At 50.2% G+C, this 121896-nt stretch overlaps 2 protein-coding genes and 1 non-coding gene across 3 annotated transcripts; 2 read left to right on the forward strand and 1 right to left on the reverse strand.

The window, feature by feature from the left end:
* Positions 1-6490: 6490 nt before the first annotated feature.
* On the reverse strand, positions 6491-6596 carry LOC130031152 (U6 spliceosomal RNA). The gene has a single exon (XR_008793615.1). It is a non-coding gene; the product is annotated as a U6 spliceosomal RNA (small nuclear RNA).
* An 18247-nt stretch (positions 6597-24843) lies between these two features.
* Positions 24844-45673, forward strand: YIPF1 (Yip1 domain family member 1). Its single transcript, XM_056122161.1, has 10 exons — positions 24844-24861; positions 25401-25480; positions 27503-27678; positions 30950-31030; positions 31251-31338; positions 35679-35795; positions 39679-39845; positions 40364-40546; positions 43815-43933; positions 45556-45673. The coding sequence occupies exons 2-9, from the start codon at positions 25450-25452 to the stop codon at positions 43902-43904; spliced, it is 933 nt and encodes a 310-aa protein (XP_055978136.1). The 5' UTR covers positions 24844-24861; positions 25401-25449; the 3' UTR covers positions 43905-43933; positions 45556-45673.
* Positions 45674-48737: 3064 nt separating this feature from the next.
* NDC1 (NDC1 transmembrane nucleoporin) lies at positions 48738-109998 on the forward strand. The gene is made up of 19 exons (XM_056122215.1): positions 48738-48771; positions 52468-53015; positions 57481-57601; positions 61790-61891; positions 64122-64296; positions 66492-66621; positions 69465-69573; positions 73329-73380; positions 74237-74372; positions 75125-75217; positions 77208-77289; positions 80543-80701; positions 84386-84631; positions 84726-84841; positions 87466-87516; positions 89632-89695; positions 94589-94689; positions 104175-104335; positions 109232-109998. The coding sequence occupies exons 1-19, from the start codon at positions 48738-48740 to the stop codon at positions 109293-109295; spliced, it is 2544 nt and encodes an 847-aa protein (XP_055978190.1). The 3' UTR covers positions 109296-109998.
* The last annotated feature ends 11898 nt before the right edge of the window (positions 109999-121896 follow it).

Raw genomic sequence — 121896 nt, forward strand, 5'->3', positions numbered from 1 at the left:
AATGCCCTGCCACAGAGGCAGGGGGGGATAGGGGGTGGGAGGGATACTGGGATCAGTGGTGGTGGAGAATGGGCACCATCCCTCGATGGGTACTCGATCATTGCATAACTGAAACCCAAGCACAAAGTGTTTTAAGTCTACAACTGTACCCCATGGTGTTTCACTAATAAAAATTTTAAAAACAAATAAATAAATATAATTTTTTAAAAAGAGAGAGTAAAAAGGGCTTTTTAAGAACAGGGTTGGGATGCTCAAAAGTGTGAAGGGAAGCACTTTATTTATTTATTTATTTTTTGCGTCATATTCAGTGATGCACAGGGGTTACTCCTGGCTCTGCACTCAGGAATTACTCCTGGCGGTGCTCAGGGGACCATATGGGATGCTGGGAATCGAATCCGGGTCAGCCGCGTGCAAGGCAAACGCTCTCCCCGCTGTGCTATCACTCCAGCCCCGGGAAGCACTTTCAAAACACATGTGAAAAAAAAACCCACATATGTGGAGGGGCTAGAGAGAGAGCCCCAGGCAACACAGGCAACCCCAGTTCCATCCCTAGCACCACATACGGTCCCCCCCAGCCCTGCCAAGAGTGATCCCTGAGCACAGAGGCAGGAGCACAACCACTCCCAGAAAGAAAATTTTGCACCCGCGTGGGAACAATGCATACTTAATTCTCACCAGAGCAAAGACCAAGGAATACAGCAAGATTACAAATGCCTTCATTGCTTTCAGATATTTTCCCATTCCACTGAAGTCACTGAACCTTTTGAGAAAGAAGGTGACTCAGAGTAACCGTGTTTATGTTCAATAAGATAAAATGCTGAGGACTGACTTTTTTTGCCAAGTTCCTAAACTGCAATGTCGGATGATTCTTTGGGCAAGGAGCACCCACGGCTTCCAGGCTGTCTCACTGATCTTTCTGAGGAAGGGCGGGCAGGAGAGAGGGGGAGGAAAGAAAGAAGGAAGGGGGGCCGGAGCGATAACACAGCGGGTAGGTTGCACGCGTCCGACCCAGCTTTGATTCCCAGCATCCCATATGGTCCCTGAGCACCGCCAGGGATAATTCCTGAGTGCAGAATCAGGAGTGACCCCTGTGCACCGCCAGGTGTGACCCCCCCCCAAAAAAAAAAGAAAGAAGGAAGGGAGGGATGGAGGAAGGAAGGAAGGTAGATGGGAGGGAGGAAGCACAAAAGAAAGAAAGTGAGAGGGAGAAAGGAATAAGGCTTCCATTAATTCATTTAAAGGGATCGATAAAAAAGTAAAAGTCTTTTGACCTTGTATTCATGCAAGGCAGAGATATTATGCAACTAAAAGTTAATGTGTCCCTCACTACAGTGAGACCTGGCTCAAGAATATTCCTTTGTGAATATTCCTTTGTGACATCATTCTTTGGGGACTTCCCCTGCTAGCTGTCCCAACAGTCACTCTGTAGCCTGCTCCTGGCAGCAAGCCTTCTGAGAAGAGTACATGGCTGTGCAGTGTGCACCAGTCTTTGTTTTTTTACTTTTTGGGTCACACCCGGCGATGCACAGGGGTTACTCCTGGCTCTGCACTCAGGAATTCCTCCTGACGGTGCTCAGGGGACCATATAGGATGCTGGGAATCGAACCTGGGTCGGCCACGTGCAGGGCAAACGCCCTACCTGCTGTGCTATTGCTCCAGTCCCGTGCAGCAGAGTGTTAACCATGCATTCAGCCTTTGGCTCAGACATCACCCGACAAGGAAGATCTCCTAGCAAAATGACCAGAGAAGTGACAAATGATGAAGATTTATCCCTCGCTGTTTGTAAGGGAGGAAATGGAAAGCAACCATGAATCCATACATTAGGAGGGAAGACAGACATAGAATAGCAGCGTGAATCATACTTCACATGGGACATAAACATAGAACGATACATTTGGGTAAAGATAGTAGGGAAAGGGATTTTCCTTACCTTGTTTCTCAAAACATACATAACAAAAATAAGGATTTAAAAGAAAAAGAGAACAAGGGCTGGAGCAATAGCACAGCAGGTAGGGCATTGCACACCACCGACCAGATTTCATCCTCGGCACCCATATGGTCCCCTGAGCACTGCCAGGAGTGATTCCTGAGTGCAGAGCAAGGAGTAACCCTTGAGCATTGCTGGGTGTGATCTAAAACCAAAAACACACCACCACCAACAAAAACACCAGAAAAACAACAAAAAAAAAAAAAGAAGAAAATTTGACCTTCAAGGAGAAAGTCCCCAGTTCTCACGGGAGAGCTCCCTCATTGAGTGCACTGAAGTAGGGGCAGAGTAGGGATGGGGGTACACAGCTCAGAGCTGGTGAGAACCATAGTTCCGGGCTTCCGTAGGCAGGTCTCAGTATGAGAGACTGTCCAGCAATCTCTCGACGGGACCTGAGAGACCTTGGGTCACAGCAGGGGGTGAAAGGAGGCTCTTAGGGGAGCAATAGCAGAGACTGGGCGGCTCACACAGCAGACCCTTCTTCTCCCAGGGTCCTGGAGGTAGCGTGACTGTTTCTGGTGAGATCTGAGTCCGGCTGGAGGGGCTACCCTCTCGCCTCTGTGCAGGCGCAGAGAGTGATCTGCGCTCCCCTCACAGTGCCCTCGCCTTGTGCTTTCGTTTAACTGTCTTTACTCCTGCGAGACCTCAGCTCCAAGTGACACTGGCCGTTAGAGCTTCGACATCTGAATGCGGTCAGGGGCAGACGGTGAGAAGCCAGCCAAGGAGTTGCTAGGACCCCCTCTGGCCAAGCAAACATCCCGCTTAATCAGAGGCTCCTCAAGATGACACATCTTGGGCCGGAGCGATAGTACAGCGGGTAGGGTGTTTGCCTTGCATGCGGCTGACTCGGGTTCGATTCCCAGCAACCCATATGGTCCCCCAAGCACCACCAGGAGTAATTCCTGAGTGCAAAGCCAGGAATAACCCCTGTGCATTGCCGGATGTGACCCTCCTCCAAAACCAAAAAAATATGACGCATCTTAGGATGCGGCAAGAAAGGGACCCTCCTTCACTGCTGGTAGGAAAGCCGACTGGTTCAGCCATTTTGGAAAACAGTATGGACTATTCTCAAAAAATTAGAAATTGAGCTCCCATTTGACCCAGCAATACCACTCCTGGGAATATATCCCGAAGAGCAAAAAAGTACAGTTGAAATAACATCTGCAGTTTTATGTTCATTGCTGCACTGTTCACAATAGCCAAAATTTGGAAAAAACCCGAGTGCCTGAGAACAGATGACTGGTTAAAGAAACTTTTGTACATCTGTCCACTGTCTACTGTGCTCCCGTTGTTCATCAATTTGTTCGAGCGGGCCCAGTAACATCTCCATTGTGAAACTTGTTGTTACTGGTTTGGCATATTGAATATGTCACGGGTAGCTTACCAGGCTTTGCCGTTCGGGCAAGATACTCTCGGTAGCTTGCCGGGCTCTCCGAGAGGGACGGAAGAATTGAACCCAGCCCAGCCAGTCCAGCTCCGCTCAAGGCAAATGCCCTACCACTGTGCTATCGCTCCAGCCCTTGGTACATCTACACAGTGGAATACTACACAGCTGTTAGAAAAGATGAAGTCATGAAATTTATATACAAGTGGTTGAACCAGAAAGAGAGGGACAGACATAGAAAGACTGCACTTATCTGTGGAAGATAAAGTAGCAGAATGGGAATCGAACACCCAAGAATAATTGAGATAAGCACCAGCAGGTCTGCTCCATGGCTTGGAAGCCAGCCTCACATGCTGGGGGGAAAAAAGGCAGCTCAGATAGAGAAGGTAACACCAAGTAAAGGATGTTTGGAGGACTCGCTCAGGATGCAAGATGATGCTGAAAGTAGACTGTAGACAGAACATGATGGCCACTCAAAACCTCTATTGCAAACTACAACACCCTAAAGGAAAGAGTGAGCAAAAGGGAATGCCCTGGGCTGGAGCAATAGCACAGCGGGTAGGACGTTTGCCTTGCATGCGGGCGACCCAAGTTCAATTCCCAGCATCTCATATGGTCCCTCGAGTACCGCCAGAAGTTATTCCTGAGTGCAAAGCCAGGAGTAACCCCTGAGCATTGCCAGGTGTGACCCCAAAAAAAAGAAAAAAAAAGAAAAAGAAAAGGGAATGCCCTGCCACAGAGGCGGGGTGGAGTGGGGGGATGGGGTGTGGGTTTGGGAGGGCTACTAGGATCATTGGTGGTGGAGAATGGGCACTAGTGGAGGGATGGGTACTTGATCATTGTATAACTGAAACCCAAGCATGAAAGTTTGTAAGTCTACAACTGTACCACATGGTGTTTCACTAATAAATAAATAAATAATAAAAATAAAATTTAAAAAAAATGATGCATCTTAATGGAAGTTGCCACGTGTGGCACAACCGTAACCTCAATGGAAGAAGAATCAAGCTCAGGTCAGAGAAAGCTCAATCTTCCAGCATAGGCTCTGTGTGCCGAGGCTCTGGGTTCAATCCCTGGCACCACATGATCCCCCAAGAAACACTGGGCATGAACTCTGAATGCTTAGATGGGAGAAGAGCCCAGAGCAGAGGAGAGGTTAGGTTCCACCAGGCTGTGGAACAGAAAAGAACAGATGCACCAGAAATAACTGAGAAAATGGAGTCTGGTCAACTCAACTTGTGTTGAGCCTGACAGCAGAAATCTCTTGGGAGCTTCAGTGCTGTTGTCTGGAAGACGCAAACCCAACAAGAACCTGAGCCATGTTTAATTAGTGGGTGTCGACCTCCTGCAAACCAGTGTTCTCTAACCAGCGCAGTGTGGATTGGAGGAAAGCTTGGCCAGCAGGGATGGGTCCTGCTTCAGTCCTGGGCCTCCCTGCTGTGTAGCAGTTCCATTTTCTCTGTCTGTATGTGGGGGTGGTGAGGGGTGCAGGGTGTCTGGGGATTTGTCTGAGCATGCCCCAACAGCACCTGGTCTACCTAGGACCAACCGTCAACAGTCTCCCAGCTACTGAGTTATCACCCAGACCAGAGAAGGCTCCATGCTTGTATTTGGGGGTGGGGCGCCCCTAGCAGGGATCCCAGGAACAGAACCCACAACTTACACATGCAAAGCATGATTTTAAGACCTGGGAGCCATCTCCCCAGCCCTTGTATTTCTGTTTTATACCATTTGCCAGAATTATGGAATCATTATGGAAGAAAGGGAGTACAACATACTTATAATATAGCTCCTGGATGAAAGAATAGGACAAAATGTAATGGGAAATATATTCAGCACAGTAGAAAAAGTTCCTAAAATTAAATATTTTTTCAGAGCAGGGGCAGGTGGGCAGTGGGGGCCTAGGGGTGTAGATTAGTGGTAGAGCTTGCATTCGTGACACCCGGTGCCTCCTGCATTGCCAAGAGCAATTCCTGGTGCTGTCAGTGTGATCCTGGTGCCCGGATGCTGATGACCCCTGGCTCATTGCAACCCATCAAGGGGCTCCCAACATCACCACAGGGACTGCAGCAGCAACTACAGAGAGCAGAAAGGGGAAGGGCAGAAGCCATACTTAATTGGCCTTAGTCTACTCCAGCTTCTAGACCAAGCTAGCTACACCCTAGACAACAGAACTTCACTTTCGACTGAAGACAGAATAGGCGTACACACACAGACACACACAAGTAAACACAGGCAGATGTACACGCTCATGAAAACATGCACAAACAAAAGACAAGTAGACGCCTGCACACACTTGCAAACCCACATGCACAGATGCAAACACACATCTTCAGAAGCATGCACACACAGATGCAACTCAAGCACACAAACATGAAGACACACATGCAGAAGCGCACACGCAGACACAAACATAGGCAGAGTCACCCATGTGCAGGTGCACGCACACATGTGTAGACACACACACAAGTACACACACATGCAGTACATACACATGCACAGAAACACACACAGGCACACTCACACAAATGCTTTTATCATTTTATCGTTCTGGGGTCTAGAAGTCCAAAGTCAGGTGTCAGCAAGGTTGGGGGCCCTTGGTTGATCGCTTGCTTCCTCCCACCATGGAACCTCACTTTTTAAATTACTTTTTCACATCTTTATATTAGCATTTATTTACACATAAAAGGATTTTGACATTTTTATTCATTTTGCAAAGCTTTTCATTGGAAAGAAATGGAAACCAAAAAAAAAAAAACAAGTTAGTGGATATTTGGTCAAAGAAACTGAATAAAGGTAAGAGGGAGGGTAAAAAGAGAGAAAGCAAAAGTGGGGTGGGGTGTGAGACAAGAGGAAAAGAAAGAACACTACTTGGGTGGAGGATGTGCATACATTATTGATAAAAATATTTCAACTAATCCTATCATCTTAGAGTAGTCTTATTTTTGCAGATTCTCATGGGTAGTTTATTTTATTTTATTTTTATTGAATCATCGTGAGATAGAGCATTACAAAATTGATCATGATTGTGTTTCAGTCGTATGGTGTTCCAACACCCACCCCTCCAACAGTGTTATTTCCCAGGACCGTGTCCCCAGGTTCCCTCTCACCCCTTAGAGAAAAATATGGAACACTTCACGAATTTGCATGTCATCCTTGCTCAGGGCCATGCTAATCTTCTCAGTATTGTTCCAATTTTAGTATATGTGCTGCCGAAACAAGCACTCATCTTAGAATACTCAACCCTCTGATGAGATGACTTTTGCTGCCTGCCAAGGATTTCTGATGTTACTTCAGTGACTCAGGAATTCTCAATAATCTTAATGTCTTGATTTTCAGACATTACCAGCAGCTATTTCACCTAATATTTTTTGTGTTTAGTAAGATGAAAACCAAGTTCATATTTCCTTCTGCAAGTTCTGAAAAGAATATAAAAAGTGTTGCCTTTCCCATGTCACAATGTCTGGATCCTTGACCCTCCCTAATCTTTATAACCTTAACTTTGGGCCATGGTGGTACCTCAGATGGTTTCCTTTCTAGACTCTGGGGGTTGAAGCAAGGAGATTACAAACAAAATGATTATTGCTTGTAATGATTATTTATTCCATAGCTTAGAGCTACAGTTATGCTCCATGTCAATCCAATCAGACTTATGAAGAATCAATTATCTATGATGCTGAAAGAAGTTTTGATATTCCAGGATATTTTGATGACATGCACTATAGACCAAAATAATTGTATTTCGCCTGATCTCGGCATGATTTCCCCTATCTAAATGGATTTAAGCAGAAAACCCAGTGAGGGGGAAAAAAAAAACCTGGGCACTTTACAAGATTCAGGTTTTTTTTTTCCCACCATTAATTTAATGACCTTTCCACTCTCACAGTTGAAGTCAGCCAGCATTTGTGCCACTTGGCTAATGTTTGCTGTTATTAAAACGATGTCATCAGCAAAGCGGAGGTGGTGTAGTTGCCGACCATCTATCTTCACTCCCATTCCTTCCCATTTCAGTCGTTGCATGACAGTCTCGAGGGTGCACTGAAGAGTTCGGTGAAATGGTATCACCCTGCCGAACCCCTCTCTTGACATGGATGATCACTTCCTTGTAGAATGGTGAGATCCTGGTAGTGAATCTGTAATACATCTCATGGAGTATCCTGATGTATTGAGTTTGAATGCCCTGTTTGGCTAGGGCTTCGATGACGGCTTCCATCTCAACTCAACAGAATCAAAGGCCTTCTTTAAATCAGTGAACATTAGACAGAGCAGCATCTTGAACTCCTGAGAAACCTCAACAAGCTTGGTTATCATGTGGATATGGTTTTTGGTGCTGAATCCTTTTCGGAACCCAGCTTGCTCGCATGGTTGTCCTTCATCTAGTGTTCTGCCAATCCTATTCACAATGACTGGAATGAACAGCTTGTAGAGGACAAACAACAGGCAGATCGGATACAATAGTTGCCAATGTCGTGGATGTCTCCCTCCTTGTACAGTAGTACAGTCCTGCTGGTTTTCCATTGGGATGGAACCTTGCATTCAGAGAGGTAGCGTGTGAAGAGCCAAGCCAGTGTATTGATGAGTACTGACGGCAGGTTCTTCAGGTGTTCAGGTCTGACCTTGTCTGGGCCGGGTGCTGTCCTCTTCTTTACCGATAAAATGGCATGTCAGATTTTGGAAGGAAAAACGTTTTGGAAGGGAACGACATATCCATTCTGCGGAATTTGGTATGTAGACGAGTGGATGTGGCTAGCGAAGAGATCCGAGTAGAAGTCATGGGTGATCCAAGAACAGATGACTGGTTAAAGAAACTTTGGTACAGTTACACAATGGAGTACTATTAGCTGTTAGAAAAGATGAAGTCATGAAATTTACATACAAGTGGTACTACATGGAAAGTATCATGTTAAGCAAAATGACTCAGAAAGAAAGGGATAGACATAGAAAGATTGCATTCATCTGGGGAACATAAAGTAACAAAATAGGAGACTAACACCCAAGAATGGCCGAGATTAGTACCAGGAATTTTACTCCATGGCTTGGAGGCCAACCACACATGCTAGGGGAAAAGGGAGCTCAGATAGAGAAGGGAGCACCAAATAAAGGGTGTTGGGAGGATCCTCCCAGGATGGGAGAAGCATGCTGAAAGTAGACTATAGACCAAACATGATTGTCACCCATTGCCTCTTTTGCAAACCACAACACCCAATAAGAGAGAGAGAACAAAAGGAATGCCCTGCCACAGAGGCAGGGTGGGATGGGGGGATGGGGGGTGGGAGGAATACTGGGATCCGTGGTGGTGGGAAATGGGCGCTGGTGGAGGGGTGGGTATTTGATCATTGTATAATTGAAACTGAAAAATAAAATAAATAAATAAATAAATAAAATACATTTAAAACATAAAACCAAAAATAAAACCAACCAAAAAAAAAAGTCATGGCTGATCTTCTCCATTGCCCTTCTGAAAGATGTGATAGATCCATCAGGATGTCGGAGGGCAGTCACCTTGGTCTTGTAGTTAGCGAAGGACAGGCACGCATTGCAAATGCTTTTCATGGCTTCTGCTGCATCTGCCAGCACTGCTGCTCTTCTCTCTTTGAGGTCTTCCTTTATTGATTCTCTGCACTGCTTTGCGAGCTCGGACGTTCGCTTGCGGTTGCCTGTGGCTTGTGCCAAGCCACGTTGGTGAATGAGCTCAAGACTTTTCAAAGACAGGCATCTTTTTGTGGATATCTCTCTCTTGGCATTCTTCCACGATCATGGAGGTGCTGAACCAGTCAATCGTATTCCTCATCAATGTTGTCAATGACATGACAGCATCTTTCCATGTTGCCGCAATAGTGCCAAAGAGCTCCCAGTTGGTGGTCGTTCTGAGAGTTCTCTTCTTAAATTTTGCAGCCCTTTCTCCCTGCCCCGTGAAGTAGAATTTTGCACGAAGGAGACGGTGGTCCGATCCCGTTTGGAATTTTGGGACAACAGTGACATCGGTCAGGCAAAACCATCAATTGAATATGATGTGGTCAATTTTGTTGTGGAACAATCCACCGGGAGACTCCCATGTCCAACACTTAGATTCGGCCTTCTGGAATTGTGAATTACCATGGATGGTCTTGGTCGATATGATGAACTCAGACAGTCTCTCACCTGTTCATTACATTCTAGGCCATGGGTCCCAATGCGGAGTTCTTCGACTGATCTTCTCGGTCCTATCTTGGCATTAAAATCACTGATAATGATCTTGTAGAAGGTGTGGTCTTCTTTATAGAACTTCTCCAGTTCCATGTAGACTTCCCAATTTCTCCATCATAACTGGATGTTGGTGCATAGACAACGAAGATAGAAACTGCCGGAAGTGAGCCACATCTATTCAAGTATAATCATCTGATTCGGGTTGTTAGACATTCGAATGAATCAATGCTTATGGCCAAGTTTGTGTTGACAAGGACACCGACACCGCTGTGAGTGTGGAAAGGTCGACTACAGCTGAATCTCACAAAGATACTGTTTATGAGAAACAGTCTCGTTCCTAATGTTCCATTTGCTCTCAACGGAATGAACATCTCCAAATGCAACAGTTATGTATACCTAGGTCGAGAAGTCAACATGACGAATGACCTGGCACCTGAGTTGTGCAGGAGGAAGAGAGTGGCTTGGAATGCCTTCAAGAGCATCGAAGAAATAGCTAAGAGGATGAAGAACCTCTGGCTCCGGGCACATCTCTTCAATTCCACTGTTCTTCCTGCATTAATATATGCCTCAGAGATCTGGGCCCTACAAAAACAGGATAAGAATGCTATTCGGGTCTCCCAAAGAGGAATCGAAAGAGCTGTGCTTGGAGTATCATGCTTCACTCAAACGAGAGAAAGAATCCGGAGTTCCAACCTACATCGACGGTCAAGAATCAGGGACACTGTCTCATTTGCCAAGGCATCAAAAATCAGATGGGCTGGACACGTAATGCGATTTGGAGATGACCGCTGGACTAGAGCCATTACCGACTGGATTCCATGGGACGTCAATAGATGGCGTGGCCGCCCACCTACGAGATGGTCAGACTTCTTCGTCAAGACCCTGAATGATCGGTTTGAGGCTCTTTTTGTTCTTAGAACGAGCAGACGCCATTGGGCTACACTAGCACGCGACAGGGACGAATGGAGACATTATTGGTGCCCACTCAAGGAAATCGACGGATAATGGGATGTCAAGTGATCAAGGGAATTTAATGAACCCTGTGCAATCCTATCATGGGTCAGTTGGGACTGAAGTATATTGAAATGAGAAAGTGTTATCCATCCCAGCTATAATAAAGCATTCAGTTTTTTATTTTTTAAATTTTATTTTATTTATTTGTTTTTTTATAATTTATTTATTTATTTATTTTGAATACCCATCCCTCCACCAGTGACCATTTCCCACCACCGTGGATCCCAGCATCCCTCCCATCCCCCACCCCCCCAAGCCACCCTGTCTCTGTGGCAGGGCATTCCCTTTTGTTCTCTCTCTCCTATTGGGTGTTGTGGTTTGTATAAGAGTTAAGCCTGATTTTCAGGGAGAAACGTTGGATGATTTACTTTCCATTGATCACTTTGTATATATGGAGACATTCTGGCAGAGACACTGGAAAAGGTTTGGAGGAAAAGTCCTAGTTCCCGCATACTCGAGCTATGCTTGTAGAGGCTTCTGGTCACCGGGGTTCCATCTGGAGGAGGAGGGATGCGGCACCCACCCCATCTGGGACTTCCCGGTGATCTTGGCTCTTTTTGGGACCTGGTGCCTTCTCCGGGAGCTGTAGAGCCCCCTCCCCCTGCGGCTTTTCTTCTCTGCGGCTGTGTGCTCAAGTTTTTTAGGTCATTCTTTTAGCAATAATGGTGGGAAATTAGCTTTGCTATTTTATTCAAAGTTATTTACTTTTTACTAGACAAAAGTTTCTTGACATTAATTATAAATCTAATGGGGTGATACAGCTGGAGTTCAACTTTTAACTGGGTGGTGGCTTCCGGGCTTGAGTGTGACTGCTGGAGCTTCCGGAAGTACAGGGAGACAGAGGGAGGTAGCCCACCCCCAACTCCGTGAAAGCCTGGAAATTTTAGTTACAAAACCCCCAGACCTAAGTTTTTCAACAGATTATTCTGGATGAGGCTCATCCCGAGCAGTGGAGTCTGACGTGAACATGGCGGCGAGTGTGAAATGTGGAGGTTCTCAGCTGCTGCAGCTCTGTTTGGGCAGGTGCTGGGCTCACCCGCCCCTGCCCCTCCGAGTGCCCCGGGTGACTCAGCCTGGCACAGAGTCCGGAAGCGTCTCTGCAACTTGCTGATCTCTCTCGAGATTTATTTCTGAGTCTTGGATCACAGTCGGTGAAAGAGCTCACTTGGCATCAGAGGCGGTTCATGGGCGTGACTGCTGGGGGCTGGGGGAGCAGGGCCTTCTGGAAATACAGAGAGATGGGCGGGGGAGGTTCTAAAGGACGGAACCTCCTTTAGAAGGGCCCCTCCTCTAGGTCTCACTCCTGAAGTTCTAGCAGCAGCAGAAGTTCGCTGCGAGTGTCGAGGGACATGAGCCTTTCAGCCAGGGCAGGACGCCTAGACATTCTGGCAGAGCCACTGGAAGATGATTCAGTGATGCGCCTGAATGTCAAGTGTAAGGGACTCCGCAGGCACATTTCCAGGCGGCACGAAAGCCGTTCAGGAGCCAGGAGGTGGGGAAAGAAGGAGCCTGAGACTTTCCTCTCCTGCCGGCTGGAACAGAGTGAGGAAACAGCCATCAATCTCTGCGGCAGAGACTGAAGCCCAGGGATTTGAAGCCCAGGCAGAGTGCCTCAGGCCGAAAGCCAACAAGCTTTGGCAAGAAGAACTCAAGATCCGGGGGAGAGAGGGTGCAGGAGCTGTTGTCCATAAAGAACCCTGTCTTCAGTAGCTGGGGTGCCTGCAGCCCTGCCTCACTCAGACACGGATCTAGGTGAGACAAAACATTGTGATTCACCTTTCAGATCAGATCAGTGGCTGCGTTGACCGGAAATAAGAGTCTGTGGCCAGAAATGAACGGAGACTCCAGGGAACGAAAGAAATGTTGAAGTCAGTGGGCAGCCCCGGGAGCCTCTGCCAAACCCTGCTCAAACCCTGGTCTTGGTTTCCTGGGCCTCCTGCCAGGCACATAAGCCAACGCCTAGTGTCTGCTGGGATGGGGGTACACTCAGAGTCCCCCCATAAATCCAAGTCCCACAAAAGGCATCACCCACAGAGAACAAGAAAGTGAGGGAGAAAACCCTTCCCGGGGAAGCAGGGAGACAGGCTGTGATGGAGTGTTTCCTTCAAACGCTCCGATGGCCTGAATGCCAGCTGGACTCAGAATCAGGCCGGACACTCTGCCCCCTTTGTCACTTCCAGCGCCTGACAGCGACCGGCATACCGAACGGGCTCCTTCTTGGTACTCAGCGGCACGGGGGTCATCTGCAAGGAGAAAAGCTCTTTCTCCATCATGGGTTAAACTGATTCGGGGCTCGGGGATGTAGCTCTGCCGGTGAGCACCTGCGTGTCAGAGGCCCTGAACGGACCCTGAAGCCCAGGTCCAGCCCTTCTGCTGGCCACTGCAGTGTCTCGGCCTTTTGTTTCCTTTGCTCATATCTCTCTGGGGAATGCCCAGCGGGGCTGAGGCCTTCCTCCTGGCAGTGTTCAGGGGACCGTGTGCAGTGCCCGGCACTGAATCAGGGTGGGCTGTATGCAAGGCCAAGGTCTTTCCCCCACCCGCACCCCCGTATTATCTCCGGCCCTGTCTTTCTCTTTTTGTAAAGGGCGTTGCATCGAATTCCCCTCTCCCTTTGTTGTCATTGTGTTGGCTGGGTCTTGCACACCCTTCTTTGTGGGGTTCAGCCGTGTGCTCATGGCACTCTCACTGTGGTGATTGCAGGAGTGCCTCCCGACAGGCTTACCTATCCCTTGACTCGGGTGCTTTCTGGTTGGGGCGCTGTGATGCGCACCGTGCTTGCAAGGGGCTCCTGGCTAAGGTGCTCACACTTCCTTTTTGCTGCTGTGCTCACTGGGGTTCACAGACTTTAGTTGCCGGGTTCACACATGCCTGTCTCAGTTGTGGTGCTGGGGGTCTAGAGAAGAGACACTGGGACCATGCTCAGCCCATATGGGTAGCTCTGGGAGTCGAACTCATGACCTCATGTTGGCTAGGAAGGTTCTCTTTGTCACTGAGCCAACCCTAGCCGGACCCACACGCTTTCTTTTCCCCACTTTTGCCCATGTCATCTCCTCGACTTTAATGCCCTTCTCCCTCCCCTATCTCCCTGTTCATCCCGAATGATGAAAGTACATGCATCCTTGAAGGCCAATCAATCCCAAAGGCCACCACCTCCATGAAGCTTTCCCAGATCTACCTAGCTCAAAGTAATTGTGCTCTCCTCAATGTTCCTGAGCAACTAACTCTAAGCCATCCCCTTCTATCTTGAATCGTGGCCACTGGGGCATAAGTCTGCCCCCTATGCGGTTCATCTTTTGGAGGGCAGGTGCTGGACTGGGCCTAGCACCCACAAGAGAATCCATGCTCTGTTGCTGTCTACTTCTTGAAGCTGAAGAGAGTCGCCCTGGGACTCGAGGTCTGTGGCCTCAAGGACACTGCTGAGTTCCAGCTGTTCAGATTTGCCAGGAACTGGGGGGTCTTCTGTGCCTTTATAAATACGAGCTGCGGGAGGCTCTGAGAAGTGACCCAGGCTGGTGCCCCCTGCCTGCTGCCCCTCCTGTTGGGGCTCGGGGGGACAGGGCTCCAGCTGTGCCTCGATCTCCCTGTCACAGCTCCCCCTACTTGGCGTAACCTCACGACGGCTTTGGCAGCATCAAGGCTCTCTCTGCTCAATGTGCCAACTGTTCCTGCCTCCCACTCCCTGCTGGCCACCAAGGGGACCCTTGGGCTCTGGGGGGTGTGCGCTGTGTGTGTGTGTGATCCCGGGTCCCACCCCCCAGCGCCACTCAAAACAGAAAAGGACAAACAGCCCAAGCTGGCCGGGTGACCACAGTTGGCATCTCTCTACTCCTTAGCCACAGATACTGGCGTGTGGGCACTGTCGGGTGGGGGAGATGACTGGGCCACTCCTCCCGGTCCTGGCTCTTCCTGCCTCTGTGTCCAGGAGTGACCCCTAGCGGTGCTCAGGGTTCCGTGGTCAGGACTCCAGGCTTCGAGGGATTTGTTTTGTGTGTTTTTTTTGGGGGGGACCATACCTGGCTGTGCCCAGGGCTTCCTCCTGGCTCTGCGTTCAGGGATCACTCCTGGCCGTGCTCAGGGACCATTTGGGCTGCTGGGGATGAACCCAGGTCACTGTGTGCGAGGCCAGCGCCCGACCCACTGTCCTGTTGCTCCTGCCTCTCCAGGCTTGAAGTTAGAGATGGGGTTTGAGTTTTGCTTTCTGACTAGTTCTGGAACTTTGCACAAGTTTGCTAACTCCGAGGCTCAGTGAAAAAGGTGCTCATCTCTTTTTTGATGTGTGTATGTGATTAAATGAGAATAGAGAGGGAACTGCCTGTGTTTGATTGATGATTAATAATTGTGATTTCAGAGAGTAAAATAGCATCATCCATATTATTCACTCTGTAGCAGCTAAGGCAGAACCCAGGAGCATGGTGGGCTTTCTTTCCTTTTTTTTTGTTTCCTTACCATTCCCTCTACCCCCACCTCTATGACTCTATTTCTCTCTCTCTCTTCTCTTTCTCTCTATCCTCTTTTCACTCTCACTCTTGTTCTCTCCTTCTCTCTCTTTCTCCTTCTCTCTCTCTCTCTCACTCTCTCTCTCCTTTAGGGCACTATGGTTTTCAATACAGATACCGAATGGTGTTTTTGCTGGAAAAGCATCTCCCAAGTCTGTTCTTTCTTGTAACATGATGGGGGGGGGGGTGTAGGTTGATTCCAATGTGGAAAATTCTCTGGTGGGAAGTCACGAGACAAAGACCACATTTTACATGAGTGTTCTTCCCAGCCAAGCAGGCTCTGCCAACACAGGGCAGTTTTGCTGATCAGATTACATGGGTTTGTACCAGCTGACCCAAGCTGGGAACGTCAAGATCACACTGAAACCATTCTCCATAGCCTGCATTATTGGAAGGTTTCTGCATTCACTTGCTGCCTCTTAAAACATTTTCTCTGAAACCGAGTCACAGCTGTGTGTACTTTAGGCTGTGGCCGTCATAAGCAAGTATGAAAAGAAGCAGAGTCAAAACAGATGTGGGCCCGAGGCTCTCTACAAACTTCCCATCCAGGGGACTTGCACAGAAATGACACGAACAGAACCTCACCAGCGACTGTCTGTATTCCCGCAGCCCAGCTCCACCTGCCGTCAGCTCTGGAACCCTCCAACTTGCTTCAAGGTTATAATGTCCGGGGGAAGTCGGTGCTCCCCCGACTCAGGGGACGGTCAGTAAGCCAATATGGGCGAAGAGTCCAGGGCGCAGAAAGCCAGATTTCAGTATAAATCATTCCAACATGGCTAACAGCTACCCTCCTCCACTATGGTGGGCGATGGAGGTGTGTTACCATGGAGACGAACCCCCGCAGACACCCCCTAGCCCCCCATGCCCGCTAATACCTTTTGGCTCAGAAAAAAACACCAGCCTAACCCATTCCCACTCCTACTCCCCCGGCTTCTGTTCCTTCAGCCCTGTATAAAATGGGACGCCCCCCTTCGTTGGGTCTCAAAACCACTGTGGCCCACCAGTGCCACAAGTGACAAATGGGGGGAAAGGAGGTTGGTGCAGGAGTCGTGTCCAGCTGCCCTGGCCTCCGCCGGAGAGCCGGGTCGGTGAGCACAGTAAGCGTGAAAGGGCAGGGGCTGGAGCGATAGCACAGTAGAGAGGGCATTTGCCTTGCACACGGCAGACCTGGGTTCGATTCCCAGCATCCCATATGGTCCTCCGAGCACCGCCAGGAGCAATTCCTGAGCATGAGCCAGGAGTAACTCCTGTGCATTGCAGCTTTGTCTCGCCCCAACACTTGCTCCCGCCCCAGTGCTCTGATCACCACTCTCTACCTGAGCTGTTGGCTCGGATCAAAAGAGTCCAGGTAAGAACACAGGTGGTTTGGGCTTAGAGCCAAGCCTTGAGGAGCCTCTTGCAGTTGCCTCCTGTTTGCATCGACCAGGGGACTGTCCAGGTGGACAGCAGAGCTTCTCCCCTGAGTGACCACTCCCAGCACGGTCAGCACCAACGCCCTGCGGATGGGAATTCAGGGGCCAAGCTCCCCCTGCAAGAGAAAGAACCAGGCGTGTTGGGTCCTGACCAGATGGACTCTGGCTGTTGGAGAGTGAGGTCAGTGCCCGGGAGTCGGGGTAGGCAGGGTCACCCAGGGGCAGGGATGGAGGAGGGAAACCAGCCAGGACGTGACCATGGTTTCTCGGGAGAGCATCTGTTTACTGAGAAGCTTCTTTCCTCCTGGATCCCTGTCTTAACTTTTATTTATTTATTTATTTATTTATTTATTAGTCTGGGGGCCACACCCAGAAATGTTCAGGGCTTACTTACTCCTGGCACTGTGCTTAAGGATCACTCCTAGTGGGGCTTAGGGGACCAAATGGGATGCCAAAGTTGACCACATGTATGAGGCTGAAGTGGAGCCATGACAGGCTTCACTTTAAGACCAAAACTCAGCAGGGCTAAGTCTTGGTTTCCCCCATCAGCAAGTCCCGACTTCTCAGAAAACAATATCCCCCCCCCCCCGGGCAGATAAACTGACCCGTGACAACAGCCTACAGAATTGGGGGCATGAGCAGTGGCGTCCAGCCAAGCAGAGAGGACCCAGCGAGTAGAGTCACAGGGCAGGATTGGGACCAAGAATTGGAAACATAGTGTTGGTCCCTGGAGTCACAGGACCGGACAGGGATCAGAATTGGAAACATGTTGCCAGTTCCTAGAAAAAATGCTGTTATGTGACCAAAAGGGCTGGAGCGATAGCACAGCGGGTAGGGCGTTCGCCTTACAAGCGGCCAACATGGCCGACCCGAGTTCGATTCTTCCGCCCCTCTCGGAGAGCCCGGCAAGCTACCGAGAGTATTCGATATGCCAAACACAGTAACAACAAAGTCTCCAATGGAGACGTTACTGGGCCCGCTCGAGCAAATCGACGATCAACGGGAGGGCCTTTACCTTTTTACCTTTACCTTTATGTGACCAAAACCTATAGAAGCTGCTCAGAATTCAGAGTCCTGGTCCTGGTCAAGACTCCACTGCGTGGAGCTAGGGTCCGAGTCTCATCTAAAGGGGCCTTGCATTTGCATCCTCGCATCTGGTCTGGTCAATGTGTGAGCGAAACTCCCTTCCCAGGACATAACACATGCAAGGCAAGAACTCTCCCCCGGCAATCTCTCTCTCCAGCCCACGACCTTGACCTTTAAGAGATTCTTGGTTTGAGAGACTCCCAATGATTAATTCTCCTTCTGATCAATATTTGAAAACAGATACTTAAAAAGGTTCTGGAGTGCTTTAGAGAGGCTCTGGAACAAGCTCAGGGAATAATCTCTAATAAGCAATAGCACAGCGGGTAGGGCGTTTGCCTTGCACGTGGATGACCTGGGTTTGACTCCTCCACCCCTCTTGGAGAGCCCGGCCAGTTACTGAGAGTATCTTGCCCACACGGCAGAGCCTGGCAAGCTAGCCATGACGTATTCTATATGCCAAACACAGTAACAAGTCTCACAATGGAGACGTTACTGGACCTGCTCGAGCAAATCCATGAACAACGGGAGGACGGTGCTACAGTGCGACAGTTATTTCCTGAGAAGTCAATCGTTCTTTAATTAATGCAGATGGGGTGCCCCACGCGCAGCTTCCAGTCTCCTAAGTGTCTCTGGAGCAAGGCCCTTCCAGAGACTTGGGGTCCCGAGGCTCTCCAGGCAGAGAGCAACTGGGTCGTGCCCAAGGAAATGCGGTGCCCACACTTCCTCTTAGCACTGGGGCCAGGGTGATAAAAAACTCCGCTCTTGGCAGGCTCAGAATCTAGGACAGGAAGGGACAAATAGACAGAAAATGATCACTTTGTGCCTATGTCCTTAAAGACAGAAACAGAACACGGAACTGTGGAACATGGGGAGGGGGCAGCTAATTTTGTTGTTTTATTTTGGGGGTCATCCCTGGGGTGCTCAGGTAATGCTGGGATGGAACCCAGGGCTCCTCATGGGTAGCCCCTTGGGCCATCTCCCTGGGCCATTAATTCTGTTTGTAATAGTCAAGAGGACTTCCTGGAGGAAGTGGAGTCCATGCAGAATCCAGAAAGATGCAATGCGAACAGTGAGCAGCCAGGAAGGGGCAGTTCTGTTGGATGGGGACAGTCCTTCTGGCCTGGGGTCCCACAGAACAGGGCTCCTTGGAGAAATGGGGAGAAAGAACCATAAAACTTTGAGCTGGAAAGCGCTTTTGAAAACAGCTGCCCCAACTCTTTTAATCCTTGCCTCCCCTTTAAAAAGTTTTTGTTTTGTTTTTGGGCCATCCCCGCTGTGCTCAGGGCTTGCTCCTGGCTCTGCACTCAGGGATCACGTCTAGTGGGGTTCAGGGGACCATGTGGGGTGCCATAGATTGAGCCTAGGTCAGCTGAGTGCAAGGCTAGTGCCCTCCCTGCCTGCAATTGCTCCAGCCCCTCGCATAGTAGATTTTTGTTGGCAGGTGGAGGGAGGTTCTGGGTGAGTCAGGGTTATGGAAAGGTTCCCAAGCTCTGTCATCAGTGCTCAGGGCTCCAGTGAGCACATGCCCCCAGACTATGAACTTTACAAGTGCTTTCCAGCCCCACCTCGGGCCTTAGATGAGGCAGGACGGCTAGAGGGGGCTGGAGTTGGAATTTTCTTTCCCCTAAGGTTACTTAGACTCTGAAAAAACACTTCACTGTGTTAAAATCTGGTGGTGCAGTTTCTCTGGATGGTGGGCCTCATTACAAAGAACAGTCTGTTCTTGGAGCTGGAGACATAATACAGAGGAAAAGCATTTTACTTTATAAAAGCACGCGATTGACCCAGGTTTATTCTCCGCATGATTTCCGGCACCTGTTATGGGTCCCTGACCCTGCCAGGAGGGATCCCCCAGCACAGAGCCAGGGATGAACCCCGAGTCCCACCAGGTATGGCCCGGATACTCACCTCTAAAATAAAGAATACTTCAAAATGGTTTGTTTCTTTTCCCCGTGTTGGAAGCATAGGGAATTTGCCTGGGATCTTCCTGAAACCTGATGGGACTCTCCAAGTCACGCTGACACAAGTGTGGCTGTGCTCCCCAGTGGCATACAGACACACTCCCTGAATGTCCACGCTCAAGTGCATCCTGACCAGCTGCCGGGAGAGTGTCCCTGCCCGCCGAACTTTCCACATGGGCTTCCCTCCTGGGCTCTGCTCCCCGACTTGGGAGCTTCTGGGTTGGCTTGTTTCTCTCCAGTTTGAGAGATTCTGTGTCAGAGACCTCAACTCAGTTCTGAATCTGTGACCTCAGTTCTTGGACAGATCTAAAAAGAGGTGGTTTGGGGGCACTTGCTTGTTTATTTTAAAAAGGATAGAGGATGACTTCCAAGTATCTTTCACCTGGACAGAAATGGGAAGATCACCTGATTTCCATGACCGCCTTTTTTTTTTTTTTTTTGGCTTTTTGGGGTCACACCTGGTAATGCACAGGAGTTACTCCTGGCTCTGCATTTAGGAATTACCCCTGGTGGTGCTATCTCTCCAGCCCCTTGACTGGACTTTTAAAGGGACTTCCTGGGGCTGGAAAGATAGTATAGTGGGTTGGGTGCTTGCCTTGCATGCCCTCCACTTGGAAATGATCCCTGAGTGCAAAGCCATGAATAAGTCCTGAGCACCACAGGTGTGGCCCCAAACAAACAAACAAACAAAACAAAGGTAAAAGGGATTGTCTCTGTAACCAAATAGCTGTACTGTTTGGAAGCTACTGAGAAAAAGTCGAAAAGCCCAGAGTACAGGTTACATAATACATATTTATTGCAACGTTATTTGTATTAATTAAACCCAGTAACCAACAATAAAATAAAGTTGGATAAACAGTGAAATTTATTTAACATCTATATGATCTATTTAAAATAGCAAAGTCCAATCAAGGGGCTGGAGGGATAGCTCAGTGGGTAGGGCATTTGTCTTGCACATGGCTGACCCAGGTTCGATTCCCAGCATCCCATATGGTCCCCCGAGCATCACTAGGAGTAAGTCCTGAGTGCAGAGCCAGGAGTAACCCCTGTGCATAGCCAAGTGTGACCCCCCCAAAAAAGTCCTATTAATCCTATTATTACAGCACAAAATTTTAAAAAAAGACACCTAACATTTCACATTAGGTATTGTGAGCCCCATTTTAGAAGAAAACTGGGGCTTAGAAGGGTGGAATGACTTATGGGACAAGAGGCAGTGAAACAATGAGTAGATACCTGCCACAGTACCCCCATTCCTTCTCTCCTCTGCAGAAGAACCCGATTTCTTTGCTTTTCTTTTTTCTTTTGTTGGCTTTTGGGCCATAGCCGGCAGTGCTCAGAGCTTACTCCAGGTTCAATACTCAGCGATTATGCTTGGCAAGGTTCAGGGTACCATACTGGTGCTGGTGATTGAACCCGGGTCAGCTATGTGCAAGGTAACTATCTCCCTGACCCTCTTTGTTTTTCCATTTTTTTTTAGTGTGGTTCCAGCTGAACCCAGGTCTTGTGCGTACAAGATGTACATTTGATCACTGAGTAGAACTTGAAATCCTGATTCTTCCGGGCTTGTATGTCACTCAGAAGAAAAGTTGCATTGTTGAAGTCCTTTGCAGGGGAATGAAGCTTTTCTGATGATAGCCAGTGGTCCCTAGGGTGAGGACCAACAGCCGGCAGACCCTCTGTCACTGGTCACAGGAGAAAAGGAACTTGCCCAGAATGGAAATGGATAAATTTCAGGGTGGTTGTATGTGTGTGTGTGTGTGTGTATGTGCGCACATGCATATGTGTGAGTGTTTTGTTTTTGGTTCATACCCAGTGATACTCAGGGCTTACTCCTGCCCTGCACTCCAGAATCACTTCTGTAGGCTCAGGGAACCATATGGGATGCCAGGGATCGAACCTAGGTCAGCTGCATGCAAGGCCAGCACTTACCATCTGTACTATCACTCCTACAACTCAGCTAATTTTTTTCTCTGACACTTCCTCAGTAAAGGAAGTAACATGTGGTTTTATATTAGTGATAAGAATTTAACCATTATGATATTTTAAAGTAGCATGCACATCTAATTTCTATTTTGTGACTATCATGATATCCTTATAGCTTCCCTAAGGCTGGGGAGTAAGAAATTTGAGCCCCCAGTGTTCTCTCTCACAGCCTTAATTTGGCAAAGAATTGGAACCACATGATTATTAAAACAAACCCCATTCAAAAGCTGCAAAAAAAGGTGTCAAGGCCAAAATTAATCTTTATTATTGCCTCCCTCCACACTTGTTTTAGATGTTCCCCACCCTTGACCAGCAACTTAAACTGAACTAGATTTGACCCCTCAAATGCTCTTGTGTCCAATTGCCGATTTATTATTATCAATAATAATACAAACAAACACTGTCCTCCCGTTGTTCATCCATTTGCTCGAGCGGGACCAGTCACGTCTCCATTTTGAGACTTGTTGTTACTGTGTTTGGCATATCGAATACGTCACCGGTAGCTTGCCAGGCTTTGCCGTGCAGGCGAGATACTCTCGGTTGCTTACCAGGCTCTCCGAGAGGGGCAGAGGAATCGAACTACGGCTCGGCCAGACTGGCTGCGCGCAAGGTAAACGCCCTACCGCTGTGCTATCGCTCCAGCCTCATCAATAAGAATAAATTGTGCAAATCCTGAGGTACCCAGTGACTCCCTTAAATTTTAGGCAAATTCTTCCACAGCCTCTTAGAGTTCCTGGGCTTGAGTAGCCGCATGCTGGAACACACCTTCCCTTCCCTACGGGTGGACTAGACACCCAAAGCATCCCTCTCTGCTGGGCATGACACAGAGTGTGCACTCTGTCCATTGAGATATCTCTCAGGTTCCAGGCAGGGAATTAGACCTTTAACTCACACATAGGTATTACGTAATTTATAATTATTTTATATTTTTAGATCATTTGGTCGCTTGATCCTGCATGCCATTTTGAACTGGATGCGAAACGCCTGCAGACATCTATCCAAGGGAGAAAGAGAAGGATGTGTTCCTCAGTGTTGCCACGTGGGTCACAGATTTGCCTACCCCAGCACTTCTGGGATGCACTTCCAGGTCCCATTGCCCAAGGGTGTGAGACCCTTTCTGATGCAGTAGGAGGAATCCGGGCTTGAGAGGAAACTCAGTCTAGAGCAGCTAAGGCAGGAGGTAGGCTGAAGGGGACTCGGGTGAGGCTAAGAGGAGCGGAGTAGGGCCTGAGAGGTATCTCTGGGCGTTGCTCGAACTTGCAGATCTGATTTGGGAACTGAGTCTCAATGCTGGCACGGGGTCAAGGAACAGTGCCAGGAATGACTCTAAGCTTCAGATCTCTCTGTAAAACGGGGTTCATCACCTCAAGTTTCAAGGAGTGTTCTGGAAATCAAAGGGGTTTGTTCTGTTTGTTTGGAGGCCATGCAATGCTGGGCTTAAGGGCTCTAAGCTGGGGTACAGTGGGGAGTTACAGCCTGTGATACTTGAGGAACATCCTACATGCAAAGCGTGTGCTCTGTGCATTCCAGGCAGGGAGTAAGACCTTTAGCACATACATAGGTATGATATAATTTATAATTATTTTATATGCTTCAGCCATACGGTTATCTGTAAGAATATATTTTATAAATACATACAATTATTAGTAGTCAGATGTAAATTCTTTCCAACTGACCACAGAGTCCAGTGCAGTGAGGGTCCACCTTGCTGAAGCCTGTGACCCTGGCTGTACGGTCCACACTGCCAGAACTTGACAATTACCCTCAGTGAACAAATCCCTCTCCCTGACCCAGGACTTGCCTGACCGGGTTCCCAGCACCACCCCTGATCCTGGTCCGTGGCACTCAGAGGTGGTCCAGGAGCAAGCCTGCCCTGGGAGATAAGACCTCACGACTAGGGAGCAAAGGTGTTCTCCGGCGGGGAAAGAGGGTCCGCAGGGCGGTGGAGATCTAAGCGGGCCCGCGGGGGCTGTGGGGGTGGGGGCCTGTCTGAACTGGGTCCCCGGGACTGCAAGGCTCTGTGGGGATCAGAGCGGGTCTCCGGATGGGCAGGACTGTGGGGGCGTCTCAACTAGGTCCCCGGATCTGCAGGGCTGTAGGGGGGGAGCTAAGCCTCTGCAGAGCTGGGGGCTGTCTAAACCGGCTTCCCTGACCTGCAGGACTGTATGAGGGTCTAAGCCGGGTCCTGAATCCGGATTTGCAGGGTTTTGGGGTGGGGGGGAGGTTGTAAACCGGATTCCCTGTTCTGCAGGGCTGTGAGAGAGGGGTCCTACATCGGGTCCCCCTGACCTGCAGGGCTGTGAGTGCGGGGTTCTAAGCCGGGTTCCCTGGTCTGCAGGGCCGGGGGAGGTGTCTAAGCCGGTCCCCCCATCTGCAGGGCTGGGGGTGGGGGGGGACAAAGCCTTCAGCCTTCCAACAGGGCAAAGCATTTCCCATCGGAAAAGCTTGTCTGTTTCTTCTGGGGTTTTCAGAGCATCTGTCTGGGCAGAATGGGACAGAACGGACCGAGCCCCCTCGCCTTCCCCACGCCCATTTCCCGGCTGCCCCTCGGTCACACCCTTGCCAGCCCGGAGGGGAGCGCGTTCCCTCCCTCCAGACCACGTTTAGGATGAGAGCAGAGGAGGGGCCGGTGCCTTCTTCTTTCCTCCTACTAGAGCCCGATGCGCTCTTTGATCCTTCAACGAGAGCGGAGACGTCAACAACGCGAACTAAACTCCCGCAAACTCCCTGGGCGGGTGCCCGCTTTCCCACGGCGCCGGGCGCGCGCGCTGTCTCTTTAAGGCCCCGAGCCCCGCCTCCCGAGGGGCGGGAGGGAGCCGGCCCCGCGCGCCGGCCGGTCCCGGGCGGCCGCGGCTCCCGCGGACGCCTGTGTCTTTAAGAAGGCGGGGCTCCGAGAGGACCCGCCTCCCGGATCTCCGGCTTCCGGCGGCTGTGCGGGACCGGAACCGGCGCGAGCATCTGAGTCCAAACCTTCGCGGGGCGGAGTGGACATCGGGTCCCCCAGGTGAGGCGGCTTGGACAGCGGGTCCTCCCGGGAGTTGCTGCCCCCTGGGGCCTGGGCCGCTCAGTCCTGCCCCTAAAGCACCGCTCGCTTCCGGGGCTGCTTCCCCCGCCCCAGACCAGCTGGGTGCAGGTGCAGAGTCGCCCTCCCTCCCACTTGCACCTACTAACTGCTTAGCCGGGCCACTAAGCTCCTGGCACTCCCTGCCCCATTTATCGGCCTCTAGCACGCTCCGTGCGAAGAGGTACCACTATAAACCCATTTTACAGATGAGGAAACTGAGGCCTCGAGGAACCCCGCCCCCCCCACAGTGACAGCGAGAAGCTACAGAATTGAGAATCACGCAGCCAGGTCTGTCTGTCCCGGGTGCCTGTGTCCTCAGCCACCGGCTCAGCTGAAATGCAGTTACCTTTCTCAACCTCAGAGCTCAGTTCCTCAAGGCCATTCCTTCCTCTCTCCCCAGGCTGCCTCGGTTCTTGGTTTGTTGGTTTGTTCTTGGGCCACACCTAGCAGTGCTGAGGGCTGACGCCTGACTCTGAACTCAGGGATCACTCCTGGTGGGCGCAGGGGACAGTATGGGGTGTTGGGGTTGGAAGCCTAGTGGGCAGCGGGCAAGGCAAGGACCTTCCCTGTAGTACTATCTCTCGGCTCCAGCCCCTGCTTCTCACCCACTCACGGGGAGTGTGAGGTCAGAACCTTTGGACTCCCAAGATAAGCCTCTTTTAAGTGTGTGTTAATAATATCCTGTGCTAAATGGTTATTGTTACTATTTTTTCCGGCTCAATAAAGGGGGCTAGGGAAGAGGATACTGTTTCTAATGCTGGAATCAGGCTTGTTGGAGGATGTTTGATTTTGCTGCTCTGCTGAGCTCATTCGTTTTCCCCTTTCAGATCTCTGCAAAGCTGCTTACTGTTGCCAGGGAGAAGCCCCTCTGGCTGAATGGCAGCCGTGGATGACTTGCAGTTCGAAGGTACAGGGTTTGGAGCCCCGGGTCCTTGTGATTAGTATTTCGCAGCCTCATCAACAGTTTCTCATGGCTGTGTTGGAAGATCATTGCAGACAGTCTGGCGAAAGAATATCGGTCACTCAGAGTTTTCCATTTGTCGTTCCAGCTGTACTGTCTCTCCTGCCCGTCCCCCACCACGCCCAGTAGCTCCTCAGATTGTTAACATAAGTTCTGCATAGTGATTGCAGAGCAGGCGTGTAGACCTTTGTTTCAGTAAACAGTTATTGAGCACCTACTGTGTACTTAGAACTGTCCTAGATGGAAGAGATGGGAGAAAAAAATACAAGAGAAGCTCTTGCGCAGCTGGAGGAAGTAAAGATATAGAAAGAGCACCAGGGAGGTGGCTCGGGGTGTGAGAGCGCTCGCTTGGCTCACGTGAGACCCTTGTTGTGTGCGGCATGGTCTCCTGAACACAGCAAGTGTGACATCCCAAACACCAAGTAATCCCTGAGCACCCGCTCCCTTAAAAAAAAAAAAGCCTAAAAAGATCATCCTGCTGCAATGCCATCGTGTAGTTATCAGTGTGTCAGTGTTTTTTTAGTCTGACCATGAATCAGAACATGCGGTTATCCGAGAAAGGGAAGCTCACAGAACAGCCTAGCAAAGGAGATGTTCCTTTGTTAGGTGACGTTAGAATAGAGCTGCGGAATGCAGGTGCTGGAAAAAGAGAAAAAATTCCTGCTCATTTCTGAGTGAGACAGGCTTGGGTTGAGGACCGCTTCCTCCCCTTAAAATCCGTGTGAAGCGCTGGACTCTGGTCGAGTACTTACAAAGAGGAGCCCATCTAGTCCTGAGGTCAGCTTGATGAGATCATTACTTATCCTTGTCTGGTCCGTGGGAAACTGAGGCACAGAGTATGTATAGAACCCAGAATGCTGTGGAGGTTGGGAGCAACATTCTGTCAGCTCAGGGACAGCAGGGTCCTCTGGGCGGGAGAGGAGCAGGGGCAGGACATGGTGCCAGCTGTGCCTGGTGAGGGACACAGACGAGGCTGATGGCAGAACTCAGGAATGCACCCGCCTTGCCCCGGGACTCCAGATGGACGGTGATGACCTAAAGCATGACACGTGACGGCCTCCATGTGAGAGGCTCGCATGCCCTAGAGTCCAGCCCAGAGATGCCGTCCGCGATGTGGGGTACATGATCGCGAGAGGCTACCCCTCCCCCCGGGTGTTCTTTTCTTCCCCTGGAGGGTCCTTCCCTGGGGGCGTCTTCCCCAGAAGCCATTTCTAATGCTTCACCTGAACTGTCCTCCTCCTGGGACCCTCTGAGCCTCTGCAGTCAGGAAGGGGCACTCTCTGTCCCTCCTCTTCACGCTGGTACATGCTGGCCACACTTTCATTTTGGTCCTCGTGTTTTCCATATAGATTACAGAGCGCTTATGGGGAAGGGCGGAAAATGATGTCCATTATTTTTTTTGTTTTTTGGGTTTTTTATTTTTTTAAGTTAAAGAAGAGAAGTTTTGGGGGCCGAAGCGATAGCACATCAGGTAGGGCGTTTGTCTTGCATGCAGTGGACTCAGGTTCGATTCCCAGCATCCCATATGGTCCCCTGAGCACGCCAGGAGTAATTCCTGAGTGCATGAGCCAAGAGTAACCCCTGTGCATCACCGGGTGTGACCCAAAAAGAAAAAAAAAAAGAAGAGAAATTTAGAATGGATACTTGCTACAGGCCAGACACTCTACTGAGGACTTAGGTTACACCCATTACTTTCTCAGAAATTTTTACAGAGGATTATGGAAGTTAACTTACACGGTCAGATCATATTAGCAAACAGCTGAACCAGGACTAAATGCAGTTCTCACACCCGAATTCTGTTGTTTTTATCAGGTTCTAAGTCAGCTGCTCTTGAGCTAAGGATTTTTGCCAAAACCGCTTTTCTACCAGTCGTAGATGGGGTTCCAGCAAAGCTGAGGTTGGAGCAGCTTTAAGTGGGGAAGCGTTTCCGGCGTGGGTCGGGCCTCTGACGACCTGTGCTCTCATCAGTTTCAGGATTTGGTGATCCGGCTGCTTCTCTGGTGGCAAACCCAGATGCCACCACAATAAACATCGGTGATCCTGGTGAAACGCCCAGGCATCAGCCAGGACCCTCCAGGGCCCCCAGGAGAGAAGAGGACGAGGAGTTACTGGGCAACGGAAATGACGACTCTGACAAAACTGAGGTTCGAGCTTGTCTTTGACATTGCTGTTTCCCTCTCATTAAGAAAAAAAGGTGCGCGTGTTTTTTGTTTTTTGTTTTTTTTCTCCTTTTTGGGTTATACCTGGTGATACACAGGGTCTACTCCTGGCTCATGCACTTAGGAATTACCCCTGGTGGTGCTCGGGGGACCAAAGGGGATGCTGGGAATCGAACCCGGGTCGGCCTCGTGCAAGGCAAACGCCCTACCCGCTGTGTTATTGCTCCAGCCCCTGCGCACACTTTTTCTTTTCTTCCGTTCACTGTCTGCTGTGTGCCAGGGTCCAGCGTTGGCAAACTCTGGGGCAGTCACTGTGTCTGCCTCGGGGGAGCAGCTTCCCACTGATTCCCATGGAAAGCTCTGGTGAAGGGGATGACCAGGCTCCTGGGAAGCGAGTGGGGCTGGGGGTGCTCCCTGGAGGCACTGTCCCCTGAGTGTGGGCGGGAGCCGGGGAAGAAGGCGGGGCCCAGCCATCTGGCAGTGTGGACAGTTTAGGCAAAATCCACAGTGGCGTGAGAAGACTAGGTAGGCAGCCTATATGCATCTCCTGTCTTTGCACTTGTAAGAGCAAAGGGCCTGTGGAGGCAGGAGAGGCGGCCACACCGAGACGCCACGAAGTGTCGGTCTCGCGAGGGTAACCTGCGTTCTGAGAACTACTGGGAGCGACTGGAACGATTTCAAGCCACTTGGCCTGCGGTGTCAAGCTCAAAGGCGTGTGAAACACGGCAGCTGTGGGGAGTGCATTGCAGGAGGCGGGCCGGAGGCTGGCGGCCGCGGCGTAGATTACTGAAGCGGCCGGGCTGGGAACAGCCAACCCTGACCCAGAGTCGGGCAGGGGCGAGAGGCGGTGGGAGGGGTTGGCTGTGTGCCGGGCAGGCACCCTCCCCACTGCCCTGTCGCCTCCTGCTCCCTTTCCTCCTCTCAGTGGGTCATCCTCGCCTTATTTCGGTGCCCAGAGCCCCCACCAGTGGTCATGATGTGCCAGGGGCCGGGGTGCGGAGCCTGGCCAAGAAGCTGACAGTGCTGCCAGCCGGTCCCTGCATGATGCTTGCTGACCTGCGGGTGCTGCGGGGACGTGGCTGTGGCCCCACACATGCAGGGCGGATGCTCTGTCCCAAGCCTCAGCTCCCTGGAAGGAGATTTGTCTGAGAGAACGGGTCCGTGCCATCGTGGCTGCCTGGCAAATCCAGGGTCTGCCACGGGAGGCCGGTGGGCTGGCGACTCAGGCGGGAGTCGGCACTGAAGGGCCAAGAGGAGTCGGTATCTAGGCAGCCGCTGCCTCTCTTCTCTCCGGTCTGAGCCTGACTTGGCTGAGGCCTGGGCGCCACGGAGGGCAGTCAGCTTTCCTCAGAGCATCCGCCCCAGGGAGCAGAGACCCAAGCCAAACACCTGCTTACAAGAGCCCACTGTTGGACCAGGTGCCTTTGCCTGTGGCCCAGGTTGTTTGACACATGAAGTGGATCTTGGTGTGTTTTTTTTTGGGGGGGGGGTCATACCTGGCAATGCACAGGGGTTACTCCTGACTCTGCACTCAGGAATTACTACTGGCGGTGCTTGGGGGACCATATGGGATGCTGGGAATTGAACCCGGGTCAGCAGTGTGCAAGGCAATCACCCTCCCCACTGTACTATCGCTCCAGCCCATGACGTGGATCTTGGGACTGGGCAGCAGCAGACTGGGCAGCTCCGAGGGCCAAGAGAGAGGACAGCGGGGAGGGCACTTGCCTGGCTCTCAGCTGACCCTGATGCAGTTCCCTGGATCTTCTGAGGTCACTGGAGCCCCTCCTGAGTGATCCCCGAACCCAGAGCCAGGAATCAGTCCTAAGCACTACTGGGTGGAGAGAAGAGGAGGAGGAGGAGAGAGAGAAGGGGAGAAGGAGGAGAAGGAAAACGGAGAGGGGAACAGTCGTGGAACAATCGAAACAGGAAACTGCCCGTTAGCTTCACTTGGGGAGTTGGGCAGAGGGGTCCCTGTTCCAGCCGGTGACAGAGTTCCTCAGCCTCGCCCTGGGCTGTGTCTCTGCTGCTCAGGGTCTCATCAGTGAGGGCTGGAAAGCACCTCCCACCCCCTGTCCCCTGCTTCAGAGTCTGACAGGGAGCCCGCCATCGGGGGACGGGCCAGACCTCAGCAGTGACGTGTAAAGCAGCAGCCACCACTGGCGTCCATGGAGAACCCCGTCCTTTGTAAGGGGACAGTTGCTGCCCTGCCACTCCGCAGTCCCTCTGCCTGGCTCTGTCCCCTTTTCTGCTGCTGGCTCAGGTGGCATTCCTAGCCTGGGTCTGCCCTAACCAGTGAGTGCCCTTCACTTGCCTTGTTTTCCTGTCAGGGCAGGTACTTAAGTCAGTGATGCTTTGGTGAGTCGGTGTATGGGGCTTCAGGCAGTGTTAGTAGTAAGGACATGGAAGGGACAGGAGGGAAAAGATACTCCCACAGACTGCTTCTGCGTGCATGCGTGTGTGCGTTTGCGTGTGTGTGTGTGTGTGTGTGTGTGTGTGTGTGTACACATAGATTTATTTATTTTCATTGGGAGTCACACCCCGTGGTGCTCGGATCTTTCTCCTGGCTCTGTGCTCAGGGATCACTCCCAGTGGCGTTTGGGTACTCTATGGGGTTTCTGGGCTCAAACGTCGGCCGGGCGTGTGCAAGGCAACCACCCTACCCGCTGGACTCTCTCTAGCCTCCACATAGTTGCGTATTGCCCATTATGTGACTGTTTACTCATGTCCTCCCTATAATCCTGTGAGGGGGATTTGTTTGCTGTACTTTTTAGCTAGGAAAACTTCAGAGAGGGCCGGGAGGGAGTTAGGTGGGACTGCACCGGCCTTGCATGTCTGAGACCCTGGGCTCAGTCTCCCCGCTGCGCCCCTACCACCACCCCTCTCAAAAGAAGGGGAACTTAGACTGAGCCCAGTGATCTGCCGAATCTGCCCCCTCAATGCACAGTATGGCCATGTGGCTTCAGAGCTAGCCCAGCGCGGGGCATGGCTACTGCCAAGGGAAGCACTCGAATTGTCCACTTAGGCGCTAGGTTTTCTTTCTTTCTTTCTTTTCTCTTTTTAGGCCACACCCAGCGATGCTCAGGGGTTACTCCTGGCTCATGCGCTCAGAAATTATTCCTGGCGGTGCTCAGGGGACCATATGGGATGCTGGGAATCGAACCTGGGTTGGCCGCGTGCAAGGCATAGGCCCTACTCGCTGTGCTATCGCTCCAGCCCCAGGCGCTGGGTTTTCACTGTTTCATTTTCCCTCTGACAGTTGCTGGCGGGGCAGAAGAAAAGCTCCCCTTTCTGGACATTCGAATTCTACCAGACGTTCTTCGATGTTGACACGTACCAGGTTTGTAAACCAGTTCTGCCTTCTCTGTGACTTGTGTCAGAGAGTTGCTTCTTCAGTGGTCAGGCAGGTCACACGAGAGCCTCAGCGCAGGGTCATAAGATTCGAGAAAATCATCAGAAAGGCTCTAATATCTGTGTTGTCATTTTGTAGGCACTGAATTGATTAAACTTAAAAAATTTTTTTTTTTTTTTTTACTGACTTCCTACCTTGGGTTTTCCAGGTCTTTGACAGAATAAAAGGGTCCCTCTTGCCGATACCTGGAAAGAATTTTGTGAGGTTATACATCCGCAGCAACCCGGACCTCTATGGTATGTGAGTGACCGCCCTTCTCCACGCCCCTTTCTTTTGGTTCTTCCTTGCTTTGGAGCCAAACGTGGCTATGCTCAGGACTTACTCCTGGCTCTGTGCTCGGGAATCACCCCTGGTGGTATTTGGGGAACTGTGTACGACGCCAGGGATTGAACTAGGGTCAGTCACATGCAAGGCAAGTGCTCTACCCACTGTACTACCTCTGTGGCTCTGTATCTTTTGGCTTCCCTATCATCATCCAGGGAAGTGGGTGGCTCCCCCTGTCTTGCTCCTCCAAGCCCCCACCCTTCTAGGGAAAGGTGACCTGTGTTGGGGGAGAGTGAGGCAGTGGGTCGAAGTGCTTCCTGGGTGCAGTGCTCCACCAGACACCTGGACTGTGCCCCCTTTAGATTGTCACGGTCACAGGGGGGTTAGGGTAGGGGTGGGGATTTTCTTTGTTCTCGCTTGGGAAGGACACCCAGTGAGGCTTAGCACTGAAGCAGGAAGGCAGGAGCAGTTTTAGACGTTGGTCACAGGAGACAGAGCAAGCGGGAGGCAGTGGACCACGTGCCAGTGACCATGGCCATCAGCAGTCCCATAACAGGGCGTGGTTGCTCCAGGCCCCCTCCTGGCTCTGTGCCCAGGGGTCCCTCCTGGTGGTGCTCATGGGACTAGACACGGCACTGGGGATGAAGAGGGCATTGAACTGGGGTCTGCCTTCTGCACAGCAAGCGCCTCAACCACTGCCCCGTCTCCCTGGTCCAGTGCTGCGTGTCGTGGTGAGGGGAGGAGGCTGAGAGCTCTGGCCCCAGAAGGGAGAGCCAGAACCCAGCCCGGTGCTTCACTTCTTCATCTGACTTCTGCTCAGCTAGCCTGGTCCTCCGGGGCTGCAGAAGGACCTTCCTGCCATGCTCTTTCCCTGGGAAGGCACGAAGCCTGAGAGTTAGAGCCAGGCCAGTGGGGTGCCTGCGTGCCGCCCTTCCTTCAGCTCCTCCTCTTGAAAGACAGAAGCTCCGCATATGGCCAAGGGATTCCCCCCCCGCCCCCTCCTTCCTCCTTACTTTCGTCCCGAGGACCTCCTGAAGGGTGGGCTGTAAGTCTGAGGGACCCAGGTGGGCCCCTGGCCAAGGGCTTGGCACAGACAAATCCCACGCAACTTGTGGGCATCAATCTTGATGCTGGAAACTAAAGATTTAAAGATACAGACGTGGCTGCCCCCAAGGGGAAGGAGAGGAGAAACTGCCATTGTCAGCTCCCCACAAGGCAGGGGTTGGGCCCAGCACTCTCCGATCGTCTCATCCAAACGCGCAGATTTCCACACTGCCAGGGAGACTTTGCTTCCAGAAGAGAAAATCGCCATTCGGGGCGGGAGACTAAGCCGAGCAGAGTCACAGAGTGAGCGATAATGACAGCCAGGGCCCACGCAGACGGGGCTTGTTACGGGCCCCCGGGGAGAGCCTGTGGTCCCAGAGTTGAGCTCCCAGCTTCGCTGGGTCTGTGTCACTGTCATTCTCCTGCCATACTCCTGAGGACTCCGAGTCCCACGGGGGCCACGTACCTTGACCGGGAAGTAGCTCGCGAGCAGTCGCGCTCGGGTTCAGGTCAGCGCTGGAGTCCAGGGCGTGGGTTCGCTCTCAGCCGAGAGTCCAGGTGTGAGCCCGCAGCCTGCTACTTGCCAGGGGCCCTTGAGAGCTCGTAGACCTGACGGGAGAGAGACGCCACGATGCGGGAGGAGGAGTTTCATGGAGGAGAGCGCTGGGCAGGGCTGGGTGAGGGCAGGAAGGCGGCCAGGAAGACAACAGGAAGGGGATAGGATAGCTGCTGGTCGGCAGAACCTGAGACAAAGAGCGGTGAGGGTCTCTACCCTTCAGCAGAATCAGAGCTTTTCTCCCCATAAAGAAACCATAAGCAGGGGCTGGAATGATAGCACAGCTGGTAGGGTGTTTGCCTTGCACGTGTCGGACCCGGATTCGATTCCCAGCATCCCATATGGTCCCCTGAGCACTGCCAGGAGTAACTCCCGAGTGCAGAGCCAGGAGGAACCCCTGAGCATCGCTGGGTGTGACCCAAAAAGCCAAAAAAAATAAAAAAATAAAAAAAGGAAAGAAAGAAAGAAAAAAAGAAACCATAAGTGACAGAAGAGGTCAGAGATGATAATTGCAAAGTGCCTCACCATGGAGGGGCACAGAATAAGACTGTAGGTGGGGTGCCTGTCTATCCCAGTTGTGGGGGGAGTGGGCGTGTCACAGATGAGGAGACCCAGCAGCCCCGTAAATGAATGAGGAGATGCTTAGGGCCCCCGCCCCCCTAATTAGGGAAATAAAAACGTGATCTTATTTCTGGCCACCCTGTTTGTTGTGCATTTGGGCCACACCCAGTGGTCTCAGGTCCTACTCCTGGCTCTGCTCCCAGTCCTGGCCGGGCTGGAGGCACCTTCTGGGGTGCTGGGGGTTAACCCTAGGTCAGCCACATCCATAGTATCCACCCACCTGCCGTCATATCTCTGCAACCCCTCTGGTCATCTTGTAAAGCAAACATGTAGACTGACTTGTCTTGACTCATTCATTCATTCAGTTATTTCAGCCATCATGGGGCACTTAGTATTTGGGAGACGCAACAGAATCACAGCCCAGAGTCCTGCCCTGAGATAGTTTCTGACCTTCTGAACTTAGTAAACAAAAACAGGAAGCTAGATTGCTTGGTAGTGATGAATAGTAAGACAAGCTCTTATTTTTGTTTATTTACTTACAGGGTCGCACCTGCTAGAACTGGGGGTTCCTGCAGTGCTGGGGATTGGACCCAGGGCTCCCCCGTGCAACACTGGCGTTCTGGTCCTTGAAGCCATCCCCGTGGATCCCCTAGGATAAAAACTTTGAAAGTAGAGGACAGGAAATGTCTTGTAGTTAGGCAAATTTGAAGCTTCTTTACATTAAGAAAGTGGGGAGGGGAATTTCGAGTGAAGACCTGAGGAATTTGGAGCAGTGCATCACTGGGTGTGGTCCTAGAACCCCCCGAGCATTTCCCGGGTGGCCCAAGTTATCCTTGGCACCGCAGGACCTGAGCAGCCTCACGTGCTCAGACTCTTGCACTGTCACCTGCCCGGCTGCCCAGGAGTCAGGCTGGGGAGATGGGACAGTGGGTAGGTCGCTTGCCTTGCCAGGGTTGGTCCCTGGATTCCCAGGTGGTCCTTGAGTACAGAGCCAGGTGTAAGCCTTGAGCATAGCCAGATGTGCCCACCCCCCACCAAAAAAGCAAAAAAATCACTGGGAGGGACCCTGGGACTCCTGAGCATTGCTTGGGAGACTTCCACCCCCAAAAGAAGTTGGTTATGATGGATAGTTATGATAGAATATCCAGGTTATGCTGAAGTGAAAGTGATTTATATGTGCCCATATACCCTCCCCACACACCGGAACACATGCCAATAGACATTTGCTTAAACGCGAATAAAAAAATCCAGCAAGATTTACAGGTATTCGTTAGGGCGATGAGCTCTGGAGAGGGGAAGTTCAGGGCTAGAGAACAAAGAGGGAGGAAGTTGATTTTTCTCTTTCTTTCCTTTGTACGTGTTGCTTTATTTTGCTGGAGGTCCGGAGGCCAGACCTGGCAGTGCTCAGAGCTTTCTCCTGGCTCTGATCAGGGACCATATGGGGTGCTGGGCACCAAGCCCAGGCCAGCCACGTGTAAGGCAAGCACCTTACCCACTGCACTATCGTCCCAGCCCTCCTTTGTACTTCTTGAAGACTGAACTGTGTGCATGTTACGCTTCTTCACCCAAAGTCAACGATGAAGACTTAAACCACAGACATACACACAGACACACACACACAGACATGCAGGCCCACACACGCACGCACGCACGCATGCATGGCGAATGGCAGATTAAATCATCTTTTCCCTGAGGTGTTCTGTCTGACCTACTCTTCCACAGAGACAGTGGAAGGAGTGCTCTGATTTATTTTCCTCTGTAATCTGCACTTGCCGTAACCTGGTAAAGATTTAACACGAAATCCGTGACTTTTTTTCTTGCTTCCTTTATTTTTTTTGGGGGGGGAGGGGGGATGGAATCCTTCAATAAAAGGACCTGAAACAAATTTGTCTGTTTATACACTTAATTATGAAAGGTGTTTTGGCCTTTGCCTCCCACGCCCTCCTATCTTTTCATAAGTAAGCTAAATAATGAATTATGTTTGATCTTTTAGCAAAGAAAATTCCTACTAAATGAGTATTGATTCGATCTAAAATTCACTTCCCCTCGCTTACAAGAGTAGGACATGGAAAATAAGAAGTTACTCTGTGACGGGGCTTGAAGATTTGTGCTCTAATATTTCGTGTCTGGATGTCCCGGCTTCCTTCGCAGGCCCCTTCTGGATCTGTGCCACCTTGGTCTTTGCCATATCGATCAGCGGGAATCTTTCCAACTTCTTAATCCACCTGGGAGAGAAGACATACCATTATGTGCCCGAGTTCCGAAAAGGTTGGTATGTGGCTTGACCCCTAAGGATGTTGTCGCTTTAGAACCGCGAGCCCCCATCTCTCCGTGGGCTCGTGCCCCCCACTTTCTCTCTCTGGGGTTTGGTTTTGGGGCCACTCCCTGCTCTGTACTTGGGGGTCTCTCCTGGTGCTGCCGACGACCAAACCGTGACCTGTATACTAAGCATGCACCACAGCCCGTTGAACTACACTCTCTGGCCGTGCTGTCTGTATTTCTGGGTCAGGACAGACTTACTGTCTCGGAATTTGCCACTCCTAAATATATAAAGCTGGATTGTTGTCAGATGTGGCTTTTGGACCACATCTACCCCTGCTCTGGTGCCGCTCCCAGTTCAGTGCTCAGGGATCGCTCCTGGTGGTGTTCAGGGAATCATATGGTACCCAGGCTCAAACCCAGAGCCCCTGCCTTCTGCAAAGCCCACACATTGGCCCTTTGGGTGGTCTCCCCACCCTCCGTAATTTTTTTTTACTGTGGCTCTCGGAGAGCCTGGCAGGCTACCGAGAGTATCCCGCCCGCACGGCAGAGCCTGGCAAGCTCCCCGTGGCGTATTCGATATGCCAAAAAACAGTAACAACAAAGTCTCCAATGGAGACGTTACTGGGCCCGCTCGAGCAAATTGACGAACAACGGGAGGACAGTGCTATAGTGGTACAGTGGTAAAACATATGTAATGGCCAAGCGACCATTTTAATCTTTAAGTGTTCATCGGTATTGTAAATAGTCTTTTGGAACAGCCTAAAGCAGGGCCCCAATAGTAATTGGAACTTATCCAACGAAAACTGTACAAAATAAGTGAAAAATGATGTGACAGAGCCTCCATTAGGACACTGTTGGTGTCATTCAAATGACAGAGATACTAGCTTTGCTCTTTCCTTTTCTTGGTTTGGGGCCACCCCTGCTGGTGCCCAGGGCTCCCTCTGCCCCTGCGCTGGGGCTCACTCCTGTCAAGGTTCAAAGAACCACAAGCGGTGACTGAGACACCAGCTGTGGGAGGGTGGTACTGTGTGCCTGTGTGGGTTTTTCTTTTTCAAGTTGTGAGGACTCTGCTCTCTGGGTCTGTAGCCAGCAGTCCTGAGGCGCTGGAAGCTCAGGCTTGTGGACAGCTTTGCTCCGGAAGTCTGGCCTGGAGGGGATGGATGTCTTCCCCTGACAGGCTGGCGGGAGCCGTCTTGTCTTCTGGTCTTCAGACTTCCGTTCTTGTGACTCTCAGAGAACTAAAGAAAGCAGCCCAGCTTTCAGGGACAGCTGACGGCCACCCCCTAGTGAGGCTCTGTGGGCACCGCGGCCTCTGCTGTCTCCTGCCGTCCCTACCCCCAGCCTGCTTTCCCGCGGGCTCTGCAGCGAGACCTTCAGCTTCCCATTGCAGTTCTCTCTCTGGTACCACATGGGCTCCTGAGTCCTGTCCGGTGTGTCCCGGAAGCCAACTTTAAAAAGAGAGCTTATGTACATATAATTAATACTATAAAAATCTCACTCCTGATTGCTCACTTACTATTTATAAACTGGTGTTCTAAGTCTATCTTTTTTTTTTTGGCTTTTTGGGTCGCACCCGGCGATGCACAGGGGCCACTCCTGGCTCTGCACTCAGGAATTACCCCTGGTGGTGCTCAGGGGACCATATGGGATGCTGGGAATCGAACCCGGGTCGGCCGCATGCAAGGCAAACGCCCTACCCACTGTGCTATTGCTCTAGCCCCAAGTCTTATCATTTTTTAAGATGTTTGGTTTGGGGCCATACCCCACGTGCTCCAGAGTTGCTCCTAGTGGTGTTCAAAGGACCAAGTGTGTGCCTGGGACTGAGCCTGACCTCTGCACACAGAGTCTGCGCTCTATGGTTGACCTGCCCCTCTGGCCCCTAAGGGTATGGGTCCTTAATCCTAGTCATCTTTGTCATAAGTAGGCTCAATTGGCAATACAACATATTTTCATTTTACAGATGAGGAAGCGAAGCCTAGAGGTTTTAAGAAATATTCTAGAGGCCAGAGTGATAGTACCCGGGCTGACCCGGGTTTGATTCCCAGCATCCCATATCGTTCCCCAAGTACCACCAGGAGTAATTCCTGAGTGCAGATCCAGGAGTAACTTCTGTGCATTGCCAGATGTGACCCAGAAAAGCAGAAAAAAAAAAAAAAGAAAGAAAGAAAAAAATTTTAATTTTTTGTCCCATTGACTCAGCCATAAGTCACTGAGCTAAGATGAGACTCCTCGGGGTCTGACCTTACCGTAGGGTCTTCCAGAGGCTCTCTCAGCCTGGTACCCAGTGGGCAGGGGAGAGGGGAGCAGTAAGTCACTTTGCCTTTATCAAGTCATCCATGAGTAAGGCACTGTGTCAGGAGAATCACCTTTGGCTTAATGAGGGAGTTTCCCTGGGGACCTAAATACACTTCAGTTGGGCTGCAGGGAGAATCCAGAGGGGAGGGCACTCGCCTAGTACGTAGCTGATCCCTGTCTCATCCCCGGCACCAAAGGGGGTCCCCTGAGCACCACCAGGAGTGAGCCCCGAGTACAGAGTCAGGCGTGAAATCTGAGCACCTCTGGGGATGGCCCAAAAACCAAAAATAAAAAGAAATACAATTGTGTGTCTAAACAGACTCTGCCTGTAACCTCTCGGGGTGCCTTCGCGCTCGCCAGGAGTGTTGAAGTTCTCTGCTTAGGTCCTTGTAGGAGAGGCTGGTGCTGGGGGCGTAGCCCAGCTCTGTGGTCTTCTGCCCTGGGAGACGGAAGAGAATCCACTGGAGTCTGCTGCTGTGGAGGAGAGGGAGGCTCAGAAATACGACAAAACGTGGCTGCTCTGAGCCATGGCAGAGCCACTTAGAGGGAACACGGACACCCCGGCCTGTGTCAGGCCATTCCTGTGGGAGCTGGGGGTCGGTCCTCCTGCAGAGACAGGGAGACTCTGAACAGCATGCAGAGCCCATCTGGACCAGCGCGTCTTCACAAGCTTGCTCACGAAATCAGTGTCACCCCAGTTCTCCTAGGAAAGAGGACATGTTCTACAGCAGGGAGGGCACTTGCCTTGCACGTGGCCAGCCCAGGTTCCATTTCCAGCATCCCGTATGGTCCCCTGAGCACCACCGGGAGTAATTCCTGAGCACAGAGCCAGGAGTAACTCCTGAGCATAGCCAGGTATCTCCTCAAAACAAAACAAAATAAAAATAAAAAAAGAAGCAGGACACGTTAACCTCGTAATTCCAGGGACCATGTGGTACTCGGGATTAAACCGGGGCTCCCACATGCAAAGTATGGGCTCTGGCCCTTGGAGGTGTCTTTCCGGGACCCCATTCATGAAATATATGAATACCTTTAAGTACTTTTAAACAAGTATCTATTTAAATACTTGTGTGACCCTTTCGATATTTCAGTTTTACATTTCTGTTATCTGTGATATATATTTTAGGGGGCTGGAGAGGTAGTACGGTGGATAGGGCACTTGCCTTGCATGCAGCGGACCCTAGTTTCATCCCCAGCACCACGTAGGATTCACCGAGCACGGCCAGGAACAATCCCTGAGCACAGAGCCAGGAGTAATTCCTAAGCGCCTCCAGGTCTGCAGGTGTGGCTCCAAACCCGGGGGCAAAAGTAATTCTGTGACATCTGTTTGCTGCTAGTAAGTGAACGGTGAGAACCGTGCGAGCACCTGCTGGCTCTCGCCACTGAGCAACCCCAGGACAGGTGCACATGCTCCGGTCACACATGCTGAGTGCCGGGACCTGGCCAGGCCCGGCCAGGAGGGGTCGGTGTTAGGGCCTGTGAGGCTGTGGCTCCAGGAAGGTGCAGGGAGCCCTTTGGTGGCGCGTGGAGGGCGTGATGGGAACTGACCCTCGCCCCCCGCATCCCCCCCCCCGTCCCCCTCCGGCCCCCTCAGTGTCCATCGCGGCCACGGTCATCTATGCCTACGCCTGGCTGGTGCCCCTCGCTCTCTGGGGCTTCCTCGTGTGGAGAAACAGCAAAGTCATGAGCATCGTGTCCTACTCGTTCCTGGAGATCGTGTGTGTCTACGGGTACTCCCTCTTCATCTACATCCCCACAGCGGTGAGTGCCACGCCTGGTACCCAGCTGCCGTGCCTGGGGGCACGTTCAGCCGGTGCCATCCTTTGGTCACTTGATGAGCACCTGAAAAATGCCCTTTGAATTCAGGGGTGCTGAGAGGGTCGCCCTCCATCTGCGAGCTTTGGAGGGGCTTTCACCTGAAAATACAGGTGGCCTCGGGGCCTTTAGATACCTGCCCCGAGGGCCGGGGAGGGCGCTGACCTCACCTGCGCTGACCCCTTTTGATCGCCAGCACCACACGGTCCCTTGCACATCACCAGGGTCAGCCTCGCAGGTCCCTGAGACTGCTGGGGTGGCCCAGGTCATTTGTCCCCCCCATGGACCGAGCAGCTCTGCACCCGCAGGCCAGTGCACCCATCAGGCTGGCCGAGGGCTGTGGGGAGTGGCCCTCGGGCCCCCTGAGCACTGCTTGGGAAACCCTCACCGCCCACAAAGGCGTCCGGGGTGAACTGCCTCTGAAACCCCCCCCAGGCAGCCCCCTCTCCCTCCTTGCCTTCCAGATCCTGTGGATTATCCCCCAGAGGGTTGTGCGGTGGATCCTGGTCACAGTGGCCCTGGGCGTCTCAGGCTCCGTGCTGGTGATGACGTTCTGGCCGGCAGTTCGCGAGGATAACCGGCGCGTGGCGCTGGCCACAATCCTGGCCATCGTGCTGCTCCACCTGCTGCTCTCCGTGGGCTGCCTGGTAGGCTCATTGCTCCGTTCTTCTGGGGGGGGGATGGACACAGTGAGCGGGAGGCCCCGGGCTGCTGGCCACACAGGCCCTGCGATGAGTTTCTGAGACTCGACTTCCGTCTCTGGCTTTACCCAAGTCCTGAGATCAGGGTGAGACTTGGGGCGGTGGCTGAGAATTGACCAGCAGTGCCGGGGAACCAGCCGGGGTGGTTCTGCCTATGGGGAACTCTGGTGGATTTCTGCTGGAGTGTGGTTTTCTGACCTCGAAAGAGTGTGGACACTGGTGCTGGAGCGATAGCATAGTGGGTAGGGTGTTTGCCTTGCACGCGGCCGACCCGGGTTCGATTCCCAGCATCCCATATGGTCTCCTGAGCACTGCCTGCCAGGAGTCATTCCTGAGTGCAGAGCCAGGACTAACTCCTGAGCATTGCCAGGCCTGACCCAAAAAGGAAAACAAAAATACGAAAGAGCGTGGACATTTACAGTCTTGTGGAGAATGAAGGCAAGTATTAGAACAGGGCTTGTGTGGAAGGGAAACAGTGAAACAGGTTTGAGTTTATGCTTGAGATGTCTTTTTTTCTTTTAATTTGATTTTTTTGTTGTTGTTTTGTGGCTACAACTGGTGCTGCTCAGGGGTTACTTCTGGCTTTGTGCTCAGGGATCATTCCTTGCAGTGCTTAGGGAACCGTATGGGATGCCGGGGATTGAATCCGGGTCACCCGTGTGCAAGGCAAACACCCTCCCCGCTGTACTTCGTTCCAGTGCCGTTTAAGGAGACCAAGTGCTGTTTGTGTCAGATGGGCCCAGACAGAGTTCAGTTCATTGTCATAACAGGCCCAGCTCTGTCCAGCTCTGTCTCGCAGTGGGAAGGACCCTGAGACTCAGATGGGCATGTTGAGTTTCAAAGAAAAGCGTGAGCCCACGCGGGACTGGAATGGTCTGTGGCCAAGAACCTTTCCCATGGCCGGTCCATGGCGAGAGATGGACAAAGGACCGGGAACAGAGAATCAGGGCCCCAGGCTGGTCGATAGTCGGTTTATTTCTCTCTCCTCCCCAGTCGGTTTATTTCTCTGTTCTCTCCCCTTACAGCACAATCTATAGTCGTAGTTTTGGTCGTAGACTCAGTCACCATAGTTTCATCATCCTAGTCTCCTCGTAGTCCTCAAAGTCCTCTACTTGTCCTTCTCTTTCCCGTTACATCATAGTTACATAGAAATTGTGAAGGGTGGGGTACACAGAGGGGTGGTTGAACATTGTCATAACAACAAACAGGTAAAGCCACTCCTTCAGGGGAAGTTCTAGGAGGTTAACTCAAGGACAAAAATCTCACCTGAGGGTTCAGTACTCCAGACTACTAGGAAATCCGCTCAAGGGCGGGATTCCATCCAGGGTGCGTTGCTTTCTCCTTTCCTCAGCTAGCAATCCATTTAAACAGTCACAGTAAATTTACTTCTTATAATGTTTCTAGTCCTTTTGTATGAACACAGTAAGAGCTAGATTAAGCTCAAAGGTTGGCTCTACCTGGGGACACCTCACTTTAGATTCCAGACCAGTCCTCAGACCAGGTTAGTCTTTCCTGACCCCAGCAGGGTCCTTATTCAGTTTCTTCTTTTTGGGTCATGACAGAGTTTGTTCCATGACCATGCTCTTAACTTATTATACGTAAGGTACTTAGCTTCTCCGCTTTCCATGCCAGGGGAGCTTACAGCTTGCCCTGGGTCCATCCAGTCCTGTTGTCAAGACCCTCCTTTTGGGGGTGTTAAGAAGTAAGGGCAACCGAGCCTTAAGTCAGGTAAATATATTGGATGCCCAGGAGTAAAAATTATTTGGAGTCAGTTAGCTCCATCAGTTTGGCATCAGTTTGGTGTTGAAGTCCTAGTCAGACAGTGGTACAGCCCCGGGGCTGGCTCTGGCTCCTCAGCCTCAGTTCATTCGGCTTCAAAACGGGCACGAGGGGTCAGAGCCATGGTATGGCAGGTTAGGTGCTTGCCCTGCACGTCGCCCACCTGAGATTGATCTCCAGCGTCCCCCGGGGCCCCCCAAGCACCACCAGCAGCGACCCCTGAGCACAGAGCCAGGAATCAACCCTGAGCACAGTTGAGTCTGACTCAGAAACCTACAACGACATCAAAAAAGACCAGAACATGGGATGGGCATCAGATCGTCTGTGACAGAGTTCTCAGGTAGACTGACAGACCGTGTCTGCCTGGCTCACCCGCCCCAAAGACACCGGGGGCTTGTTAGTGAGTGTTGGTGGAGTTAGGCACTCCTGTAACTAGAACTTGCCCTTTGGCCGGGTCTTTGTTGAGACACAGAGGGCCCACAGGGGCAGGGCGTTATGTCCAGCCCCAGGGTAGACCCTGGGCCTCTGGTGCCCTGTCTGACCAGCACTTCCTCCAGGACCCGGAGAGGGGACTGCTCCGTGTCCCCAGGCCATCTCCCCCGTCCCTGGCCTAGGGACAGTTCTTTGTGCACTCAGAGGCAGCTTCTGGGAGGGGCCAGGGGCAGACCCTGGGAAGAGTGATCAGATGGGTCTGGCGAAGTGACACCTCTCCAGGAAGTCTTTTGGAATCGAGTTAACCTGGAGCCCTGTGAGGTGGGGACCCTCCAGCGCGTGCTGCTGCCCCCTGCTGGCTGGTGGGGTGCAGGGGCCTTTGTATCTCCTGAGCCGGCCTCCAGGCTTGGCTCTCGATTTTGAAGGAATTTGCCCGCCTTTGAAGCACCAGCATTGGTCAAAGACGCAGGTGTTTTCCTGGCTCACGGTGGGCCTTCCGCCCCCGAGATAGGTCGCTCTCCTAGCAACGCTGCCTCCCTCGCCTCCTGATTTTGACGGTTAAATTGCAGGAGGGGAGTGGGCGAAGCACCTCCCAGACCCTTCATTCCCAGGCCAGAGTCGTGAGCCCAAGTCTGCCTGGCACTGCCTGGCACTGTCCTCAGAAGGTCCCCGCCCAGTGCCGTGGGTTCAGCTGTTCGGGAAGTTCATGCCGATTGTCTATGTGCGGTGTCACCTGGGCGTTGGTTAGAGGTACTCACGGGAGTCCCAGAGCCTGTGTGGGCGCCCCGAGCCTGGTGTCTGCTTGCGGATTCCTCTCGTCTGGGAGTATGAAATCAGAGGCAGTGAGTGCTCGGTCAGTGGACCGAGTGGGCCAAGAGCAGAGGGGCTGGGGCTCAGTGTGGTGGGGGATCCCAGGCGGGCAGCAGCCCCGCCAGCGTGCACGTGCAGGGTACCACAGAGCCCACCGGCCCATCTATTCACTCTCGGGGCTCTGCTCCCTCAGGCATACTTTTTTGATGCCCCGGAGATGGACCACATCCCAGCGACTGTAGCTGCTCCGAACCGGACCACGGTGGCGGCCAAGTCCAGCTGAGAAGAGGAGGCTGCGCCCCCGTGCACGTGGTACAGTGCAGTGCGCCAAGCGTGTGTGTGTGTGTTTGTGTGTGTGTAACAGTGCAGTACACAAGCGTGTGTGTGTGTGTAACAGCACAGTGTGCTGAGTGTGTCTGTGTGTATGTAACAATGTAGTATACAAGCGTGTGTGTATAATAGTGTAGTGCACCAAGCGCGTGTGTGTGTGTGTGTGTGTATAACAGTGCAGTGCACCGAGCGTGTGTGTATAACAGTGCAGAGTGCTGAGCATGTGTGCGTGTATGTGTGTGTGTGTATGTGCAGCAGTACAGCACGCCAAGCGTGTGTGTGTGTTCATAACAGTGCAGTGCACCAAGCACGCATGCGTGTGTATGTAACAGTGCAGTGTGCTGTGTGTGTTCCACACGTGCACCCATGTGTGGAACAGTGCATTGCACCAAGTATGTGTGTGTGTGTGTGCCCTTGTGTAGAACAGTGCAGTGCACCGTGTGTGTGTGTGTGTGTGAGTGAGTGTGTGTGCCCTTGCATGGGACAGTGCAGTGCACAGAGCCTGTGTGTGCGACTGAACTTCAGTTGGCCACGGGCAGGGCAGCCTGCCGCACTATCACTCCAGCCCAGTGTGTCTCTACAATCAAATCCATCTCCAGGGCCCCCACCACTGGACCCACTGTCCCGTTTCCAGAAAAATTTCAGGAAATCTGCCTTCTTTAAACGAATCAGCAGGAAGTGCCGGCCAGTTGCACCTGAGGGTCCCACCACCCCCTGAATCATTCCAGGGATCTTCTTCCCTGCTCCCCGCCCCCCCACCCCCCGACGATCACCCACCTTGAGGAACTCTGCTCTCTAGTTTAATAGCCCACCAAGTGGCCTGGGCACAGTGGGTGCTCCCCCCCACCCCCACCCCAGGCAGTGAGTGAGTGAAGGAAGCAGCCGGAAGCTGCGCCGTGTGGCCATCACAGGCTCCCTGCCCATGCTGTCCTCCAAAGAGCAGAGAGTGTGGCCCAAGGCCGAGATCTGGGGAGCGGAACTGAACTCAGACAGGAGCGTACCCTGCTGTGCGTTTCACAGTGTAGGACACTGCAGGGGGAGTGGAGTGGCTCTTTCACAGGTGCCCCCGGCACGCACCCAGCCGTGCAGAGGAGAGTCCAAAGGGACGTCAGCAGTGGGTGCTGGAATTCACATTCAGTCCTGTTAAATCCTTCTGTCTGTAAGCTCACAGTATCTCGTTTCCTTCCTATTGTTGACATTAATGGCCATTTTGTTAAATAAACCTCTGGATCCATTAATTCATCGGGAGTTTCACCTTGTGATACTTCAACTCTTTCTCTGTTATTTAGGGAGAACTTGATTGTTTTGCTTTTGGGCCACACCCGTGGCAGTGCTTGGGGGACCATAAGGGGCGCCGGGGATTGAACCTGGGTTGGCCTTGTGCAAGGCAAGAACTCTACCTGCTGTACTACAGTGAGAACTTCTTTAATAAAACCCTCCTGGGGTCGGGAAATAGCAGTGCTGACGGGGTCCGGTTTTCAGACATGCAGACCCGCTCTTCAGTACAGAGGCTGCCAGGGCTCCGTGTGCTGGGGTCATCCTCCGAGGAGCAAAGGCCGTGTCTACACTTCAGCTCCTTGAAAGCGACTCTCCTTATGTTTCAGTGTTCGGGGTTTGGAGTTGGTTCTTTTGGACCTAACAAGCAGGAAGACTGGAGCTGGCGGGAAAGGCCCAGGACCAGCAACCCCTTCCCTGTCCCCCTGTTGCTGGCTGGAGGTGCCCAGAGCCCAGAGACCTGGTCGGCCCCCAGCGATTAAATGGTATTCAGCATGTGTGTCTCCTCCTTTCTCACCGGTGTGTGATCCCTGCGTTCGGGTGCTGCTTTGGAGTGAAATACAGAGGCCTGGCCCGGGCTGCTTGCCCCTCCCTGCCGCATGCCGGAACTGGACCTACCCTTGTTGCAGTTCCCCAGTGACCTCTTCACTGCAAGCACTTGTCCTCCTAAAGTGGCCCCCGGTCTGAGCCTAGGTCAGGCTCAACTGGGAGGGGACGGTTTGTCTTTGTTCCCAGGTCACTGAACCAGAGGGTGCCGGGAAACCTCCCAGCATCAGCGCCATGCCTGGTGACCTGGACCACCGATTCTCTGTGGACACGTGACCTGCAGCATTTGGTGGCTGCTGGGGCCAACTCATGCTCACCGTAGCGGATGGGGCCCCTTCCCTCCTGTCAGGCGGGAGCCGTGGGCTCAGAGGGTGTTGGGGCACAGGTTGTAGAAAAGCTCTTCTGATCCCTTCTCCAGGTGGCATGGCTCGCTGGCCAGAGGACAGTGAAGAGGGACAGTCACCCTAACTGAGGCTTCTTTCATCCTTAGAAGGGACCCGGCAGGGGGTGGCTGTGGCAGGATGGGGTCACGGTCCCTCCTGTCCCTGCTGCCCTGTCAGGAGAGGCATCCCTCATACCTTCAATATGACACGAGGGAACACGGGAAGTCTTGCCCACCTTCCAGCTGCACCAGCTCCGGGTGCCCCCAGGGGACCTGCCAGGTGCTGTGTCCCACTCTCTGTGCAAACAGCACAGGCAGCGGGTGCAGGGGGCCACGCACGTTGGCCTGGTACAGGACCCTCAGCCTTCCCCCTTTCTCACAGCTCCCGAGGCCGGTGACAGTCACGGGCCAGATGTGTTCTAGACTAAGCCTTCCCCTCTCCTGAACAGCCGAGAGTTTGGGATTTTTTGTTTGTTTTTCTGATTTTGGTCACACTCTGGGGTTACTCCCTAGCTCTGCACTCAGGAGTTATTCCTGGTGGTGCTGGGGGACTAGATGAGATGTCGGGAATCGAGCCCAGGTCGGCAGCATGCAAGGCAAACACCCTACCTGCTGTACTGTTGCTCCAGCCCCAACTAGCCGAGTTCTTCCCCTTTTGTTACCTTCAGTTTCTGGAGACAGCAGCTATGAGCTACTAACCCCTTCACTCCCCAGTCCTCTTTTTGTTTTTGTTTTTGTTTTGTTTTGTTTTGGGGGGTCACACCCAGCAGTGCTCAGGGCAAAGTCCTGGCTCTGTGCTCAAGAATTAGTCCTGGTGCTTCATGGAAGACCTGTGGGATGCTGGAGATTGAACTTTGGGTGGCTGTGAGCAAGGGAGGCACCCTGCCTGCTCTACTCTCGCTCCAGCCCCCGCCCCCGGCTTCTTCAGCTACATCCTTCTTTTGCTTCTCTTTGGAGAACTCGGCATCTGTACCTCTGAGGGCCCCCCTCTGAACATGGTGCCCTAGTCAATTTTTCTTGATCATCCCTGCTGCCCACAGCAGTGGTTCTGATTTGTGGAAGTTCTGTAAATCCCCGACACATGCCGTTCCCGCCTTCCCTTCCTTACTCTCCCTCAAGGTAGCAGGTCTGTAGCTTGTTGGAGAAACATGTCAAGATGCCAAGAAATCATGAGGAACCTAATATTGGTCTCTGCTGCAGTTTCTGACAGTAGATTTCCAGAAAACAACAACAAAAAAATTCTTTCAAATGGGAGTCTTGGAGGATCTTAGGTTCTATTATTTTGTCTTTAATTGTGGTTCCTAAACATCTTTTGAGGCTCTGTTATTTCCTGAGGGAAGCATCTGAGAGAGCCCCTAGGTCCCAGGATGAAAGAAATGGTGATGAGGTGTGACTTGGGATGTAATGGGGCGGGGGGAGGGGGGCAGGCTCATGGTCATTAAAAAAGAGCAAGTTATAATATTTTAACCCCATCCTTTGAAATTTGTTTACATTGAACAAAATTAGCCTGAATCAGTGCTCCCTCCTAAATGTGCACGAAAACTCATTTCAGATAAAAATGAACAAGAGAAAGGGTGGTGGTCAGATACTTAATGGTAAAAGGTAAAGGTAAAGGCCCTCCCGTTGATCATCGATTTGCTTGAGCGGGCCCAGTAACGTCTCCATTGGAGACTTTGTTGTTACTGTGTTTGGCATATCGAATACGTCACGGGGAGCTTGCCAGGCTCTGCCGTGTGGGCAAGATACTCTCGGTAGCTTGCCGGGCTCTCCGAGAGGGGCAGAGGAATCGAACTCGGGTCAGCCATGTTGGCCGCTTGTAAGGCGAACGCCCTACCCGCTGTGCTATCCAGCCCTTAATGAAGTTATTACAAGAAAAGGGGATAAAAAGGCAATGGACAAGTCACGTCCCAAATGAAAGCATTCTGGAAGCTTGACTTACATAAAATCTCTCATTTCTTGTGCTGGAGCAATAGCACAGTGGGTAAGGTGTTTGCCTTGCACGCGGCTGACATGGCCAACCTGGGTTCGATTCCTCCGTCCCTCTCAGAGAGCCCGGCAAGCTACTGAGAGTATCTCACCCGCACAGCAAAGCCTGACAAGCTCCCCGTGACGTATTCAATATGCCAAAACCAGTAACAAGTCTCACAATTTGTTGTGAGACGTTACTGGTGCCCGCTCAAGCAAATCAGTGAACAATGGGAGGACAATGCAGTGCTACAGTGCTCTCATTTCTTATTTCACCATATATTTCTAAGGCTAGTGAAGAAAACAGACCAAGAAAGCTAAGAAAATCACAGACTAGAATCAGAAAGTAGAAACGAAGAAACAAAAGTCCAGGAAAGCAGAAAGCAGATTCTAAAGAACCATATTTTGCATGACAGATGATGATTTAAGAGAACAAAACAGGCCAAGAAGGAAAACATGATTTCCAGAATGGGATAAGTGAAATTAAAAAAAATTCAGTAATACACAACTCCCCCATCTAGTTTTTTTGTGCTCCTACGGAGCTGTCAGTACAGTGAAATTGGGAGGTGTCGTGTGGCCGCGTATGTGGCCGCATGCTTCAGGAACTGTGGGATGGGGATGAGGCAGCTTTGGCGTCTCTTCAAGATCGTTCGTGAGCTGTGAAGCTGGCCCATTCACATGGTGGGGGATGTTGTTTGTGTGTGTGTGGGGGGGTGTTGGGCCTTTTGGAAAGGGTGAGAAAATCCGACTGTCATCAGACTGTTTTGGTTTTGGCTTTTGAGCCTCATCTGGCATTGCTTAGGGCTTACTCCTGGCGCTGTACCCAGGGATCACTCCTGGTGGTGCCTGTGAGACCATGTGGGGTGCCAGGGATCCAACCCTGTCAGGTACATGCAAGGCAGACGCCTCACCCAGCGTCCTATCTCTCCAGCCTAGCTTGCTCTTTCTTTAACCACTGGCCTTGCTCTCCCCAAGGGTGTTTTGCCAACAGGATTGCTCCACTATATCTGCATTTTCTCTCCTGTTGCTTTGTTTTCCATTTTAGTCTGATGATTTCCCAGTAAACACAGAAATAGGGAACAGAATCTGCACCTCATGTCTCTGTTCCCTTACAGTCACATTTCACATTGCCCCCAAGTCCTTACAAGGACAGAAGCTTCCCGTTCAAACCAACACAGGAACACTCTGAAGCAGCCCTCCACCCTCAGGGTACATGTCAGTCAAGAGGCAGTGCGCCTGGGTGGGACCCCGGAGGCTACACTTTGGAGGAGACCTCCAGGAGGTTGTGACATAAAACATCTGGGACCACACTGAGGAGATGCTGCTGCACTGGCCTCACTGACAGAGAACTGTGCCTGTAGCACATGGACACGCAGCCAGGCTGACTGGAGAAGAGAGGAAAGAAGGAAGGAGGGAGGGAGGAGCTCAGTCATGAGCCCAGACATACATAGACAGCTAACTTATGACAAAGGAGCCAAGGGCATAAAATGGAGAAAGGGAAGTCCCTTCGAGAAATGATATTGGGAAAGGGCTGGAGCAGTAGCACAGTGGGTAGAGCGTTTGCCTTGCACGTGGCCAACCCGGGTTCGATTCCCAACATCCCTTATGGTTCCCTGAGCACCGCCAGGAATAACTCCTGAGTACAGAGCCAGGAGTAACCCCTGTGCATCATCGGGTGTGACCCAAAAAGCAAAAAAATAAGGTATTGGGAAAACTGGATAGCCATAGACAGAAGAAGGAAATTGCACCCTATCTCACACCATACGCAAAAGTCTGAGAGTTGGTACAGGGGTTAAGGCACTTGTACTCCATATGTCCTACCCTGGTTCAATCTCCATCACCACCAATGGTCTCCTTAGCACTGGAAGGAAAGAAGAAAGGGAAGGAGGAAGTGAGAGAGGACTCAGGGAAGGAAGAAAGGAGGGAGGGAAGTAGGTTATTCTAGGACTTTCAAGTCTTTTTTAGGTCACTGCATTTATTGGCTGACTTTCTGGGATTCCAGGCAGACCAGGCTTTTTACATTAAGAATCCCAGTAACAGCAGTTTAAAAGTAACAGGATTTGGTTTCTTGCCCATGTTACATGCTCCCTGCAGGTTGCAGGGAAATTATTTATTGTCCAAGCTGCCACCATCTCAAAGAGGGCAGGTTACTGTGTCACTGCAGGGCGTCCTGGGGCAAGAACTCTCCCACGTGTGACTGAGCCTGTCCCTTCCAGTCACAGCAGCAGTTGTCCACACAGTCCCCAGGACTGCCCAGGACCCCGGAGTGCCAGGAGGGCTGGGTGCAGACAGGTGGGTAGGAGAAACAGCGCCCCCTTCTTGCAGCCCAAAGACTTCCAGAGGGTACCACCATGGAGCCAGCTGAGTGGCTCCCCTCAACTGTGGCCTTGGGAGCAGGGTTCACACCAGGGCTGTCTGACTCCGTAGGTCTGAACTATCCCTGGGTAAACCCCAGACCTGCTCTTTTCCTGGTCTTGGAAACCAGTCCCCAAGCAGCCTTGCCTTTGCCTCCTGGCCTCCTGGTTCTGCCTTTGTGTCATCAGCACAGAGTTAAACCACACTTGTAAACAACCCAGACCAGTTTAGAGGGGAGAACTCCCCCCAGTTTTTTTAGGGGGTACGTTTATTAGGGATAATACCGTGCTGGGGGTCAGTCTGGGCTCCGGTGCATGCAAGGCAAATGTCTTAACCCTCTATATGATGTCTCTGGCTCAAGCACCCTTCTGGTGTCCTGATGGTGCTCTGGGGGAGTGTATGAAGTCCTGTGTGGGTTTCCCACCAGAAGGACCCTTTCTTTTCACTGCTCCTCTCCTTTGAACACAACCCTGAGAAATAGACAGGAGAAGACAGACACACCCACCAGACAGCCAATAAGGGGTACAGCCTGGCCAAGAACTGGGGCATCAAAGGGAGGAAGAGCAGAGCCGTATTTTTATTGTTGTTGTTTTTTGGGTCACACCCGGCAATGCTCAGGGGTTACTCCTGGCTCTGCATCCAGGAATTACTCCTGGCGGTGCTCAGGGACCATGTGGGGTACTGGGAATTGAACCCGGGTTGGCTGCGATGAAAGGCAAACGCCCTACTGACTTTGCTATTGTTCCAGCCCCCCCGGAGCCATATTTCTAATTCTCTGAGTCTTTCAAATTTCTCCCCAAACCATCGAGTATGATTTGAGAAATGGACTCAGGTTTATCCTGGGGTCCGTGTGCACCCCCTCCCTCCTCCGTGCTCCCTGCCATGTGTTTTAGATTTGGTTTCTGCCTGACTCATCAAAAATGCTGTTTCACAAGAGACTCTGGGAAGCTAAGTTGCTGCCCACCGAGCTTTTGGAAACGATTCATCACATCTTATCAAGACTCAGCCGCCCCTCTCTCAGAAGGACCGAACTAAACAGGGTACAGATGCGGAGAAAGAAAGGTTTCTGCCACCCTCAGGCCTTAGTCTTTTTGCGGGCTGTAAAATGTCCAGGACTACACAACCTTGAATGCCTTGATATGGAAACTTCAGGAAAGGGATGACTTGTTAAAAAATATTAGGGCAATTTGGAAACCGAAATTCCCACCTCCCCATGCCTTGTGGCTGCTCCAGGTTGGAGTTGGGATGAGGTGGGGAGAGTGTACCTGGTGTGCCCTGGGTTCAAGCTCTGGCACCGCCTGATCCTAGAATACTGCCACGCCCTTGTGGCCCCACTGCTAGGCTTCCTGTGCACCTTTGGGAGCAATCACTGAACAGAGAGTCAGGAGCAGTCCCAGCACTGCTGGATGTGCCCCCCCCAAAAAAATTGGTGGGGGAAGGTGAATGTTGAGCATCTGTAATTGGGTATTAAAATCTGCTTGATCACTTGATATCCCGTTACTCTTTGATTTGCTCGAGCAGGTGCGAGTAATGTCTCCATTCATCCCTGTTGCATGCTAGCGTAGCCCAATGGCATCTGCTCGGTCTAGGAACACGAAGAGCCTCAAACCGATCTGCTATTATGTCTAATGCTATCAGAGAAGACTTCACTTAGTGGAACTCGATGAGTTTCTAATTGCGGGAAATATTATATTCGTATACTTTTTTACTACACTTTCCCAACATCTCCACATGTTTTCTTTAGGTTTGTCCTCACTTTATGGAAGAAATAGAGGCTCAGAGGTCAGGCTCTTCTGTCTGCAAGTGACGACCTGGGACTAAAAACTGTATCTTGGGAAACCCGAATTCACCTCTAGGGAAAGACACTTTTCAGTTTCAGTTAAAATTAAGGAGTGCCTTTGTGAAGGGCCAGAACACCGTCCGATTTCACTTCCGGACAGTCCATGGGGTAAAACGGGGATAAGGGGGCACCTATCGCGCCAAATCTCACCAGCGTCGATTGCCAGCCAACCAACCCCGGGGCGGGGCGTCTTTGGGCGGAAAGACTACGATTCCCAGCACGCCACGGGGCGCCGCCAGAAAGACTCCAACTCCCGGCGTGCAGTTCTCCGGGCCCCGCGCCCCAGAGTGCAACGCGCTCCGCTTCCCACGCCCCGCCGGGCGCCGGGAGGGCGCGGGACTACAGTTCCCGGCATGCAGCGTCGCGTCCGGTGCCTGGCGGTCCGCTGGACCCTGCTGCGGAGGGGCCTCCTGGAGGAGCGGGTGGCGGTGCTCGCGGCGCAGGCCTCGCCGGGCCACGTGTCCGCCGAGCGCCCCTGGCCTCCCGGGCCCGTGCGGGCCGCGCCTCCGGGCCCCGCGCCGCGGCCGGGGCCGCCTCCCGCGCAGGCGGCGCCGAGGGCAGCCCCCGCGGGGTCCTCCCGGGGCCTCCCGGGCTTTGAACGGCCGTGGCGGGCGGGCGCGCCGCCCCCCGCAGCCGGCCGAGTGCGGGCCGCCATCGCCATGGCCGCGGGTGCCGGCCGCCCGCGCGACCTGCTGTGGCGCGTGAGTGTGCGGGGCGGGGCGGGGCACGCGGGTCTGTCTGGGGGCGCGCGGGGGGCGGGGCCCGGGGCACGTGGGTCTGGGGGCGCGCGGGGGGGAGGAGCCGGGGCACGTGGGTCTGGGGGCGCGCGGGGGGGAGGAGCCGGGGCACGTGGGTCTGGGGGCGCGCGGGGGGGAGGAGCCGGGGCACGTGGGTCTGGGGGCGCGCGGGGGGGAGGGGCCCCGGGGCACGTGGGTCTGGGGGCGCGCGGGGGGGAGGAGCCGGGGCACGTGGGTCTGGGGGCGCGCGGGGGGGAGGAGCCGGGGTATGTGAGTCTGGGGGCGCGCGGGGGGGGAGGGGCCCCGGGGCACGTGGGTCTGGGGGCGCGCGGGGGGAGGAGCCGGGGCACGTGGGTCTGGGGGCGCGCGGGGGGGAGGGGCCCCGGGGCACGTGGGTTGGGGGCGCGCGGGGGGGAGGGGCCCCGGGGCACGTGGGTCTGGGGCTCGTGGAGGGAGGGGCCCCGGGGCACGTGGGTCTGGGGGCGCGCGGGGGGGAGGAGCCGGGGTATGTGAGTCTGGGGGCGCGCGGGGGGCGGGGCCCGGGGCACGTGGGTCTGGGGGCGCGCGGGGGGGAGGAGCCGGGGCACGTGGGTCTGGGGGCGCGCGGGGGGCGGGGCCCGGGGCACGTGGGTCTGGGGGCGCGCGGGGGGAGAGGAGCCGGGGCACGTGGGTCTGGGGGCGCACGTGGGGGAGGGACCCCCGGGGCACGTGGGTTTGGGGCTCGTGGGGGGAGGGGCCCCGGGGCACGTGGGTCTGGGGGCGCGCGGGGGGGGAGGAGCCGGGGCACGTGGGTCTGGGGGCGCGCGGGGGGAGGGGCCCGGGGCAAGTGGGTCTGGGGGCGCGCGGGGGGGGAGGAGCCGGGGCACGTGGGTCGGGGGCGCGCGGGGGGAGGGGCCCGGGGCACGTGGGTCTGGGGGCGCGCGGGGGGCGGGGCCCGGGGCACGTGGGTCTGGGGGCGCGCGGGGGGAGGAGCCGGGGCACGTGGGTCTGGGGGCGCGCGGGGGGCGGGGCCCGGGGCACGTGGGTCTGGGGGCGCGCGGGGGGAGGGGCCCGGGGCACGTGGGTCTGGGGGCGCGCGGGGGGAGGGGCCCGGGGCACGTGGGTCTGGGGGCGCGCGGGGGGGAGGAGCCGGGGCACGTGGGTCTGGGGGCGCGCGGGGGGAGGAGCCGGGGCACGTGGGTCTGGGGGCGCGCGGGGGGGGGAGGAGCCGGGGCACGTGGGTCTGGGGGCGCGCGGGGGAGGGGCCCGGGGCACGTGGGTCTGGGGGCGCACGTGGGGGAGGGACCCCCCCCGGGGCACGTGGGTTTGGGGCTCGTGGGGGGGAGGGGCCCCGGGGCACGTGGGTCTGGGGGCGCGCGGGGGAGGGGCCCGGGGCACGTGGGTCTGGGTGCGCACGTGGGGGAGGGACCCCCCGGGGCACGTGGGTTTGGGGCTCGTGGGGGGAGGGGCCCCGGGGCACGTGGGTCTGGGGGCGCGTGGGGGGGAGGGACCCCGGGGCACGTGGGTCTGGGAGTGCCAGGGACTCGGGGCACGTGGGTCTGGTGGGCTCGCGTGGGGAGGGGCCCCGGAGTACTTGGGATTGGGGGGGTTGACGGGGGTGGGGCCCCGGGGCACGTGGAGCTGAGGGGCTCCCAGGGAGAGGCTCCAGGGCATGTGGGTCTGGGATCTCGTGGGGGTTTGAGGGAACTTGGGAGGCACAGGGAGGGGGCCTGGGGGTCTCGTGGGTGGGTGGGGGACCCCGGAGGCACTGACGGGGGTCCTGGGGGGCCGTGCGCCTGTGGTCGCCCTGAGCGCATGCTGGACACAGAGCGGGACAGTTAAGGAGGGCAGCAGGCCAGCGGGTCAGCGGGGAGGAGGTCCTGGGGGGCTCAGTTTTCTGCCAGGAACACTGGGGCTCAGTCCAACAAGGGACTTACCGACGGCCTGATGTGGGGCGGGGCAGGAGGGTTCCCGATGTGCGGGATGACCTGGGGGTGACGGGCACTCTGCTACGCCCAGAGGGATGCGCAGTTGGCATCTGCCCCTGAGGACACTGCCCCCCACCTCGTTACTCACCCCATTTTGGGGGGCCTTAAGTCTTTTTTTTTTCTTTTAAATTTTTATTAGTGAAACACCATGAGGTACAGTTGAGACTTACAAATTTCTGTGCTCGGGTTTCAGTTACACAGTGATGGAGTACCCAGCCCTCCACCAGTGCCCATTCTCCACCACCACAGATCCCAGTATCCCTCCCACCCCCCATCTCCCCAGTCCCACCCTGCCTCTGTGGCAGGGCATTAAGTTTCCCTTGTTCTTTATCGCTGCGATAGCAGTCGCCTGGTTCTGGAGAGGGACACCAGATGAGTTCAGCTCAGTGTTGCTTTGCTGTTAGGATATTGAGGCAAGAAGGAAACTCCTGGACGGTATTGAACAGAGATGTTACTGGAGGGCCCGTTGGTTAGCCCTTCTTTCCCTGCAGTCAGTCCGCCAGAACCCGCACCCCGTCTGTCACTTACTGTACTTTGGATACGGCTCACCTGCCCCCCGACCTTTCCCGGTGTTGCTGTCGCTCCTCATATACAGTGACTGTCATCCTTTCTGGGACCATTGTCAGCTGTTTGAGCTGCTTTGCTCCTTTGAACCCAGCTTCATCATCAGTTTTCCCTGGCAAATCCAGTGGTTATTTTCGTCCTTTAAAAATTGTCAGTATCTCATGGTGTTTCACTAATTACAAAAAAAGAAAAAAAGAAAATGCTGCAATAAACTCACAGAGATGCATTTAAAATCGTCACTATCTGGGCTGGAGCGATAGCACAGCGGGTAGGACGTTTGCCGTGCATGTGGCCAACCCCAGTTCGATTCCTAGCTTCCCATATGGTCCTGTGAGCACTGCCAGGAGTAATTCCTGAGTGCAGAGCCAGGAGTAGCCTCTGTGCATTGTTAGGTCACAGTCACAGTCCTCCCGTTGATCATAGATTTGCTCGAGCGGGCCCAGTAATATCTCCATTGGAGACTTTGTTGTTACTGTGTTTGGCGTATCGAATACGTCACGGGGAGCTTGCCAGGCTCTGCCGTGCGGGCGAGATCCTCTCGGTAGCTTGCCGGGCTCTCCGAGAGGGGGCGGGGGGAATCAAACTCGGGTCGGCCATGTTGGCTGCCTGCAAGGCAAACGCCCTCCCGCTGTGCTATCGCTCCAGCCAGAAGTCCAGGAGTTCTGGGCTGTAGTGCGCTATGCCGATCGGGTGTCTGCACTAAGTTCGGCATCAATATGGTGACCCTCCGGGAGCGGAGGACCACCAGGTTGCCTAAGGAGGGGTGAACCGGCCCAGGTCGGAAACGGAGCAGGTCAAAACTCCCATGCTGCATTGTTAGGTGTGACCCAGAAAGCAAAAAGAAAAGAAAAAGTGTCAGTTATCGCCTGATTGATAGTATAGCGGGTAGGGGGCTTGCCTTGCTTGCGGTGAACCCAGGTTCCACCCCTCTTACCCTGCCAGGAGCAACCCCTGAGCATTGCGGGGTATGGCCCAGAAACAGAAATCAAGGAGCTCCTCAGTATCTCTTCGTGGACTCACTCACTCATTGGAGTGTTATTCCACAGGGTGATCATATGATTCGGATGGGAATGTAATGGACACGAGTGGCCCATTGAGAAGTGCATTTCTAGGTCAGGAGAGAGAGCACAGTGGGCCCGGGGTTTGCACTGCACGTGGCCAGCCTGTTCAATCCCCGGGACCCCATGTGGTTCTCTGAGCACTGCCAGCAGTGATTCCAGAGCACAGGGCCAGAGTAAACCCTGAGCACTAACTTTAAGAAGTGCATATCTGGGGCCCAAGCAATAGAACAGCAGGTAGGGCGTTTGCCTTGCACGCAGCCAACCCGGGTTCAATTCCCAGCATCCCATATGGTCCCCCAGCACTGCCAGGAGTAATTCCTGAGTGCAGAGCCAGGAGTAACCCCTGAGCATTGCTGGGTGTAACCCAAAAAGAAAAAAAAAGTGTATATCTAATAATTGTGAGCACAATTACAATATATTGATCGCCCATGTACACAGCCTTTACATACTGGCCTATCCGTTAAGTAAGATGAGTGCAAGCTGCTGAAAATAGTTTTGTTTGGTCACACCTGGCAGTGCTTTGGCCAACATCTGGCTCTGCGCTCAGGGATTACTCTCGGTGGGCTCAGGACCGCATGCAATGCCAGGAATATATCCTGGGTCGACTCCGTAGGCAAACACCCTACCTGAAATCTTAAAAGACTGTCCTCACCCCAGTGCAGTAGCTAGTGGAGCCCCCAAGTCTGCACTAACGCCGAGATTCTGTAATGGTGGAACTACTTGGGTCTCTGTGTGTATGGCTGTGATCTGGGTGTGAACGTTTGATTAGCAGCCGCTAGAACAAGGTAGGATTTGCATAACTGAAATACATGGTTGAGTGTTTCTGCTTCATTTTAGGTCTTGGGCTGGAGGATAGTCTCAAGTATTGCTTGGTCAGTCCTGCTGCTGCCCATCCCCGCCGTCTTCTATATACTGCTCAGCGGCATCGATTTATGGCATCCGATACAGTGGCTGTCAGGTGAGTGATGCCCAGCTCGGCGAAAACAAATGTCAGGCGTCTGCTTCTCAGCAGAAAAGCACACGTTGTTTTCATACTGTCTTAAATTGTTGCCTGTATTGACAAGATTGTGGTCATCTTATTATTATTATATTTTTTGGCTTTTTGGGTCAGAAACACCCAGCGATGTTCAGGGGTTACTCCTGGCTCTGCACTCAGGAATCACTCCTGGCAGTTCTCGGGGGACCATGTGGGATGTCAGGGATCAAACCCGGGTTGGCCGCGTGCAACGCGAATGCCCTCCCCGCTGTACTATCACTCTAGCTCCTGAAGTAATTTTAAGGTAATTTCATTCCTCCCCCCCTTTTAAAAAAAAAAATTAGGGAATAGAGTGAGTCTCATCGAGCAGGAAGAGAAATGGTGATGGTGCTGGGCATCTCCTCCTTAACACATGCCACCTATGCACTATATGAGATTCTCATTCCCATGTATTTTTTTGAGGTCACGTGTGGCGGGTGCTAATCCCTGCTCAGTAGTTCAGTGAAACATTCCTCGTGCTACTCACAGGACCAAGTGCTGTCCGGACTTGAACCTGGGGCTTGCAAGCATGCAGAGTACACACAGTAATGAGAGAGCACATGAGTGAGCGCTTGTGAGCAGGCTGTGTAGGGCAAGTGCTCTAACACTGAGCTACATCCCGGACCCCATAATGAGATTTTAATTGTTACTTATTTGGATTTTTGGGTCACACTCAGCGATGCTCAGGGGTTACTCGTGCTCTGCTCCGGAATCACTCCTGGTGGTGCTCAAGGGACCATAGAAGGTCCCGGGACCAAATCTGGGTTGGCCACATGCAAGGCAGTGCTTTTCTCACTGTCCTCTCCCTCTGGTTCCTATAATGAGATTTTTTAAACCTGTCACAGACAATTTTCACTGGCATGAAAAGATCATTAGAAGACCGCCTGCTATATTGTGGCTCATAAGAAAGACGAGAAGAGATTATACAGAAGAAAGAATGAAAGGCTAGGGAACACCAAGTTAAATACAAAGGCTGAGATGAAGGAAAGACTGGGGCAGGCTGAGTATTTCTTAGAATCCCTGGAGACAAAATGAAACGACTAAATTCATTGACATCTGGCTTGTTTCATGTTAGCTACTAGTGGCTTCTGGTTATTGTCCATCTACGTATGAAAGCATCGTGCTAAATACTTCGGATCATTCTCGTTCCTCCGTTCTTTGCCCCCGTGTAAGGCGGTGGCAGCCCTCCTGCTGCTTCGACGAGGACCCAGGGCCTAGTGCAGATGCACAGCTCGAGAACAACTGAACTAGGATTTGAGCGTTGAAGTCTCTGATTTCAAAGCTTGTTTATCCACTATGCTTCACTAGAATTAAACACTAATTAAAACATTTAAAAGAAAGATGTTGCCAAAATAGGTTTTAAAATTTTTCAAGTCTTGACTCAGACAAAGAAGCATAAACATTCTTAGAAACCCTTTTGATAACAGTACATTATTATCTCTTGCTCTGTAAAGTGAGGACCGTGTTGTTAATTTAGTCTTTTATAAGAAAATTCTGGGTCAGAGCGATAGGACAGCAGGGAAGGTGTTCGCCGTGTACACGGCCCACCTGGGTTTGATTCCTCCGTCCCTCTCGGAGAGCAAGCTATTGAGAGTATCCCGCCCGCATGGCAGAGCCTGGCAAGCTCCCCATGGTGTATTCGATAGGCCAAAAACAGTAACAAGTCTCACAATGGAGATGTTACTGGGCCCGCTTGAGCAATTGATGAACAGCGGGAGGGCAGTGCTACAGTGCTATAAGAAAATTCTGATTTTGAGGCCAAGGGATTGCGTAATAGGTAAGGCACTTGCCTTCCATGCAGCCAGCCCAGTCTTGATCCCTGGCACTACATATGCTCCCTTCCCACGCACTGCCGAGTCCTCCAGAAGGAATTCCTGAGCACAGAGCCAGGAGTAAGCCCTGATCACGGCTGGTGTGGCCCAAAACAAACCAAAAAGAAAATGCTCGTTTTCAAGGTATTAGAAACTGTGCTTTTGGATTTGGAGATATTGCCACTAAAAAATTAAAATCCCGTTAAGTTTTGTTTTTGGTCATAACTGGCCCAGCATTCAGGAATTATTCCTGGTGGTACACAGGGGAACATACGGGATGCGAGGGGTTGAACCCGGTTGGCAACGTGCAAGGCGAACGCCTTCCCTGCTGTCCTATCGCTCTGTCCACTGCACTGTTGCTGCGGTCCCAGCTTCTTGCCATTTCGTGGTCGGGGTTGGTCTTGAATTTGGTTTCTGTCATTTCCATCGAATGTGCTCGTGTCTTTCAGCTTGTTCCCCAAAGCCTCTTTAGGGAAATCGTACTCTTGGCTTGGTTCATACTGTAGTTCATACTGGACCGAGCTCTTGTTCCTGTAGTGTATTAGAGTATCTTTTAAAAGGCCCAGATGTTAACATCAGACAAAATACAGTCACGCAGTGACTCGGTGGTGCTCGGGTTTGGATGCTTCATCCGTACTCTTCATTAGTTTTGGTCAATGAGTTCTACTTCCGAAAAGTTGGTGGTGTTCATTTTTATTCACAAAGCGTCCTCATTTTCATTTCTCTTATGTTTTGAAATTTTAAACTTTCCGTAATTTTGAAGTGGAGTTTTGGTTGTTGACTTACTCTGAAAGGTGAACGTGTCGGTGTCACAAGAGGTTGCTGTTTCAGATTCAGCTCATTTAGATTTAGGAATTGCACCGTTTCCAGAGATGTTACTTTGACTAGCTGTAGGGGTAGGCAGCATGTATAAAAAGAGATCTTCCCTGAATTCATAGGAACATGGAGAAAAAATGTAGGGAAATGTAGGCAGAACCCTCCATGACATTGAAGCTGAAGGCATTTTCAAAGATAAACAAATGGGACTACGTTAAACTAAGAGGCTTCTGGAAAGATTAACAAATGGGACTACATTAAACTAAGTAGCTTCTGCACCTCAAAAGAAACAGTGACCAAGACACAAAGACAACTGAAGAAATGGGAAAAATTATGCTCGATATTAACCCCTAATTTACCCATCTGATACAGGGTTAACATCCGATAAATACAAGGCAGTGGTAAAACTTCACAATAAAAAAAAATCATCTAACTCCATCAAAAATGGGGAGAACAGAAACTTCCTCAAAGAAAAAATTCAGATGGCCAAAAGGTACATGAAAAAATGCTCTGCATCACTAATCATCAGAGATGCAAATGAAAACAGCAGTGAGATGTCATACCACAGACACCAATACACATCAAAAAGAACAAGAAAAACCAGTGCTGGTGTGGATTCTGGGAGAAAGTAACTTTGTGATTGTGTATCTCACAGGGGCTGGAGAGATAGTACAGTGGGTCGACAGACAATTGCGTGCAGGCAACCCACCCAGATTTGATCCCTGGCACCCCATATGGTCCCTTGTATAATTCCTGAGCATCACTGTGTGGCCCAGAAACCAAAAAGAAAAAAGAGAGACATCTGAAGAATATTGTTTACATTTGAAAATAAATTTTGCTAGTAGATGGCTAAATGTGGCATTTCTGTTTCACATGATGAAGTATGTTTGCATATGGTTGTATTTTGTCTGATGTCAACATCTGGGCCTTTTAAAAGATACTTTAGGGGGCTGGAGAGATAGCACAGCGGGAGGGGTGTTTGCCTTGCACGCGGCTGACCCTGGTTTGATTCCCAGCATCCCATATGGTCCTCTGAGCACCCCCAGGAGTAACTCCTGAGTGCAGAAGTGCAGAGCCAGGAGTAACCCCTGAGCATCGCCAGGTGCGACCCCAAAAAGCAAAAAAAAAAAAAAAAAAAAAAATACTCTAATACATTATAGGAATAAGAGCTTGGTCCAGTGGTTCATACTTTAGTTCTCAACTTGATATGCATTTGCTCCTGCCAGTGATATGTATAAATTTTTAAAGGAGAGGTAACAAAAGGTTGTAGGACCAGGAAGACAGTGCAGATATTAAGGCGCCTTAGAAGCCAGGGACCTGGTTTGATCTCTGGCCCCAGAGCACTGTCAGGAGTGTTTACTCAGCACAGAGCCAGGAGTAAGCCCTGCGCATGTCAGGGTGTGGCCCCAAAACAAAAACAAATTAAAATTTCACCTGACGTTTACGCTTTTTACAGTATAGAGACTTCACTAGATGACTGACTAATTTATTTCTTTCGTTTTAGATTCTTTCAGCGACCTTTATAGCTCCTATGTAATCTTTTACCTCCTGCTGCTGTCGGTGGTAATAGTAGTGATAAGTATTTTCAATGTGGAGTTCTATGCAGGTGAGTTTTCAAGCGTTAAACACCTTAAAAATAGCGAAACTAATTTTCCCAGGGGCAGGCTCCACATTTTGTGTGTGGGTCTGTATAACAGAGGCAGCATTTTATGTCAGAGTTAAAAAATGTGTGGAGAATTACATTGAATGTCTTATCTTAAATTTTATGAGTATTAATGTCTATTCTAAAACAATACTTAGCTTTTTTAGAACAAGTCTAAGTCATTTCAGATACGAGGTACCTCGAATTGCCAAGTTCACAGACAGGAAGTGGAGTGGCTGCAGGGATGAGGGAGTGGGGAATTCTTGTCTTATTGGTCACTGATACAGCTGGGAAGAGGGAGAGTCCAGAGACGGACTATAGTGACACATAACAAGGTGAATGTCCTGATGCTCTGCACTTAAAATTGGTTGCAATAGGGGCTCGAACCATAGTCCAGCGGGTATGTGCTTGACTTGCGTGCAGCCAACCCCGGTTTGATCCCTGGTACCCCATATGGTTCCCTGAGTCTGCCAGGAGAGATTCATGAGCTCAGAGCCAGGAGTGAGTCCTGAGCATCCCCACGCGTGACCCAAAAACCAAAAAAGAAAAAAGAGATAAAATAGTCAACTTTGTATATTTTGCCACATGCTGAGAATCTAGATCTTTTGAATGTTTCACACAAATTGTGGTTCAATACACGCATTATAAAACAGTGCTTTTGTGGGCTAGGTGATCAGTACCAGTGATTTCTTGGGCTTGTTGCAAATATCAAAGCATAATTCCATGAGGCTGGGGCTATGCTTTGCATGTAGGGCCCCACGTTTGATCCTACCACTGCACGGTGTCCCCTGAACCAGGTGTAACTCAGCACTGCTAGGTATGACCCCAAAAATAGAACAAAAAGAGGACAAAGAAGTTTAGCTAGGACTTTTGAGAAAACTTCAGAATGCTCTGTTTGGCCTGGGAGTAGCTCAGGGGGCTGAGATCATGTTTTGTTTCTGTGGTCTATCTCCGGCACCTGCTCCCCTAAATACACACGTTTTGTAAAATTTAATTTTTTTTCTTTCTTTTCGGATCACACCCGACGATGCCCAGGGGTTACTCCTGGCTCTGCACTTAGGAATTACTCCTGGTGGTGCTTGGGGGACCATATGGGATGCTGAGCATCGAACCCGGGTCGGCTGCATGCAAGGCAAAAGCCCTACCCTCTGTACTATTGCTCCAGCCCAAGAGGGTTTCAATTTTTAATGCCCTTCCTGCTTTATTTTTTACTTTTTAAATGTAGGAGTATTACCATTTATTCGGCCATCGGTTAAGCTGATTGAATCGGGCATGAACTCCACATTACTTTTTTAAAAAATTTTTTTAATTGAATATTCATGAGACAGCCCATTACAAAGCTGTTCATAATTGGGTTTCAGTCCTACAATGAGCCGGCACCCATCCCTCCACCAGCGTCCATTTCCCACCACCAGTGTCACCTGTTTTCCTCCACCATCCCCCAACACCCAACACAACCCAGCTTCTCTCTCTCCTTTTCCGTTGTGCATTATGGTTTGCAGTACAGGTGCTAAGAGGTCATGGTGTTCGTTCAGGGCATTTGGTATTTTATCGGGACGGTAAGGCTGGAGTAGCTTTTCAGTTGGGTGGCAGCTTTGGGGTGTGCATGTGACTGCCCAGGCTTCGGAAGTACAGCCTTCCTGCTTTATTATTTTAGGTTCCTTGAGTCAGTCCTCAAGGTACAGTAGGAAGTTATTTTCATAACTTTTTGTTGGTTTTGGTTTTTCTTTTTGGACCCATCCAGTAGTGCTCTGGTACTACTCTACGATATCAGGAAATTTTAAAAAGAAATGAAAAATGTTAATTTTACTGCCCTTTAGTTTCTAGGTGGTTCGGTTTTGCTTTATGTCTCTCTCCCTCTCCCTCTCCAAAAAATACTTTGCGGTGCTGCCCTGCAGTGCTTAGGGTTCGTTCCTGGCGGTGCTTGGGAGGCACTGCTGTTCTGGGCCTGGAACCCCGCCTCCTCCGAGCAGGGCTTGTGTCCATCTCCGGAGCCGTCTCCTTGGCCCTGTGTGCATCTCTTTGCCTTGCGACCTGTTTTTTAAATCAGCTCGCCTTCGACTGTGTGTGCAGAGTCCACCCTGGCTTGGGGCCTCTCCGTCTTCCGGAGTGCTGGGCCCGCGTGGGAGGGAGGGTCAAGGGCCCGGCTCTGCCTGCTGCAGGTGACGCAGCCCTGCCGCGTGTGTGTTTGCAGTTGCGCCTTGCATCCCCTGCACCCGGCTGGCTCTGATGGGGAAGATCATCCACCCCCAGCAGCTCCTGCACTCGTTCGTCCACGGCTCCATGGGAATGATGATGGCCTGGTGTGCTGCGGTGATGTCCAGGAGCCGCTACAGCTTTCTGGTGGTGCCCTGCCCCGGAACTGAGAGGTAACACTGGACTTTTTTTTTCTTTCAAAATTGGGAAATTTGTATAGGTATCAAACCAAAGGCGATCTATATAAGTTAATACTTTATTTTTATTATTCAGAAAGCAAAAACTAGCGTTCAATACCTTCCCTTGGCCGCTTTTTACCCTTGGAGACATTTGGGGGCCATCACGAGCACATTCACTCGTGCTGGGGACCCCAGCAATTGAACGCAGAGCCTCGCATGTGCAAGGCATGTTCTCCCGCTTGGGCTGTGTCCCCAGCCCAGTTTTATTACTGTATATTGCCTATAGTATTTGTCTCATTACCTGACTTAATTTCTTTAATATCTTTCTTTTTCTGAATTTACACAATCCCTCTCGTTTCTGTTTTGTTACAAATGGCAAAATGTCATGTTGTTGCTGTTCACGATCACGATCACGACCACCCTGTTGTTCGTCGATTGCCTCGAGCAGGTGCCAGTAACGTCTTCTTCGTCCTAGCCCTGAGATTTTTTTTTTTTTTTTAAAGTGCCATATTCAAGGCTTTTTCAGGGTTAGGAGAATGAGACCCATCATTGTTACTGGTATTTGGCATATTGGGTATACCACAGGGAGTTTGCCAGACTCTGCCGTGTGGGCATGTTACATTTGGTAGCCTGCCAGTTTGACCAAATTAGGAATGAGATGATAAGATGTCGCGCGGCCGCGAATGCGGGAGCTGAGTGTGATGATCTCTGGATCCTGGCCGTTGTTGGAGTTACACGGCAGTTGGTGGGTGTAACTGTCTAGTTACTGGCAGGTCCAGTCCCAAACTGTGCAGGCTTGGAGATCTCAGCCCCGGGTCCCACACACCTGGGTTCCTCTGTCAGTTCTTTTATGCGTGAGGCTCATCCAAGTGTGTGGAGAGTGCTCCCAGCATGGCCTTGGCTGGGCCTCGGTGGTCTTCAGCTGTTGGGCCTGGTGGAGACAGTCAGGCATAGGGTAGGAGACTCTGCCTTGTTCTCTCCCAGGAGCTGAGCTGAGTTGTTGCTGTTATTGTTGTTTAATGCTCTGCCATCGTACTTCAGTCATCTATCAGCGGGAACTTTATTTCCCTATCTTATAAATAACACTATAATTAGCATTGGGGTGGAGATGACTTTTCAAGTTAATGTTACGAAGCATTTCATCTGTGTATTTGCTGTGTATTTTATGGTTGGGGCTCATACTCGGGTCTTTTAATCATTTTAAACATTTAAGGTGAATGATTTATAGACCTTTGTTGTCCAGGCTTTTAAGAAAATGCATCAGGTGTTTTGATGTTTTACGACTGTTGTATTGAGTTTTTAAAACCATTCTGTGTAGGGAACTGTACTGGGTGTTGGGTTCATGAGAGTGACTCACGTGCCGATAGGCTGACAACAGGAGATGGATACAACAGGAGAGTGTACAGTGCGAGAAAGGTGGACATTGCAGGTCAGGCTGTGGGAGTGTCCACCTGAGGGCTCGTAGAAGGACGCCGTTTAGGGTGGAAGAAATGAGAGGAAGTAGGAAGAAAAAAATAAAAGCAATTATAGTTGGTTCCCCCCCCTCCTGCCTTTATGCAGTCCGCTCTCTCGCGCGCGCGCGCTCTCTCTCTCTGCTCTCTCCTCTCTCCTATCTCCCCTTTCCACAGATTTGCAATACTGTTACTGAAAGGGTGTCATGCATGTCACTTTGCCTCCTTTCAGCACTCAGTTCTTGTCCACAGTGATCATTTCCAACTATCATTGTCATCCTGATGCCTTCTCTGTCCTAACTGCATTCCCTGCTCCATGTGGAGAAAGATAAAATTCCTACCGTGGACCCATCCTCTTGACCCTCATTTCTAATTTCTTTGGGTAGACAGACATCTTATATTACATTTCTTTGGGGGTGGGGGTCACACCTGGTGATGCACAGGGGTTACTCCTGGCTCTGCACTCAGGAATTACCCCTGGTGATACTCGGGGGACCATATGGGATGCCGGGAATCGAACTCGGTAGGCTGCGTACAAGGCAAACGCCCTACCCACTGTGCTATTGTTTCAGCCCCTTCATTTTCTTTTTTTAATCCCACAAATGAGTGCAGTCATTCTTTGCCCTGTCTTGGGGGCATTTCTTAAGTAATGAAGTAAAACCTTTGCATTCAGTGAATATTGATATATGTTCCTGAGAGCTGAATTAACAACCTGACCCTCTCCTTTCGTGTCGGTAGCCCTGATGGCCCAAACTGCTTAAACGAGAGCCACCTTTTCTTCCTGCTGGCTGGCGCCTTCATCGGCTACAGCTACAGCCTCCTGTACTTCATCAACAACATGAACTACCTTCCGTTTCCAATCGTCCAGGTAAGATGCCTTTGAGCCTGGCGCCATGTCAGAAGGTGGTGGAGTTCGAGTTGCCTGGTGGAGCACACACATCGCCCGCTTCCTGATAATTTCAGGATTCCAGTCAGCGAGTCTGGGCCTGAGACCCTCCGTGCCTCCGGGAGGGGGATTAGTTGGCGTTTGGGTGCCGTCGCCGCACCTCCTGCTGCTCCTCCCCAGATGGCCGCTCTGCGCACCCTTCCCTCCCTGTAGGTGGGGGTGGCGGCTGCTGGGATGTGGCGGCTGGACAGGCGGCTGGGCAGCGACCAGCTCCTTGGTTTTGGGGCCTCCCCGGGCCGTGTTCAGGGGCGACTCCTGCCGTTGCCGTTGCTGGTAGGTGCTGGCAGGGCGTTCCTGGTGGTGCTGGGTGGTACCAGCCCTCCTGCGTGTTCTTGGGGAGCTCCAGCCCTGGAACTAGCTCTCCGCTGGCAGCTGCGGGTTGATTGAAAGGATCCTGGGCGTGAGGGTGTGCCAGTCTGAGAATCGGAGAGGGCAGTCACTGGCCAGGCTTCTCGGCACAAGGTGTGGCGGGTAGAGGGACCCCGTGTGGACGGGACTCACGGTGTCCCTGTAGACCATCCTTCACCGAGTGCTTTTTGTTTTAAATCTGGCTTTTATAGGCTCTATGTCTGGGCCTGAGGACCAGCTTCTCGAGGGAGACTTTCCTCACTGTGGCGTCCTGGCCCTCCCCGGCTCGTTCACCCAGTCCCTCCCTGTTCTTCCTTGGCTCCATCCCCACTCTGTGGTGGCTGAGAGCATAAACCTTGGAGGCAGCCCCTTCCCTTCAGAACAGTGTGGTGGGTGGGAGCAGAGTGTTGAGGGCCGGTAGCCAGCATCGAACTCGGGCCTGCAGCGAGGCAGGCATGAACTCTCCTACTGAACTGCACCCCTGGCTCTGTCGTCAGCAACAGAGTCCTGTTTTATTTTTCCCAAATGCACCTTTGGAAAATAGTTCGTCAAAGCAGCTTTTTGATTTGCACGGTGAGCTGGCAGATTGCTGGAGGAAAGCAGTTAGCAGAGGAGTGGGGCAAAGAAGGGGAGGTCTGGAGACAGGGAGGACGGGCGCCTGGCGGGTGGTGCTGGGGGCCAGACCTGGGCCTTCTGCAAACATGTACTTCTGACGGTGCGAGGTGAGAGGGGGAACCAAGGTCGCAAGCACAGCAAGTACGTAGCTTACGGCCAGATCACAGAAGGACCCTAACCAAGAGTTGGGGACTCCTTTAGCTTGGGAGCAAGAAGACTCTCCCATACGGGGTTTTTGTCAGACTCGGGGATTCTGCTGGCATGATGCAAAGGGAACCTTCATCGATAATTCTTTGCCATTCTTAAGCTTCTGAGAATCCCCCAGCCCCTCTTCTTGTGTTTTGGGCCACATCTGGTGCTGCGTGGGGCTTGCTTACTCCTTCCCGGGAGTGTCCCGGGATACTCCTAGTGGGTTGAGGGACCGTAAATGTTGCTGGCATTGAACCTAGGCTGTCTCCTGCCAGGTGCGTGCCTTACCTGCGGCTCTGTCTGTCTAGCCTCCACCCTGCTGCTCCCCCGCTCCACCTCCACCTTTTGTTTTCATTTTGGGCCACACCTGGTGGTGCTAGGCACTTGCTCTTGGCTCTGTGCTGGGGGGACCGGGTGGTGCTGGGGGCCACACCTGGGCCTTCTGCATACATGTACTTCTGTCCTTTGAGCCATGCCCCGAGCTCCAGAGCGTTTCATTGTTTGGGGGTGGGGCCCACACCCAGGGGTGCTCCGGGCTTCCTTCTGGCTCAGCTCTCAGGGATCACTTCTGACTTGGGGGACCATGTGTGGTCCCGGGAATTGGACCTGGGTTAACTGCGTGCAGGACAAGCTTCCTCCTGCAGAACTGTCTCTTTGGCCCATGTTTCATATTCCTGATGCCTCCTTCTGAGGTTGCTAGAAATGGAAGGAACTGTAGAAGGAACCATAGAACTCCATCTGCCTTCGTGGAGAGAGAAGATGGATGGGTTCGTTCAGTGCGAGGCGGAAAGGGAAGCCCTGCGGCTTAGGTCTCCCGCACCCAGGCCGCTACCTCCTCGCAGCCTTCTCTTCTGCAGATGGCGTTGGAAGGCTGTGGAAAGGCAGTGCACGCTCCCTTCAAAGGACGCAGCCTCTAGCGCGGGAAATAAGGCTTAGCAGTAACCTCACCAGCAACACACACACACACTCACACTCACAGTCGCAGATGATGATCCAGCCTTCCTGATTAAGAGCTCAGATTTTCCTTTCCCAACTGGTTTTATTTATTTGTTTATTTATTTTGCTTTTTGGGTCACACCTGTCAATGCACAGGGGTTACTCCTGGCTCATGCACTCAGGAATTACTTCTGGCAGTGCTCGGGGGACCATATGGGATGCTGGGAATTGAACCTGGGTCGGCCGCATGCAAGGCAAACGCCCTACCCGCCGTGCTCTCGCTCCAGCCCCTTTCAGCTGGTTTTCGTGGCAAAGTTACTTAACCTCTCTGGGCCCATGTTTTCTCACAGTAGAACCTCCTCCCTTCAAATGGAAGGTTCAAATGCATGTGCAGTGCTTAGCACAGTAGTTGTTATCACCGTTTTTTGGTACTTATCTCCCTGGTCTTTAAGTATAGGTTATACTACTAATTTTCTTGTTTCTCATCTCATAATTTGTTAGTTGCTTCATCAATATTCTAGCGTCAGAGTTGACATTGTGTCTCTGGAATACACTTTGTCTTTTTGTGCAGTGATTACGTGCTATATGTGGACTGTAGTAGTTGTATGTTTGCTCTAGAATGAAGTAGAACTTCTGTTTGGATGTCTTTTTTTTTTTTTCTTTCTGTTTTTCCACAGCAATACAAGTTCTTACGCTTCAGGAGATCTCTGCCTGTACTAGTTAAACATAGCTGTATGGAATCGCTGTTCCTGATTAGAAATTTCTGCGTTCTATATTATTTCCTTGGTAAGAATTTTTGCTTTTGAAACAGTGTATATTTCACCTCAGAGATCCTAGAATTCTAGAGTCATTTTTCAAATTGCGTTTTTTCTTATAATTGTAGGCAAATGATTAGTTTAATGAATTCTTTATGTAAGAATTCTTTATGTACTCTCGGCAAGCTACCGAGAGTATTCGATATGCCAAACACAGTAACAACAAAGTCTCCAATGGAGACGTTACTGGGCCCGCTCGAGCAAATTGACAATCAACGGGAGGGCCCTTTAATAATAATGTAAATTATGAGAACATTTTATATAGGGAAATGAATGTTAAAATGTGGCATCTATGTCCAGTGGAAGCCTGTTTGATCTTAAACAAGGAGATTCTGCCACAGGCTACAAAATGGGTGAGCCTCGAGGGTGTGCACCGCCCTAGGTGAAGTGAAGAAAATGCCCTTGGATTCCACTTAGCCGAGGGCTCCACAACACTCAGACTCTTAGAAAGAGGGTGACGGGTCTTGTGGGCCAGGGTAGGGGTGGGGGAGGCCTAAAGGTCTGTGTGCTGCTCAGTTTCTAAGATTCTCCGTATAACGTATAGCTTAGGCTTACTTGAAAATGGCCCTGTGTCACACCTCAAAGGAACAAAATGGTACAGATCACTTACGAGTTCATACAGAAGGCTTTTTTTTTTTTCTTTTTGGGTCACACCCGGCAATGCACAGGGGTTACTCCTGGCTCTGCGCTCAGGAATTACCCCTGGCAGTGCTCAGGGGACCATATGGGATGCTGAGAATCGAACCTGGGTCGGCCGCGTGCAAGGCAAACGCCCTACCCGCTGTGCTCTCGCTCCAGCCCTGAAGGGTTTTTTTACTGTTTGTTTCTGATCACACTTGGCGGTGCCCGGAACCCTTCCCAGTTTTGTGCTGGGTTGGGGGTGGGCCGGGACTGCTCCAGGTGGTGGTTGGGGGGCATGTGCAGATGACCTCTGCCTCCTGTGCCTCCCCATAGGACATGTTACAGTGTGACAATTTTTCACCAGACTTTAGGATCACGATCATCCTGTTGTTGTTGTCGATTGCCTCGAGCATGCAACAGGAACGTCTCCTCCTTCCCAGCCCTGAGATTTTAAAAGAGCCATATTCAGTGCTCTTTCAGGGTTAGGAGATTGAGACCCATCATTGTTACTGGTATTTGGCATCTTGGGTACGCCACGGGTAGTTTGCCAGACTCCAGAGACGTGACTTTGGATCATTAAGCTAGAAATAATATAATTTAATTTGTGTGTGGGCTGGAGCGATAGCACAGCGGTAGGGCGTTTGCCTTGCGCGCAGCCAACATGGCCGACCCGAGTTCGATTCCTCTGCCCCTCTTGGAGAGCCCAGCAAATTATTTGAAATAATTTTTTTCAAATAGCACAGTTAGGCAAGAATGATAGTACAGTGGGTTGGGCATTTGCCTTGCACACAGCCAGCTTGGTTTCGATCCCTGGTATCCTGTATGGTCTCCCAAGCACCACTAGGATTGCAGAGCCAAGAGTAAGCCCGAAGCATCACCTAGTGTGACCCAGAAAGCCAAACAAGACAATGAAAAATGCAGAGAGATAGCCCAGGAGATAGAACCCGGGTTGGCTACATGCTGTGCTTTCTCTGGGCTTGGGTAAATATTTTTACAAAATGTAAAATAGGTCACTCTGTTGCCTACTTTTCTCACTCCTTTTTTCTGTGTCACTCTCGTGGATCGTTTCATGGTGTGCAGTGGCCTGACTGCTCCCTTGCAGTTGCACGTGCGGGCTATGGGCATCATAGCTCGTGTCAGGATTCCCATGGTAGCTGGTTCTTCGCTCCCTCCATGAGTGTTCTTTCAGCATGATGCGTTTTCATTGTTTCCTTCCCCTTCTCTCTGTTGTGATGGTGGGATGGAGGGGCACACATGCTTGGTTGTGGTGGCCAGGGCTCGCACACTTAGTTGCGGGGCTCACACACAGGCCGGCAGGGCTGGCTCACAGGCTGGCTGGGCTCGCTGTGTTTGGAGGTGATGCCACACACATTCTGCTTGCAGTGCTCACCGGGGTTGCCAGTCAGGGCCACCGTGATGCCTGCTGGTCTTCCTTGTGCCCACCAAGGCTTGCACATTTTATTTATTTTATTAGTGAAACACCATGAGGTACAGTTGTAGACTTACAAACTTTCGTGCTTGGGTTTCAGTTATACAATGATTGAGTACCCATCCCTTCACTGGGAGTACCAGTGCCCATGTTCCACCACCGGTGGTCCCAGCATCCCCCTACCCCACCCTGCCTCTGTGGCAGGGCATTCCCTTTTGCTCACTCTTTTCTTTAGGGTGTTGTAGTTGGCAGTAGAGGTTTTGAGTGGCCATCGTGTTTGGTCTGTAGTCTACTTTCAGCACGCATCTTACATCCTGAGCAAGTACTCCAAACAATGAGTGCAGTCTTTCTATCTATGTCTGTCCCTCTCTTTCTGGCTCATTTCACTTAGCATAATTTTTTTTTTTTTCTTTTTTGCTTTTGGGTCACACCCGGCATTGCACAGGGTTTACTCCTGGCTCATGCACTCAGGAATTACTCCTGGCGGGGTGCTCGGGGAACCATACGGGATGCTGGGAATCGAACCTGGGTTGGCCGTGTGCAAGGCAAACGCCCTACCCACTGTGCTATTGCTCCAGACCCAGCATAATACTTTCTATGTAGAACCACTTGTATGTAAATTTCATGACTTCATCTTTTCTAGTAGCTGCCTAGTATTCCATTGTGTCGTAGAAGTACCAAAGTTTCTTTAACCAGTCATCTGTTCTCGGGCACTCAGGTTTTTTCCAAATTTTTGCTATTATGAACAGGGCTTGCACACACTTTAGTGTGGCATTTGCTCCCACCTTGCTGTGGAGTGCCCGAGATCACACAGTTGCAGTGCTGGGATGGCAGAGAGCAGAGCAGTCGGGTGCCCACCTGGTGCATTGGCGATGCCAGGGTTCAGACTTGTCTCTCGTGCTTGCAGTGCTGGTGACACTCGACACTCGAGCTGTCCTCCCGGCGGCCCCAGTGCCCACTGTTGTTCATTGCATCTGGGATCGGTTACTTATCTCTGTCAAGTGTCTTGTGGGCTCACTGCGGGAGGCAGTGATAAACCCCTCAGTGTCTGCCCAAGCCGAGTATTAGATGGGAGTGCCCCGTCACCAGCAGGCTTGAACACGCGATAGGATTGGTCCCAGATCCTGCCAGGCATCTGTTCTCTCTGGACTGATGTGAACCCTGAAGCTAGTCTGACTCTTCAGTTGTTTACATTTGCCATGTCATGGTAACTGAAATTGGCTGCAGGTTTGATTTTTTTTTTTTGGTTTGTTTGTTTTTGTTGTGTGGAGTGTCAGGCATCAAATCCAGGTCCCATGCAAACCAGGCATGTGCTTTACCACTGAGCCACCTCCCCTGTCATTGAAATTGTGTCGTTGGAGAACTACTGTGGTTGGACTTGAAAGCAGTTAACTGAAACACACAGACCAGCCCAACCTAGGCAAAGCAAGGGCTACCTTAAATTTACAGGTCATTTTCTGTCTCTGTCTCTGTCTCTCTGTCTCTCTGTCTCTCTCTCTCTCTCTCTCTCTCTCTCGGCTATTCAAACTCTCTAGCATTTTTATTAAGGTCTTGATATGCACTTGACCGTCGCATCAACTTCATTTCCCAAAGCATGATTAAGATTTGTTTTGTCTGCTCTACACTGACAGAGTGTTTTTTATCTTTTTTTTCCTCCTCCCCCCCAACCCCCCCAGGCCATATGCCTAAAACCTGGATTAGCACTGCTATGGACCTTCGGATTGATGAGTAAGTGATACACTTGAAAAGTTTGGTTTTTAACATTGAGATAAATGACTAGATGTTTCCTGCTTTCCAGATGTTTTCCTTAGATTTAGCCTTTGATTTTAAAATTGAATTTCTTCTTGCATGCACATAGCTGATGTGGTTGACCGTCCCTCCGGTAAGTCACGAGCACGCGGTGGAAGGCTCCTGCACGCTCCGCAGGTCTCTGAGCCACTTGGCGTTGCCAGTTCCGCTCTCCTGTTGGGAACGAGCAGACTTCTCGGGTTGTTCCGGCAGGCCTTCTCTCTGTGCCCTGTGGTGGTACGCCGTGTGGCATCTATGGCACCATAGTGCTGTGGGCTTATTCTGATTGTTCTGCCGGATCCAGATGGAGCAGGTTCGAGAGAGGCGAAGGTCACCAGGAACGCTTGGGTGATTTCCAACCCAAACCCTCCCCCAACACACACTGGCACACAGATAAGCTTTATTTTAGGTTTGGGGCCACACTCAGTGGCGCTTGGGGCTTACTCCTGTCTCTTCACTGAGGAGTTGCTCACGGCAGGCTCAGGGGTGTGGGGTTCCCGGGATCATTCTTTGAACTTGGATCAGCTGCATGCAGGGCAGGAGCCTTCCTTTCTGCACTGCCACTCGGACCCTGTTAACAAGGCTCTTTGTCAAGGATAGACTAAGGTTTGGAATCAAGAAACCGAGTGTCTAGCATCGCACTTCCCTGGAGGTTCTCTTGCTAGAACAAGGTCTCAGGGAGAGAATTCTGTGCATTGGGAAGTGGCATGAGTCATGACTGTGATTTATTTAGAAACAAATCCTGTTTCTAGATCACAGTCCGTTAAATGCATGCTTGGTATTGTTCCCTTTCTAGGCAGTTCCACAGGCCTCTGGACACTCTGAGTGGTCTCCTGGACTTCTCGTTGCTCTACCATGTCTGGCTGTGTGGCGTCTTCGTCCTGATGACCTGGTACATCTCGTGGCTGCTCTTCAAGATCTTTGCCACAGAGGTCAGTGTGAGGGTTTGGTTTGTGCTCCGTGTCCTTTGCCGTACTTGGTTTAGTCCAGCACAGTGCTCACCTCGCCCAAAGCTTTGGATAAGTTGGTTTTGGTCTCCATTCTGATCTGACTTGATGGAGGATGTAGCATTTACGACGATCACTTACTTCGTAATGTTTTCGGAGGAGTAGCACTAGGACTCTTAACTTTCTGGAAACTAAACTGAGTGGGCCTTTTTTTGTAGGGGGGAGGGGACGGCAGCCAGGCCTGGCAGTGCTCAGAGCTGTCTCCTGACTCTGTGCTCAGGGATCACTCATGGCAAGACTCAGGAAACCGTATGGGGTACCAGGAACCGAACCCATGTCGGCCGCGTGTAAAACAAGCGCCTTAACCTCTCTACCGTCTCCCCGGCCCCAAGGAGCGCTTTTGCAATTTATACTGAAGAAAGGATTTTACAGGATTTTTACCATTGAAGTGTCTTAGAAAATGAGTGTTTTCATTTATATTCTCGAGGATGTCATAAAATCTTTGTTTATAAAATTTATTACTGTTGTTAGAAGTTAGAAGTCTAATTAATGGGAGTGTAACATTTTGGAAAGTAAAGTGTTTGTGTATGTAACTGTACTGCAACTTGTTTTTTTTAAGAAGCAATTCAAGATAATTTGTATTATCCCTTAATAAATTGTATTTAGTACTTATTGAATGTAATAAAGTGAAAAAGTTAGTTATGTTCACCACCTTTGTATTTGCTTCTCTTTGGTAGGCTCATCAGTTCCCTGTGCAGTCTCCGTTCGCAGAGGAGTCAGATGATTGTCTCGGGAAGGTTTTGAACAGCAACCCTCCCCTCATCCTCAAGGTACCAGGCCGTGCGTGCTGCGTCTTTGCAGCCTGTCCTCAGGACTGACTCCACGTTGGGCATTCTAGGCCTTGGAATCCACCTGTCTGTACATGTGCATGCGTACTTGGTCGGGGCCACACTTCGTAGTTCTTGGGGCCACCTTGGCCATATCCAGCAGTGGTTAGGGGCCACACCCGCCTGCACTCAGGGGGCCCTGCAGTGCTGGAGATCAAACTCGGGATCCTGCACATGCTCGGCATATGCTCCATCACTGGAGCTCTCTGCAGCCTTGAAGTAACTATTTTAAGGGCCAACAGTAGTGACTTGGTACTGGTTTGTAAGAGGAATCCCTGTACACTACATGGAATGCTGCTTGCTTTATCAGTTTTCACTTCAAGTGACTGAGATACAAGTGTGTATTGCAAGTAGGTGAATAAGCTAGGCTTATTCTAAATTCAAAATAAGGTATAAAATATTTCCAGCTGTGATATATGATGGGCTGGAGCGAGAGAGCACAGTGGGTAGGGGTTTGCTTGCATGCCGCCGACATGGCCGACCCGAGTTCGATTCCTCCGCCCCTCTCGGAGAGCCTGGCAAGCTACCGAGAGTATCTCGCCCGCACGGCAAAGCCTGGCAAGCTCCCCGTGATGTATTCGATATGTCATACACAGTAACAAGTCTCACAGTGTTACTGGACCCGCTCAAGCAAATCAATGAGCAACGGGAGGACAGTGACAGTGACAGTGATATGATACCTAACCACATATGCTGCTTTTTACAAACTTGTGATAACAAAACACTGATTCCATTTTTTTTAATACTGCGGGTCAGGATCTCCTTTAATTCGCATAGTGCTGTTGCTTATCGTCAAATGCAGCACGTGATGATCTACGAGCATTCAGTAAACTCCCTTAAAACACGGATAATGAGGGGCCAGAGAGATAGCACAGTGGTGAAGGCGCTTGCTTTGCACTCACCCCACCTGGTCCTCGACGTCCCGTATGGTTCCCAGAGCACCACCAGGGGTAATTCCTGAGTACAGGGCCAGGAGTACCCTCTCAGCATTGCAGGTGTGGCCCCAAAACAACACAAAAAGGATCATGGTTCTAAAATACATTTTAATCAAGACTTTAGGAAATGGCACTGAGTTTGTAAATCAAGCCAAGCAAGAATTGCTTTGACCAAACTGCGTTTTGAGACTTGAGTAGCTGTGCAGTATATATCTGGTCCTATCAGAAGTTGTGCTCTTTTATTACCATTTTTTGTAAATAAGTTACTTCAAACACCATGGTTTACAAGGTTGTTCCAAATAAGGCTGTGCTTTTTATTTATTTATTTTAGGTTGTGCTGTTTTGAAAGGAGAATTTAAAGGAAATAGCTAGACTTCATTGTTTCAGTTGCCTTACTTTATGACTGATTTATAACAGATAAGCAACAATACTGTTTATCAAATAGATTTACAGGGCGGGTTGAGTCTCGGAGTTCCTAGTGGAATGGCTGAGATGTGGTGTGGCCTAACGGGAAAGGGAGACACGCAAAATAGTGCAGGTTCCACGAGACATGCGTGGTGGGAGCCACTTCTTGGGGCCACCCCAGAGCACCGTGGAGATCATCCGGACGAGGAGTGGGGCTTGCAGGGAACACTCCCAGGTCCCGTGTGGCTGCTGTGTCCAGCTCTGCGGTGAGAGTGGCGGTAAGCAGAAGCCTGGTCTCACAGTTGGGGTAGAGCTGGAGGAGACCCTTCCAGACAGTCGCAGCCCACGCAGAGGGAGCGAGCACTGGCTCTGATTCAGTATTGCTGGGGCTAAGAGAGGGGCAGTGAACAGAAGGAAGAGCTTTAAGAAGTTCTGGAAGCCTGGAAATGATGTTTACTGTCCTGAGATCATTCTTTCATGAAAAATGTCACCCAACATCTCCTAGATACTTAATGCTGAGTTTGTGTTATAAATAAGGATTTATCTAGATGCTAAGAAAAGTAAATAATGTGTGCATTATTTTTTTCTTTTAGTATTTGGCCTTGCAGGACCTCATGTTACTTTCTCAATATTCTCCTTCACGAAGACAAGAAGTTTTTAGCCTTAGCCAACCAGGTATTGCAAAAAGTTGTAGGCCTGCTTAAGTTCTGTCTACACACATGCGCGCGCACACATACACACACACACACACACACACACACACACACACACACACACATTTTATTCCCTTAACTTGAAGAAATCCAGAGGTGGGTTGAACAGAACAAAGACAGTTTTAAGAATTCCAAAAGTTCGGGGCTAGAGCGATAGCACAGTTTGTAGGGCATTTGCCTTGCACGTGGCCGACCAGGGTTTGATTCCCAGCATCCCATATGGTCCCCCGAGCACCACCAGGAGTAATTACTGAGTGCAGAGCTAGGAGTGACCCCTAAGCATCACCGGGTGTGACCCAAAAAGAAAAAAAAAGAATTCCAAAAGTTTTATTTCTTTATTTAAAGTGCTTATTTTTGGTTTTTGGACCTACCCAGCAATGCTCAGAGGTTACTCCTGGCTCTGCACTAAGGAAATGCTCCTGGCGGTGCTCGGGGGACCATATGGGGTGGGATGCCAGAGATTAAACCCAGGTCATGTGTTAGACAAGCTCCTTGCCCGCTGTACTGTCTTTGGTCCCAAGAATCCTGAGAGTTTTATTGTTTTAAGGGGTCCTAAAATCAGGAAGTCTAGGGGACTAGAGTAATAGTAGGATGGCTAAGGTGCTTGCATGTGCTCCTTCCACAGTGCCACATATGGTCCCCTGAGCTCAGAGTCAGGAGTAAGCCATAAGCACTGGTTATGCCCCCTAAACTTGTTCTTTTCCTGCACCCCTCCAATGTAATCAAGAAGTCTAGGGTCGGAGAGATAGCTCACAGACTGACCCCCAGCATGGCAGTGGCTCCTCGCCGCCCCCAAGCACTAACTGGCTCTCCCCACCCCCAGTTTTAAAGAGAAAGGAAAGGCTCCCTGGAAGCCTAACCTCTGGATGAGGCATTTGAATCTCCAAGAGTTGAAGTGGTTGGGAAATTGGTCCTGACACTCCAGGGGCGGAGCACTGGCCTCCGTCCTGCTCTGCCTCTCTGAAAACCAAAGTAGAAAGGAGCCGGATGTGGTGGCACCCGGGCTGCTCTTTTTTTTTCTATGTAGGAGTACTGCAATTTATTCAGCCACTGATCAGCTGATTAAATTGGGCATGAACTCCACCTTACTTTTTTTTTTCATTTTTCATAATTTTATTTATTGAACCACCGTGAGAGCAATTACAAAGCTTTTGGGTTTAAGTCTCGGTCATACAATGAAACACCCGTACTTTCACCAGTGCCCATTCTCCACCCCTAAAAATCCCAGTATATCCCCATCCCACTCCCTTCCCCTACCTGTGGGGCAGATGATTTCCACGTTACTCTCTCTCTACTTTGATCACATTCAATATTTTGACACCAGACCCACCATTATTATTTGAGATTTTACCCCAACACTCAGATCTGCTGAAAAGGCAACAGTAGACAATTTATTTTCTATTGCTGGCTACGAATAACATAGGATGTCATGTGGCTGCAGTAGTGGCTGCGCGATTTTAAAATTCTAAAATTTTAACACTTAAATCTGGAGGGATTTCTGCCAAAACCTGCTGGGTTCCGAGATTTGTTCCTGAGTCTCTGGGATCATCACCGTTAAGCAGCTTGATCAGGAGCCAGAAAGGCCGTTCATGGGTGGCGACTTGGGGTCTCGTAGGAGTGGGGAGGAAAGGGCCAGCTCCCCCCCATTCCGTGAGGCCCTGTGTGTGTCGTCTCTGAGGGCCCAAACCTGACTGCCCAATGGCCTCTGGAAGATGGCAGCCACTGAGCCAACTAGGGGGAGCAGGCCAAGGCACGAAGCCTATTCCCACCTGGGTTGGCCCAGCGCTGGTAACCTACTACAGGGACCGGACACATTTCTTCCAAAAGCCACTGGGTTTCGAGATTTGTTTCTGAGTCTCTGACGCCCGGGCTGTTCTTGGTGACTTTGCCCCTTCCCCGTGGCCTGAAGCCGCAGCTGTGCATGGGGAAGGTGGCACTCACCAGCCAGGACCTGGGAACCTTCTGTCTCTACTTGCCTTTCATTTTTTTGCCAGTTGTTTCTATTCCCAGGTTATTAAAATAAACCTCTGGTTAAATGAAAATGAGATCTAATTGTATTAGACATATAAATGATTTGAGCCACTCTCCTTTTATTAGCATGAGAGGTGACTCTTAGCAGTGCTTCGCCATCAGATTCAGGTTCACTTCGGGATTCCTGACACATTAAATGCTTTGACCAGCAAGTCGAGTCAGATGTAATGGGATGGGCGCGCTCCGCCAGAGAATGTGCAGTCCAGTTCCGATTACTCGGGTTTCACCTGTGCATCCTGTAGGTCCTTAGTGGTCCAGAGTGGCAGCAGTACAAAATATTTGGTCTACTGAAGAAGTATTTTATTAGTTTTTAGGTTAGACAAGTTTTCTTTTAAAAGAAGGGGAAAACCTTAAGGTGGGATCTAAATGAGAGGGGAATGAATACTTAGCACCCAGGGTGAGAAGACCAGCTTTTAGCAAATTCCTCTGCTGTGTTTTTTTTTTTCTTTCTTTTTCTTTTTTGGTTTTTTGGGCCACCTCTAGTAATGTTTAGGGGCTACTTCTGGCTCTGCACTCAGGAATTACTCCTGGCGGTGCTCGGAGGGCCAAATGGGATGCTGAGGATCAAACCTGGCTGCATGCAAACCAAGTTTCTTACACACTGTACTATTGCTCCAGCCCCTTCTCTGATATTAAAGCATAATAGAATTTTATGTATCACCAGTAGTGATACTCAGGGGTTACTCCTGGCTCTCTACTCAAAAATTACTCCTGGCAGTGTTCAGGGGACCATATAGGATGCCAGGGATCAAACCCAGGTCAGCCGTGTACAAGGCAAACACCTTTCCTGCTGTATTGTCTCTCTGGCCTGATGAGAAATAAGGTTCTAATAATTAAAATGCAGTATTCAGGCTCTCCAAGTATAAATATGAATAACAAATGACCTGTCAAGTATAGATGTGAGTAACAACCCATTACTCCTGTAGACACGGCAGATCCCCTTGACTCTGTGGCTCCTACACAGAGGAGACTGTCAGGGTCTGGCCACTGTGGGTGGTGACGCGTTTACATGTAGACTTTTTTATATGCACCTAATAACATGAGTATAAACAGTAACTTAGAAAAATAGGCTGTGATGTAAATAAAGGGTATGTCACCTTTCCCCCATTGATTTTTTTTTTTCCCCTTGCTGTGAGAGGAGACTAAGATTATGTGCTTTAAGAGCTGGTATTTGACTCTTCTAGGTGGACATCCCCATAACTGGACAGCTATTTCAAGGGAGTGTTTAAGTCTTTTGAATGATATGACTCAGAAACTGGTCCTCTACCAGGAAGCTGCTGCTACGAACGGGAGAGTGATGTCGACGTCTTACTCGGCAGAGCCTAAGAGACCCGATTCTCCAGGTGACTTGTCTGCCTGGACTACAAACACAGGCGAAGAAGTTTATGTCTAATTTTGTAAGAAAGATGACAGTGGTTAATCTGAGAGTTTGTATGTGTGAGTATTTGTATGGGCAGCGGATCCAAATGGTGACAGTGGTGGTCCCCAGCATTACATTTAAGCAGCATTACATCCTTGGTCCCTGGCATTGAGCTGCTGGCCCAGTGGCTGAGTATCACTGGGAACGGCCCTGGATATTGTGCTGTCCCACAAATAATTGGGTATCATTGTAGATTGATAAACTTGAGTCCAGTAGAATGTGGTGTTAACAGGGCTGACATAATGCCAGCCGTTCAGTAGAAGACCTCAGCTTATTCTAGCAGACAGACAGCTAAGCTTTGTAGACATTGCTGAACCTTGTTCCAGTTTTCAGTATCCCAGAGATAAACGTTGCTGGGTGCAGAGAAGAGCCTGCTAAGAACTGAATGAATGAAGAGCGGGGGCTCACATTCTTGTGCTCACGTAGCTACTCTGTTAGTGACCCAGAGGTGGTGGCACAGTGGAGGAACCACTGCTGCTTCAGCACACCCTCTGTGTGGAAGGTGCCAGACTGCTACAGGCCTATGTCTTTCTATCCCTCTGGGGGCCAGAAGTTTAAAGAGTGAGCAGAGCAGGTGGAGTGAGGATGGTGCTGAATGTGTCCACAGAAGCTGTGTGTGTGGGAGAAGTTCAGTACTCTGCATGTGATTGACCAGTCCCTAAACTTCTAAAAGTGTTTCAGGTAAAATCTTTAATTTTTTTAAACATTAGCAGCTTAGCAGCTGGTAGCTGATGTTAAAAGACCGTTATTTGGGCCCAAGGTTTTTCTTCATTTCCTCAGGAGCCATCACAGACCAAAACCACATTGATTAGAAATGAAAACGATTCAGCTGCCGTCAGGAACATCAACCCTTAAAAGATTTTACAGGGGCTGGAGCGATAGCACAGCGGGTAGGGCATTTGCCTTGCACGCGGCCCGACCCTGGTTCAATTCCCAGCATCCCATATGGCCCCCTGAGCACGGCCAGGAGTAGTTCCTGAGTGCAGAGCCAGGAATAACCCCTGCACATTGCCGGTGTGACCTAGAAAGAAAAAAAAGAAAATGATTTTACAGGGGCTGGAGTGATAGTACAGCACGTGGAGCACTTGCTGTGCATGCAGCCAACCTGGGTTCGATCCCTTGGCATCCCGTATGGTTCTCTGAGACCATCAGGAATGATCCCTGGGCACAGAGCCAGGCGTAAGCCCTGAGCATACCCGGTGTGGCCCCAGTCACGTTTTAGAGTGTTTCAGATGTTACCAACTTTCAGATTAGCATTTTTTCAGCACAAGTGTGAAGGACACAGAGGGTGGCAAGACAGTGTCACTTCTGAAAGGAGATCTGTCAGGTGGAGTCTCACCCTTCATATGGGAGGATGTCTGCCAGTGGAAGGGCCGTCTGTGTTGTGAGGAGGTCTGGAGTGTTTATCCCACAGATGTATGGCTCCAGTGGAGAGTTGAGTAGGCCACGTGCGTCACATCAGCATGGTAGAAAGATTAGAATCTTGAGTTGTGGGGATCATGGGTCTGACTAAATATAGATTGCTCAGCATTTTTGTTTATTTTTCTTGCGGTGCTGGGGAGTGAATCCAGGTCTCATGCATGCAAGGCACGCACAGTTCTGCTGAGCCACGTCCCAGCCTTGCTTGTTATTTTAAATTGTTGTCATATCCTATCAGTCAGAATTTGACATTGTTTTTTTAATTTTTTTAGAAATGTTTATGGCATCTTTATTTTTTTTTTTTAATTTATTTTTACAGGGGGCTAGAGCGATAGCGCAGCGGGGAGGGCGCGCTTGCCTTGCACGCGGCCGACTCGGGTTCAATTCCCAGCATCCCGTATGGTCCCCTGAGCACCACCAGGGATGATTCCTGAGTGCAGAGCTAGGAGTAACCCCTGTGCGTCGCCAGGTGTGACCCAAAAAGCAAAAAAAAAAAAAAAAATTGCAAACTTGTCCACAATATTTAATTACATTTACTACTCGAACACCAGTCCCACCACCATTATACCTTCCCACCTCCATATTTCCATCCGAAACCCCAAACCCTGCCCCCAGAGCGGAACTGAAATAATTTATTTTGCATCACTTGTTATGAATAATCTGCCAAAAATGATCTAGAAAAGGTTTCTTAGAGGAAAGTGTGTGAAGATTGTTGTATTTCACCCAGGAGGCATTAAGTCCTTCTATAAGAGATGACTAACATGTTAAAGGTTGTTTTTAATTTTGGGGGGGGGTTTGGGCTACACCCACTTGTACTCAGGGCTTATTGCGCTGGGGATCATATGCAGTGCCAGAGATCAGAGCTGGGTCAGTCCCGTGTGAGCCAAGTACCTTACCTGGTATACTATTTCCAACCCTTAATTTTGTTTGTTATTTAAAAAATAATCACAAAACTTAAAAACTCCAGTCTTGGGGCTGGGTTGATAGCATGGGGATTAGTGGGTGCATGTTTTGTATACACCTGGTCCTGGTTCTATCCTGGCACCCTGTGGACCCCCCTGGGCGTTGTTGAGGTAACAGTGGTGGTCCCAGCACCGTGAGACGTAAGCAGCTCCACATCCTTGGTCACTGGCATTGAACTGCTGGCCAAGGTGGCTGAGTAGCCCTGGGGTGGTCCTGAGCTCCCTGAGCACTACTGGGAGTCCCCCTACCCCAACTCCCTTCAAAACAAACAAAAAAAACCCCAACAAACTCTACTTAATTTTAAAGTTTGTTCTTCAAACATTTCTGATTTCCACTAGCCCTTAAAAATTCATGCAGTGAAAATTTGACATTTAAATATGGTAGTTTTATTTAGAACCTGACAAGCTCCCCGTGGGTATTTGATATGCCAAAAACAGTAACAAGTCTCACGGTGGAGACATTACTGGTGCCCGCTCGAGCAAATCCATGAGCAACAGGAGGACAGTGCTACGGTGCAGTTTTATTTAGAAGATAGAAGCAAATGTAATTTGTTTTTCTGCTTTTTTTCTGAACTGGCAGGAAAAACCTTTTAGTCTTGGTGCGGTGGATTGAATCGGTAGAGGCTGGTGTTGAGTTTTGAAGGAGCTCGTTTAGAGATCAGATCTGCTGAGTCTGATGTTAGTCTTAACTGGAACTCATGAACTTCAAAGACCTGGGGAAGAGAGGGTCAGGTTCAGACTCTCCTTTGGATATCTTCACAGTATTAACGTACCAGTGTAGCCAATTGACGGCTAAAGTAGGAGCAAGACCCTGAGTCCTGTCATAGCTGCCCTTCCCCCCACGCCCTTTCCAGTACACCCAGTGCCCTGTTCTTGCCTGGATACCAGCGGGCTGGCCAAGCACTGAACTGTTGAGCCCACATCCCCGGGCTCAGGGTCTCTGAACTTTGATGGGTGTGGCCCCTTTCATATATCTCTCTCAGTTTATTCATAGCGGTTTGGAGTTAAGAGAGACGGACCTTGCAGGGAAGGATGTTCGTGATGGGGGAGCGCAGCAGTGTGCCTGAGTGGAGGCATGGAGGTCGCGTGAGTCGGGCCTGAGTACGGACAAGCTGCTCCTCTCATTCGTGTCGTACGGTACACTGAGCTGTCCGCATGCCACAGCCCTCGCGGCCTGCTTGGTCACTTTGCCATTCAGCATTGGTTCTGTTTTTCCTTTTTTGCAGAAGAAACTGCTTTTCAGACCCCCAAAGGTAACCATATGCCTCGGTCTTCTGTGCCGTCGTTGGTGAAGACGCCCCTGTTTTCCTCCAAACTATCTACACCGGAGACCGCAAGTCCCCTGGGAGCCCCTTTTGGCTTTGGTGTGGTGAATCGCGTGGCTGGGATCTTCGATGCCAACACCTGCTATGCGTCGCCCCAGAGCCCGCAGCTGGTGAGGAGAGGGCCGCGGCTGTGGACTTCTGCGTCTGGTGAGGACGCGTTCTCTCCTAAAGCACGAGTGAGCCAGGTGCAGGTGGAGCGTCTCTAGGCGTGAGTTTTTATCTTGTGTTTTTCTGTTTGCAGATCAGCAAATGAATGAATTTCCCAATCATTCTCCTTCAGCCACTGTTAGAGCCGAGCGGAAGACGGTGAGCCAGCCCGGTGTGACTCACTTATGGATCCAGAACAAGCGTGAGCAGGTAGGAGTGTATGGCTGTGGGTTCACATTTGCATGTGATGTTGAGAGTTTTAAGCTCTCGCATGAGAAATAAGTAGGATTTTTTTAAACAGTGCTGGGAATCCAACCGGGGTCTGATGTAAAGACTCTGTCTATGCTCTGTCACTGAGCCACACCCCAGGCCCACTCAGACTGTTTCAGTGCGTTGTGTATTAAGTTGAAATTGCCGGTATTTTAACTGGCATTGAGCTATAGAATTACAGGGTTTAATCTAGTATCCTGCACTTAATCTATGAATTTTTCATTTAAAAACTGTTTATTGAATTTATTGTACAAACAGGATGTGGTTTTAGGCAGTGGGAAAGCAGCAAACTAAACAAGGTTTCTGACCATATAATTGTATTCTGGGGAGTGGAAAGAGATGAGCAGGCAAATGGATCACATTATGTTTCTTTGAATCGGAACTTGATATCAGTTGGGAGACTTGGGGAAAACGATGCCTGTGAAACCACGAACGTGCTCTTCTTTGCCATGGGATTATTATTAGCATCTGGATATGTTGTGTTCAGAACAGGAAATGTGGGGCCGGAGTGATAGTAAAGCAAGTAGGGTGTTTGCCTTGCACACAGCCGACTTGGGTGTGATCCCCGGCACCTCATGTGGTCCCCGTGCCCACCAGGAGTGACCCCTGAGCTTAGAGCCAGGAGTAAGCCCTGACTGAGCACCACTGGGTGTCCCCCAAACAAGAACAAAATAGGAAGTGTGGCGCTGAGGAGAAAGCTCATGGGCTACACGTAGGTTCAATCTCTGGCACTGCATGTCCCCCGAGGATAGCCAGGAGTTATACTTAAAGGAAGTTTGTCTCTATTTATAATTTTTGCTTTTTGAGCCACACCTGGTGATGCTCAGGGGTTACTCCTGGCTCTGCACTCAGGAATTGCTCTTGGTTGGGGGACCAAAAAACGTGTGTCTTTAAGGGGAAAAAAGACGTGATCGGTCTTAAGTGCCATATTGGGAAAGAGCACCTTGGGACACAGCGCCCAGGAGTGCCACTTTCTGTGGGATCATCCGAGGAAGTTTCCTGACCAGGTGGCACCTGAAAAAAGTTGAGGCCTCAGGAGAGGCAGGGACCAGGAGTGGCAGAGGGCATTCAGTGGGCTTGTCCCTGCTTAGACGAAGAGTGTGGACACCAGTGTGACGACCGGTGGGGATGAGGCCAGAGAGGTGGCAGACTCCCCAGATTCTTCAGATCCACGAGCCTGAGTGTGCTCCCAGCCCCGGTTGGCTGCCCCCAGAGTGCCATGATGTGCCCTTCTGTTGTGAACGTCCCCAGACATGCTGTTCAGGGCATCTGCTGGGACAGGGTGCTTTCTGCACCTAGAGCGGCTGGGAAGAGTAGGACGAGTGAGCCGGGTCTGGAGAAGTTTCAAGGAGGTGTCGTGGGACTTGGGTGTGGGTTAGTTGTGGTGTGAAAGAAACTCAGCGTTGAACCTATAGTTTTGACCCAAGGACCTGGAATAATAGCGTTGCAATCATTTTTTTTTTTTTTTTTGTTTCCTCCTTCACTTGCCCTTGGCGGGGTGTCTGGGGCTGCATACTTGGTTGTAGAGCTACTCCTAGGCTAGGGTGCTAATGCAGGGTGCTCAGACTCTGAGCTGTACGGAGTTAGGATGGATTGACTGGTTCTGTTGATTCTGGAAGAGACTTTGACAGAGGTGAGGTCTATAAATCAAATCAGCAGTTTGATTTCAGACATGTCAGTTTGGAGATACTAAACAATCAAGTAAAAATGCTAGGAAATTAGACCCTACTGGAGAGTGGGGGAGTGGAATGTACTGATCGGGAAATGTCAGGTTGGAAGTTGTGCAAGGATGGGCAGTATTTCACGTCAGGATCCTCCGTGAGAACCCCTGGGTGGTGGAGATATCAAAGGAGGTCAAGGAAGATCTTGATTTTTTAACGAAGGGAAAAGTAAAGCCTCCATTTGTTAATGAAGCGTCAGTGAATGGAAGGCTCTGAGGCAGCTGACAGGCTCCAGGCTCTGGGGTTTGCTGTCCGTAGCTGCCGGCTTCACTTTCAAGTTAGTGGGGGTCATACCTCTCAGCTTGACACTGAGAAAGTGTTTGTCCTACAGATACCAGTTAATGCCAATTGGTAGGAAAGACGCTTCATCGATTCATCCCCCCTCCCCCCGTTTTGGGGCCACACCTGTCAGCGCTCGACTCACAAACCAGTGCCAGGGGTTGACCTGGTTTGGCCACATGCAGAGCGAGCCCCGGGCCTGGCTGCTGTGCTGTCTCTGACCTGACAGTCCATGTCTTGAGGCTTGTTTGTTGGTAGGGAAACTCTCTCACTGTAAGTGCTCCAAGATCAGTTGTAGGAACTGGACAAAGATGGTTTTAGGAAAATGCCCCCAGATCCATGTAGAGGTCTGTGTATGCAACAGTCGTCTCCCCAGGCCAGACATGTCTGCAAGGGAATGAAGTGAGGTTGGCACACGTTGTTTCTCAAGTCATAGTGCAAATACTCTTCTGTCTCTGTAAGATGTGAGGCATTTCATGTAAGGAGAACTTAGAATAGTGTATTCTATTTGATAAGGATTGGAAAATGCAAATGTGTTAATTTTTTTTTTCTTCCCCAACTCAGATCAAGAATTTCTTGTCGCGGCGGGTGCTGATAATGTATTTTTTCAGTAAGGTAAGGATATGTAGCTTTGGCATTGGGAAGTTGGTGGTGCAGCATACGTAAAGTACAAAGTGAAACCGAGCTAGGCTTTGCCATCTAGAAATGTCGCTGGACGTAGCAAGCCGGACTTTTGTGTTCTGTTCCTGTCTCCTGACTCTGATGAAGCCCGAGATATTTCCTTGCTTCAGTGGCTTCTGGCCGCTTCTCCAGGCCAAGTGTCCTGCAGCTCTGGGCTGCAGGCCACTGAGTGCTGGCAGGTCACCCCTTCCTGGGAGAAGAGCAAGCCCAAGGCCTCCCTGTCCTTCGTGACAATGAACACCCCTCTGCCAGTTGGATGTTGAGAGGGAGATAGATGGCTGGGGCCGGTCACACACCCTGAACCTGTGTTGGAAAAGAAAGGGTTGCTCAGGGGGCAGAAAGCAGTGACTTTCCAGCTTCGTGGAATTCTCAGCAGCTGCTGGAGAAGAGCAAACTGCAGTTGCAGACATGAGAGATTCATTCCTGTGCTCGTTTGACACGATCATTTGATGAGCCGGGCTTTTTGTTTTTTTTTACTCATTGGTTGTGGGAAGGAATTTTGTAATTACCTTTTTTTCCCCACTTGGTTTTTGGGTCACACTCGGCCTTGCCTGGTTGCATGGGGCTGTGTTCATGGACTGTGATTTGGAGGATGGAGCCTGGGCCTCGGGTTCACAGCCTGTGCTCCAGCTTCTCTCTGTAGCTGTTAAGGTATAAGCTGATAGCACACTTAGAGGAAAAGGTGGGACTGGCACGTTTATTCAGTTTTATTCTTGGGAGTCACTCTCCCACTGGGAAGGGTGTGAGTAACTCTTAGGGAATATGGGAACATACATAATAAAGAACATTTTCCGGTTCTTGAAACTTCACCACAGTGGCAGGGCCGAGTCACTCAGCTTAAATAATCTACTTGCTGCTATCCATTAGAGTTTTGGGACAGTTATCAGATTCCTGAGAAAGTATTTTGTTCTCCAGAGGAACATGGAATGTAGTAAAGGGGGGCATGCCTTGGTCACCCCTGACCCCAGAGAAGGACTGAGAAGGAAAGAAAACCAGGGGAAGGAGGAAGACGATAAGGGGAATAATGGGAACCCGGGTCAGGGCTTCCGTTATTCGGGCGATGCGGGAGAATGATGCCTTTGTATATCTGAAGCACAGACTCGACACTGAAAACATGAGATCTAAGCTGCAAGCACCGAAGTTTGTGATGTGCCTGTCAGGGTGACAGGTGGGGTGTGGGGCGAGACATGGTGGGGGGGGGGGGGGAACGCTGGGGGAGGGCAGCGGGCCTGGTGGTGGGATTGGCCTTGAAATATTATGTGCCTAAAACTCGGCTCCCGATGAGTTTTTCAATCACGGTTCTTTAATTAAATAAATGTTATTTCAGAAGCCGACAGAAGAGGGCTTGTGTGAGGGTGCTTTGTGCCAGAGCATGGGCAGGCCTCGGAGCGCCTTGTGTGCAGGCCCGCTTGGCTCCAGTTCCCGCAGGCTCACAGGGTCAGGTGGCCAGTCTCAGGGCGCGGGGCCATTAGGTGGCAGAGCAAATGCTACACAAGGTCTCCTTTTTCCCTTGGAAGCGAGCTGCTTACTTTGGAGTCTGATTTGGCGAGTGAGTGTAAGTTGGAGGTACTATTTTTGTTTGATTGTTTGTTTGCTTTTTGGGTCACACCCGGCGATACTCGGGTTCCTCCTGGCTCTGCACTCAGGAATCTCTCCTGGTGGTGCTGGAGGAACCTTGTAGAATGCTGGGGATCAAACCCGGGCCAGCCGCTTCGGAGGCAAACGCCCTGCCCACCGTACATTCGACCATCCCAACACTACTGCTTATGTGTCCAGAGCCATTGCACTTTTCCATACTGACCCTCTCAGGTGGACTGGCATAAGTGACTCATTGTAAGTGAGAAACAGGCACATAGAGACGCAGAGACTTGGCGAGGATCACACAGTAAGTTAGTGGCAGAGTTCTTGCAGTTAAATTTTATTGTCTAAGAATTTCACATTTTAATTCTTGAGAGGCCTTTGTGAATATGCGACCATCACACACTGCGTGATTGATGAGATAAGATGGTTTTATCTCAGAAACTTACTTAAAATTTCTGTTGTTTGTAGCACCCAGAGGCCTCCATTCAGGCGGTTTTCGCAGATGCCCAAATGCACATCTGGGCATTAGAAGGTAAGCAACTATGATTTCAGTTAGAGGTTAAATATGTAAACAGAATTATGAAAGGTCATTTTAGATTTTGATCTAAAGTAAAAAAAAAGTAAAGGCCCTCCTGTTGATCATCGATTTGCTGGAGGGCCCAGTAAGGTCTCCATTGGAGACTTTGTTGTTACTGTGTTTGGCATATGGAATACGTCAAGGGGAGCTTTTTTTTTAATTACTGTGAGATACATAGTTACAAGGTTGTTCATGACTGAATTTTCAACAGACAGTGTTCCAACACCCATTCCTTCCCCTGTGTACTTTTCCCACCACCAGTGTCCCCAGTTTCCTCCTACCACCCCCACCCCAGCCTGCCTCTATGCTCTATGGTGGGCATTCTCTCTCTTTTTTTTTTTTCTTTTTGGGTCACACCCAGTGATGCTCATGGGTTACTCCTGGCTCTGAACTCAAGAATTATTCTTGGCAGTGCTTGGGGGACCCTATGGGATGCTGGGGATCGAACCTGGGTTGACTGCATGCAAGGCAAACGCCCTACCCGCTGTACTATTGCTATAGCCCCTGTGGTAGGCGTTCTTTCTCTCTCCCTCCCTCTCTCCCCCCCTCCCCCGTTCCCCCCCCCCCCCCCCCCCATTTTCCTTTTAGGCACTGTTTGCAGTAGTGTTACTGAAAGGTTATCGTGCGTATCACTTTACCTTCTTTTGGTACTCAGTTCTTGTCCAGAGTGATCATTGTCCTAGTGGTCCCTTCTCTGTTCTAACTGCATTCCCCCTCCCTCTTCGTGGCGAGCTTTCTACCAGGGATCAGTCCTCCTGGCTCTTGTTTCTGCTGTCTTTGGGTAATATTCCCATTCTATGCGGTTGTTTTGTTTTTGCTTTTGTTTTTTCTGTATCCCACAAATGCGTGCAGTTATTCTGTCTGTCCCCCTCCCTCTGACTGGTTTCACTCAGCATGATACTCTCCATGTCAATCCATTTATAAACAGATTTCATAGCTTCATTTTCCCCAATGGCTGTGCAGTATTTCAAGGTGTAGATGTGTCATAGTTTCTTTGTCCACGCCTCTATTCTCGGCCCTCAGGTTGTTTCCAGATTCTGACTGTTGTGAGTAGTGCTGCAGTGAGCATAGGAGTGCAGATGGCCTTCCTTTGTCTCTTTTGGGGCCCTGAGGGTATATTTCCAGAAGTGGTATTGCTGGGTCGTATGAAAGCTCAACTTTTGGCTTTTTGAGGAATGTCCATATTGTTTTTCAGAAAGAGAGGAGCAATTGACTTTCCCTACCATCAGGGAATGAGAGTTCCTTTCTCTCCACATCCATGGCAGCACTGGTTGTTCTCTTTAATATGTGCCAGTCTCTGTGGCATGAAATAGTAACTGTTTTGATTTGCATCTCCCTGATAGTGTTGTAGAGCACTTTTTCATATGCTTTTTGCCGTTTGTATTTCTTCCTTGAAGAAGTTTCTGTTCCTTTATTCCCATTTTTCGATGAGGTTGATGTTTTTTTCTTTCCTTGTAAAATACCACCAGTGCCTTATATATCTTGGCTATTAATGCCGTATCAGATGAATCTTGGGCAAGTAATTTTTCCCATTCCATGGGCTGTCTTTGTGTCCTAGTCATTGTTTCCTTTGAGTTGCAGAACCTTCTTAGTTTGATGCAGTCCCATTTGTTTATCATTGCGTTCATGTGCTTAGTCAGTGGTGTGTTATCTTTGAAGATGCCGTTAGCTTCAGTGGCGTGTAGGGTTCTGCCTATGTTTTCTTCTGTGTACCTTATGGATTCAGGTGTGTTATCAAGGTCTTTAATCCATTCTGATTTGATTTTTGTGTATGGCATTGAACAGAGGTTCGGGTTTATTTTTTTGCATATAGCTGCCAATTTTCCCACTACCAGATATTGAAGAAGCATTCCTTGCTTTGCTTCACATTTTTTTGGTCCTTTTTCGAAGATTAACTGATCAGGGTCTGTCTCAGGATATTCAGCTCTAGTCCATTGATCTGAGGGTCTAGCTTTATTCCGTACCATGCTGTTTTAATTACTACCACTTTGTGGTACAGTTTGAAGTTGGAGAAGGTGATACCTCGCACCTTCTTTTCCCCACGGATTGCTTTAGCCATTTGGGAGAGTTTATTGTTTCATAGAAATTTTAGGATCTTTGAATTTTCAGATACATTCTTTTTTTTTTTTTTCTTTTTTCTTTTTGGGTCACACCTGGCGATGCTCAGGGGTTACTCCTGGCTCATGCACTCAGGAATTGCTCCTGTCGGTGCTCGGGGGACCATATGGGAGGCTGGGAATCGAACCTGTGTCGGCCATGTTGGCTGCGTGCAAGGCCAACGCCCTACCCGCTGTGCTATCGCTCCAGCCCGTACATTCTTATATTGTTGTTTCATATGGATTATTTTCAATAGATATTTAAGGGTACTTTAATTAGGCAGAAGTTTTTCTTGTCTGTAAGCAGAGAATGTGAGCCTGGGATTCTTGCTTATTTTTCTTCTCTTATGATACTAACTCTCGTTATGTTGACATAACATATTTTACGTAGTGTACTTTTAACATCTTAAGTGAGACTTTGTGGTCAAAGAACCTTCTCTGCATCTTGCAGATGCCTTTTTAATGCCTCAGAGATAGTTTCAAGAGGCCTTTGCCCCCCTCTGAGAAGCGCCCTGTGCCCTTCAGTTGGGTCTGTCTCCCTCGCACTCATCCCTTACCTCAGCCTTGCTTCAGCCCGGCTGTCCTCCACGAATGCTGGCTGCCATCTTTTGCATGACGTTGGTGCTAGCGCATCTCTCGAGTGCCTTTCTCCGTTTGTGCCTTTTTATATTGTATTGGCCCCCACTGTCTTAGAGAGTTCTTCGTATGTTCAGGTGGGCGCCTTCTCAGCTAGATGTATTGCAAATAAAGGTGCCTGATTCACCCTCACTTATTTATTTATTTATTTTTTAATATTTTATTGAATCACTGTGAGATAGTTACAAGCTTTCATGTTTGGGTTACAATCACACAATGATCGAACACCCATCCCTCTACCAATGCACATTCCCCACCACCAATATCCCCGGTATCATCCCCGCCCCCCCTTTCCCACCCTCCCCCTGCCTTCATGCCAGACATGATTGCCCATAATCTCTCTCTACTTTGGGGCATTATGATTTGCAATACAGACCTTGAGAGATTATCATGTTTGGTCTTTTATCTACTTTCTGCACACATTTTCCATCCTGACTGATACCGCCAGCCATTTTTTTCTTTTTCTTTTTTTTTTTTTCATTTTTTTATATTTTATTTGTTGAATCACCGTGAGAGCAGTTACGAAGCTTTTGGGTCTAAGTCTCGGTCATACAATCAAACACCCGTACCTTCACTAGTGCCCATTCTCCACCCCCAAAAACCCCAGTATACCCCCATCTCACACCCTCCCCCTTCCTGTGGGGTAGATGATTTCCACATTACTCTCTCTCTACTTCGATCACATTCAATATTTCGACACCAGACCCACCATTATTATTTGAGATTTTACCCCAACACTCAGATCTGCTGAAGAGGCAGCAGTAGACAATTTGTGTTCTATTGCTGGTTATGAATAACATATGATGTCATGTGGCTGCAGTAGGGCCATGTGGTTTTGAAATTCTGAAATTTTAACACTTAAATCTGGAGGGATTTCTGCCAAAAGCCACTGGGTTTTGAGATTTGCTCCTGAGTCTCTGGGATCATGGCCGTTGAGCAGCTTGATCAGGAGCCAGAAAGGCCGCTCGTGGGCAATGACTTGGGGTCTTGTTGGGATGGGGAGACCAGGACCAGCTCCCCCATCCTGTGAGGCCCAACAAGTTTCGTCACTGTGGGCCCAGACCTGACTGTCCAATGGCCTCTGGAGGATGACGGCCACTGAACTGCCAGGGGGAAGCAGGCGGAGGGACAGCACCCTTTCCCCTCTAGGGTGGCCCGGCGACAGTAACCTACTGCGTGGTCCAGACGCATTTCTGCCAAAAGCTGCTGGGTTTCGAGATTTGTTTGAGTTTCTGGGATCATGGCCGTTAAGCAGCTTGATCCCTAGGAGCTAGAGAGGCCGTTCGTGGGCAATGACTTGGGGTCTCGTTGGGGTGGGGAGGACAGGACCGGCTCCCCCAGCCTGTGAGGCCCAACAAGTTTCGTCACTGCGGGCCAAAACCAGACTGTCCAGAGGCCTCTGAAGGATGGTGACCACTGGGCCATGGGGGGAAACAGGCCAAGGCATGTAACCTGTTCCTACCTGGGTTGGCCCAGCACCGGTAACCTGCTGCAGGGACTGGACGCATTTCTGCCAAAAGCCTTTGGGTTCTGAGATTCGTTTCTGAGTCTCTGGGATCATGGCCATTAAGCAGTTCGATCAGGAACCAGAGAGGCCATGCCTCCAATTATATAGCTGAGCCGGAGGTGGTTTGTGGGTGTGTTTCCCACATACCTAACTTTTGGCCATTTACTTTCTTGGTAAACTTCGCCCCAAGTTTTTGGGGTCTGGCCAAAGGCACAGCAGCAGTTTTGGGGTATCTGGAAGTCTGAAGGCGCCATCAGGCTGCTGATGCACTTGCCTCACAGGTATAGACTGACCTGCTGGTGGCACCATACCCCCATCTTTTTTTTTTTTAAGGTAGGAATTTTTTTTTTTTTAATTTTTATTAGTGGAACATCACGAGGTACAGTTGTAGACTTTGTAGACAAGCAAATTTTCGTGCTTGGGTTTCAGTTATACAATGATTGAGTACCCATCCATCTACCAGTGCCCATTCTGCACCACCACTGATCCCAGTATCACTCCCACCCCCCCACCCCCGTCCCCCCATCCCACCCGGTCTCTGTGGCAGGGCATTCCCTTTTGTTCTCTCCTTTTTTCACCCTCACTTTTGACTTCTTTTTCCCTTTGGAGGTCTGTCTCACTTGGTAGCAGCGTCATTCACAGAAGATCGATTTGGAGTCGTCCAGACCACGCTTCCTGCTACCCTTAACACTCTCTTGACACTGCAAGAGGTAGGCCATGTGTGGGTTAGGTAGAGATTTAGGGGCCGAGATTAGACTGTCCCTCAGTCATTCAGTTTGTTTCTTTTTAAGATGGAAGGTAAAATAACGGTACTGTTCTTACTCTCAAGAAATCACATCTAAGGGGCTGGGGAGATGCCTCAAAGGGCTGGAGACTGCTTTTTGTATAGGGATCCCAGGTTTGGTCTCCTGCACCGCATGGTCCCCCAGGTATCCAGAAAGTAGCTCCCGAGTACCACCAGGTATGACCCAAAAGGATAAACCAAAAAGGAAAACATTTAAGAGAGAATAGCAAGAAATTACATTAATTTCTAGTTATGGTGTCATGTTAGAGGGATAGAGAAAGTAAGCCAGTAAAATCTTAGGCTATTCCTCTGGCATTAAACAGATAATTTTAAGATACTGGAATTTGTTCAGCGGTATTAAGTTTGGATTCTAATATCAAGTTCTTTATCAAGTTTCTTCTATACTTAAAAAGACGGCAAAGAAAATACAATCAGTAACTGGATCCCAACTCTCATTATGTTGACATGACATATTTTATGTTCTGTGGCTCCTGCCCTCAGACTCGGGCGGCGAGTTTTAAACTAGCAGGACTGTTTTAGTCCTGGACTGTAGGACAGAAAAAGAATGTGCATTTTGCTTTCCAGCAGGGCTGCCTTTTCTCACTTGCTGATGGCTGACGTTTTACCTGAAAATGTTCTGCATCACATTAACGGGAAGAGAGACAGACTGGGAACTGCGGGGTAGGGGAGGGGACTCAAGCAGGGGCAGATGCAGCCCAGGTCGCTTTGGAGGAGGCGAGACCGAGCAGCATTTGAAAGATGTTGTTCCGATTTCCGGTCCTGGGAAGTTGGTGGGCTTGACTTGAAAAACGTGTCACGGTTTATTTTTCAGAGCTCAGTATCATCTCCTTGAAAGTCTGACCTGTCAATACCTTTAATTTTTTGTATTGAATATTGTTTTGAGTTTTGTGTCCATTTTCTCTGTGTGCACATAGTTTTACTATACATGTTTTTCCCAACTACTTTTCTCTAAATAAATAATTTCTAAGTCTTTTCCCAAAATTCTACGGGTTGGCACCTATTATTTGTAACCATGTGGCGTTGGGGATTGCACCGGGATCTGTCACCTGCAGGGCGAGCACCTTACCCCCTGTGCTGTCTCTCTGGCCCTGGCGTGCTCATTACACAGCAAGACTTGGGTGCTGTCAGGATTTTGCAGTAGTGATAAGTTACGTAGATTTTCAAGACAATTGCCATGGCTACCTGGTGGGAAGCTTCTGGTGGAGTCCACTGATCCCAAGCCCAGAAGCCACGGGTGCTATGGAATCTGGTCGCCTCCATTCACAGCTGAAGGGAACACGATATTTTAGGTAGAGCTTAGTGAAGACGCGCAAGTGGCTTTGAGTCCTATAATGTGTGCCCCCCATGGGCCTGTGCAGAGCCCTGGTCCAGCGCCTCCTTTCGCCGGCCTCTGCTGCGCGCTTCCTCTGCCCCTCCCATTTCTTCCTGTTCTTGATCTTTCTGCTGCCTCCCGGCTACAGAAATGTTTCCCCATCGCCAGATCCCGTGGTCTGTCCCTTCACCCACTTTGTTCCCGGTTCCTCTGCTGCTCTGCTCATCTCCTTCAGTCACGTTCGTTGGCAGAGCTCCGGGCTCAGGTCTTGGTCCACCACTCATGCAGCGTCTTGTCCTTCCCTCCTGCCTTGACCATGATACAGGCTGTTGTAGGCTTCCCAGCCCCTGAGTTACTGTGGCCTGGCCTCCTCCTTGTGCCTCAGAGCAGAGTCTTCATTTTCGCTCCCCCTATTCTGTTCTTTCCATGAGTTAAATATGAGGTATTTATCTGTTCTAAAGACCTCGCATATTTTCAGTTTCCCCTTCGAATATATCTCATTTTCTTGATGGATTCACGACGACTTTTTTTTTTTGCTGGAACACGGTTTTCTCCTCTTGCCTGGCTCTGCTTCCGCAGGATTCTGGGAGTGCTGGTTGGTAGCCAGGGATCTGTGTGCAACGGCAAGGGCTTTCCTGACGTACTCTCTCCCCAGCCCTGACCTTTGTAATTTCAGACAAGTGTTTCTAAGGAACGGTTGTGTGGAACTAATCTGTTACCTTTTGCTGTCCGTCACATCAGTCATTCTGTGTGAATCATTAAAGGCAAAACGTGAAAGGGAAGGAGCACCTTTCACTCTTAAATGTTCAGCGGGCAGAGTGTGGAGTGATGGATATGCTAGAACGGTTCCTCCTGGCGAACCCAGTCCCCGTGATCCCAGGGACTCCAGGTCATCAAGTGATTTATTGATTAACATTTTTACAGCTCGTTTTCAGAGTTTCTACATGCTGTTTTGATTTATTAAAATACAAATTGAGGAGCTGGAGCAATAGCATAGCGGGTAGGGCGTTTGCCTTGCACGCGGCCAACCCAGGTTCGATTCCCAGCATCCCATATGGTCCCCTGAGCACTGCCAGGCGTAATTCCTGAGCGCAGAGCCAGGAGGAACCCCTGTGCATTGCCGGGTGTGACCCAAAAAGAAAAAAAAATACAAATTGATTGCGAAGCATTACTGAGCTCATTGCAGTTATTATCAGTGAATGAACACCCAGCATCGTCTCGATGCCTGTGTACGTATATCTAATGAGTCACATCCCCCAGCCCCCGATGTCTGTTTTAATCCCTGCAAGGGATCCTTAGGTCTGAGGCTGTGGGCTTGAGCCCCAGTACCCAGGATGGAGCGTTTGAGAGGTGGTAGAATGTGCAGCGCACTTGCCTCGCGTGTGGCCCGCTGGGCTTTGGTTCCCGGCACGCCGGTCATAATTTCTGAGCGCCACCGGTGCGGCTCATGTGCAGCTACAGTTTTCGGTTTTTGACTTCTGTGTATTTACAGCTGCATGTGATTGTCAGTGGCGGTGGGCAGGAGGAGCCTAGTGGCAGCATGGTGACCCTCTCTTGGCTTCTCTTAGGGCCAAAAGTAAAGCTAGCTTCAAGGGCTTTCCTTTTCCTGGTCTATTCTGTGAGGTGCTGAATTTTCTGTTCACTCTCTCATTGGCGGAGATGTGGTGGCGATGGTATTTAGGGTCGTGCACTTGGTGGCATTGCTTTGCCGGCTGTGATTTTGCTGCATTGGGGGTTACAGTGCCAGGGGTCACTTGCGGCCGTGTGGAGGCGTGCATGACTGAGGTCGTGGCTGCAGGCAGACAAGGCAAGCGCTCTGTAGTACGTCCTGTCTGCCCCCACTGAGAGGAGTCCCCACTGGGTGCTGGCGAGCCCCGTCCCACAGAGCCTGCCAGCCAGGAGCGTGTGTGCATAGAATGCAGTGCTCCGTAGGCACCTGTTTCATCGCAGCTGATTGATCACTTCAGTTCTTTAACCGTGGACCACATCAGTTTTGTTCTGCTTTTTTAGGTCACACCCAGCAGTGCTCAGAGTTTACTCCTGGCCCTGCACGCAAGAATTACTTGGGGGCCGTGCTTGGGGGGGGACCATGTGGGTGTCGGGGATTGACCCCAGGTGGGATGCGTGCGAGGCAAATGCCCGCCCCACTCACTCTCACTCCTCTTCCCACAGGGACCACGTCTGTAAGCTGAGCTACTGCCCTTGTTTATCACCACGAAATGTTGCCACAATTTCACACCTATTTATGTGCTACCCATACTGTTATTTAACATTTGATCTTCATTTTTCATTTACATTTACTTATTTTTATTTTAGAAACTTTATTTTCATAAAGTTGTTCACAGTAATTGGTCACATTCAGTATTTCAACACCAGTCCCCCCACCATTACACTTTCCCACCAATATTATTATTTCGTATTGCTTGTATTGAATAGTATGAGATATCTGTAAGGGTCTATTTCACAGTGATTCAACAAAAAAGTAAAAAAAAAAAAACTGTAGCCGTGTGCTCCTGGAATTCTAAAATTTTAAATAACTGGGGCTCTGAGACATCCCTGCAGTGACTGCTCTGTTCCGAGATTCATTTGTGAGTCTCTGGACAATATCCATGAAAGCGCCTAAGTGGTGCCCGAAGGCAGTTCGTGGGCATGACAGCCAGGACCCCGTAAGGGCCGGGAGATGGGAAGGGGCAGCCCATTTCTGGCTTCTTGGGGCTTGGAGTTTTCAGTCACTGGTCCCGCATCCCTGGGTTTTCCAGTGGATTCGTTCTCTTGTGTGGAGGGCTTGGGATGAGCTGTGAAGATCGGCCGTGAGGGTGGCAGCGATTGGGTCTGGAGGTTTGTGGCTGCTGGGATTCCTTAGGGGCAGGCAGAGGGACAGCGCCCGCTCCTGTCTCAGGCACCCGGTAAAATTCGCCTGGTGCAAGGTCCAAAGACATCTCTGAAGCGAGAGAATGCTCTGTTCCAAGCATTTGTGAGCATGACTTACATTTATTTAAAAGGAAAACTATATTGCTTTTGTCAAAGGAAAACTGATTGGACTTCTAACAAGTAGAATGCAGGTCTAAGGTCACATATCTCAATTTCAGGATATATTTAAAAATTCATATTTTTTTCTTCAGTTTTATTGAGTTATACTTAATAGCACTGTGTAAGTCAAGGTGCATAGCATAATGATCATATATGGTGAAATAATTATATATATAATATATATTATTATATATGGTGAAATAATTATCACAGGACGTTTAGAACATTCACAGTTCTATATTGGTAACAAAAGAGAAAGCAAAAAAAGTTGAGTCTTTCCTTGCAATAAAAAAGGTTTTTTCCTGGTATCAGAAATCCAAAATCATATGGTACTCTTAACCAGCTATAGAAAACAAATTATTTCACAATGCCTTTTCAGCAGTTCTGATTGTTGGGGGGAAATTCTAAATAATAATGATGCATCTGTTGTCGAAATAATGAATGTAATCAAAGTAGAGAGAGAGTTTAGTAGAAATCATCTGCCTCACAGGCATTGGGAGGGATGGGAGGGGGGTTTATTGGGGTTCTTGGTGGTGAAAAATAAGTGCTGGTGAAGGGAAAGGTGTTTGATCATTGCATGACCGAGACTTAAACCTGAAAGCTTAGTAACTTTTCCCACAGTGATTCAATAAATAAATATAACAACAACAAAAAAAGTTTTTTTCCTGGGCCGGAGACATAGTACATCGGGTTGGGTGCTTGCTTTGCATGTGGCCAACCTGGTTTAATCTCCAGCATTCCATATCGTCCACCTGAGCACCACCACGAGTGATTTCTGAGTGCAGAGCCAGGAATAACCCCTAAGCATTGCCAGGTAGGACCCACAAACAAACGAAATGTCTTTTTTCTCTTGATACAGACAAAATTCCAATCGGAAGAAAGGAACAGTGCACGTTACACACTGCCTCGCACTGCTGATGCCTGCGAGTCCCAGAGATAGATGATCTGGGGGGGTGTTGAGTTTGCTTTTCCAGGCAGATCTGAATGTCCCTGTCCAGTGGGCAGACTCAGTGGCCCGGGCTCCCCCGCAGGCGAGGCTCCCGTGGACTCAGGTCCATGTTTGCTCCCACAGAGCTTTTATAAATGTTGGTGTTTTCAGACTTTTCAGATTTCAGAGATGGGTGGAACGGCATGGGAAGAGGTCATCATTTTTTTTTATTGTGCTTGCTCCTCCTGCTGCCTCTGGCCGCTAGTTTGGAGGTTTGGGAGGAAGGATTTTGGGAGGAAGGACTGTGGCAGGCACAGAGCTGGGGACAGCGTCCTGTCCTCATTGTCCCCATCCCCACGAGCGTCTGTTGGACTTGATTCTTTTTTAAGCTTTTCCAGCTATTTGTAAGGATCGATATTTTATGTCATTCTTTTTCAGAGGTCTTCTAAAGAACAAAGGAAAAATTAAACAGTATTTATTCTTTTGCAGTTACCCTCAGGATCTTCCAAAAGCAAAGATCTTATTGTGGACTCTGATTTTACTTTCCCAGTGTCTTGAAACAATTTACTGTTTGATCACCCTAGGAATTAGTTCATCATTACTCATCACTTATTCCCAGTTGTAAGGAGACCGATAAACAGAAGTATGATACAAACACGAGTCTTGTGTCATTTACAAGAAAAGGTATACAAGAGGTCTGACTGCAAGTCTCGTAGGTCTTCTTAAGCCTCACTGAATATTTGCTATTTAGAATTTACATGATTTCCTGCCCACAGTGGGGCAAGGAAGAAACTTGCCAGTGAATGTTGAACATTTCCTCAGACAAGTGGAAAGATGGTGGCAGTGCTATCAGGCAGCTCTGCCCGCTAGAAGTTGGATACAGCCATGTGTGTAACTTTCCTTTGGAGTCGCGTTAGAAATACGTTCTAATAATATGTTTTAATTCATTCACTCTGTCAAAAATATTTTCTCTTGGCTCTGGAGAGAAGTTGGAGGGGAGTAGGCGCTTGCTTCATGAGCGGCCGACCCAGGTTCAGTCCCTGGCACCGCCGACTGTTCACCGAGCACCATCAGGAGTGGTCCCTGAGCACATGCCAGGAGTAAGCTTTGCTCTTTTTGACACAGCTGATGGTGCTTAAGAGTTGTCCCAGGCTCAGTGTTTGGGGTTGCTTCGGGCAGTGCCTGGGAGACGGAATGGTGCTGGGCCTGAATCCCGGGCCTCCCGCCTGCTGAACGAGGGCCCCAGCCCTGACGCCATCTCCCCAGTCTTCAGCTTTCTTTTTAATATTAAGTCTTTAAAGTCTGTTGTCTTTTTGACTTGTAATGATGGGGAAACTGATCCTGCATGAAAAGAATCTCAGGCAGCGACCCTTCAGATGACATTCAACATGCATATTCTCAAATCAAAGATTCAGGACGGAATTTAATTTTTTTTAAATTTTTTTTTTTAAATAAACGGAAGTTTAATTTTTTTTAAATTTTTATTAGTGACAAACCATGAGGTACAGTTGTAGACTTGCAAATTTTTGTGCTTGGGTTTCAGTTGTACAATGATCAAGTACCCATCCCTCCACCAGTGCCCATTTTTTTTTTTTTTTTTTTGCTTTTTTTTGGGTCACACCCGGCGATGCTCAGGGGTTACTCCTGGCTCATGCACTCAGGAATTGCTCCTGGCGGTGCTCAGGGGACCATATGGGGTGCTGGGAATCGAACCTGTGTCGGCATTTTGGCTGCGTGCAAGGCAAACGCCCTACCCGCTGTGCTATCGCTCCAGCCCCCAGTGCCCATTTTCTACCACCACGGATCCCAATATCCCTCCCACCCCCATCTCCCTCATCCCACCCTGCCTCTGTGGCAGGGCATTCCCTTTTGTTCTCTCTCTCCTTTTGGGAAGGAACAGTTTACTTTCTAAGGACATTGTCCATTCCAGTGTATAGATCTTTGGGATCTGAAATTATGCCTATGTTCTCATTTTCTGTAAAGCTACATTATCCTGTGATGATATAAATGATTCATTGGACCGACGTGGTAAACCAGGTGGCTGTTTTTCTCGGTACATGGAGTGTTAATTAGAAAGTTTATAAGAAAATTGAGACGGTCACTTTTTCGGTATGAATTAGAATCATTTAATATCGCTTGTGTGTAGCGCTGAACACCACTTCCCACCCAGCTTAAAATGATCTCAGTCGCGTCTCAGTCTTGGGAAAGTCTCTTACAAGTTACTGTTGAAAGCATAAGCAATTGGCAGTTATCATAGCAGATGAACACATGCATCAAATCTTGTTCCTCCCCCCAAGCTCTACTAAACTACAGTAAAAGGACTTTTAAAAAGACATAAATCCTGAAGCAGGAGAGGAGACAACAGCAATGGCGTTTCTAGGCTGGGAAGCAGATGGTTGAGATAACTAACTTGGCAGATCCGAGAGGCAAATCCCAAGTTGGCAGGGGGACAAGTACCAAGTTTCTCTCGAGCTCAGGGTGAAGGGACAGGAGCCAGACTAAGGCCTGGGCGAGCCCGGTCGAGAGCCCATTCAGTCCCGCCGTCTTCCGGTGCTGGTGCTCCTCCGCACCCAGCCCTGGAGGCAGGACTGGCTCTGACAGGAAGCCGCACTTGTGGGTATTGTCGAGGAGCACTGAGGAGCGGGCCCTCCGGGAAGGACACAGGAGCGTGGACCAGTCTCGGAAGAAAGGCCTGAGTTTGCTGGTGGGTGCTCACCGTTTGTTGTGAAGCCTCTTTGGAGCGAGCGCAGCCCAGTACTCAGAACCTGGGGTCAGCTTTTTTAGGAGGCCTCTCTTGTCAGCTACAAGCTGAGGACCCCAGGTCCCGAAGACACGGGTGGTGTTAGAAGAGGAACACCAGAGGTGATGAGAGGTTTGAAGAATATTGGAAGAAGCTGCAACCAGCAGAATTCAGCAGCATTCCTAGAAGTACGAAGGGGTATTTATGACACACTTGAAACAAAGAAGGATGCTAAAATTAAAAGGATCACTCCATTGGCATGAAAGAAACTCTTAAAATTAAAAACATTGGGAGAGATCGCTTACACTGTTGCTTTTTGGTTCTTTGCGGGTGATTACATCCGTAGCTATCATAAATTATTCTTTCGCAGTAGACATCATTGTGCGGGACCAGACTGTCCTTAATTCTGTTGTAACTTTTCCCTTCTCAGAGAAATTTCTCGCCTGAATAAAATTGAGATGGGGCTCAGTGACAGAGTGCAGGCTTTGGGTTTTGAGGCTCTGGGTCTGAGCTCTGGCACACAGAGAGCCGCAGAGAGAGAAGGAAAGGGAGAGAGAGGGAGAGAGAAAATTGCCTTGGTCTTAAGACATGTGATGCATCTTGTTCTCGAAATTAAAGTTAGTTTTCATGTGTGAATCCTCTTCTCGCCTCTTCTTGCTCGTAGATGTTTTAACCATGTAGGGGGGAAATAGAAGATACCCTGTTTTAGTGAATAACTGTATCTATAATGTTCGAAGTTTCTGTCTTCTTTTGCTGAGATTGCATTAAAGCATAATAGTACCCTTTCCTGTTGGGTATCATAAGCCTGTTGGGACATTGACTTACGTAGCTTCCAGCTTTATGCTGAGGGGCTCTGGCTGAGAATGCCTTCTCAGGCCAGCTCTTGAGTTTCCTGTGACAATGGAAGGGCAGAGCCACTGCCGGGACCCCAGGTGTGGAGCAAGGAGGTGAGGAGCTCCTGGGCCTGGAGCTCCTGGCCGGTGCTCACCCAGGCTGGCTCTGTCCCGTCTCTGCACGGCAGCCCCGTTGTGGCCTCACGCTTGTTGGTCTTTGCTTTACACCACGGATCGATTGATTGGGGGTTGGGGTCCACGCCCCGCATTCCCAGGGGCTTCTGACACTGCGCTCGAGAGTTGCCCTTGACAGTGCCAGGGATCGAGCTCGGGTTGGTTGCATGCAGGGCAGGCGCCGCACCCCGTTTCCTGTCTCCCAGCCTTCTATTACTTCTTAAAACACTTGACCGTGACCCAAAATAAGAAACATTTTGTACTATGTCTGTACCTGTAGGTTTATCTGTGTGAAGTAGCTCTCAATCCTTCCAGCCAGGTGGGCTCACATCTTCATGGGAACTGACGCCTTTTTCTTGGCTTTTTTTCTTAGGCAGTTGACAAGTACTTCAAGCTTCCTCATGCTTCCAGCAAACCACCGAGGACCTCAGAAAGCCTTGTGGACACTTCTTATAAAACATTAAGATTTGCGTTTCGAGCATCGTTAAAAACGGCCATCTATCGCATAACTACTACATTTGGAGACCACCTGAAGTAAGTTTGCCTGCTTCGATTCATAGTATTTAGCTTTTTTCCAGAGTATTCCTGAAAAATAGATGTGAGAATTAAAAAGTCTTGGGAGCCGGTCAGCAAGAAAATATAGGAATTAAAGCTTTCACCTTATCAGTGGCTGAATAAATAGCAGTACTCCTACATTAAAAAAAAAGAAGAAGAAGAAGAAGCTTTCACCTTACATGTGACTGAACTGGGTTTAATTCTCAGCATCCCCGGAGTGATCCCTGAGCACTGTCAGGTGTGGCCCCGAACAAACAGAAAATCAGGCTTACATGTGGAGAGCGTCTTTCCACTCTCACAGGTCCTACCTGGAATCAGCAGCTCAGATACAAATTTAATATTTCTTACTTTAAATTTTCATCTGACAAACTAGGGCCTTCTTTGAAATGGACAAAAAAGAGAATAGAAAGTTATATACAAGCAGAAACTGTAATACATACTGCTTTTCTTTCTTAATTACCAAAGCATTCTTTTTTTCTTTTGCTTTTTTATTGAATCCCTGTGAGATAGACCCTTACAAAGCTATAAGTAGCTTTGAAAGTACTCGATTGGATTTCAGTCTCAGAGTATTCCAACACCCCTCCCTCCACCAGCGCACATTTCCCAGTCCCAGTGTCCCAAGGCTCCCTCCTATCGCCGCCCAGCCCCTGCCTCTCTCTCTGGCGGGCGCTTTCCGCCCATCTGCCCCCTCACCCTTTTCCTCTCCCTCTTCCTCTCCCCCTCTCCCTCTCCCTCTCTCCCTCTCTCTCTCTGTCTTTCTCTCCACCCCCTCTTTCTCTTCTTCCCCCTACCCCTTTTGGGCATTATTGTTTGCAATATTGAATCCGAAAGGCCGAAACATTCTTAAGGGAGTAAAAAATCAAGCACCCTTCCAGAAAGGTATATTGGATATTATTCTGTAATTATATTTTAGTTGAGGAACTGAGACTTCGGATGAACAGAATATTCCTTAGACGGATTCTTGGGGCTTTGTGAATCATGCAAAAAAAAAAAATTGACAGCTCGTAACACCCTCCAAAGGGAACCAGAAGGAAAACCACAAGTGCCAAACCTGTTTAGAGTCGGTGTCATTGATGTTTGCTGCTTTCTTTTTGTCTTTTCTTTCTTTTTTATTTTAATGTGTATGCCCGGGGTCAAGGGTTGAGGGGTCAAACCAGAGATGCTCAGGGGTCTCCCCTGGCTCTGCACTCAGGAATTACTCCTGGCGGTGCTCAGGGAACCGTATGGGAACCCAGGTCAGCTGCATCCAAGGAAGCGCCCCTACCTGCTGTCCTGTGCCCCGCTGCTTTCTTTTCGTGAAATAATTGAACTAGGCAGGTAAGGGATGTTGATTTACTAACTGGACCATGTATGATACTGGCAGATGCGTTTTACAAGATTCGAGAGGTTGCTGTTCCGCTATACTATCAATCAAAAGTTCAGAACTCCCTCAGACACCTTGCTTTGATAAACTGTGGTGTCTGTACAATGTGGCACATAATCTGTAGTGTGTTTGACTTCCATAAGAGTAACAACGAGGTTTTCTGGAATGCTTCAGTTCTATGTGGGAATATAAAAGAGCGAACATACACGATGATGCTGTATCAGTAAGAGGATAGTCATTTGCTTAAAAACAAACTGGTAGAGGAATACGTAGCTAACTACCTTTAAAATTTAAATAAAAAATGCAGTTCTTCAGTCCCTCTGATTCCACTTCACGTCCTCAATAATTCTGTATCCCTAGTGACCACTGTATCGGATAGCGTCAGTACAAAGGAGACTCGTTGTTTTAGAAAGTTTGATTTCTGCTCTGCCCTTTTAGACGATACGTGTAATACTTTATGATTTTCCATTTCCTCTTCTCAAAGAGCCTGTGGTGGAGTGAGGATTACCATCGTACCGCCATAGAAATTGAGGCCCAGAAGGGTTAAGGACTTGCTTCTTGGCACCATCTAGTAGTACGTTTTTAGAACACGAACCTGACATTAGATCTCTTGCTCTTGAAATTCCACTTCCTTTTCTGTATAACAGCGGTCTGCCTCTGAGATGTAAATTGGCACGTGGGGTACTTACAGAAAACACTCGTTGGAAACAAGTGTGAACTAGACAGGCTGTATACTTCGGAACAGGATGGGAAGTGAAGGGGAATGGGTGGGGCTGCCAGGCGGACAGCGCAGATGCCTGGCAGGTGCAAGTCCCTGCCCGTCCTCTGCACTGCCAGGCTCCCCGCATCCCCCTGGCCTGAGCCAGTTCTGTGGGGACGTGTCTACAGTGCCGGGCTGTTCCTGACTTGACGCGCTGGAGTGACTCCTGGTGGTGCTCAGGGACTGGATTCAAACCCAGGTTGGCAGCATGCAAGGCACATTGCCTTACCTCTTGTGCGCTCTGCAGCCCAAATAGAGCCCGATTTTTATAAACCCTAAAATTGATGAGGTCACTCGAGATCTGTTTTATCCAGATATGGGACAAAATGGTAAGTATTGACATTAAAATATTTAGATTTACATTTCTGTCTGGTTATGGGCAAGTTTCCTAGTGACTTTCTCGCCCCAGGTTATACAGGCCATCAGCTACAGAAACGAGACTTGGGTCACTCTTAGAGCTCTCTGTCTGGGGTCTGTCCTGAGCCTCCAGCCCACGGTGTCTTCCCTAACTTGGGAACTTGCCTCGTCCGCTACCCTGCCAGGAAAGAATATGTTATCCCTCCCACTTAGTTCCTTGTGCTGTTGCAGAGATGAAATGGAATCCGCCTTATGTGAAGTCCGTGCTGTACATTATATATTGTTGCTCTGCTATTAAGCTGTATAATACCTAATTCATTCATTCACTACCAGAGCCCCACCTTTGAGAGCCAGTTATAGATTGGAACAATTCTTGTGGTATGAAAATTTACACAGGGTAAATTTACTCACTGGAGACATTCATTCAACACCTGTGTACTCTAATTTTAATCTTAATCAAGGCCGACTTAATTTACTGGTTTTATAACCTATAACATTACCTATTGAAGGTGAAGAGAGTGCTGATAGAGCCGGGGCAGAGAGGAAGTTCAGGGGGAGGGAATGGGGAAAACGGGGCAATTGGAGAGAATTGAATTGGAGAGAATTCAGAACCTTAGGGTGGGAGCTGCAGCCTTTGTAGCTCCGAGCGGGAATCTGCACAGAGCAAGTACCTGACCTGGTCCAACCCGCCATCCATGGTTTCCAGAAAGCAGAGATGGTTTAGAGGGGTCATTTTCAGTTACCTGAGATTTTACCACCTAGTAATGATGTGTTATATTCACTGTTTAAAACAGGGCTGGACAATAGCCAGAAACTGGAAAAAACCTGAGTGCCGGAGAACAGATGACTGGTTAAAGAAACTTTGGTACATTTACACAATGGAGTACTATGTAGCTGTTAGAAAGAAGTCTCGAAATTTACTTACAAGTGGTACTACATGGAAAGTATCATGTTAAGCGAAATGACTCAGAAAGAAAGGGATAGACATAGAAAGATTGCATTCATCTGGGGAACATAAAGTAACAAAATAGGAGACTAACACCCAAGAATGGCCGAGATTAGTACCAGGAATTTTACTCCATGACTTGGAGGCCAGCCACACACGCTAGGGGGAAAGGGAGCTCAGATAGAGAAGGGAGCACCAAATAAAGGTGTTGGGAGGATCCTCCCAGGATGGGAGAAGCATGCTGAAAGTAGACTATAGACCAAATATGATTGCCACCCATTGCCTCTTTTGCAAACCACAACACTCAATAGGAGAGAGAGAACAAAAGGGAATGCCCTGCCACAGAGGCAGGGTGGGGTGGGGGGATGGGGGGCGGGAGGGATACTGGGACCCGTGTTGGTGGGAAATGGGCATTGGTGGAGGGATGGGTATTTGATCCTTGTATAATTGAAACCCAATCAGAAAAATGTAAGTCTGCAACTCTACCTCATGATGTCTCACTATTAAAAATGAAAAAAATAAAAATAAATCAATAAATAAAACAGGGCTGGAGCGATAGCACAATGGATAGGGCGTTAGCCTTGCATGCCGCTGACCTGGGTTTGATTCCTCCGCCCCTCTTGAGAGCCCGGCAGGCTACCGAGAGTATCCCGCCTGCACAGCAAAGCTTGGCAAGCTACCCGTGATGTATTGGATATGCCAAAACCAGTAACAAGTCGCACAATGGAGACGTTACTGGGCTCGCTGGAGCAGATCGATGAACAACGGGAGGACAGTGCTACAGTGTTTAAAACAAAAACAGAATCTTAAGTTCAATAGTTGCCCGGTAGTTGAAAAGGTAGTTTTGTGTTCAATTCGTTACATATTTGCTTAAGTTTTTTTTCTTTCAAGAGAATGCGTATTTGTGGGGTCGAGAATGGGGAAGGAACTCAATTTCCCCATTCAGACATAACTTCAAGGAAGTTCAAAGGAAGAAGTAAATCTAAACCACGAAGCTGTTACCTTTGAAAGCGATTAGTGGAGTCCATTGTGTTTTAACCAAACATTTTAGTTTAAAGGATTTTATATTAAAGGCAATTCAAATGCTCCACGACTCAAAGATAATGTTGGGATCTGGTTCGAATAAAATAATAAAATCCAGAAAATCTACTGCAAGGCCTGGAACTGTGCCCAGCAGGTCCCACTGCGGAGCAGGTTAGAATCGTGGCCTTCCCCGTCACTCCTCGTCTCTCTGTTTTCCAGAAGGTCGAGGCCCGCCATTGCTGAGTGCAAGACCTGCTCTCGTTAGAGTCAGGAGGGTTTTCCTCCAGCTTTTTCAGAAGTACTAAATAAGTGAAGATCTCTATTCATTTTTAATTGTTTTGAAAAATATTGACTCTGTGCTCTGTGGTTCACTTAATATGCTTAATGTAAAATAAAGCTTATGCTTTGCATTTATGTTTCATTTAGTGCCGTGCAAGCATCTGCAGAACATCAGAAAAGACTTCAACAGTTCTTGGAGTTCAAAGAATAGTGAAGTAATAGAAACTGTGTTCATTACACTGCTGATACAACTACAGATGGGACAGTAAATGTTCAGCATTCTTGGATCAGAAGAAAATGGACTAATTAGATGCTTCCTTTGTCGTGGTGGTTGCTTTGAAAACTATACTTTAATGGGAGAAATCATGGAAAAAGAAATTCTCTACAGAATATCCTAAAATTGCCTTTTCTGTATGGATTGCTTTTGTGTGTGTGTGTGTGTGTGTGTGTGTGGTATAATAAAATCTTTATTCTATTTTACAGAAGCATCTGTGACAGTAGAAACGTTTCTAGTTTATAAAGCTTAATAACAACTCAAAAGTTTCTAGACTTTGCTTTTGAAAGGAGGAGAGCCAGTTCAGAGGGTAAAGTAGGTCCACTTGATCCAATCTTCCTCATGTTGTGAGAGCTCAGCTCTCTGCAAACTTGAAACATAAACTTTTAAAGAATAGTTTCTGTTTACTGAAGGATAAAAATGGCAACAGTGGAGAAAATTTCACAGAAAAAAATATTGTCTAGAGGACATATTTTGTTAATCTGTTAGGTTGTGTTTTTGTTTCCAGGGACAAATTAAATTTGCATGATTGTCAAAAAAAAGTCTCAATTTACAGATGCTAACTCTATATAAAGGAATGTGGAAAAATTCGGTTCTTAAGTTACAAGATTAAACATTCACATTTGGTTTTTGAAAGACAGTTGACCAGCATCTCTGAATTTATTTTGTATCATGCTAGTAAACAATAACCTGATGGGTATTTTCCCAAGTAGTTTTGCTTTCCTTTTTGGGAACAAAACTTTTAAGTGATCGCAGAGTTTTTCAAGTGAGAGAAAAAGCTTTGCAAGAAAAACCTGGAAACTGCCCCCCTTTTTCCCACCCTTCATCTTCTTTAGATCACATTATTTTGTGAAGCTTGTTTGGCTCACAGAAGGAGCAGCCTCTGCTGGGTTAACTGGCTAATTAAAATATATTAAAAAAATCTTTACAGCTAGAAACAACTGAGTCATCAAATACAAGTGAAACCAAAACATCAGAGGGATTACTGTCCTGGGAGTGGATGGCCTGTCCCAGCGCCAGCAAGGTGATGCATCATTTATTAGATCTGCTTCTTTGGAGATGAAAGATTGGACAGCCATTGGTCGCTGTTCCTCGGACTAGCTCCTGGGACTGGGCTGACGTGCTCCTCGTGGCCGTTCTCTTTCCCCGTGTGCCCCCCAGTTTTCCTCTAATGTCAACACAGTGTTGCTTCTGGGTCTCGGAGCAGCATTTGCCGGGCACGGTATGCTGCCTGCTCCCAGCCCAAGCCGGATTATACCAGCATCCTGCTGGCCTGTGAGACGGTCCCCCAGGCGTTGGGTGCTTTGGCAGATTAGCCTTTGGCCATTGCCTTTTCCTTTTTTCTCCCCTTTCTGTGTTTTGGGTGGAATCGATCGTTTTTAATGTGAATGTCGCATTTCAAATGTGGTAGCTGCTTCTAGATGACCAGGTGACCAGGGGATTGTCGCCGGGTTGCTGCTGTCGTCTTTCATGTTTCACAATCATTGGACGTTTATATTCCATGTTCTGTGCTGCCCCAGCTGGAGGTGTTCCAGGAGAAAGGACTCCTCGTTTCTGCCTCCATTGGAAAAGAATTCGGTGCTTAACCCATTGGGTTCTTGCATGGGGTCTCGGCTCGATTCTTTGAAACCCAGACTTACTTGGCTAGAGTCTCTAGCTGTTTTTGTGTTTGCCATCTCTCTTGTACTTGGGGTAAGTAGGCTATGGCCATGCACTGGGAAAGTTTCTGAGGTGCCCACCTGATTTTTTCTAAGAGAATGTGCAGCGGACGAGGTACTGGTTCCACAAGGCCTGTCTGAGGGAGGCTGGGAAGCTGCTTCCCTGAATGTGGCTTGTGTCGAGTAGGTGAGAGGTTCATTTTCTCTTCCCAGCGCGTGTTGCTAATCAGTCTGGGGCCAGACAGGGCTCTGTCTGTCACCTGTTATTAAAGCGGGGTGGCCCTTCTCCCTTCGATGAAGTCACATCCTGCCCGTGAGCCCGGGGACTGGACACTGGTCTGAACAGGAGAGCCACGTCTCAAAGCTTTTCCTCCAAATGTTAGTACAGGACATGGTTGTATCGGTGGCGTAATGTTTGCTTGGCCCTTGTGGAAGGTCTGACTCCCAGGCCTGCTCTCAGGAGAACCGGGAGGCTGACCCGCAGCCAGCCTTGCACAGCCCAGTGGGCAAACAAGCATCGGACTGTTACTTCACTCATTTGTTTCTTGGTAATTGTTTTGTATGTCTTCCAGTAAATATTCATGTTAATCTGTTTATCTGCTTTTATATATCACTCATAAATGAATTGGGTAGAAAATGAAAAGGGTTTTTTTTTAAATGAGACTAATATTTTAAATATGTATACCTGAGAGGTTAGGTATTTAATTTCTCTGTGTGTTTTTAGTTCTGTCTCAGAGTCTTTGCTTATTAAACTTGAAAAGGTTCCATTTCTTAAGACGTTGACTTTTCCCTTTGACTCGGTGAATTTGGGGGGTTATCTGTGTTTATGGCAAACTGGAAGGAGGCTGCGTTCTGAAAATCCCCTTTCTTCCTTGTACCTGAAACCAAATGAGGGCTGCTGGTGTTGAGCCATCTCTTTCTTAGATGAGAAGAATGTGAGGATAGAGGTTTCTTTTCTTGCCGGAAGCGTGTTTCTAAATGAATTCTTGTTCCCCTGGCCAGTGGTTAAGCCTGCCAGCTTGACTTCAGTTAGTTTGAACTTCACATCAAGGTACTCTGTTAAGGGGTACTATAATAAGGGCACTAAGGATTCTGCACTCACCCTCTTCTCTCTCTTTCTCACTCTCGCCCTTTCTCATTCTTGCTCTTTTTCTCATGCTTTCTCGCTTTCTCACTCTCGCTTTCTCCCTTGTGCTCACACGCCCTCTCCCGCTCCCTCTCCCTCTCGCTTGCTCTCCTGATCTGTGGTCATTTTTTTTCTTTACAGCCAAATAACTTAATGGCTCCTTATTGAGCCTCCACCCACCACTTCTAAGTCAGTCAAATCTTGATGTTTCAGGGGGGCTGAGAAGGGCTTGGCAAACTCGGGCCTGGAGAGCACTTAGCTGTGGTCTCAGCTCCCTGGCAGTGTCTGCAGTGATCACAGTAACCCAGAGTTAGCTAATTATGGCCTGGTTATCAGGAACTCCTCATGACTGAGGCCCTAATGGAGTGAAACACGGGCGTCAATGGCAGCGTGTGCTGAGAGGAGCAGGGTCTGCATACCATGCTGGGTCGGATCGGAGCCATCTGAGCACGGCTGTGAGAGGAGCTTATTCTCATCGGGAGCCGTCAGAGTCCCTGGGGAAACTGCTTCCAGTGGTGCCAGGGCAGGAAGTGGGAGAGTGCCTGGCCCAGAGTGGGCAAGGCTTCGAAGTCCACACTGACGCCTCATGCCCCTCCCAGCCAGAGCACTCCAAACACCTTCAAACAGATTGAATCCGGGTTGCCTTGCACTCAGTCGACCAGGATTTGATCCCCTGCATCCCATATGGTCCCCCAAGCACTTCCAGGAGTTATTCCTGAGTGCAGAGCCAGGAATAACCCCTGAGCATCACCGGGTATGACCCAAAAAGCCAAAAAAAAAAAAACAACCCAAAACAAAAAAACATGTTTGTTCAAACACCTTCCCAGGGCCCCCTGCAGTCTGGGGTGGGGCTGAGAATTGTTTTTGAACTAGTGCCCCTGGGTGTTGCTTGTCAGGAAAGCCCTGGGAGGACCCCTGTTCGGGAGGGTTTTCTCCAGTGGTGGTGTCCGCTGCCTGGGAAGTGCCTGGTTGCTCTCCTGGAAGGGGCAGTTGGAGCCCCCCACCAGACGTCCCAGGTGCTGCCCCTCTGCGCCCACTGCTCCTTCCCCTGACTGAGCTTCCCTGGTCCACATAACTCCCAGGTGGATCAGTTTTGTTTTTCCATTTTTGTGTCTGGACCACACCCAGGGCTGCTCAGAGCTGTTTCTCTGGAGTTTGGGGTCACCCCTGGAGGTCCGCAGGACGAGGGCATGCTGGGATTGAACCTGGGCCTCTCCCATGTGTTTGGGCCCATGGTCCGTGGAGTTACCTGGCCCCAGTCTCTGCCACATTTAATGTTTTGTCATTTCTCTTTTGTTGGTGCTCCCCAGCAGTGTGGGGACCCTGGGGCCCCTCCTGGGACGCTCAGCCCTGGGCTGTGGGTCAGGGTGGCACTGGGTATGGCTGTGTGGGGCAGATGTGAAGGAGGCAGCTCTCGCAGTGAGACGTTAAACGGTGTTCTCAGGAAGGTGCGGTGATGCTGGATTTTCTTACCATGTTTTTAATGACTCAGCTTGGTCTACAATTTAAAAATGTTTTTTATTGAGGGGCCAGTGCGCTAGCTAAACGTCTGGGGTTCTTGCTTTGTATGTGGGGCTCCAGTGTTCAGTCTCATTGCCACGTGGAAGTGGTACTGGTTTTTGCATTATATAGGCTCGAGGTTTGCTGTGTAATAAAGTAATCTGTATATGCTGTATTACGTTTCCCGCCCTTCATACAACTGGATATTTTATTTATCTATTTATTTTTGGTTTTGTTTTGGGGCCATCCTTGGTAATGCTCAGGGCTTACTCCTGGCTTTGTGCTCAGAGATCACTCCTGGTGGTACTCAGGGAATCATATGTAGGTAGTGCCAAGTATTGAACCTGTTTGTGGGTTTGTTTTTTTTTGTTGTTGTTGTTGTTGTTGTTTATGGCTTTTGGGTCATACCTGGCTCTGCACTCAGGAATAACTCCTGGCAGTGCTCAGGGGACCGTATGGGATACAGGGGCTCAAACCCTGGTCGACCGGATGCAGAGCAACCTGGATTCGATCTGTTTTGACTGCATGCAAGGCAAGCTCCTTACAGGCTGTGCTATCTCTCCAGCGACCCCTTACCCCCTCCCCCCTTTTTTTTTCCTGGCAGTGCTGGGGATTGAACCCCCGGCCTCACGTACATGTGGTATGCATTCCACTACTAAGCCTCATTCGTCACCCTCTGTTGACTCCTTTTCCCTGGTACATCTGATTTCACCACTCCTTTCTGCGTCCCTTTAGTGTCTATCCATAATGTCCTGAATAAATGCCAAGCATTTGATCCTCCCCTAACACTGTCATGACACTCAGTGGGATCAAGGATGCGCCCCCACCTCAGCTGAACCCCTTAAAGGGGATTCCTCTTGGGGCCACTCAGCAAAGTTGTGGTGAACACAGAGATTTGCTTTGAGACCATAAAGGATCTGAAATGCTCCCGGGATGGTTCTCTATTTTGGGGGTGGGGGATGGCGCTGGTCTGGGTCCTCTCCATGGTGTGTGGGGTCCACTCCCACTGGTGCAGGCGTGTGCCTGGGGTCCAGTCCGGGTGCTGTGTGCAGAGTGTGTACGCTGGTCCTCCGGGCTTTCTGCTTGGATTCTTTCTGCTTTGCTTGATTCTCTCTCTGCCGACTGACTGGTGACCACTCAGCTGCTCCATGGCTTCCAAGCTTAACAGACAGAACAACAATTTCTGAGTCATCTAAAATCCTCATGGAAAGACACGGGCCAAGAGCCCAGGGACCTGACCAGGCTGGAGGGATGAGCTCTGGCAGTGCCCGCATGGCTTCTGAGAGCCCGCGTGGTTGGTCTATGGAGAAGGGGGGAGGGGCTGGTTCCAGAACATCTCAAAATAGGGCCAGAATTTGGGGTTCTCTGCAGAGAGGCTGTTGAGTCCCCTTATTCCCGGACAGGAGCCTTGGCAGGAGCAGAGGTCACAGTTTACATCAATCGGCGTCGAGTGAGCCCTCTGGGGAGGGAACTGAGCTTCCCTGCCAGGTACTGGGAGGGGCTGTCCTGGGTTCCCAGGGGCACACAGATCCCAGGACCTGTCCGCAAACAGGTCCTCAGACCAATATTTGCACACTGTCAGAAATAACCAGCCACAGGGAAAGATGACATGGCATTGCACAGCAGAGGGGCTTCAGATATTGGAGCGGCCAGACTTAAGATGCTGTTTTAGGGGGCTGGAATGCTAGTGGATTAGGGTATAGGGCACTTGCCTTGCACAACAACTGATTTGAGTTTGTCCTCCGCAACCCATGTCAGGAGTTACCCAGAAGTAAGCCCTGAGCACCACTGGGTGTGTTGGGTGTAGAATAATTACAGTTAAGTCCATGGAGAAGTTTCCCCATGGGATAGATACAGATTTAAAGAATCCTTCTGAAGGGAGCACCAAATAAAGGGTGTTGGGAGGATCCTCCCAGGATGGGAGAAGCATGCTGAAAGTAGACTATATAGACCGAACATGATTGCCACCCATTGCCTCTTTTGCAAACCACACACCCAAAAGGAGAGAGAACAAAAGGGAATGCCCTGCCACAGAGGCGGGGTGGGGTGGGGGGTATGGGGGGTGGGAGGGATACTGGGACCCGTGGTGGTGGAGAATGGGCACTGGTGGAGGGAAGGGTACTTGATCATTGTATAACTGAAACCCAAGCACAAAAATTTGTAAGTCTAAGTACAACTGTACCTCATGGTTTGTCACTAATAAAAATTAAAAAAAGGAATCCTTCTGAAGCTAGATCAGGGAGGGCCGGAGAGATGGGGGTAGGGGTCGAGGCACTTGCCTTGTATGTGGATGTAGCCACAGCGCTGGTTTGAATTCCAGTATCACACGGCCCCTGAGCACTGTCAGGTGTGACTCTGAGCACCACTGGGTGTGCCACCTGGGACAGGGTTAAGGAGCTGGGCACAGGGATGTGTGCACAAGGACCAGAGACTGACCCTGCACCTCCTGGTGCCTCCCCCGCCGTGTCCCTGTGCAGCAGCACCCAGGTGTCCTGATGGAGCTAGGTTCAGGCACCACATCGCCAGGCCGAGCACAGAGTCACGTGGCCCCGCGGGTGAGTATCACCAGGACGGGGTCTGGCGTTTCCCTGGGTGCTGCTTGGAAAACCCCCTCCAGACAAAACGATCCCAGGAAAATATCTAGAAGAAACTGTAGAACATCAAAATGATTCGATACAGATGACGGGTTAAGATGCTACCATGAGAACGTTTGTCTTGTTGGAGTCCTGGAAGCAGGGGGAGACCTCGGGGCAGAGGTTTGGAAGACTTGGTGGAGACGGGCACAAGTGCCTAAGCCACGGATTGTAGTGGTGGGTCTGAGCCCGGAGCAGAGTGAAGAGAGTGTCCCCCAGCCCATCCCAATGTGAAAGTGCAAAGTCTTGAAAGGAACCATCGGAGAGCAACTACTTGCAGATCAATAACTTAATGACCAGCTGCTCACCACAGAAGACCGTGAAGGAAAGTTTCAAGTGCTCAGAGAAATATACCAACCTCAAACTCCATCCAGCATTAATCTACAAAAATGGGGGGGCAGGGAATAAAAATGTTCACAACAAGAGGCATGTCAGTTGGTCCAAGTAGAGGAGGATAGTTTTAATTTTGGGAATGGGTGTGTGTGGGGGGGGTGGTGACCTAGAATCTCCTAAATGGTGCTCAGGGATCTGGGGGCCACTTCTGCTTACAAGTCCGCACTGGGGCCAGCAGTTCAGGGCGGGGGCCCAGGCATGTGCTGTTTCTGAACCTGCCGCGCTGGGGATACCCGCACCACCTTCACCAGGCCCCCATGTGCTGCCGGGGTGGGGGGTCCAACCCAGGTGGAGTGCAAGCAAGGAATGCATCTTGGACCCCTGTGCCGTCACCCAGGCCCTAAAGGGAAGGTGGGTTTCCACACCAGGATCTAAAGCATTTGAATAGCACAAGTCTGCCTCCCTGGCCTCGGCAGCTGAGGAGACTCCCTGCCTGCCTTCAGGTTTGCTTTACACACTCACACATGTGGTCCATAAAGCAAGTCTCAACAAATCTCAAAGGATCAGAACAGCATGATGGTAAGGCAATTAAGGTAGAGATCAATTAACGATGATTAATGATAGTGTTATCAGATGATAATTAGAACATTCCCCGTGTTTGGAAGTAAGGACATCCACTTTTATTTATTTTCTGGGTTTACACATCCTCCTCCAAGGGCTGGTGCCGGTCCCTTCCACCACTGGCCCTCAGCCCCTTTCTGCCCACCCTTTCCCCATCCTACTGCTTTCGTCTCTCCCCAAGAGGCGAGCTATATTGGACACAGCACATTCGATTTTTTAGATTATTTTAAGTCACACACTGTCCTTACTCGGGGCTACTCCTCGCACTGCCTGATGGTCTGGTGTTGCCAGGGCCCAAACCCCGGCCTCCCATATGCCATGCATGCGCCAGACCCAGGAGCGCTCTCTGCCCTCAGGAGACCCACTTCTAAATGACCCACAGATCAAAGGAGAAATATTCATGGGAATTAATTTAAAAAGTATGGACCGGAGAGCTCAATGGGCTGTGCCCAGGCTTTGCACGGAGGAGGCCTGGTTCCATCCCCGGCACCACATGGTCCCGAGTGCACAGCAGGGAGAGGCCTGAGCAGAGAGTAGCCCCGAAGCCTCCCTGGCCGTGACCCCAAACCATTAAAGAAGTTAGAAAAATAGTTTAAAGTGAGTTATAAAAACACAAGTTGAAACTGCAACCGCTCTCAGAGGACCATTCATGCCCCTACATGCAGATACTAGGACAAAAACAGGCTGAACACCAGTGAGCTGTGCATTCGTTCAAAAAATTAGAAAAAAGACTTTTTTTTTTTTGGTCTTTGCTGGTTGCTCCCTGTGCCATGCATCTGTTTTAATAAAACGCAATTGCTAGTTGTAATAAAATGCAATTCCTGGCTTCCCTGGAAAGTGATCTAAGAGTTCCCTATGTTCAGGGAGCTCTCTTTCTCTCTGATTCAGATCCCTCGCATCTGATTGGCCTTGCTCTGTGCTGTCATTCTGACCCCCACACCGGCCGCCCCGGTACTTAGAAAACCAGGGTGCGGTGTCAGCGCGTGTGAAAGCTGGACAGGTGACGATGGAGTGTGAGACCAGGAGCATGGGGAGCCGCCACGGGGACGGATGGTGGCCGGGCAGCGGGTGGGGAGGGTGGAACTGCTTCTGCGATTGTGTCTCATTTGTTTCTCAGAAATTCAGTCTGATGTGAAATCTTCATTTTTTCGATGTTGGAAATGAATCTGAAAACCAAAAAGCACGTGTCAAACCCGACCCTACTGCCTCGGTTTCATTTCACACCTTGGAGGAGGGGATGGGTTTCCTGTGTAAATATCCCAGCCAGCACACTAGGCTGGGTCACCAAGGCCTGCAGACGCAGGACAGGGTCACGGCCGCCCCCTAATTGGATTTCTGGGTCCGGTTTGTAGGAGGTTTGCAGGGCTTCTTTCTTTCAAGCCTTCTTTGTAGCTGTTTATCCCAGCTGAATCAACCATGTGTTCCCAAAGATTTCCCCCCCTTCTTTTGTTGTAATATTCTTAATGATGCATTCTGACTTTTTCACTCTGTTTTCTACACATTTGTCACCACTCCTGCTTTTGGATCTTCAGGCTGGAAAATCTGAGGCTTACATGGAAGATTGATTTTTAATGCCCCTTGTGTTGTTTTTCGGCTGTAACATTTGCATGCAATTATAACATTTTAAAAATAGGAGACCACGAGATTTAAAAAAAAAAATCTTCTGGGCAGATGAGCAAATGGAAAGGCCGGCCTTTAATTTTGTTAACATCCCAATTACATCGTGGTAACCCTGATGACGGTTTTGTCCCTTGTAATGCAACACCTGGGTTTGGTTCCTGGGACAAGGACCAAGACTCTTGGCTCAACCCTAGCTCAGTCCTGGACCGGTTGGGTGGGAAATGTGTTTTTCACCGACTCACCAGCAGAGGCCGCTATTTCAAGGTTGTGATGGGAAAATGGTCTGGCCGCCAGCTGCTCCTTTGGGAGGGGGAGATTATAAACCTGACCCTGATGAGAGGCTTTCTTTCTTTCTCTCTGTCTCTTTCTCTGTCTTTGTCTCTCTCTCTTTCTCCTCTCCCTCCCTCCTTTGGGTCACACCCGGCGACGCACAGTGGTTACTCCTGGCTCTACACTCAGGAATTACTCCTGGCGGTGCTTGGGGACCATATGGGATGCTGGGAATCGAACCCCCGTTGGCCGCATGCAAGGCAAATGCCCTCCCCGCTGTGCTATCGCTCCAGCCTCCTGCTAGGTTTCTTTTATTTGGGGGAGGGTCACACCTGACCGTGCTCAGGGCTTCTCCCAGCTTTGCACTCAGGGACCACTTGTGATGGGGCTTCGGGGACATTCGTGGGTGCTGGGGATCGAGCCTGGGTTGGACGTGTTCAAGGCAAGTGCCCTCCCCATGGAGCCTCCCAGGGTTCTTGAAGAGGAGCCAGAAGGGAGATTTATCCAACTGGCGAGGGCAGGCAGGGGCTCCCCTGTTCTCCAGATTCTTAGGAGCTATCCTTCTGGACCCCCAAAGGAGGAACATTTGAGCCGTTTGAAGGGACAACCAGCAGGGACTAGGAGAGGAAGGTGTATTTTGAAGCCGGACCGAATAAGGTAACAGCTTACCGCTCTCCCTCTGCAAACCTCAGCCTGTCGTTGGCCTGAAGAAGCAAGATGGGGCTTCTGGGGCGTCTGAAGATGGAATTACTCTGTCGGGTTTTGTTCCTTCTCCACACAAAAGCAAATATTAGTAATCCATTGTCTAAGCTGCCTAACTTTGAAGAGAGGAGATTGTGAATGGAAAAAAAAATCTGTTTTAGGGGAATTTTACTTATTCATGTCTGGAGACATGAATAAATCACCAGGATTTTCCATAAATCTGGAGAGTTCTGAGAGCACAGCTGTGTCCCCGCTCAGCTCGGCAGAGGGGTGGGGGGGTCAGTCTGACCCCTCTTCTCACCAGAGAGTTCACGGGGAGCAATGCGGAGAGGCTTTGCGTCTGGGGGGGTCGTATCAAAGGGCCTGGGGCCCACTGTGTGCCGCCCATCATTCTTATTGTCATTTCATCTTGGAGTGTTCTGTGGTTGCTGTTAATTATGATTCTTGTTTTTATTAGAACCCCCAAAACCAAATTACCCTGTTAGATCTTAATTAACCAATAAGAAGGAGCTGACTGGGAGGGGAGAGCCGGTACCGGGGGTATGGCACTGGCCTTGCGTGAGGCTGACACTGGTTCCAGCCAGGGACCCCGGCTCTGCCAGGGGTCACTCCTTAGACTGTGCTGCAGGGTGTGGCCAGCCTCCCACCCCCACCCCAACACCAGCTACCCGCTGACTGACGTTTTCAGAGGGCTCTGAGGAGCTGAGATGGGGGAGGGGCAGACCCCCACATGGACATCCTGGGGTGGCCCAGAATGAGGGCAGTGTTTCCCTTAGGAGGGCGGAGGACACTGCCTGATAAGCCAAGGTTTGGCGAGGGGCCCAGGGAGGGAAGGACAGAGGAGACCAACTGTGGGGTGAAGGGGTCCCTGAAGCAGAGCATCTGCCTGCCAGGCTCAGGGGAGCATCTGGGGTGAAGGGCGAGTGGCGGAGGGGAGGGGAGACAGGCGGGCGAGGGCAGAGATGCGGGACCAAACCGTCAGGCCTGGCAGCCCTAGAGGGGTCTGTCTGTTGCTTTAAGACAGGGGCCAGCGCTGGAAGGTTCTTCAAGAGAGAACCTATGTGGGAGATGAGTCTGGGCTGCTCTGTGGAACATTGAGGGGGCAAGGGGATAGCACGGGGTAGGGGGTAAGAACAGGGGGTCCCTCAGAGCCAGGGCCGGAGGACGGACAGCGATGACAGTGACCAGCCAAAGCCCCGGGCCTCAGTGCAGGAAGGGCTGATGAGGTGTGTGGGGAGGGACAGTGGCGGCCATGCATGACGAGAGCCTAGGGCCCGTCGGGAGAGGGGGGTCGGAGGGGACAGGTGGGGAAGGGGCTCCCGGAGCGGCCAGTCCAGTGGGTGAATTCAGTTTGGCTGCCAGGGACTGAAATCCCAGAGAGAACGGCGGCTTAATTAAACCAGAAACGTTTGTTCCCTGGGTGAAAGACACTCTGGAGGGGCCAGGAGGTCGCGCTGGCTCTGACTCAGCCCCGTGTCGGTGTTTACTAGACGTGGTGGGATTATCGAGGACGCATTGTTCTTTCATGTGCTGGCCCGTGTTCCTCGGTTCCTTGTCCAGAACTTGCCTGGTCTTGGGCTCAGCGGGACCAGGGATGGGACTTGTAGCCTCAGGCTCCAAGGCTGGTGCTCTGCCCCGGGACCAGACCCACTGACCCGGCCCTTGAGCTCAGGAGCAAGGCTTTTTGTCTTTACCACTGAGCGTCATATGATGGAAGACAGAATTTTATTCTGTATTCATAGTTAGGATCTTATCTAAAACATCTTCGCACACACGCACACACACTTGGGTTTTGGATTCACACCTAGTAGTGCTCAGGGCGGGCTTACTCCTGGCTCTGTGCTCAGGCATCACTCCTGGATGGGCTAAGGGGACCATAAGTGGTACCAGGGATCAAACCCTTGTCAGCTGCATGCAAGGCAAGTACCTTAAACCCTGTCTTATCTCTGTTCCTTCTTTCCTTTTTTTCTCTCTTTTTTTCTTTGTTTGCTTTTTTGGGGCTGGAGTGATAACACAGTGGGTAGGGTGTTTGCCTTGCACGCAGTCGACCCAGGTTTGATTCTTCCGTCCCTCTC

This window comes from Sorex fumeus, unplaced genomic scaffold (genome assembly GCF_029834395.1).
Source record: "Sorex fumeus unplaced genomic scaffold, SorFum_2.1 ptg000045l, whole genome shotgun sequence".
NCBI lineage: Eukaryota > Metazoa > Chordata > Mammalia > Eulipotyphla > Soricidae > Sorex > Sorex fumeus.

Coding starts and splice junctions, on each gene's coding strand:
- NDC1 (XM_056122215.1), top strand. CDS start 48,738: ATGAGGCAGCTTTGGCGTCTCTTCAAGATCGTTC. Junction 64,297..66,491: donor CCCTGCCCCGGAACTGAGAG/GTAACACTGGAC, acceptor TCGTGTCGGTAG/CCCTGATGGCCCAAACTGCT. Junction 74,373..75,124: donor TCAAGATCTTTGCCACAGAG/GTCAGTGTGAGG, acceptor TCTCTTTGGTAG/GCTCATCAGTTCCCTGTGCA.
- YIPF1 (XM_056122161.1), top strand. CDS start 25,450: ATGGCAGCCGTGGATGACTTGCAGTTCGAAG. Junction 27,679..30,949: donor ACGACTCTGACAAAACTGAG/GTTCGAGCTTGT, acceptor TCCCTCTGACAG/TTGCTGGCGGGGCAGAAGAA. Junction 31,031..31,250: donor TCGATGTTGACACGTACCAG/GTTTGTAAACCA, acceptor TGGGTTTTCCAG/GTCTTTGACAGAATAAAAGG.